This window comes from Hypanus sabinus, chromosome 8 (assembly GCF_030144855.1).
Source record: "Hypanus sabinus isolate sHypSab1 chromosome 8, sHypSab1.hap1, whole genome shotgun sequence".
Classification (NCBI taxonomy): domain Eukaryota; kingdom Metazoa; phylum Chordata; class Chondrichthyes; order Myliobatiformes; family Dasyatidae; genus Hypanus; species Hypanus sabinus.
The window spans coordinates 115,817,926-115,954,255 of NC_082713.1; the positions used below are offsets into that span (position 1 = coordinate 115,817,926).

Here is a 136,330-nt window from a genome sequence, read left to right on the forward strand (position 1 = left end):
AACCTTTCCTATCCATGTACCTGTCCATATCCCTCTAAACCTTTCCTATCCGTGTACCTGTCCGTATCCCTCTAAACCTTTCCTATCCGTGTACCTGTCCATATCCCTCTAAACCTTTCCTATCCGTGTACCTGTCCGCATCTCTCTAAACCTTTCCTATCCGTGTACCTGTCCGTATCCCTCTAAATCTTTCCTATCCGTGTACCTGTCCGTATCCCTCTAATCCTTTCCTATCCGTGTACCTGTCCGTATCCCTCTAAACCTTTCCTATCCATGTACCTGTCCGTATCCCTCCAAACCTTTCCTATCCGTGTACCTATCCGTATCCCTCTAAACCCATCCTATCCGTGTACCTGTCCATATCCCTGCAAACCTTTCCTATCCGTGTACCTGTCCGTATCTCTCTAAACCTTTCCTATTCGTGTACCTGTCCATATCCCTCTAAACCTTTCCTATCCGTGTACCTGTCCGTATCCCTCTAAACCCTTCCTATCCGTGTACATGTCTGTATCCCTCTAAACCTTTCCTATCCGTGTACCTGTCCGTATCCCTCTAAACCTTTCCTATCCGTGTGCATGTCCGTATCCCTCTAAACCTTTCCTATCCGTGTACGTGTCCGTATCCCTCAGTACCTTTCCTATCCGTGTACCTATCCGTATCCCTCTAAACCTTTCCTATCCATGTACCTGTCCATATCCCTCTAAACCTTTCCTATCCGTGTACCTGTCCGTATCCCTCTAAACCTTTCCTATCCGTGTACCTGTCCATATCCCTCTAAACCTTTCCTATCCGTGTACCTGTCCGCATCTCTCTAAATCTTTCCTATCCGTGTACCTGTCCATATCCCTCTAAACCTTTCCTATGCGTGTACCTGTCCGTATCCCTCTAAACCCTTCCTATCCGTGTACATGTCCGTATCCCTCTAAACCTTTCCTATCCGTGTACCGGTCCATATCCCTCTAAAACTTTCCTATCCTTGTACGTCCGTATCCCTCTAAACCCTTCCTATCCGTGTACCTGTCCGTATCCCTCTAAACCCTTCCTATCCGTGTACCTGTCCGTATCCCTCTCAACCTTTCCTATCCATGCACCTGTCCGTATCCCTCTAAACCCTTCCTATCCGTGTACCTGTCCGTATCCCTCTAAACCCTTCCTATCCGTGTACCTGTCCGTATCCCTCTAATCCTTTCCTATCCGTGTACCTGTCCGTATCACTCTAAACCTTTCCTATCCATGTACCTGTCCGTATCCCTCCAAACCTTTCCTATCCGTGTACCTATCCGTATCCCTCTAAACCCTTCCTATCCGTGTACCTGTCCATATCCCTGCAAACCTTACCTATCCGTGTACCTGTCCGTATCTCTCTAAACCTTTCCTATCCGTGTACCTGTCCATATCCCTCTAAACCTTTCCTATCCGTGTAACTGTCCGTATCCCTCTAAACCCTTCCTATCCGTGTACATGTCCGTATCCCTCTAAACCTTTCCTATCCGTGTACCTGTCCATAGCCCTCTAAACCTTTCCTATCCGTGTGCATCTCCGTATCGCTCTAAACCTTTCCTATCCGTGTAAGTGTCCGTATCCCTCAGAACCTTTCCTATCCGTGTACCTGTCCTTATCCCTCTAAACCTTTCCTATCCATGTACCTGTCCATATCCCTCTAAACCTTTCCTATCCGTGTACCTGTCCGTATCCCTCTAAACCTTTCCTATCCGTGTACCTGTCCATATCCCTCTAAACCTTTCCTATCCGTGTACCTGTCCGTATCCCTCTAAACCCTTCCTATCCGTGTACCTGTCCGTATCCCTCTAAACCCTGCCTATCCGGGTACCTGTCCATATCCCTCTAAACCTTTCCTATCCGTGTACCTGTCCGTATCCCTCTAAACCTTTCCTATCCGTGTACCGGTCCATATCCCTCTAAAACTTTCCTATCCTTGTACGTCCGTATCCCTCTAAACCTTTCCTATCCGTGTACCTGTCCGTATCCCTCTAAACCCTTCCTATCCGTGTACCTGTCCGTATCCCTCTAAACCCTTCCTATCCGTGTACCTGTCCGTATCCCTCTCAACCATTCCTATCCATGCACCTGTCCGTATCGCTCTAAACCTTTCCTATCCATGTACCTGTCCGTATCCCACTGAACCTTTCCTATCCGTGTACCTGTCCGTATCCCTCTAAACCATTCCTATCCGTGTACCTGTCCGTATCCCTCTAAATCTTTCCTATCCGTGTACCTGGTCCGTATCCCTCTAATCCTTTCCTATCCGTGTACCTGACCGTATCCCTCTAAACCTTTCCTATCCATGTACCTGTCCGTATCCCTCCAAACTTTTCCTATCCGTGTACCTATCCGTATCCCTCTAAACCCTTCCTATCCGTGTACCTGTCCATATCACTGCAAACCTTTCCTATCCGTGTACCTGTCCGTATCTCTCTAAACCATTCCTATCCGTGTACCTGTCCATATCCCTCTAAACCTTTCCTATCCGTGTACCTGTCCGTATCCCTCTAAACCCTTCCTATCCGTGTACATGTCCGTATCCCACTAAACCTTTCCTATCCGTGTACCTGTCCGTATCCCTCTAAACCTTTCCTATCCGTGTGCATGTCCGTATCCCTCTAAACCTTTCCTATCCGTGTACGTGTCCGTATCCCTCAGTACCTTTCCTATCCGTGTACCTGTCCGTATCCCTCTAAACCTTTCCTATCCATGTACCTGTCCATATCCCTCTAAACCTTTCCTCTCCGTGTACCTGTCCGTATCCCTCTAAACATTTCCTATCCGTGTACCTGTCCATATCCCTCTAAACCCTTCCTGTCCGTGTACCTGTCCGTATCCCTCTAAACCTTTCCTATCCGTGTACCTGTCCGTATCCCTCTCAACCTTTCCTATCCGTGTACCTGTCCGTATCCCTCTAAACATTGCCTATCCGTGTACCTGTCCGTATCCCTCTAAACCTTTCCTATCCGTGTACCTGTCCATATCCCTCTAAACCATTCCTATCCGTGTACCTGTCCGTATCCCTCTAAACCCTTCCTATCCGTGTACCTGTCCGTATACCTCTAAACCCTGCCTATCCGTGTACCTGTCCGTATCCCTCTAAACCTTTCCTATCCGTGTAACTGTCCATATCCCTCAAAAACTTTCCTATCCGTGTACCTGTCCATTTCCCTCTAAACCCTTCCTATTTGTGTACCAGTCCGTATCCCTCTAAACCTTTCCTATCCGTGTTTCTGTCCGTATCGCTCTAAACCATTCAAATCCTTTGTCCTGTCCGTATCCCTCTAAACCTTTCCTATCCGTGTACCTGTCCTTATCCCTCTAAACCTTTCCTATCCGTGTACCTGTCCCTATCCCTCTAAACCTTTCCTATCCGTGTACCTGTCCATATCCCTCTAAACCTTTCCTATCCGTGTACCTGTCCGTATCGCTCTCAACCTTTCCTATCCGTGTACCTGTCCGTATCCCTCTAAACCTTTCCTATCCGTGTACCTGACCGTATTCCTCTAAACCCTTACTATCCGTGTTCATCTCCGTATCCCTCTAAACCTTTCCTATCCGTGTACCTGTCCGTACCCCTCTAAACCTTTCCTATCCGTGTCCATGTCCGTATCCCTCTAAACCTTTCCTATGCGTTTACCTGTCCATATCTCTCTAAACCCTTCCTATCCGTGTACCTGTCCGTATCCCTCTAAACCTTTCCTATCCGTGCACCTGTCCGTATACCTCGAAACCCTTCCTATCCGTGCACCTGTCCGTATCCCTCTCAACCTTTCCTATCCGTGTACCTCTCCGTATCACTCTAAACCTTTCCTATCCGTGTACCTGTCCGTATCCGTCTAAACTTTCCTATCCGTGTGCATGTCCGTATCCCTCTGAACCTTTCCTCTCCGTGTACCTGTCCGTATCCCTCTAAAAATTTCCTATCCGTGTACCTGTCGATATCCCTCTAAACCTTTCCCATCCGTGTACCTGTCCGTATCCCTCTAAACCCTTCCTATGCGTGTACCTGTCCGTATCCCTCTAAACCCTTCCTATCCGTGTACATGTCCGTATCCCTCTAAACCTTTCCTATCCGTGTACCGGTCCATATCCCTCTAAAACTTTCCTATCCTTGTACGTCCGTATCCCTCTAAACCCTTCCTATCCGTGTACCTGTCCGTATCCCTCTAAACCCTTCCTATCCGTGTACCTGTCCGTATCCCTCTCAACCTTTCCTATCCATGCACCTGTCCGTATCCCTCTAAACCCTTCCTATCCGTGTACCTGTCCGTATCCCTCTAAACCCTGCCTATCCGGGTACCTGTCCATATCCCTGTAAACCTTTCCTATCCGTGTACCTGTCCGTATCCCTCTAAAGCTTTCCTATCCGTGTACCGGTCCATATCCCTCTAAAAAGTTCCTATCCTTGTACGTCCGTATCCCTCTAAACCTTTCCTATCCGTGTACCTGTCCGTATCCCTCTAAACCCTTCCTATCCGTGTACCTGTCCGTATCCCTCTAAACCCTTCCTATCCGTGTACCTGTCCGTATCTCTCTAAACACTGCCTATCCGGGTACCTGTCCATATCCCTCTAAACCTTTCCTATCCGTGTACCTGTCCGTATCCCTCTAAACATTTCCTATCCGTGTACCGGTCCATATCCCTCTAAAACTTTCCTATCCTTGTACGTCCGTATCCCTCTAAACCTTTCCTATCCGTGTACCTGTCCGTATCCCTCTAAACCCTTCCTATCCGTGTACTTGTCCGTATCCCTCTAAACCCTTCCTATCCGTGTACCTGTCCATATCCCTCTCAACCTTTCCTATCCATGCACCTGTCCGTATCCCTCCAAACCTTTCCTATCCGTGTACCTGTCCGTATCGCTCTAAATCTTTCCTATCCGTTTACCTGTCCATATCCCTCTAAACCTTTCCTATCTGTTTACCTGTCCATATCTCTCTCCTATCCGTGTACCTGTCCATATCCCTCTCCTATCCGTCTACCTGTCCATATCCCTTTCCTATCAGTGTACCTGTCCATATCCCTCTAAACCTTTCCTATCTGTATACCTGTCCGTATCCCTCTAAACGTTTCCTATTGTTGTACCTGTCTGTATCCCTCTAAACCTTTCCTATCCGTGTACCTGTCCGTTTCCCTCTAAACCCTTCCTATCTGTATACCTGTCCGTATCCCTCTAAACGTTTCCTATCGTTGTACCTGTCTGTATCCCTCTAAACCTTTCCTATCCGTGTACCTGTCCGTTTCCCTCTAAACCCTTCCTATCCGTGTACATGTCCGTATCCGTCTAAACTTTCCTATCCGTGTGCATGTCCGTATCCCTCTGAACCTTTCCTATCCGTGTACCTGTCCGTATCCCTCTAAAAATTTCCTATCCGTGTACCTGTCCATATCCCTCTAAACCTTTCCCATCCGTGTACCTGTCCGTATCCCTCTAAACTCTTCCTATCCGTGTACCTGTCCGTATCCCTCTAAACCCTGCCTATCCGGGTACCTGTCCATATCCCTCTAAACCTTTCCTATCCGTGTACCTGTCCGTATCCCTCTAAACCTTTCCTATCCGTGTACCGGTCCATATCCCTCTTAAACTTTCCTATCCTTGTACGTCCGTATCCCTCTAAACCTTTCCTGTCCGTGTACCTGTCCGTGTCCCTCTAAACCCTTCCTATCCGTGTACCTGTCCGTATCCCTCTAAACCCTTCCTATGCGTGTACCTGTCCGTATCCCTCTAAACCCTTCCTATCCGTGTACATGTCCGTATCCCTCTAAACCTTTCCTATCCGTGTACCGGTCCATATCCCTCTAAAACTTTCCTATCCTTGTACGTCCGTATCCCTCTAAACCCTTCCTATCCGTGTACCTGTCCGTATCCCTCTAAACCCTTCCTATCCGTGTACCTGTCCGTATCCCTCTCAACCTTTCCTATCCATGCACCTGTCCGTATCCCTCTAAACCCTTCCTATCCGTGTATCTGTCCGTATCCCTCTAAACCCTTCCTATCCGTGTACCTGTCCGTATCCCTCTAATCCTTTCCTATCCGTGTACCTGTCCGTATCACTCTAAACCTTTCCTATCCATGTACCTGTCCGTATCCCTCCAAACCTTTCCTATCCGTGTACCTATCCGTATCCCTCTAAACCCTTCCTATCCGTGTACCTGTCCATATCCCTGCAAACCTTACCTATCCGTGTACCTGTCCGTATCTCTCTAAACCTTTCCTATCCGTGTACCTGTCCATATCCCTCTAAACCTTTCCTATCCGTGTAACTGTCCGTATCCCTCTAAACCCTTCCTATCCGTGTACATGTCCGTATCCCTCTAAACCTTTCCTATCCGTGTACCTGTCCGTAGCCCTCTAAACCTTTCCTATCCGTGTGCATCTCCGTATCGCTCTAAACCTTTCCTATCCGTGTAAGTGTCCGTATCCCTCAGAACCTTTCCTATCCGTGTACCTGTCCTTATCCCTCTAAACCTTTCCTATCCATGTACCTGTCCATATCCCTCTAAACCTTTCCTATCCGTGTACCTGTCCGTATCCCTCTAAACCTTTCCTATCCGTGTACCTGTCCATATCCCTCTAAACCTTTCCTATCCGTGTACCTGTCCGTATCCCTCTAAACCCTTCCTATCCGTGTACCTGTCCGTATCCCTCTAAACCCTGCCTATCCGGGTACCTGTCCATATCCCTCTAAACCTTTCCTATCCGTGTACCTGTCCGTATCCCTCTAAACCTTTCCTATCCGTGTACCGGTCCATATCCCTCTAAAACTTTCCTATCCTTGTACGTCCGTATCCCTCTAAACCTTTCCTATCCGTGTACCTGTCCGTATCCCTCTAAACCCTTCCTATCCGTGTACCTGTCCGTATCCCTCTAAACCCTTCCTATCCGTGTACCTGTCCGTATCCCTCTCAACCTTTCCTATCCATGCACCTGTCCGTATCGCTCTAAACCTTTCCTATCCATGTACCTGTCCGTATCCCACTGAACCTTTCCTATCCGTGTACCTGTCCGTATCCCTCTAAACCATTCCTATCCGTGTACCTGTCCGTATCCCTCTAAATCTTTCCTATCCGTGTACCTGGTCCGTATCCCTCTAATCCTTTCCTATCCGTGTACCTGACCGTATCCCTCTAAACCTTTCCTATCCATGTACCTGTCCGTATCCCTCCAAACTTTTCCTATCCGTGTACCTATCCGTATCCCTCTAAACCCTTCCTATCCGTGTACCTGTCCATATCACTGCAAACCTTTCCTATCCGTGTACCTGTCCGTATCTCTCTAAACCATTCCTATCCGTGTACCTGTCCATATCCCTCTAAACCTTTCCTATCCGTGTACCTGTCCGTATCCCTCTAAACCCTTCCTATCCGTGTACATGTCCGTATCCCACTAAACCTTTCCTATCCGTGTACCTGTCCGTATCCCTCTAAACCTTTCCTATCCGTGTGCATGTCCGTATCCCTCTAAACCTTTCCTATCCGTGTACGTGTCCGTATCCCTCAGTACCTTTCCTATCCGTGTACCTGTCCGTATCCCTCTAAACCTTTCCTATCCATGTACCTGTCCATATCCCTCTAAACCTTGCCTATCCGTGTACCTGTCCGTATCCCTCTAAACATTTCCTATCCGTGTACCTGTCCATATCCCTCTAAACCCTTCCTGTCCGTGTACCTGTCCGTATCCCTCTAAACCTTTCCTATCCGTGTACCTGTCCGTATCCCTCTCAACCTTTCCTATCCGTGTACCTGTCCGTATCCCTCTAAACCTTGCCTATCCGTGTACCTGTCCGTATCCCTCTAAACCTTTCCTATCCGTGTACCTGTCCATATCCCTCTAAACCATTCCTATCCGTGTACCTGTCCGTATCCCTCTAAACCCTTCCTATCCGTGTACCTGTCCGTATACCTCTAAACCCTGCCTATCCGTGTACCTGTCCGTATCCCTCTAAACCTTTCCTATCCGTGTAACTGTCCATATCCCTCAAAAACTTTCCTATCCGTGTACCTGTCCATTTCCCTCTAAACCCTTCCTATTTGTGTACCAGTCCGTATCCCTCTAAACCTTTCCTATCCGTGTTTCTGTCCGTATCGCTCTAAACCATTCAAATCCTTTGTCCTGTCCGTATCCCTCTAAACCTTTCCTATCCGTGTACCTGTCCTTATCCCTCTAAACCTTTCCTATCCGTGTACCTGTCCCTATCCCTCTAAACCTTTCCTATCCGTGTACCTGTCCATATCCCTCTAAACCTTTCCTATCCGTGTACCTGTCCGTATCGCTCTCAACCTTTCCTATCCGTGTACCTGTCCGTATCCCTCTAAACCTTTCCTATCCGTGTACCTGTCCGTACCCCTCTAAACCTTTCCTATCCGTGTCCATGTCCGTATCCCTCTAAACCTTTCCTATGCGTTTACCTGTCCATATCTCTCTAAACCCTTCCTATCCGTGTACCTGTCCGTATCCCTCTAAACCTTTCCTATCCGTGCACCTGTCCGTATACCTCGAAACCCTTCCTATCCGTGCACCTGTCCGTATCCCTCTCAACCTTTCCTATCCGTGTACCTCTCCGTATCACTCTAAACCTTTCCTATCCGTGTACCTGTCCATATCCCTCTAAACCTTTCCTATCCGTGCACCTGTCCGTATCCCTCTAAACCTTTCCTATCCGTGTACCTGTCCGCATCTCTCTAAACCCTTCCTATCCGTGTACCTGTCCGTGTTCCTCTAAACCTTTCTTTATCTGTATACCTGTCCGTATCCCTCTAAACGTTTCCTATCGTTGTACCTGTCTGTATCCCTCTAAACCTTTCCTATCCGTGTTCCTGTCCGTTTCCCTCTAAACCTTTCCTATCCGTGTACATGTCCGTATCCCTCTAAACCTTTCCTACCCGTGTGCATGTCCGTATCCCTCTAAACCTTTCCAATCCGTGTACCTGTCCGTATCCCTCTAAACCTTTCCTATCCATGTACCTGTCCATATCCCTCTAAACCTTTCCTATCCGTGTACCTGTCCGTATCCCTCTAAACCCTTCCTATCCGTGTACCTGTCCGTATCCCTCTAAACACTGCCTATCCGGGTACCTGTCCATATCCCTCTAAACCTTTCCTATCCGTGTACCTGTCCGTATCCCTCTAAACATTTCATATCCGTGTACCGGTCCATATCCCTCTAAAACTTTCCTATCCTTGTACGTCCGTATCCCTCTAAACCTTTCCTATCCGTGTACCTGTCCGTATCCCTCTAAACCCTTCCTATCCGTGTACTTGTCCGTATCCCTCTAAACCCTTCCTATCCGTGTACCTGTCCGTATCCCTCTCAACCTTTCCTATCCATGCACCTGTCCGTATCCCTCCAAACCTTTCCTATCCGTGTACCTGTCCGTATCGCTCTAAATCTTTCCTATCCGTTTACCTGTCCATATCCCTCTAAACCTTTCCTATCTGTTTACCTGTCCATATCTCTCTCCTATCCGTGTACCTGTCCATATCCCTCTCCTATCCGTCTACCTGTCCATATCCCTTTCCTATCAGTGTACCTGTCCATATCCCTCTAAACCTTTCCTATCTGTATACCTGTCCGTATCCCTCTAAACGTTTCCTATTGTTGTACCTGTCTGTATCCCTCTAAACCTTTCCTATCCGTGTACCTGTCCGTTTCCCTCTAAACCCTTCCTATCTGTATACCTGTCCGTATCCCTCTAAACGTTTCCTATCGTTGTACCTGTCTGTATCCCTCTAAACCTTTCCTATCCGTGTACCTGTCCGTTTCCCTCTAAACCCTTCCTATCCGTATACATGTCCGTATCCGTCTAAACTTTCCTATCCGTGTGCATGTCCGTATCCCTCTGAACCTTTCCTATCCGTGTACCTGTCCGTATCCCTCTAAAAATTTCCTATCCGTGTACCTGTCCATATCCCTCTAAACCTTTCCCATCCGTGTACCTGTCCGTATCCCTCTAAACTCTTCCTATCCGTGTACCTGTCCGTATCCCTCTAAACCCTGCCTATCCGGGTACCTGTCCATATCCCTCTAAACCTTTCCTATCCGTGTACCTGTCCGTATCCCTCTAAACCTTTCCTATCCGTGTACCGGTCCATATCCCTCTTAAACTTTCCTATCCTTGTACGTCCGTATCCCTCTAAACCTTTCCTGTCCGTGTACCTGTCCGTGTCCCTCTAAACCCTTCCTATCCGTGTACCTGTCCGTATCCCTCTAAACCCTTCCTATCCGTGTACCTTTCCGTATCCCTCTCAACATTTCCTATCCATGCACCTGTCCGTATCCCTCTAAACCTTTCCTATCCGTGTGCATGTCCGTATCCCTCTAAACCTTTCCTATCCGTGTACGTGTCCGTATCCCTCAGAACCTTTCCTATCCGTGTACCTGTCCGTATCCCTCTAAACCTTTCCTATCCATGTACCTGTCCATATCCCTCTAAACCTTTCCTATCCGTGTACCTGTCCGTATCCCTCTAAACATTTCCTATCCGTGTACCTGTCCGTATCGCTCTAAACCCTTCCTATCCGTGTACCTGTCCGTATCCCTCTCAACCTTTCCTATCCATGCACCTGTCCGTATCCCTCCAAACCTTTCCTATCCGTGTACCTGTCCGTATCGCTCTAAATCTTTCCTATCCGTTTACCTGTCCATATCCCTCTAAACCTTTCCTATCTGTTTACCTGTCCATATCTCTCTCCTATCCGTGTACCTGTCCATATCCCTCTCCTATCCGTCTACCTGTCCATATCCCTTTCCTATCAGTGTACCTGTCCATATCCCTCTAAACCTTTCCTATCTGTATACCTGTCCGTATCCCTCTAAACGTTTCCTATTGTTGTACCTGTCTGTATCCCTCTAAACCTTTCCTATCCGTGTACCTGTCCGTTTCCCTCTAAACCCTTCCTATCTGTATACCTGTCCGTATCCCTCTAAACGTTTCCTATCGTTGTACCTGTCTGTATCCCTCTAAACCTTTCCTATCCGTGTACCTGTCCGTTTCCCTCTAAACCCTTCCTATCGGTGTACATGTCCGTATCCGTCTAAACTTTCCTATCCGTGTGCATGTCCGTATCCCTCTGAACCTTTCCTATCCGTGTACCTGTCCGTATCCCTCTAAAAATTTCCTATCCGTGTACCTGTCCATATCCCTCTAAACCTTTCCCATCCGTGTACCTGTCCGTATCCCTCTAAACTCTTCCTATCCGTGTACCTGTCCGTATCCCTCTAAACCCTGCCTATCCGGGTACCTGTCCATATCCCTCTAAACCTTTCCTATCCGTGTACCTGTCCGTATCCCTCTAAACCTTTCCTATCCGTGTACCGGTCCATATCCCTCTTAAACTTTCCTATCCTTGTACGTCCGTATCCCTCTAACGCTTTCCTGTCCGTGTACCTGTCCGTGTCCCTCTAAACCCTTCCTATCCGTGTACCTGTCCGTATCCCTCTAAACCCTTCCTATCCGTGTACCTTTCCTTATCCCTCTCAACCTTTCCTATCCATGCACCTGTCCGTATCCCTCTAAACCTTTCCTATCCATGTACCTGTCCGTATCCCACTGAACCTTTCCTATCCGTGTACCTGTCCGTATCCCTCTAAACCATTCCTATCCGTGTACCTGTCCGTATCCCTCTAAATCTTTCCTATCCATGTACCTGTCCGTATCCCTCTAATCCTTTACTATCCGTGTACCTGTCCGTATCCCTCATAACCTTTCCTATCCATGTACCTGTCCGTATCCCTCCAAACCTTTCCTATCCGTGTACCTATCCGTATCCCTCTAAACCCTTCCTATCCGTGTACCTGTCCATATCCCTGCAAACCTTTCCTATCCGTGTACCTGTCCGTATCTCTCTAAACCTTTCCTATCCGTGTACCAGTCCATATCCCTCTAAACCTTTCCTATCCGTGTACCTGTCCGTATCCCTCTAAATCTTTCCTATCCATGTACCTGCCCGTATCCCACTGAACCTTTCCTATCCGTGTACCTGTCCGTATCCCTCTAAACCATTCCTATCCGTGTACCTGTCCGTATCCCTCTAAATCTTTCCTATCCATGTACCTGTCCGTATCCCTCTAATCCTTTACTATCCGTGTACCTGTCCGTATCCCTCATAACCTTTCCTATCCATGTACCTGTCCGTATCCCTCCAAACCTTTCCTATCCGTGTACCTATCCGTATCCCTCTAAACCCTTCCTATCCGTGTACCTGTCCATATCCCTGCAAACCTTTCCTATCCGTGTACCTGTCCGTATCTCTCTAAACCTTTCCTATCCGTGTACCAGTCCATATCCCTCTAAACCTTTCCTATCCGTGTACCTGTCCGTATCCCTCTAAATCTTTCCTATCCATGTACCTGTCCGTATCCCACTGAACCTTTCCTATCCGTGTACCTGTCCGTATCCCTCTAAACCATTCCTATCCGTGTACCTGTCCGTATCCCTCTAAATCTTTCCTATCCATGTACCTGTCCGTATCCCTCTAATCCTTTACTATCCGTGTACCTGTCCGTATCCCTCATAACCTTTCCTATCCATTTACCTGTCCGTATCCCTCCAAACCTTTCCTATCCGTGTACCTATCCGTATCCCTCTAAACCCTTCCTATCCGTGTACCTGTCCATATCCCTGCAAACCTTTCCTATCCGTGTACCTGTCCGTATCTCTCTAAACCTTTCCTATCCGTGTACCAGTCCATATCCCTCTAAACCTTTCCTATCCGTGTACCTGTCCGTATCCCTCTAAACCCTTCCTATCCGTGTACATGTCCGTATCCCTCTAAACCTTTCCTATCCGTGTACCTGTCCATATCCCTCTAAACCTTTCCTATCCGTGCACCTGTCCGTATCCCTCTAAACCTTTCCTATCCGTGTACCTGTCCGCATCTCTCTAAACCCTTCCTATCCGTGTACCTGTCCGTGTTCCTCTAAACCTTTCTTTATCTGTATACCTGTCCGTATCCCTCTAAACGTTTCCTATCGTTGTACCTGTCTGTATCCCTCTAAACCTTTCCTATCCGTGTTCCTGTCCGTTTCCCTCTAAACCTTTCCTATCCGTGTACATGTCCGTATCCCTCTAAACCTTTCCTACCCGTGTGCATGTCCGTATCCCTCTAAACCTTTCCAATCCGTGTACCTGTCCGTATCCCTCTAAACCTTTCCTATCCATGTACCTGTCCATATCCCTCTAAACCTTTCCTATCCGTGTACCTGTCCGTATCCCTCTAAACCCTTCCTATCCGTGTACCTGTCCGTATCCCTCTAAACCCTGCCTATCCGGGTACCTGTCCATATCCCTGTAAACCTTTCCTATCCGTGTACCTGTCCGTATCCCTCTAAAGCTTTCCTATCCGTGTACCGGTCCATATCCCTCTAAAAAGTTCCTATCCTTGTATGTCCGTATCCCTCTAAACCTTTCCTATCCGTGTACCTGTCCGTATCCCTCTAAACCCTTCCTATCCGTGTACCTGTCCGTATCCCTCTAAACCCTTCCTATCCGTGTACCTGTCCGTATCTCTCTAAACACTGCCTATCCGGGTACCTGTCCATATCCCTCTAAACCTTTCCTATCCGTGTACCTGTCCGTATCCCTCTAAACATTTCCTATCCGTGTACCGGTCCATATCCCTCTAAAACTTTCCTATCCTTGTACGTCCGTATCCCTCTAAACCTTTCCTATCCGTGTACCTGTCCGTATCCCTCTAAACCCTTCCTATCCGTGTACTTGTCCGTATCCCTCTAAACCCTTCCTATCCGTGTACCTGTCCGTATCCCTCTCAACCTTTCCTATCCATGCACCTGTCCGTATCCCTCCAAACCTTTCCTATCCGTGTACCTGTCCGTATCGCTCTAAATCTTTCCTATCCGTTTACCTGTCCATATCCCTCTAAACCTTTCCTATCTGTTTACCTGTCCATATCTCTCTCCTATCCGTGTACCTGTCCATATCCCTCTCCTATCCGTCTACCTGTCCATATCCCTTTCCTATCAGTGTACCTGTCCATATCCCTCTAAACCTTTCCTATCTGTATACCTGTCCGTATCCCTCTAAACGTTTCCTATTGTTGTACCTGTCTGTATCCCTCTAAACCTTTCCTATCCGTGTACCTGTCCGTTTCCCTCTAAACCCTTCCTATCTGTATACCTGTCCGTATCCCTCTAAACGTTTCCTATCGTTGTACCTGTCTGTATCCCTCTAAACCTTTCCTATCCGTGTACCTGTCCGTTTCCCTCTAAACCCTTCCTATCCGTATACATGTCCGTATCCGTCTAAACTTTCCTATCCGTGTGCATGTCCGTATCCCTCTGAACCTTTCCTATCCGTGTACCTGTCCGTATCCCTCTAAAAATTTCCTATCCGTGTACCTGTCCATATCCCTCTAAACCTTTCCCATCCGTGTACCTGTCCGTATCCCTCTAAACTCTTCCTATCCGTGTACCTGTCCGTATCCCTCTAAACCCTGCCTATCCGGGTACCTGTCCATATCCCTCTAAACCTTTCCTATCCGTGTACCTGTCTGTATCCCTCTAAACCTTTCCTATCCGTGTACCGGTCCATATCCCTCTTAAACTTTCCTATCCTTGTACGTCCGTATCACTCTAAACCTTTCCTGTCCGTGTACCTGTCCGTGTCCCTCTAAACCCTTCCTATCCGTGTACCTGTCCGTATCCCTCTAAACCCTTCCTATCCGTGTACCTTTCCGTATCCCTCTCAACCTTTCCTATCCATGCACCTGTCCGTATCCCTCTAAACCTTTCCTATCCGTGTGCATGTCCGTATCCCTCTAAACCTTTCCTATCCGTGTACGTGTCCGTATCCCTCAGAACCTTTCCTATCCGTGTACCTGTCCGTATCCCTCTAAACCTTTCCTATCCATGTACCTGTCCATATCCCTCTAAACCTTTCCTATCCGTGTACCTGTCCGTATCCCTCTAAACATTTCCTATCCGTGTACCTGTCCGTATCGCTCTAAACCCTTCCTATCCGTGTACCTGTCCGTATCCCTCTCAACCTTTCCTATCCATGCACCTGTCCGTATCCCTCCAAACCTTTCCTATCCGTGTACCTGTCCGTATCGCTCTAAATCTTTCCTATCCGTTTACCTGTCCATATCCCTCTAAACCTTTCCTATCTGTTTACCTGTCCATATCTCTCTCCTATCCGTGTACCTGTCCATATCCCTCTCCTATCCGTCTACCTGTCCATATCCCTTTCCTATCAGTGTACCTGTCCATATCCCTCTAAACCTTTCCTATCTGTATACCTGTCCGTATCCCTCTAAACGTTTCCTATTGTTGTACCTGTCTGTATCCCTCTAAACCTTTCCTATCCGTGTACCTGTCCGTTTCCCTCTAAACCCTTCCTATCTGTATACCTGTCCGTATCCCTCTAAACGTTTCCTATCGTTGTACCTGTCTGTATCCCTCTAAACCTTTCCTATCCGTGTACCTGTCCGTTTCCCTCTAAACCCTTCCTATCGGTGTACATGTCCGTATCCGTCTAAACTTTCCTATCCGTGTGCATGTCCGTATCCCTCTGAACCTTTCCTATCCGTGTACCTGTCCGTATCCCTCTAAAAATTTCCTATCCGTGTACCTGTCCATATCCCTCTAAACCTTTCCCATCCGTGTACCTGTCCGTATCCCTCTAAACTCTTCCTATCCGTGTACCTGTCCGTATCCCTCTAAACCCTGCCTATCCGGGTACCTGTCCATATCCCTCTAAACCTTTCCTATCCGTGTACCTGTCCGTATCCCTCTAAACCTTTCCTATCCGTGTACCGGTCCATATCCCTCTTAAACTTTCCTATCCTTGTACGTCCGTATCCCTCTAACGCTTTCCTGTCCGTGTACCTGTCCGTGTCCCTCTAAACCCTTCCTATCCGTGTACCTGTCCGTATCCCTCTAAACCCTTCCTATCCGTGTACCTTTCCTTATCCCTCTCAACCTTTCCTATCCATGCACCTGTCCGTATCCCTCTAAACCTTTCCTATCCATGTACCTGTCCGTATCCCACTGAACCTTTCCTATCCGTGTACCTGTCCGTATCCCTCTAAACCATTCCTATCCGTGTACCTGTCCGTATCCCTCTAAATCTTTCCTATCCATGTACCTGTCCGTATCCCTCTAATCCTTTACTATCCGTGTACCTGTCCGTATCCCTCATAACCTTTCCTATCCATGTACCTGTCCATATCCCTCCAAACCTTTCCTATCCGTGTACCTATCCGTATCCCTCTAAACCCTTCCTATCCGTGCACCTGTCCATATCCCTGCAAACCTTTCCTATCCGTGTACCTGTCCGTATCTCTCTAAACCTTTCCTATCCGTGTACCAGTCCATATCCCTCTAAACCTTTCCTATCCGTGTACCTGTCCGTATCCCTCTAAATCTTTCCTATCCATGTACCTGCCCGTATCCCACTGAACCTTTCCTATCCGTGTACCTGTCCGTATCCCTCTAAACCATTCCTATCCGTGTACCTGTCCGTATCCCTCTAAATCTTTCCTATCCATGTACCTGTCCGTATCCCTCTAATCCTTTACTATCCGTGTACCTGTCCGTATCCCTCATAACCTTTCCTATCCATGTACCTGTCCGTATCCCTCCAAACCTTTCCTATCCGTGTACCTATCCGTATCCCTCTAAACCCTTCCTATCCGTGTACCTGTCCATATCCCTGCAAACCTTTCCTATCCGTGTACCTGTCCGTATCTCTCTAAACCTTTCCTATCCGTGTACCAGTCCATATCCCTCTAAACCTTTCCTATCCGTGTACCTGTCCGTATCCCTCTAAATCTTTCCTATCCATGTACCTGTCCGTATCCCACTGAACCTTTCCTATCCGTGTACCTGTCCGTATCCCTCTAAACCATTCCTATCCGTGTACCTGTCCGTATCCCTCTAAATCTTTCCTATCCATGTACCTGTCCGTATCCCTCTAATCCTTTACTATCCGTGTACCTGTCCGTATCCCTCATAACCTTTCCTATCCATGTACCTGTCCGTATCCCTCCAAACCTTTCCTATCCGTGTACCTATCCGTATCCCTCTAAACCCTTCCTATCCGTGTACCTGTCCATATCCCTGCAAACCTTTCCTATCCGTGTACCTGTCCGTATCTCTCTAAACCTTTCCTATCCGTGTACCAGTCCATATCCCTCTAAACCTTTCCTATCCGTGTACCTGTCCGTATCCCTCTAAACCCTTCCTATCCGTGTACATGTCCGTATCCCTCTAAACCTTTCCTATCCGTGTACCTGTCCATATCCCTCTAAACCTTTCCTATCCGTGCACCTGTCCGTATCCCTCTAAACCTTTCCTATCCGTGTACCTGTCCGCATCTCTCTAAACCCTTCCTATCCGTGTACCTGTCCGTGTTCCTCTAAACCTTTCTTTATCTGTATACCTGTCCGTATCCCTCTAAACGTTTCCTATCGTTGTACCTGTCTGTATCTCTCTAAACCTTTCCTATCCGTGTACCAGTCCATATCCCTCTAAACCTTTCCTATCCGTGTACCTGTCCGTATCCCTCTAAATCTTTCCTATCCATGTACCTGTCCGTATCCCACTGAACCTTTCCTATCCGTGTACCTGTCCGTATCCCTCTAAACCATTCCTATCCGTGTACCTGTCCGTATCCCTCTAAATCTTTCCTATCCATGTACCTGTCCGTATCCCTCTAATCCTTTACTATCCGTGTACCTGTCCGTATCCCTCATAACCTTTCCTATCCATGTACCTGTCCGTATCCCTCCAAACCTTTCCTATCCGTGTACCTATCCGTATCCCTCTAAACCCTTCCTATCCGTGTACCTGTCCATATCCCTGCAAACCTTTCCTATCCGTGTACCTGTCCGTATCTCTCTAAACCTTTCCTATCCGTGTACCAGTCCATATCCCTCTAAACCTTTCCTATCCGTGTACCTGTCCGTATCCCTCTAAACCCTTCCTATCCGTGTACATGTCCGTATCCCTCTAAACCTTTCCTATCCGTGTACCTGTCCGTATCCCTCTAAATCTTTCCTATCCGTGTGCATGTCCGTATCCCTCTAAACCTTTCCTATCCGTGTACGTGTCCGTATCCCTCAGAACCTTTCCTATCCGTGTACCTGTCCGTATCCCTCTAAACCTTTCCTATCCATGTACCTGTCCGTATCCCTCTAAACCTTTCCTATCCGTGTACCTGTCCGTATCCCTCTAAACATTTCCTATCCGTGTACCTGTCCATATCCCTCTAAACCCTTCCTGTCCGTGTACCTGTCCGTATCCCTCTAAACCTTTCCTATCCGTGTAGCTGTCCGTATCCCTCTCAACCTTTCCTATCCGTGTACCTGTCCTTATCCCTCTAAACCTTTCCTATCCGTGTACCTGTCCATATCCCTCTAAACCTTTCCTATCCGTGTACCTGTCCGCATCCCTCTAAACCCTTCCTATCCGTGTACCTGTCCGTATACCTCTAAACCCTGCCTATCCGTGTACCTGTCCGTATCCCTCTAAACCTTTCCTATCCGTGTACCTGTCCATATCCCTCTAAACCATTCCTATCCGTGTACCTGTCCATATCCCTCTAAACCTTTCCTATCCGTGTACCTGTCGGTATCCCTCTAATCCCTTCCTATCCGTGTACCTGTCCGTATCCCTCTAAACCTTTCTTATCCGTGTACCGGTCCATATCCCTCTAAAACTTTCCTATCCTTGTACGTCCATATCGCTCTAAACCTTTCCTATCCTTGTACCTGTCCGTATCCCTCTAAACCCTTCCCATCCATGTACCTGTCCATATCCCTCAAAACGTTTCCTATCCGTGTACCTGTCCATTTCCCTCTAAACCCTTCCTATTTGTGTACCTGTCCGTATCCCTCTAAAACTTTCCTATCCGTGTACCTGTCCATATCCCTCTAAACCTTTCCTATCCGTGTACGTCCGTATCGCTCTTCACCTTTCCTATCCGTGTACCTGTCCGTATCCCTCTAAACCCTTCCTATCCGTGTACCTGTCCGTATCCCTCTAAACCCTTCCTATCAGTGTACCTGTCCGTATCCCTCTAAACCTTTCCTATCCGTGTACCTGTCCGTATCCCGCTAAACCCTTCCTATCCGTGTACATGTCCATATCACTCTAAACCCTTCCTATCCGTGTACCTGTCCGTATCCCTCTAAACCTTTCCTATCCGTGTACCTGTCCATATCCCTCTAAACCCTTCCTATTTCTGTACCTGTCCGTATCCCTCTGAACCTTTCCTATCCGTTTACCTGTCCGTATCCCTCTAAACCTTTCCTATCCATGTACCTGTCCATATCCCTCTAAACCTTTCCTTTCCATGTACCTGTCCGTATCCCTCTAAACCTTTCCTGTCCGTGTACCTGTCCGTATCCTTCTAAACCTTTCCTATCCGTGTACCTGTCCGTATCCCTCTAAACCGTTCCTGTCCGTGTAACTATCCGTATCCCTCTCAACCTTTCCTATCTGTGTACCTGTCCGTATCCCTCTAAACCTTTCCTATCCGTGCATCTGTCCGTATCGCTCTAAACCTTTCAAATCCTTGTACCTGTCCGTATCCCTCTAAACCTTTCCTATCCGTGTACCTGTCCCTATCCCTCTAAACCTTTCCTATCCGTGTACCTGTCCATATCCCTCTAAACCTTTCCTATCCGTGTACCTGTCCGTATCCCTCTAAACCTTTCCTATCCGTGTACCTGTCCTTATCCCTCTAAACCTTTCCTATCCGTGTACCTGTCCCGATCCCTCTAAACATTTCCTATCCGTGTACCTGTCCATATCCCTCTAAACCCTTCCTATCCGTGCACCTGTCCGTATCCCTCTAAACCTTTCCTATCCGTGTCCCTGTCCTTATCCCTCTAAACCTTTCCTATCCGTGTACCTGTCCGTATCGCTCTCAACCTTTCCTATCCGTGTACCTGTCCGTATCCCTCTAAACCTTTCCTATCCGTGTACCTGACCGTATTCCTCTAAACCCTTACTATCCGTGTACATGTCCGTATCCCTCTAAACCTTTCCTATCCGTGTACCTATCCGTACCCCTCTAAACCTTTCCTATCCGTGTCCATGTCCGTATCCCTCTAAACCTTTCCTATCCGTGTACCTGTCCGTATCCCTCTAAACCTTTCCTATCCGTGTACCTGTCCATATCCCTCTAAACCCTTCCTATCCGTGTACCAGTCCGTATCCCTCTAAACCTTTCCTATCCGTGCACCTGTCCGTATCCCTCGAAACCCTTCCTATCCGTGAACCTGTCCGTATCCCTCTCAACCTTTCCTATCCGTGTACCTGTCCGTATCCCTCTAAACCTTTCCTATCCGTGTACCTGTCCGCATCCCTCTAAACCTTTCCTATCCGTGCACCTGTCCGTATCCCTCTAAACCTTTCCTATCCGTGTACCTGTCCGCATCCCTCTAAACCCTTCCGATCAGTGTACCTGTCCGTATCCCTCTAAACCCTGCCTATCCGTGTACCTGTCCGTATCCCTCTAAACCTTTCCTATCCGTGTACCTGTCCTTATCCCTCTAAACCTTTCCTATCCGTGTACCTGTCCGTATCGCTCTCAACCTTTCCTATCCGTGTACCTGTCCGTATCCCTCTAAACCTTTCCTATCCGTGTACCTGACCGTATTCCTCTAAACCCTTTCTATCCGTGTACATGTCCGTATCCCTCTAAACCTTTCCTATCCGTGTACCTATCCGTACACCTCTAAACCTTTCCTATCCGTGTCCATGTCCGTATCCCTCTAAACCTTTCCTATCCGTGTACCTGTCCGTATCCCTCTAAACCTTTCCTATCCGTGTACCTGTCCGTATCCCTCTAAACCTTTCCTATGCGTGTACCTGTCCATATCCCTCTAAACCCTTCCTATCCGTGTAGCAGCCCGTATCCCTCTAAACCTTTCCTATCCATGCACCTGTCCGTATCCCTCGAAACCCTTCCTATCCGTGTACCTGTCCGTATCCGTCTCAACCTTTCCTATCCGTGTACCTGTCCGTATCCCTCTAAACCTTTCCTATCCGTGTACCTGTCCGTATCCCTCTAAACCTTTCCTATCCGTGCACCTGTCCGTATCCCTCTAAACCTTTCCTATCCGTTTAACTGTCCGCATCCCTCTAAACCCTTCCTATCCGTGTACCTGTCCGTATCCCTCTAAACCCTGCCTATCCGTGTACCTGTCCGTATCTCTCTAAACCTTTCCTATCCGTGTACCTGTTCGTATCGCTCTAAACCTTTCCTATCCGTGTACCTGTCCGTATCCCTCTAAACCTTTCCTATCCGTGCACCTGTCCGTATCATTCTAAACCTTTCCTATCCGTTTAACTGTCCGCATCCCTCTAAACCCTTCCTATCCGTGTACCTGTCCGTATCGCTCTAAACCTTTCCTATCCGTGTACCTGTCCGTATCCCTCTAAACCTTTCCTATCCGTGCACCTGTCCGTATCATTCTAAACCTTTCCTATCCGTTTAACTGTCCGCATCCCTCTAAACCCTTCCTATCCGTGTACCTGTCCGTATCCCTCTAAACCCTGCCTATCCGTGTACCTGTCCGTATCTCTCTAAACCTTTCCTATCCGTGTACCTGTTCGTATCGCTCTAAACCCTTCCTGTCCGTGTACCTGTCCGTATCCCTCTAAACCTTTCCTATCCGTGTACCTGTCCGTATCCCTCTCAACCTTTCCTATCCGTGTACCTGTCCCTATCCCTCTAAACCTTTCCTATCCGTGTACCTGTCCGTATCCCTCTAAACCTTTCCTATCCGTGTACCTGTCCGTATCCCTCTAAACCCTTCCTATCCGTGTACCTGTCCGTATACCTCTAAACCCTGCCTATCCGTGTACCTGTCCGCATCCCTCTAAACCTTTCCTATCCGTGTACCTGTCCATATCCCTCTAAACCATTCCTATCCGTGTACCTGTCCATATCCCTCTAAACCTTTCCTATCCGTGTACCTGTCGGTATCCCTCTAAACCCTTCCTATACGTGTACCTGTCCGTATCCCACTAAACCTTTCTTATCCGTGTACCGGTCCATATCCCTCTAAAACTTTCCTATCCTTGTACGTCCGTATCCCTCTAAACCTTTCCTATCCATGTACCTGTCCGTATCCCTCTAAACCCTTCCTATCCGTGTACCTGTCCATATCCCTCAAAACCTTCCCTATCGGTGTACCTGTCCGTGTCCCTCTGAACCTTTCCTATCCGTGTACCGGTCCATATCCCTCTAAAACTTTCCTATCCTTGTACGTCCGTATCCCTCTAAACCTTTCCTATCTGTGTACCTGTCCGTATCCCACTAAACCCTTCTATCCGTGTACCTGTCCGTATCCCTCTAAACCCTTCCGATCCGTGTACATGTCCGTATCCCTCTAAACCTTTCCTATCCGTGTACCTGTCCGAATCCCTCAAAACCTTTCCTATCCATGTGCATGTCAGTATCCCTCTAAACCTTTCCTAACCGTGTACCTGTCCGTATCCCTCAGAAACTTTCCTATCCGTGTACCTGTCCGTATACCTCTAAACCTTTCCTATCCATGTACCTGTCCATATCCCTCTAAACCTTTCCTATCCGTGTACCTGTCCGTATCCCTCTAAACCTGTCCTATCCGTGTAACTGCCCATATCCCTCTAAACCTTTCCTATCAGTGTACCTGTCCGTATCCCTCTAAACCTTTCCTATCCGTTTACCGGCCGTAACCCTCTCAACCTTTCCTATCCGTGTACCTTTCCGTATCCCTCTAAACCTTTCCTATCCGTGTACCTGTCTGGATCCCTCTAAACCTTTCCTATCCGTGTACCTGTCTGTATCCCTCTAAACCTTTCCTATCCGTGTACCTGTCCGTATCCCTCTAAACCCTTCCTATCCGTGTACCTGTCCGTATACCTCTAAACGCTGCCTATCCGTGTACCAGTCCGTATCCCTCTAAACCCTTCCTATTTGTTTACCTGTCCGTATCCCTCTAAACCTTTCCTATCCGTGTACCTGTCCATTTCCCTCTAAACCCTTCCTATTTGTTTACCTGTCCGTATCCCTCTAAACCTTTCCTACCCGTGTACCTGTCCGTATACCTCTAAACCTTTCCTATCCGTGTACCTGTCCATATCCCTCAAAACCTTTCCTATCCATGCACCTGGCCGTATCCCTCTAAACCTTTCCTGTCCGTGTACCTGTACCTATCCCTCTAAACCTTTCCAATCCGTGTACCTGTCCAAATCCCTCTAAATCGTTCCTATCCGTGTACGTCCGTATCCCTCCAAACCTTTCCTATCCGTGTACCTGTCCGTATCCCTCTAGACCCTTCCTATCCGTGTACCTGTCCGTATCCCTCTAAACCCTTCCAATCAGTGCACCTGTCCGTATCCCTCTGAACCCTTCCTATCCGTGTACATGTCCATATCACTCTAAACCCTTCCTATCCGTGTACCTGTCCGTATCCCTCTAAACCTTTCCTATCCGTGTACCTGTCCATATCCCTCTAAACCTTTCCTATCCATGTATCTGTCCGTATCCCTCTAAACCTTTCCTGTCCATGTACCTGTCCGTATCCCTCTAAACCTTTCATATCCGTGTACCTGTCCGTATCCCTCAAAACCCTTCCTATCGGTGTACCTGTCCATATCCCTCTAAACCTTTCCTATCCGTGTACCTGTCCATTTCCCTCTAAACCCTTCCTATTTGATTTCCTGTCCGTATCCCACTAAACCTTTCCTATCCGTGTACCTGTCCGTATCCCTCTAAACCTTTCCTATCCGTGTACCTGTCCATATCCCACAAAACCTTTCCTACCATGCACCTGTCCGTATCCCTCTAAACCTTTCCTGTCCGTGTACCTGTACCTATCCTATCTAAACCTTTCCTATCCGTGTACCTGTCCGTATCCCTCTAAACCTTTCCTATCCGTGTACCTGTCCATATCCCTCTAAATCCTTCCTATTTGTGTACCTGTCCGTATCCCTCTAAACCTTTCCTATCCTTGTACCTCTCCGTATCCCTCTAAACCTTTCCTATCCGTGTACCTGTCCATATCCCTCTAAACCTTTCCTATCCATGTAACTGTCCGTATCCCTCTAAACCTTTCCTGTCCGTGTACCTGTCCGTATCCTTCTAAACCTTTCCTATCCGTGTACCTGTCCGTATCCCTCTAAACCGTTCCTGTCCGTGTAACTATCCGTATCTCTCTCAACCTTTCCTATCCGTGTACCTGTCCGTATCCCTCTAAACCTTTCCTATCCGTGTATCTGTCCGTATTCCTCGAAACCTTTCCTATCCTTGTACCTGTCCGTATCCCTCTAAACCTTTCCTATCTGTGTACCTGTCCTTATCCCTATAAACCTTTCCTATCCGTGTACCTGTCCCTATCCCTCTAAACCTTTCCTATCCGTGTACCTGTCCATATCCCACTAAACCTTTCCTATCCGTGTACGTGTCCGTATCCCTCGAAACTCTTCCTATCCGTGTACCTGTCCGTATCCCTCTCAACCTTTCCTATCCGTGTACCGGTCCATATCCCTCTAAAACTTTCCTATCCTTGTACGTCCGTATCCCTCTATACCTTTCCTATCTGTGTACCTGTCCGTATCCCTCTAAACCTTTCCTATCCGTGTACCTGTCCGTATCCCTCTAAACCCTTCCTATCCGTGTACCTGTCCGTATCCCTCTAACCCTTTCCTATCCGTGTACCTGTCCGTATCCCTCTAATCCTTTCCTATCCGTGTACCTGTCCGTATCCCTCTAAAACTTTCGTATCCGTGTACCTGTCCGTATCCCTCTAAACCTTTCCTATCCGTGTACCTGTCCGTATCCCTCTAAACCCTTCCTATCCGTGTACCTGTCCATATCCCTGTAAACCTTTCCTATCCCTGTACCTGTCCGTATCCTTCTAAAACCTTTCCTATCCGTGTACCTGTCCGTATCGCACTAAACCTTTCCTATCCATGTACCCGTCCATATCCCTCTAAACCTTTCCTATCCGTGTACCTGTCCATATCCCTCTAAACCTTTCCTATCCATGTACCTGTCCGTATCCCTCTAAACCTTTCCTATCCGTGTACCTGTCCGTATCGCTCTGAATCATTCCTATCCGTGAACCTGTCCTCTCCCTCTAAACCTTTCCTATCCGTGTACGTCCGTATCCCTCTAAACCTTTCCCATCCGTTTACCTGTCCATATCCCTCTAAACCTTTCCTATCCGTTTACCTGTCCATATCCCTCTCCTATCAGTGTACCTGTCCATTTCCCTCTCCTATCCGTGTACCTGTCCATACCCCTTTCCTATCAGTGTACCTGTCCATATCCCTCTAAACCTTTCCTGTCCGTGTACCTGTCCGTGTTCCTCTAAACCTTTCCTATCCGTATACCTGTCCATATCCCTCTAAACGTTTCCTATCGTTGTACCTGTCCGTATCCCTCTAAACCTTTCCTATCCGTGTACCGGTCCATATCCCTCTAAAACTTTCCTATCCTTGTACGTCCGTATCCCTCTAAACCTTTCCTATCTGTGTACCTGTCCGTATCCCTCTAAACCCTTCCTATCCGTGTACCTGTCCCTATTCCTCTAAACCCTTCCTATCCGTGTACCTGTCCGTATACCTCTCAAACTTTCCTATCCATGCACCTGTCCGTATCCCTCTAAACCTTTCCTATCCGTGTACCTGTCCGTATCCCTCTCAACCTTTCCTATCCGTGTACCTGTCCGTATCCCTCTAAACCTTTCCTATCCGTGTACCTGTCCGTATCCCTCTAAACCTTTCCTATCCGTGTACCTGTCCGTATCCCTGTAAACCTTTCCTATCCGTGTACCTGTCCGTATCACTCTAAACCCTTCCTAACCGTGTACCTGTCCATATCCCTGTAAACATTTCCTATCCGTGTACCTGTCCGTATCCTTCTAAACCTTTCCTATCCGTGTACCTGTCCGTATCGCACTAAGCCTTTCCTATCCATGTACCTGTCCATATCCCTCTAAACCTTTCCTATCCGTGTACCTGTCCATATCCCTCTAAACCTTTCCTATCCATGCACCTGTCCGTATCCCTCTAAATCTTTCCTATCCGTGTACCAGTCCGTATCGCTCTAAATCTTTCCTATCCGTGAACCTGTCCATATCCCTCTAAACCTTTCCTATCCGTATACGTCCGTATCCCTCTAAACCTTTCCCATCCATTTACCTGTCCATATCCCTCTAAACCTTTCCTATCCGTTTACCTGTCCATATCCCTCTCCTATCCGTGTACCTGTCCATATCCCTCTCCTATCAGTGTACCTGTCCATATCCCTTTCCTATCAGTGTACCTGTCCATATCCCTCAAAACCTTTCCTATCCGTGTACCTGTCCGTGTTCCTCTAAACCTTTCCTATCTGTATACCTGTCCGTATCCCTCTAAACGTTTCCTATCGTTGTACCTGTCCGTATCCCTCTAAACCTTTCCTATCCGTGTACCTGTCCTTATCCCTCTAAACCTTTCCTATCCGTGTACCTGTCCATATCCCTCTCAAACTTTCCTATCCGTGTACCTGTCCGTATCCCTCTAAACCTTTCCTATCCGTGTACCTGTTCGTATCCCTATAAACCTTTCCTATCCGTGTACCTGTCCGTATCCCTCTAAACCCTTCCTATCCGTGTACCTGTCCGTATCCCTCTAAACCTTTCCTATCCGTGTACCTGTCCGTATCCCTCTAAACCCTTCCTATCCGTGTACCTGTCCATATCCCTCTAAACCTTTCCTATCCGTGTACCTGTCCATATCCCTCTAAACCTTTCCTATCCATGCACCTGTCCGTATCCCTCTAAATCTTTCCTATCCGTGTACCAGTCCGTATCGCTCTAAATCTTTCCTATCAGTGTACCTGTCCGTATCCCTCTAAACCTTTCCTATCCGTGTACCTGTCCGTATCCCTCTAAACCCTTCCTATCCGTGTACCTGTCCATATCCCTGTAAACCTTTCCTATCACTGTACCTGTCCGTATCCTTCTAAAACCTTTCCTATCCGTGTACCTGTCCGTATCGCACTAAACCTTTCCTATCCATGTACCCGTCCATATCCCTCTAAACCTTTCCTATCCGTGTACCTGTCCATATCCCTCTAAACCTTTCCTATCCATGTACCTGTCCGTATCCCTCTAAACCTTTCCTATCCGTGTACCTGTCCGTATCGCTCTGAATCATTCCTATCCGTAAACCTGTCCTCTCCCTCTAAACCTTTCCTATCCGTGTACGTCCGTATCCCTCTAAACCTTTCCCATCCGTTTACCTGTCCATATCCCTCTAAACCTTTCCTATCCGTTTACCTGTCCATATCCCTCTCCTATCAGTGTACCTGTCCATTTCCCTCTCCTATCCGTGTACCTGTCCATACCCCTTTCCTATCAGTGTACCTGTCCATATCCCCCTAAACATTTCCTGTCCGTGTACCTGTCCGTGTTCCTCTAAACCTTTCCTATCCGTATACCTGTCCATATCCCTCTAAACGTTTCCTATCGTTGTACCTGTCCATATCCCTCTAAACCTTTCCTATCCGTGTACCGGTCCATATCCCTCTAAAACTTTCCTATCCTTGTACGTCCGTATCCCTCTAAACCTTTCCTATCTGTGTACCTGTCCGTATCCCTCTAAACCCTTCCTATCCGTGTACCTGTCCCTATCCCGCTAAACCCTTCCTATCCGTGTACCTGTCCGTATACCTCTCAAACTTTCCTATCCATGCACCTGTCCGTATCCCTCTAAACCTTTCCTATCCGTGTACCTGTCCGTATCCCTCTCAACCTTTCCTATCCGTGTACCTGTCCGTATCCCTCTAAACCTTTCCTATCCGTGTACCTGTCCGTATCCCTCTAAACCTTTCCTATCCGTGTACCTGTCCGTATCCCTCTAATCCTTTCCTATCCGTGTACCTGTCTGTATCCCTCTAAACCTTTCCTATCCGTGTACCTGTCCGTATCCCTGTAAACCTTTCCTATCCGTGTACCTGTCCGTATCACTCTAAACCCTTCCTAACCGTGTACCTGTCCATATCCCTGTAAACATTTCCTATCCGTGTACCTGTCCGTATCCTTCTAAACCTTTCCTATCCGTGTACCTGTCCGTATCGCACTAAGCCTTTCCTATCCATGTACCTGTCCATATCCCTCTAAACCTTTCCTATCCGTGTACCTGTCCATATCCCTCTAAACCTTTCCTATCCATGCACCTGTCCGTATCCCTCTAAATCTTTCCTATCCGTGTACCAGTCCGTATCGCTCTAAATCTTTCCTATCCGTGAACCTGTCCATATCCCTCTAAACCTTTCCTATCCGTATACGTCCGTATCCCTCTAAACCTTTCCCATCCATTTACCTGTCCATATCCCTCTAAACCTTTCCTATCCGTTTACCTGTCCATATCCCTCTCCTATCCGTGTACCTGTCCATATCCCTCTCCTATCAGTGTACCTGTCCATATCCCTTTCCTATCAGTGTACCTGTCCATATCCCTCAAAATGTTTCCTATCCGTGTACCTGTCCGTGTTCCTCTAAACCTTTCCTATCTGTATACCTGTCCGTATCCCTCTAAACGTTTCCTATCGTTGTACCTGTCCGTATCCCTCTAAACCTTTCCTATCCGTGTACCTGTCCTTATCCCTCTAAACCTTTCCTATCCGTGTACCTGTCCATATCCCTCTCAAACTTTCCTATCCGTGTACCTGTCCGTATCCCTCTAAACCTTTCCTATCCGTGTACCTGTCCGTATCCCTATAAACCTTTCCTATCCGTGTACCTGTCCGTATCCCTCTAAACCCTTCCTATCCGTGTACCTGTCCGTATCCCTCTAAACCTTTCCTATCCGTGTACCTGTCCGTATCCCTCTAAACCCTTCCTATCCGTGTACCTGTCCGTATCCCTCTAAACCCTTCCTATCAGTGTACCTGTCCGTATCCCTCTAAACCTTTCCTATCCGTGTACCTGTCCGTATCCCTCTAAACCCTTCCTATCCGTGTACATGTCCATATCACTCCAAACCCTTCCTATCCGTGTACCTGTCCGTATCCCTCTAAACCTTTCCTATCCGTGTACCTGTCCATATCCCTCTAAACCCTTCCTATTTGTGTTCCTGTCCGTATGCCTCTAAACCTTTCCTATCCGTGTACCTGTCCGTATCCCTCTAAACCTTTCCTATCCGTGTACCTGTCCATATCCCTCTAAACCTTTCCTATCCATGTACCTGTCCGTATCTCTCTAAACCTTTCCTGTCCGTGTACCTGTCCGTATCCTTCTAAACCTTTCCTATCCGTGTACCTGTCCGTATCCGTCTAAACCGTTCCTGTCCGTGTACCTATCCGTATCCCTCTCAACCTTTCCTAACCGTGTACCTGTCCGTATCCCTCTAAACCTTTCCTATCCGTGTACCTGTCCGTATCCCTCTAAACCTTTCCTATCCGTGTACCTGTCCGTATCCCTCTAAACCCTTCCTATCCGTGTACCTGTCCCTATCCCTCTAAACCCTTCCTATCCGTGTACCTGTCCGTATACCTCTCAAACTTTCCTATCCATGCACCTGTCCGTATCCCTCTAAACCTTTCCTATCCGTGTACCTGTCCATATCCCACTAAACCTTTCCTATCCGTGTACCTGTCCGTATCCCTCGAAACTCTTCCTATCCGTGTACCTGTCCGTATCCCTCTCAACCTTTCCTATCCGTGTACCGGTCCATATCCCTCTAAAACTTTCCTATCCTTGTACGTCCGTATCCCTCTATACCCTTCCTATCTGTGTACCTGTCCCTATCCCTCCAAACCCTTCCTATCCGTGTACCTGTCCGTATCCCTCTCAACCTTTCCTATCCGTGTACCGGTCCATATCCCTCTAAAACTTTCCTATCCTTGTACGTCCGTATCCCTCTATACCCTTCCTATCTGTGTACCTGTCCCTATCCCTCCAAACCCTTCCTATCCGTGTACCTGTCCGTATCCCTCTAAACCTTTCCTGTCCGTGTACCTGTCCGTATCCTTCTAAACCTTTCCTATCCGTGTACCTGTCCGTATCCCTCTAAACCTTTCCTGTCCGTGTACCTGTCCGTATCCTTCTAAACCTTTCCTATCCGTGTACCTGTCCGTATCCCTCTAAACCTTTCCTGTCCGTGTACCTGTCCGTATCCTTCTAAACCTTTCCTATCCGTGTACCTGTCCGTATCCCTCTAAACCGTTCCTGTCCGTGTAACTATCCGTATCCCTCTAAACCTTTCCTATCCGTCTACCTGTCCGTATCCCTCTAAACCTTTCCTATCCGTGTATCTGTCCGTATTCCTCGAAACCTTTCCTATCCTTGTACCTGTCCGTATCCCTCTAAACCTTTCCTATCCGTGTACCTGTCCTTATCCCTATAAACCTTTCCTATCCGTGTATCTTTCCCTATCCCTCTAAACCTTTCCTATCCGTGTACCTGTCCATATCCCACTAAACCTTTCCTATCCGTGTACCTGTCCGTATCCCTCGAAACTCTTCCTATCCGTGTACCTGTCCGTATCCCTCTCAACCTTTCCTATCCGTGTACCGGTCCATATCCCTCTAAAACTTTCCTATCCTTGTACGTCCGTATCCCTCTATACCCTTCCTATCTGTGTACCTGTCCCTATCCCTCCAAACCCTTCCTATCCGTGTACCTGTCCGTATCCCTCTAAACCTTTCCTGTCCGTGTACCTGTCCGTATCCTTCTAAACCTTTCCTATCCGTGTACCTGTCCGTATCCCTCTAAACCTTTCCTGTCCGTGTACCTGTCCGTATCCTTCTAAACCTTTCCTATCCATGTACCTGTCCGTATCCCTCTAAACCTTTCCTGTCCGTGTACCTGTCCGTATCCTTCTAAACCTTTCCTATCCGTGTACCTGTCCGTATCCCTCTAAACCGTTCCTGTCCGTGTAACTATCCGTATCCCTCTAAACCTTTCCTATCCGTGTACCTGTCCGTATCCCTCTAAACCTTTCCTATCCGTGTATCTGTCCGTATTCCTCGAAACCTTTCCTATCCTTGTACCTGTCCGTATCCCTCTAAACCTTTCCTATCCGTCTACCTGTCCTTATCCCTATAAACCTTTCCTATCCGTGTATCTTTCCCTATCCCTCTAAACCTTTCCTATCCGTGTACCTGTCCATATCCCACTAAACCTTTCCTATCCGTGTACCTGTCCGTATCCCTCGAAACTCTTCCTATCCGTGTACCTGTCCGTATCCCTCTCAACCTTTCCTATCCGTGTACCGGTCCATATCCCTCTAAAACTTTCCTATCCTTGTACGTCCGTATCCCTCTATACCTTTCCTATCTGTGTACCTGTCCGTATACCTCTAAACCTTTCCTATCCGTGTACCTGTCCGTATCCCTCTAAACCCTTCCTATCCGTGTACCTGTCCGTATCCCTCTCATCCTTTCATATCCATGCACCTGTCCATATCCCTCTAAACCTTTCCTATCCGTGTACCTGTCCGTATCCCTCTCAACCTCTCCTGTCCATGTACCTGTCCGTATCCCTCTAACCCTTTCCTATCCGTGTACCTGTCCGTATCCCTCTAATCCTTTCCTATCCGTGTACCTGTCCGTATCCCTCTAAAACTTTCGTATCAGTGTACCTGTCCGTATCCCTCTAAACCTTTCCTATCCGTGTACCTGTCCGTATCCCTCTAAACCCTTCCTATCCGTGTACCTGTCCATATCCCTGTAAACCTTTCCTATCCCTGTACCTGTCCGTATCCTTCTAAAACCTTTCCTATCCGTGTACCTGTCCGTATCGCACTAAACCTTTCCTATCCATGTACCCGTCCATATCTCTCTAAACCTTTCCTAACCGTGTACCTGTCCATATCCCTCTAAACCTTTCCTATCCATGTACCTGTCCGTATCCCTCTAAACCTTTCCTATCCGTGTACCTGTCCGTATCGCTCTGAATCATTCCTATCCGTGAACCTGTCCTCTCCCTCTAAACCTTTCCTATCCGTGTACGTCCGTATCCCTCTAAACCTTTCCCATCCGTTTACCTGTCCATATCCCTCTAAACCTTTCCTATCCGTTTACCTGTCCATATCCCTCTCCTATCAGTGTACCTGTCCATTTCCCTCTCCTATCCGTGTACCTGTCCATACCCCTTTCCTATCAGTGTACCTGTCCATATCCCTCTAAACCTTTCCTGTCGGTGTACCTGTCCGTGTTCCTCTAAACCTTTCCTATCCGTGTACCTGTCCGTATCCCTCTAAACCCTTCCTATCCGTGTACCTGTCCGTATCCCTCTAAACCCTTCCTATCAGTGTACCTGTCCGTATCCCTCTAAACCTTTCCTATCCGTGTACCTGTCCGTATCCCTCTAAACCCTTCCTATCCGTGTACATGTCCATATCACTCCAAACCCTTCCTATCCGTGTACCTGTCCGTATCCCTCTAAACCTTTCCTATCCGTGTACCTGTCCATATCCCTCTAAACCCTTACTATTTGTGTTCCTGTCCGTATGCCTCTAAACCTTTCCTATCCGTGTACCTGTCCGTATCCCTCTAAACCTTTCCTATCCGTGTACCTGTCCATATCCCTCTAAACCTTTCCTATCCATGTACCTGTCCGTATCCCTCTAAACCTTTCCTGTCCGTGTACCTGTCCGTATCCTTCTAAACCTTTCCTATCCGTGTACCTGTCCGTATCCGTCTAAACCGTTCCTGTCCGTGTACCTATCCGTATCCCTCTCAACCTTTCCTAACCGTGTACCTGTCCGTATCCCTCTAAACCTTTCCTATCCGTGTACCTGTCCGTATCCCTCTAATCCTTTCCTATCCGTGTACCGGTCCATATCCCTCTCCTATCAGTGTACCTGTCCATTTCCCTCTCCTATCCGTGTACCTGTCCATACCCCTTTCCTATCAGTGTACCTATCCATATCCCTCTAAACCTTTCCTATCAGTGTACCTGTCCATATCCCTCAAAACCTTTCCTGTCCGTGTACCTGTCCGTGTTCCTCTAAACCTTTCCTATCCGTATACCTGTCCGTATCCCTCTAAACGTTTCCTATCGTTGTGCCTGTCCGTATCCCTCTAAACCTTTCCTATCCGTGTACCGGTCCATATCCCTCTAAAACTTTCCTATCCTTGTACGTCCGTATCCCTCTAAACCTTTCCTATCTGTGTACCTGTCCGTATCCCTCTAAACCCTTCCTATCCGTGTACCTGTCCCTATCCCTCCAAACCCTTCCTATCCATGTACCTGTCCGTATACCTCTCAAACTTTCCTATCCATGCACCTGTCCGTATCCCTCTAAACCTTTCCTATCCGTGTACCTGTCCGTATCCCTCTCAACCTTTCCTATCCGTGTACCTGTCCGTATCCCTCTAAACCTTTCCTATCCGTGTACCTGTCCGTATCCCTCTAAACCTTTCCTATCCGTGTACCTGTCCGTATCCCTCTAATCCTTTCCTATCCGTGTACCTGTCTGTATCCCTCTAAACCATTCCTATCCGTGTACCTGTCCGTATCTCTCTAAACCTTTCCTATCCGTGTACCTGTCCGTATCACTCTAAACCCTTCCTAACCGTGTACCTGTCCATATCCCTGTAAACATTTCCTATCCGTGTACCTGTCCGTATCCTTCTAAACCTTTCCTATCCGTGTACCTGTCCGTATCGCACTAAGCCTTTCCTATCCATGTACCTGTCCATATCCCTCTAAACCTTTCCTATCCGTGTACCTGTCCATATCCCTCTAAACCTTTCCTATCCATGCACCTGTCCGTATCCCTCTAAATCTTTCCTTTCCGTGTACCAGTCCGTATCGCTCTAAATCTTTCCTATCCGTGAACCTGTCCATATCCCTCTAAACCTTTCCTATCCATATACGTCCGTATCCCTCTAAACCTTTCCCATCCATTTACCTGTCCATATCCCTCTAAACCTTTCCTATCCGTTTACCTGTCCATATCCCTCTCCTATCCGTGTACCTGTCCATATCCCTCTCCTATCAGTGTACCTGTCCATATCCCTTTCCTATCAGTGTACCTGTCCATATCCCTCTAAACCTTTCCTATCCGTGTACCTGTCCGTGTTCCTCTAAACCTTTCCTATCTGTATACCTGTCCGTATCCCTCTAAACGTTTCCTATCGTTGTACCTGTCCGTATCCCTCTAAACCTTTCCTATCCGTGTACCTGTCCTTATCCCTCTAAACCTTTCCTATCCGTGTACCTGTCCGTATCCCTCTCAAACTTTCCTATCCGTGTACCTGTCCGTATCCCTCTAAACCTTTCCTATCCGTGTACCTGTCCGTATCCCTATAAACCTTTCCTATCCGTGTACCTGTCCGTATCCCTCTAAACCCTTCCTATCCGTGTACCTGTCCGTATCCCTCTAAACCTTTCCTATCCGTGTACCTGTCCGTATCCCTCTAAACCCTTCCTATCCGTGTACCTGTCCGTATCCCTCTAAACCCTTCCTATCAGTGTACCTGTCCGTATCCCTCTAAACCTTTCCTATCCGTGTACCTGTCCGTATCCCTCTAAACCCTTCCTATCCGTGTACATGTCCATATCACTCCAAACCCTTCCTATCCGTGTACCTGTCCGTATCCCTCTAAACCTTTCCTATCCGTCTACCTGTCCATATCCCTCTAAACCCTTCCTATTTGTGTTCCTGTCCGTATGCCTCTAAACCTTTCCTATCCGTGTACCTGTCCGTATCCCTCTAAAACTTTCCTATCCGTGTACCTGTCCATATCCCTCTAAACCTTTCCTATCCATGTACCTGTCCGTATCCCTCTAAACCTTTCCTGTCCGTGTACCTGTCCGTATCCTTCTAAACCTTTCCTATCCGTGTACCTGTCCGTATCCGTCTAAACCGTTCCTGTCCGTGTACCTATCCGTATCCCTCTCAACCTTTCCTAACCGTGTACCTGTCCGTATCCCTCTAAACCTTTCCTATCCGTGTACCTGACCGTATCCCTCTAATCCTTTCCTATCAGTGTACCTGTCCGTATCCCTCTAAAACTTTCGTATCAGTGTTCCTGTCCGTATCCCTCTAAACCATTCCTATCCGTGTACCTGTCCGTATCCCTCTAAACCCTTCCTATCCGTGTACCTGTCCATATCCCTGTAAACCTTTCCTATCCCTGTACCTGTCCGTATCCTTCTAAAACCTTTCCTATCCGTGTACCTGTCGGTATCGCACTAAACCTTTCCTATCCATGTACCCGTCCATATCCCTCTAAACCTTTCCTATCCGTGTACCTGTCCATATCCCTCTAAACCTTTCCTATCCATGTACCTGTCCGTATCCCTCTAAACCTTTCCTATCCGTGTACCTGTCCGTATCACTCTAAATCTTTCCTATCCGTGAACCTGTCCATATCCCTCTAAACCTTTCCTATCCGTGTACGTCCGTATCCCTCTAAACCTTTCCCATCCATTTACCTGTCCATATCCCTCTAACCCTTTCCTATCCGTTTACCTGTCCATATCCCTCTCCTATCCGTGTACCTGTCCATTTCCCTTTCCTATCCGTGTACCTGTCCATACCCCTTTCCTATCAGTGTACCTGTCCATATCCCTCTAAACCTTTCCTATCCGTGTACCTGTCCGTGTTCCTCTAAACCTTTCCTATCCGTATACCTGTCCGTATCCCTCTAAACGTTTCCTATCGTTGTACCTGTCCGTATCCCTCTAAACCTTTCCTATCCGTGTACCGGTCCATATCCCTCTAAAACTTTCCTATCCTTGTACGTCCGTATCCCTCTAAACCTTTCCTATCTGTGTACCTGTCCGTATCCCTCTAAACCCTTCCTATCCGTGTACCTGTCCCTATCCCTCTAAACCCTTCCTATCCGTGTACCTGTCCGTATCCCTCTCAAACTTTCCTATCCATGCACCTGTCCGTATCCCTCTAAACCTTTCCTATCCGTGTACCTGTCCGTATCCCTCTCAACCTTTCCTATCCGTGTACCTGTCCGTATCCCTCTAAACCTTTCCTATCCGTGTACCTGTCCTTATCCCTCTAAACCTTTCCTATCCGTGTACCTGTCCGTATCGCTCTCAACCTTTCCTATCTGTGTACCTGTCCGTATCCCTCTAAACCTTTCCTATCCGTGTACCTGACCGTAATCCTCTAAACCCTTACTATCCGTGTCCATGTCCCTATCCCTCTAAACCTTTCCTATCCGTGTACCTGTCCGTATCCCTCTAAACCTTTCCTATCCGTGTACCTGTCCGTATCCGTCTAAACCTTTCCTATCCGTGGACCTGTCCGTATCCCTCGAAACCTTTCCTATCCGTGTACCTGTCCGTATCCCTCTAAACCTTTCCTATCCGTGTACCTGTCCGTATCCCTCTAAACCTTTCCTATCCGTACACCTGTCCGTATCCCTCTAAACCTTTCCTATCCGTGTACCTGTCCGCATCCCTCTAAACCCTTCCTATCCGTGTACCTGTCCGTATCCCTCTAAACCCAGCCTATCTGTGTACCTGTCAGTATCTCTCTAAACCTTTCCTATCCGTGTACCTGTTCGTATCGCTCTAAACCTTTCCTATCGGTGTACCTGTCCGTATCCCTCTAAACCTTTCCTATCTGTGTACCTGTCCTTATCCCACTAAACCCTTCCAATCCGTGTACCTGTCCGTATCCCTCTAAACCTTTCCTGTCCGTGTACCTGTCCGTATCCTTCTAAACCTTTCCTATCCGTGTACCTGTCCGTATCCGTCTAAACCGTTCCTGTCCGTGTACCTATCCGTATCCCTCTCAACCTTTCCTAACCGTGTACCTGTCCGTATCCCTCTAAACCTTTCCTATCCGTGTACCTGTCCGTATCCCTCTAATCCTTTCCTATCCGTGTACCGGTCCATATCCCTCTCCTATCAGTGTACCTGTCCATTTCCCTCTCCTATCCGTGTACCTGTCCATACCCCTTTCCTATCAGTGTACCTGTCCATATCCCTCTAAACCTTTCCTGTCCGTGTACCTGTCCGTGTTCCTCTAAACCTTTCCTATCCGTATACCTGTCCGTATCCCTCTAAACCTTTCCTATCCGTGTACCGGTCCATATCCCTCTAAAACTTTCCTATCCTTGTACGTCCGTATCCCTCTAAACCTTTCCTATCTGTGTACCTGTCCATATCCCTCTAAACCCTTCCTATCCGTGTACCTGTCCCTATCCCTCCAAACCCTTCCTATCCGTGTACCTGTCCGTATACCTCTCAAACTTTCCTATCCATGCACCTGTCCGTATCCCTCTAAACCTTTCCTATCCGTGTACCTGTCCGTATCCCTCTCAACCTTTCCTATCCGTGTACCTGTCCGTATCCCTCTAAACCTTTCCTATCCGTGTACCTGTCCGTATCCCTCTAATCCTTTCCTATCCGTGTACCTGTCTGTATCCCTCTAAACCTTTCCTATCCGTGTACCTGTCCGTATCTCTCTAAACCTTTCCTATCCGTGTACCTGTCCGTATCACTCTAAACCCTTCCTAACCGTGTACCTGTCCATATCCCTGTAAACATTTCCTATCCGTGTACCTGTCCGTATCCTTCTAAACCTTTCCTATCCGTGTACCTGTCCGTATCGCACTAAGCCTTTCCTATCCATGTACCTGTCCATATCACTCTAAACCTTTCCTATCCGTGTACCTGTCCATATCCCTCTAAACCTTTCCTATCCATGCACCTGTCCGTATCCCTCTAAATCTTTCCTATCCGTGTACCAGTCCGTATCGCTCTAAATCTTTCCTATCCATGAACCTGTCCATATCCCTCTAAACCTTTCCTATCCGTATACGTCCGTATCCCTCTAAACCTTTCCCATCCATTTACCTGTCCATATCCCTCTAAACCTTTCCTATCCGTTTACCTGTCCATATCCCTCTCCTATCCGTGTACCTGTCCATATCCCTCTCCTATCAGTGTACCTGTCCATATCCCTTTCCTATCAGTGTACCTGTCCATATCCCTCAAAACCTTTCCTATCCGTGTACCTGTCCGTGTTCCTCTAAACCTTTCCTATCTGTATACCTGTCCGTATCCCTCTAAACGTTTCCTATCGTTGTACCTGTCCGTATCCCTCTAAACCTTTCCTATCCGTGTACCTGTCCTTATCCCTCTAAACCTTTCCTATCCGTTTACCTGTCCATATCCCTCTCCTATCCGTGTACCTGTCCATATCCCTCTAAACCTTTCCTATCCGTGTACCTGTCCGTGTTCCTCTAAACCTTTCCTATCTGTATACCTGTCCGTATCCCTCTAAACGTTTCCTATCGTTGAACCTGTCCGTATCCCTCTAAACCTTTCCTATCCGTGTACCTGTCCTTATCCCCCTAAACCTTTCCTATCCGTGTACCTGTCCGTATCCCTCTCAAACTTTCCTATCCGTGTACCTGTCCGTATCCCTCTAAACCTTTCCTATCCGTGTACCTGTCCGTATCCCTATAAACCTTTCCTATCCGTGTACCTGTCCGTATCCCTCTAAACCCTTCCTATCCGTGTACCTGTCCGTATCCCTCTAAACCTTTCCTATCCGTGTACCTGTCCGTATCCCTCTAAACCCTTCCTATCCGTGTACCTGTCCGTATCCCTCTAAACCCTTCCTATCAGTGTACCTGTCCGTATCCCTCTAAACCTTTCCTATCCGTGTACCTGTCCGTATCCCTCTAAACCCTTCCTATCCGTGTACATGTCCATATCACTGCAAACCCTTCCTATCCGTGTACCTGTCCGTATCCCTCTAAACCTTTCCTATCCGTCTACCTGTCCATATCCCTCTAAACCCTTCCTATTTGTGTTCCTGTCCGTATGCCTCTAAACCTTTCCTATCCGTGTACCTGTCCGTATCCCTCTAAAACTTTCCTATCCGTGTACCTGTCCATATCCCTCTAAACCTTTCCTATCCATGTACCTGTCCGTATCCCTCTAAACCTTTCCTGTCCGTGTACCTGTCCGTATCCTTCTAAACCTTTCCTATCCGTGTACCTGTCCGTATCCGTCTAAACCGTTCCTGTCCGTGTACCTATCCGTATCCCTCTCAACCTTTCCTAACCGTGTACCTGTCCGTATCCCTCTAAACCTTTCCTATCCGTGTACCTGACCGTATCCCTCTAATCCTTTCCTATCAGTGTACCTGTCCGTATCCCTCTAAAACTTTCGTATCAGTGTTCCTGTCCGTATCCCTCTAAACCATTCCTATCCGTGTACCTGTCCGTATCCCTCTAAACCCTTCCTATCCGTGTACCTGTCCATATCCCTGTAAACCTTTCCTATCCCTGTACCTGTCCGTATCCTTCTAAAACCTTTCCTATCCGTGTACCTGTCGGTATCGCACTAAACCTTTCCTATCCATGTACCCGTCCATATCCCTCTAAACCTTTCCTATCCGTGTACCTGTCCATATCCCTCTAAACCTTTCCTATCCATGTACCTGTCCGTATCCCTCTAAACCTTTCCTATCCGTGTACCTGTCCGTATCACTCTAAATCTTTCCTATCCGTGAACCTGTCCATATCCCTCTAAACCTTTCCTATCCGTGTACGTCCGTATCCCTCTAAACCTTTCCCATCCATTTACCTGTCCATATCCCTCTAACCCTTTCCTATCCGTTTACCTGTCCATATCCCTCTCCTATCCGTGTACCTGTCCATTTCCCTTTCCTATCCGTGTACCTGTCCATACCCCTTTCCTATCAGTGTACCTGTCCATATCCCTCTAAACCTTTCCTATCCGTGTACCTGTCCGTGTTCCTCTAAACCTTTCCTATCCGTATACCTGTCCGTATCCCTCTAAACGTTTCCTATCGTTGTACCTGTCCGTATCCCTCTAAACCTTTCCTATCCGTGTACCGGTCCATATCCCTCTAAAACTTTCCTATCCTTGTACGTCCGTATCCCTCTAAACCTTTCCTATCTGTGTACCTGTCCGTATCCCTCTAAACCCTTCCTATCCGTGTACCTGTCCCTATCCCTCTAAACCCTTCCTATCCGTGTACCTGTCCGTATCCCTCTCAAACTTTCCTATCCATGCACCTGTCCGTATCCCTCTAAACCTTTCCTATCCGTGTACCTGTCCGTATCCCTCTCAACCTTTCCTATCCGTGTACCTGTCCGTATCCCTCTAAACCTTTCCTATCCGTGTACCTGTCCTTCTCCCTCTAAACCTTTCCTATCCGTGTACCTGTCCGTATCGCTCTCAACCTTTCCTATCTGTGTACCTGTCCGTATCCCTCTAAACCTTTCCTATCCGTGTACCTGACCGTAATCCTCTAAACCCTTACTATCCGTGTCCATGTCCCTATCCCTCTAAACCTTTCCTATCCGTGTACCTGTCCGTATCCCTCTAAACCTTTCCTATCCGTGTACCTGTCCGTATCCGTCTAAACCTTTCCTATCCGTGGACCTGTCCGTATCCCTCGAAACCTTTCCTATCCGTGTACCTGTCCGTATCCCTCTAAACCTTTCCTATCCGTGTACCTGTCCGTATCCCTCTAAACCTTTCCTATCCGTACACCTGTCCGTATCCCTCTAAACCTTTCCTATCCGTGTACCTGTCCGCATCCCTCTAAACCCTTCCTATCCGTGTACCTGTCCGTATCCCTCTAAACCCAGCCTATCTGTGTACCTGTCAGTATCTCTCTAAACCTTTCCTATCCGTGTACCTGTTCGTATCGCTCTAAACCTTTCCTATCGGTGTACCTGTCCGTATCCCTCTAAACCTTTCCTATCTGTGTACCTGTCCTTATCCCACTAAACCCTTCCAATCCGTGTACCTGTCCGTATCCCTCTAAACCTTTCCTGTCCGTGTACCTGTCCGTATCCTTCTAAACCTTTCCTATCCGTGTACCTGTCCGTATCCGTCTAAACCGTTCCTGTCCGTGTACCTATCCGTATCCCTCTCAACCTTTCCTAACCGTGTACCTGTCCGTATCCCTCTAAACCTTTCCTATCCGTGTATCTGTCCGTATCCCTCTAATCCTTTCCTATCCGTGTACCGGTCCATATCCCTCTCCTATCAGTGTACCTGTCCATTTCCCTCTCCTATCCGTGTACCTGTCCATACCCCTTTCCTATCAGTGTACCTGTCCATATCCCTCTAAACCTTTCCTGTCCGTGTACCTGTCCGTGTTCCTCTAAACCTTTCCTATCCGTATACCTGTCCGTATCCCTCTAAACCTTTCCTATCCGTGTACCGGTCCATATCCCTCTAAAACTTTCCTATCCTTGTACGTCCGTATCCCTCTAAACCTTTCCTATCTGTGTACCTGTCCATATCCCTCTAAACCCTTCCTATCCGTGTACCTGTCCCTATCCCTCCAAACCCTTCCTATCCGTGTACCTGTCCGTATACCTCTCAAACTTTCCTATCCATGCACCTGTCCGTATCCCTCTAAACCTTTCCTATCCGTGTACCTGTCCGTATCCCTCTCAACCTTTCCTATCCGTGTACCTGTCCGTATCCCTCTAAACCTTTCCTATCCGTGTACCTGTCCGTATCCCTCTAATCCTTTCCTATCCGTGTACCTGTCTGTATCCCTCTAAACCTTTCCTATCCGTGTACCTGTCCGTATCTCTCTAAACCTTTCCTATCCGTGTACCTGTCCGTATCACTCTAAACCCTTCCTAACCGTGTACCTGTCCATATCCCTGTAAACATTTCCTATCCGTGTACCTGTCCGTATCCTTCTAAACCTTTCCTATCCGTGTACCTGTCCGTATCGCACTAAGCCTTTCCTATCCATGTACCTGTCCATATCACTCTAAACCTTTCCTATCCGTGTACCTGTCCATATCCCTCTAAACCTTTCCTATCCATGCACCTGTCCGTATCCCTCTAAATCTTTCCTATCCGTGTACCAGTCCGTATCGCTCTAAATCTTTCCTATCCATGAACCTGTCCATATCCCTCTAAACCTTTCCTATCCGTATACGTCCGTATCCCTCTAAACCTTTCCCATCCATTTACCTGTCCATATCCCTCTAAACCTTTCCTATCCGTTTACCTGTCCATATCCCTCTCCTATCCGTGTACCTGTCCATATCCCTCTCCTATCAGTGTACCTGTCCATATCCCTTTCCTATCAGTGTACCTGTCCATATCCCTCAAAACCTTTCCTATCCGTGTACCTGTCCGTGTTCCTCTAAACCTTTCCTATCTGTATACCTGTCCGTATCCCTCTAAACGTTTCCTATCGTTGTACCTGTCCGTATCCCTCTAAACCTTTCCTATCCGTGTACCTGTCCTTATCCCTCTAAACCTTTCCTATCCGTGTACCTGTCCGTATCCCTCTCAAACTTTCCTATCCGTGTACCTGTCCGTATCCCTCTAAACCTTTCCTATCCGTGTACCTGTCCGTATCCCTATAAACCTTTCCTATCCGTGTACCTGTCCGTATCCCTCTAAACCCTTCCTATCCGTGTACCTGTCCGTATCCCTCTAAACCTTTCCTATCCGTGTACCTGTCCGTATCCCTCTAAACCCCTCCTATCCGTGTACCTGTCCGTATCGCTCTAAACCCTTCCTATCAGTGTACCTGTCCGTATCCCTCTAAACCTTTCCTATCCGTGTACCTGTCCGTATCCCTCTAAACCCTTCCTATCCGTGTACATGTCCATATCACTCCAAACCCTTCCTATCCGTGTACCTGTCCGTATCCCTCTAAACCTTTCCTATCCGTGTACCTGTCCATATCCCTCTAAACCCTTCCTATTTGTGTTCCTGTCCGTATGCCTCTAAACCTTTCCTATCCGTGTACCTGTCCGTATCCCTCTAAAACTTTCCTATCCGTGTACCTGTCCATATCCCTCTAAACCTTTCCTATCCATGTACCTGTCCGTATCCCTCTAAACCTTTCCAGTCCGTGTACCTGTCCGTATCCTTCTAAACCTTTCCTATCCGTGTACCTGTCCGTATCCGTCTAAACCGTTCCTGTCCGTGTACCTATCCGTATCCCTCTCAACCTTTCCTAACCGTGTACCTGTCCGTATCCCTCTAAACCTTTCCTATCCGTGTACCTGTCCGTATCCCTCTAATCCTTTCCTATCAGTGTACCTGTCCGTATCCCTCTAAAACTTTCGTATCAGTGTTCCTGTCCGTATCCCTCTAAACCTTTCCTATCCGTGTACCTGTCCGTATCCCTCTAAACCCTTCCTATCCGTGTACCTGTCCATATCCCTGTAAACCTTTCCTATCCCTGTACCTGTCCGTATCCTTCTAAAACCTTTCCTATCCGTGTACCTGTCGGTATCGCACTAAACCTTTCCTATCCATGTACCCGTCCATATCCCTCTAAACCTTTCCTATCCGTGTACTTGTCCATATCCCTCTAAACCTTTCCTATCCATGTACCTGTCCGTATCCCTCTAAACCTTTCCTATCCGTGTACCTGTCCGTATCACTCTAAATCTTTCCTATCCGTGAACCTGTCCATATCCCTCTAAACCTTTCCTATCCGTGTACGTCCGTATCCCTCTAAACCTTTCCCATCCATTTACCTGTCCATATCCCTCTAAACCTTTCCTATCCGTTTACCTGTCCATATCCCTCTCCTATCCGTGTACCTGACCATTTCCCTTTCCTATCCGTGTACCTGTCCATACCCCTTTCCTATCAGTGTACCTGTCCATATCCCTCTAAACCTTTCCTATCCGTGTACCTGTCCGTGTTCCTCTAAACCTTTCCTATCCGTATACCTGTCCGTATCCCTCTAAACGTTTCCTATCATTGTACCTGTCCGTATCCCTCTAAACCTTTCCTATCCGTGTACCGGTCCATATCCCTCTAAAACTTTCCTATCCTTGTACGTCCGTATCCCTCTAAACCTTTCCTATCTGTGTACCTGTCCGTATCCCTCTAAACCCTTCCTATCCGTGTACCTGTCCCTATCCCTCTAAACCCTTCCTATCCGTGTACCTGTCCGTATCCCTCTCAAACTTTCCTATCCATGCACCTGTCCGTATCCCTCTAAACCTTTCCTATCCGTGTACCTGTCCGTATCCCTCTCAACCTTTCCTATCCGTGTACCTGTCCGTATCCCTCTAAACCTATCCTATCCGTGTACCTGTCTGTATCCCTCTAAACCTTTCCTATCCGTGTACCTGTCCGTATCCCTCTAAACCTTTCCTATCCGTGTACCTGTCCGTATCCCTCTAAACCTTTCCTATCCGTGTACCTGTCCGTATCACTCTAAACCCTTCCTAACCGTGTACCTGTCCATATCCCTGTAAACATTTCCTATCCGTGTACCTGTCCGTATCCTTCTAAACCTTTCCTATCCGTGTACCTGTCCGTATCGCACTAAGCCTTTCCTATCCATGTACCTGTCCATATCCCTCTAAACCTTTCCTATCCGTGTACCTGTCCATATCCCTCTAAACCTTTCCTATCCATGCACCTGTCCGTATCCCTCTAAATCTTTCCTATCCGTGTACCAGTCCGTATTGCTCTAAATCTTTCCTATCCGTGAACCTGTCCATATCCCTCTAAACCTTTCCTATCCGTATACGTCCGTATCCCTCTAAACCTTTCCCATCCGTTTACCTGTCCATATCCCTCTAAACCTTTCCTATCCGTTTACCTGTCCATATCCCTCTCCTATCTGTGTACCTGTCCATATCCCTCTCCTATCAGTGTACCTGTCCATATCCCTTTCCTATCAGTGTACCTGTCCATATCCCTCAAAACCTTTCCTATCTGTATACCTGTCCGTATCCCTCTAAACGTTTCCTATCGTTGTACCTGTCCGTATCCCTCTAAACCTTTCCTATCCGTGTACCTGTCCTTATCCCTCTAAACCTTTCCTATCCGTGTACCTGTCCGTATCCCTCTCAAACTTTCCTATCCGTGTACCTGTCCGTATCCCTCTAAACCTTTCCTATCCGTGTACCTGTCCGTATCCCTATAAACCTTTCCTATCCGTGTACCTGTCCGTATCCCTCTAAACCCTTCCTATCCGTGTACCTGTCCGTATCCCTCTAAACCTTTCCTATCCGTGTACCTGTCCGTATCCCTCTAAACCCTTCCTATCCGTGTACCTGTCCGTATCCCTCTAAACCCTTCCTATCAGTGTACCTGTCCGTATCCCTCTAAACCTTTCCTATCCGTGTACCTGTCCGTATCCCTCTAAACCCTTCCTATCCGTGTACATGTCCATATCACTCCAAACCCTTCCTATCCGTGTACCTGTCCGTATCCCTCTAAACCTTTCCTATCCCTGTACCTGTCCATATCCCTCTAAACCCTTCCTATTTGTGTTCCTGTCCGTATGCCTCTAAACCTTTCCTATCCGTGTACCTGTCCGTATCCCTCTAAACCTTTCCTATCCGTGTACCTGTCCATATCCCTCTAAACCTTTCCTATCCGTGTACCTGTCCGTATCCCCCTAAACCTTTCTAATTGCACTAGCCTCTTCCATTTCCTCTGGCAGCTTGATCCACATACCCACCACCATAACAGTAGCAGAGTATTTAGAATCAATATTATGTTCATTATCATTGAGCTATGTTGTGTAATTTGTTGTTTTACGACAACAGTACAATTTTAGAAATTACTACAGGTTGCAATAAGAAATATTAAACTAGAAAAAAAACACACATATATATTTTAATGCAAAAAGAGAGTAAAACGGTGAGGTAGTGTTCATGGGTTTATGGACCATTTGTGGAATGGAGAAGAAGAAACTGGTTTTAAAATGCTGAGTGTGTGTCTACAGGCTCCTGTACCTCCCACCTGCTGATATTAATGAAAAGAGGACATGTCCTGGGTGCTGAGAGTCATTATGAAGGTTGATGTCTCCTAAAGGCATCATCTTTTGAAGGCGTCAGCCATGTTGGGGAGGACGGTGCCCATGATGAATGTGTCTGAGTTTATAACCATCTGCAGCTTTCTCTGAACCTGTGCATTGATGTTACCATAGCAAACAGAGATGCAGCCAGTCAGAATACTCCCCACAGGACATCTGTAGAGCAACGATGAGAAAATCTGCAGATGCTGGAAACCCAAGCAACACACACAAAATGCTGGAGGAATTCGGCAGGCCAGGCAGCGTCTGCAGTATGGAAAAGAGAAAACACTCGATGTTTTGGGCCAAGACCCTTCATCAGGACTGAACTGAATTGAATTGACTTTATTTCTTACAACCTTCACATACACGAGGAGTAAAAATCTTTATGTTACGTCTCCGTCTGAATGTGTAATGTGTAATCATAGTAACTTATAATAAATAGAATAGTCATTGTAATATAGAGTACACTCACATCAGCGTGAGTTAATCGGTCTGATGGCCTGGTGGAAGAAGCTGTCCCGGAGCCTGCTGGTCCTGGCTTTTATGCTGCGGTGCCGTTTCCCAGATGGTAGCAGCTGGAATACATAGTGGTTAGGGTGACTCGGGTCCCAAATGACCCTTCAGGCCCCTCTAATGATCCTTTGAGCCCTTTTTTTCACACCTGTCTTTGTAAATGTCCTGAATCATTGCAAGTTCACTACTACAGATGCACTGGGCTGTCCGCACCACCCTCTGCAGAGTCCCACAATTAAGGGAGGTACAGTTCCCATATGCAGTGATGCAGCCAGTCAGGATGCTCTCAATCGTGCCCCTGTAGAAAGTTCTTAGGATTTGGGGGCCCATACCAAACTTCCTCAACCATACGAGGTGAAAGAAACACTGTTGTGCCTTTTTCACCACATGGCTGGTGTCTACAGACCACATGAGGTCCTCGGTGATGTGTAAACTGAGGAAATTGAAGCTGTTCACCCTCTTAATCCCAGATCCATTGATGTCAATAGGGGTTAGATGTCTCCATTCCTCCTGTAATCCACAACCAGCTCCTTTGTTTTTGTGACATTGAGGGAGAGGTTGTTTTCTTGACACTACTGTGTCAGAGGGGCGATGTCTTCCCTGTAGTGGAATGTAGTATCATCAGCAAATTCAATTAGCAGATTAGAGCTGTAGGTGGCGACGTAGTCATGGGTATACAGGGAGTAAAGGAGGGAACTCAGTACACAGCTCTGAGGGGCTCCTGTGTTGAGAGTCGGAGGGGTGGAGGTGAGTGAGCCCACTCTTACCACCTGCCGGAGATCTGACAGGAAGTCCAGGATCCAGCTGCACAAGGCAGGGTGAAGGCTGAGGTCTCTGAGCTTCCTGTCACGCCTGGAGGGAATTATGATGTTGAATGCTGAACCAAGATCAGCACTCTCACATAAGCATCCTTCTTCTCCAGATGTGTAAGGACGGTGTGTAGAGCTGTGGTTATTGCATCGACTGGTGATCAGTAGGTGAACTGCAGGGGGTCCAGCTTGGGTGGCAGCAAGCTGCAGATGTAATCCTTGACCAGCCTCAAAAAGCATTTGCTTGTTATTGATGTGAGTGCCAGTCGCTCAGGCATGTTATCATGGTCGTATTTGCAACAGGGACAACGGTGGATAATTTGAAGCAGGAGGGCACTCTACACTGGGATAAGGAGGATTAAAAATGACTGGAAAAAGAAGATGGGAAATTAGAACATCTGTAGAAATTGTTTGTGTCTTTACTGACATACAAAACTCCTCAAACTCCTAATGAAGTACAGCTGCTGGTCTGCCCTCTTCATAATTGCATCGATGTGCTAGGGCCAGGATAGATCTTCAGAGATGTTGAAACCAAGGAAACCAAAGCTGCTTCAGAGCAGCTTATGGACATTGGCTGCTGGTCCATCTTGCTGAGTGCAGTTTTTCATTGGTTCCATTGTGTTTGCTGTGAATTCCCACAACAAATAAATCTCAAGGTGATATGTGTACTTTGATAAGAAATTTACTTTGAACTTTGAATTTTGAGATGTTGACACCCTGGAACTTGAAGCTGCCAACTGTGTTGTCTGCCTTTGGATATATAATGAATTCCAGAGCTTTGTCACAAATCCCCCTGCATAGAGGACGCATCTGCTGTCAACACTCTCCATTGAATAACTCCGGAGGAGTTGAGGAATTTTTTCCCCCGTCAATACCGGTCCATTTCCGGAACTGGCTACTTAGCATGAAATTGTCCTCAACACCTTCTGTCATATACGAGGGCACACCTCAAGGACACAACAAATTTAATTTATTCTTCCTGCGAAGCATCGTAAGTGCTACAGAGTCGAAGACGTAAAACATGTCAAGTCACCCCACATAATGAGGAGCTTCGTAAGTGCAAGATTACTAACCACAGCAAGTTACTTACACCTTTAAAGATAATTGGAGAGTGTTATTTTGATGTGCATCTAATGCAGACTTCTGGGCTCTCAAGGGCATCAGAGTGTTGGAAAGGACTGGGAAACAGCAGATTGTAATTAAAGTACCGTGCACAGTTTTAGTCACCCTGTTATAGGAAAGACACCAGTAAACTGGAAAGGCTGCAGAGAAGATGTACAAGGATGCTGCCCAAGCTCAAAGGGCTGAGTTACAGGGAGAGGTTGGGCAGGCTAAGACTTTATTCTTTAGAGCATAGGAGACTGAGGGGTGACCTTATACAGGTGTATAAACACAAGAGATTGTGCAGATGCTGGAAATCCAGAGCAACTCACACAAAATACTGGAGGAACTCAGCAGTCAGGCACCATCTATGGAAATAAATATCCTCAGACTCAATGTCAGTTAGACGAAATAACTGATTGTTGACTTCAGGAAGGGTAAGACAAGGGAACATGATCCGATCCTCTTAGGGGGAATCAGAGGTGGGGAGAGTGAACAGTTTCAAGTCCCTGGGTGTCAGGATCTCTGAGGATCTAACCTGGTCCTGGCGTACTGACGCAGCTATAAAGAAGGCCTGACAGCAGCTATATTTCATTAGGAGTTTGAAGAGATTTGGTTTGTCAACTAAAGCACTGAAAACTTTTATAGATGTACTGTGAAGAGCATTCTGACAGGCTGCATTACTGCCTAGTATGGGGGGTGGGGCCACTACTGCTCAGGACCGAAAGGAACTACAGAAAGTTGAAAAATTAGTCAGCTCCATAGTATCCAAAAATTCTTCAAGGAGCGGTGCCTCAGACAGCGTCCAATATTAAGGACTCCCATCACCCAGGACATGTCCTCTTCTCATTTGCTACCGAAAGGGAGGAGATGCAGGAACCTGAAGGTACGCACTCAGCGATTCAGGAACAGCTTCTTCCCCTCTGCCTTTCGATTTCTAAATGGACTTTGAACCCGTGAACACTACCTCACTTTTTTAATGTATTATTTCTGTTTTGCACTATTTTAATCTAACTATTTAATATACATATACAGTATACATTGACTGTAATTGATCAATTTATTTATTTCTATTTTATCATGCATTGCATTAAACTGCTTCTAAGTTAACAAATTTCATGACACAAGCCAGTGATAATAAACCTGATTCTGATTCTGGTTCTTATTCTAAAATTAATAAACAGACAATGTTTTGGGCTGGAAAGGAAGGGGCTGAAGCCAGAGTAAGAAGGCGGGGGCAGGCAGAGGAGTACAAGCTGGCAGGTGATAGGTGAAGCCAGGTGGGGGAACGAGGGGGCATGAATTGAGAAGCTGGGAGGTGATCAATGGAAAAGGTAAAGAGCTGGAGAAGAAGGAATCTTATAGAAGAGGAGAGTAGATCATGGGGAAAAGGGGATGAGGAGGTGCACTAGAGGACAGGTGAGGAAAAATGGAAGAGGTAAGAGAAGGAAATGAAAAAGAGAGAAGAGGGAAGGGAGATAAATTACCCAATGTTAGAGGAATTGATGCTTATATCATTGGGTTGAAGGTTACCCAGACAGAATATGAGGGGTTTACCTCTAACCTGAGAGTCGGCCCCATTGCGGTAGTAGAGATGTTGGAATGGGAATAGGAAATAGAATTAAGATGGGTGATCACTGCGAAGTCCTGGAGCAGGAGTAGGCCACTCAGCCCATCTACTCTGCCCCAGCATTCAAAATGATCATGGCTGATCTCTCCCAGACCTCATCAGCCCTTCTGCACTAACTTCTCACAGCTTTGAACTTCCTGATCTTTGACAACCTCAATTTTCTTTAAGTATGCCCAGCGATTTAACCTCATCAACACTCTGGGGTGGAGAATTGAAAAAAATTACCACCCTCTACAAGAAGTGGTCCCTACTAATCTCAACTTTAAAACTAGTTATTTGGCTTATTATTGTCACATGTACTGACTAACTTGCATAAACCCGTCTCCCCTACTGGGGCAAAGGCCACTGACAGCAGCTCGCCCGAGTCCCCTGTCCTGGGTGAAGGTGTAACCCACCTTCCAAGATCCTGCCTCTCGCAGGGATGAGAACTTTGGAACCGATGTTGCTGTTTCTGTAGCTCTGGGCTTTGACGAGGTTGGGCTGCTGGCCTTATTTCAGGCAACTGTTCCTGAGATGTTTCAGGAGACTGCAGAGGGAGCTGTAGAATTCATTTTCATCCAGATTATCGGAAGACTGTTCTGTGGTTTAAACAGTTTACAGTGCAGTGCAGTTACGGAGGTAGTCGACAGCGAGGAATTGGGGTTGGTGCTTGGAATCAGAATAACTGTCTGGGGGAAGAAACTTTTTAAGGTGGTGTGAAGTTTTTGTTTTAATTGCCCTATAGTGCTTTCCAGAAGGGAGTTTTGCACATTATCTAGGCTCAGCAGTGGGCTTTGAACTCACAACCTTCTAACTCAGGGTCAAGAGAGAGAGAGCCTGTAGTATGTCGAATACCGGCTGAACCAGTAGTCTTTGGGTTACTGCAAGTCTGTGTCTTTATTAATGCTTTGCTGCACGCCTGAATGCTTGGTGGGGGGGGGGGGGGCAATGCTTTTTTGCTGGTGGGGGGAAGTTGTTGCTTTGCTGCTGCTTATGCGTGGGAGGGGGGAGCTGGGGGGGCTTTGGGGTTCTAACATTTAACTGTCATCCATTCTTTGGGGCTGTCCCCTGTTTTTGTGGATGTTTGAGAAGTAAAAGCATTTCAGGATGTATATCATATACGTTTCTCTGATATTAAATGTACCTTTTGAAGACTGATACCCACTGAATTACAGTATAGGTATACAAAGAAATGATGTAATCCAGAGACCAGAATTTGGAAATAAATGAAGAATATTCTATAAAATAAAAGAAGGTTAAGATTAGCTTTGTTTGTCAGGTGTGCAGTACATCAAGACATGAAAACTTACAGTGAAATGCGAAGTTTACGTCAATCAAATCAGTGACAAGTCACTCAGCCGGCCAGGCAGCATCTGGGGAGAGACATACAGAACAACGAACATCAAAAAAATAGTGAAATGCATTGTTTGCATCAAATTAAGTCAGGGAGGATTGTGCAGGGGCAGCTCGCAAGTGTTTCCATGACTCACTAGCCTGAACCTGGCTGTCTTTGGAATGTAGGAGGAAACCGGAGCACCCAGAGGAAACCCACGCAGTCGCAAACTCCTTACAGACAGCAGCACAATTTAGACCCCAGTCTCAAGGCTGGTGCTGTAAAGCGTTACGCTGTTACGCTTGGGAGCAGAGGTAGGGCACTCAGCCACTGAAGCCTGCACCACCACTCAATCTGATGGTGTTTATTTATTTATTATGATACAGAACAGGCCCGTTCGGCCCTTCAAGCTGCACCGCGCAGCAAACCCCGACTTAACCCTCATCTAATCATGGGACACTTCACAATGACCAATTAACCTACATCGTTGGATTGTGGAAGGAAATTGCAGCACCTGGAAGAAAAGCACACGGTCACAGGGAGAATATACGGTCACGGGGAACTGAATCCAGGTCGATGGTACCGTAAAGCGTTGTACTAACCATTACAGTCCCATACTGCCCCTGGGTGATACCATGGCTGCCCTATGCTGGCCTCTCCTGGGAGAGATCCCCATAACCTTCACATACGTGATCTTTCAAATCTTTATCTATCCCCACCTCAGGGGCAGAGGATTCCAGAGATCCACTTCCCTCTAAGGGAAGAAATTTCTATGTACCTCAGCTTTAAATACCCCACTCCTCACCTTGTCACGTAGGTTTGATGATCTTCTGTCAGAAGCAGGCAGTGTTAGTAAAATCAACAACTTCTGGGAATTAAATGAGATCTCTCTCCAGGTCACCGCATTAAGGAAGGAGAAGAGGCTTTGGGTAGACTGCAGATGAGCTTTACCAGGATGCTGCCTGGATTAGAGGGTAAACTTGGGTTGCTTTCTCTGCAGCGGCGGAGGCTGGATGGAAATCTGATAGAGGTTTACAAAATTATAAGAGACATAGATAGGGTTGATATTCAGAACCCTGTTCCCAGCATAGAGGTATCAATTACTAGAGGGCATACATTTAAGGTGAGAGGGGGAAAGTTCACGGATTAAAGGTCATGGTAAAGATTATCTTTATTTGTCCCAGGTACATCAAAACATACAGTGAAATGCATTACTTGCATCACAGTCCGAGGATGTGCAAGGGCAGCTTCTGGCACCAACATAGCATGCTCACAACTCACAAACCCTAACCCGTACACCTTTGGCATGTGGAAGGGAACCGAAGAATGGGAAGAAAGACACTCTGTCATGGGGAGAATGTACGGACAGTGAAAGGAATTGAACCCAGATCACCGACTGCTGCCGCAGCAGTGCTTTACACTACTGGCTCTGCGTAGGGCTAGTTTCTTACACCGTGAGTGGTGAGCGCCAGGGGTGATCGTGGCATTTAAGCAGATAAACACACGGAATGGAGGAAAATGGACCACGTTCAGGCAGAAGGGACTTAGTTTCATTAGGCGGTGTGTTCAGTGCAGACATGCTGTGCCAAAAAACACACATATATATAGAGAGAAATATAGATAGGTAGATAGATAGATAGAAATATAGATAGATAGATAGATAGATAGATAGATAGATAGATAGATAGATAGATAGATAGATAGATAGATAGATAGATAGATAGATATGTCATAAATTGACTTTAAACTTTGAACTGATCACTTTCAATAAAATGGATTATTTTGTTCTAATTGTGATTTTTTGGAAAATTGTGTACAATTTATGTTTTTCTTGTGAATACTGCTTATGTTATATTCTGTGCCTGGGATGCTGCTGCAAGTATTTCATTGTGCCTGTACATACAGGTAAATGCCCTCAGTGCCCATTGTGTTAGATATCTACTGTGCCTAATAAAGTGGCCACTGAGTGTACGTTCGTGGTCTTCTGCTGCTGTAGCCCATCCAGGGCAAGGTTCCATGTGTTGTGTATTCAGAGATGCTCTCCTGCACTGTTGTACCACGTGGTTATTAGAGTTACTGTCACCTTCAACCAGTCTGGCCATTCTCCCGTGACCTCTGTCGTTAATGAGGCGTTTTCACCCACAGAACTGCCGCTCACTGGATGTCTTTATGTTCCTCGCACCGTTGTGGAGACTCTAGAGACTTGTGTGTGAGGAACTCAGGAGGTCAGCAGTTTCTCAGATACTCAAACCACCCCATCTGGCTCCACGGTCAAAGTCACTCGGATCACATTTCTTCCTCATTCTGATATTTAGACGAAATAACAACTGAACATCTTGACCAGGGCTGCATGCTTTCATGCATTGAGTTGCTGTCACGTGATTGGCTGATTGGGTATTTGCATTAACGACCAGGTGACAGGTATACCTAATAAAGTGACCACTGAGTGCACGGTCAGTGTTTTAAATCTCTGTAGCTCTAAGTTGGAGAGCATTCTAACTGGTTTCATCAGTACTCAGTATCGATGCTCCAGGAACACGTGGGGCTGTAGAGCATTACAGACAGCCAGCTGCATCACGGGCACAACCTCCCCCACCATCAAGGACATCTTCAGAAGGCTCTGCCTCAAGAAAGTGGCCTCCTTCATTAAATTAAAGGCCTTCAGCATCCTGGCCAGCTCTCTTCTCATGATGACTGTTAGGGAGTTCAACGGCCCACACTCACTGACTTGTTCACTCTGCCCTCAGATGCCTGAGTGGTCAGTTCATTCTTAAGCATAACCTTATATTCGTCTTTGGCATTACTTACTTGTTTCTGAAACCTGTAGCGATTTTTATGTCTTACACCTTTCTGCTGCTGCTAGACAATCAATTGACAGAGAACGTGATGCTAATTCTGAACGGCCCTCTCCTACGGTGCTGTTAAAACTGGGTCCCTGACCACAGCGCTAAGAATCCGAATTCCGCTTTTCAGCCGAGCTGCCTGCAGAGACGAAGAGGGATTAGTCAGGCTGATCTCCAGCACTGAGTCAGTGTCCCCCGGGGCTGGAGAAAGGACGAGTGACTGTGCAATGATGCTCATTCTCTGCTGGGAAGTGATTGGGGATTAAAGGGGATGGTTGGGATGGCATGGGGGGGGGTGCTTCTGTGGGGGGTGCGCACAGTTCTGCTCTCCCGTTTGTGTCAGTAAAGATAAAAATAACAAGAATCGAAACACACCACATTCTAAACACCCATTTGAGCAATCAACAGCATCACAGTCCAATAATAATCCTCATTATTTCTGCTCAAATTGTATTTAGTTTTTACTATATTTATCACATACCGTGAGAGTCATCATTTTGCATCAAATCAAATCAGCGAGGATTGTACTGGGCAATTGTCACCACGCTTCCAGTGCTAGCAGAACCTGCCCACAACTCACTAACCTTAACTGTACGTCTTTGGACTGTGGGAGGAAACCAGAGCACCCGGAGGAAACCCATGTGGTCAAAGGGAGAACATACAAACTCCTCACAGGCAGTGGTGGGAATCGAACCCTGATTACTGATCGTTGCAGAATGGTGTGCTAACCACTACACTATCATGTCCCCAATCTAGTACTTCTATAGTATATATTAGCTTTATTATTTGTCACATGTGCAGTACTCTGCAAAAGTCTTAGATACATACCTATAGCTCGGGTGGCTGAGGCACTTGCACTTGTCAGCATGGAGTGGAGAGCGAGTTTGTACACATCCTTTCTAATCAAGAACCTATCAACCTATGCTTCAAATGTACCCAATGACTTGGCCTCTACAGTCGTCAGTGACAATGAATGCCACAGATTCACATCCCTGTGACCAAAGGTATTCCTCCTCATCTCTGTTCTAAAGGGACGTACTTCCATTTCGAGGCTCGGCCTTCAGGTCCTAGACTTCCCCATATAGGAAACATCATCTCCACATCCACTCTATCCAAGCCTTTCAATACTCAATAGGTTTCAACGAGAACCACCCCCCTCCCCATTCTTCTAAACTCCAGCGAGTACAGGCCCAGAGCCATCCAACACTCGCTCTTATACACTAACCCTTTCATTCCTGGGGTCATTCCCGGGAATCTTCTCTGGACCTTCTCTAATGTCAGCCCTTCCTTTCTCAGATAAGGGGCCCAAAGCAGCTCACAGTCCTGCAAGTGCGGTCTGCTCAGTGCCTTGTGAAGCCTGCATAGATCACAGAACAGCAACAGTCCCGTCGGCCCAGCAGGCTGTGCTGCACTAATTGAGATGATGACACCTAATCCCTTCTGCGTGCACATGGTCCATGTCCTTCCCTTCTCCACATATTCACGTGCTGATCCAGGAGCTTCTTAGGTGCCTCTATTGTATCTGCCTCTGACACTTCTGGCAGCTCTGTCCAGCACCCAGCACTATCTGTATAAAACCCTTGACCTGCACATCTCCTTTGAACTCCACCCCCCCCACCTCTAGAACTAGAATCTTCAATCTTCATCTTCAATCATTTGCCCTATCTACAATGCAAACTTCTCTCAGGCCCTCCCTCAGCCTCTGCCACGCCAGAGAAAACAACCCAAATTTGTCCAACTTCTCATAGAACATGCCCTCTAATCCAGACAACATCCTGGTAAACCTCTTTGGCACCACCTCCACATTCTTCCTGTAATGGAGTGATCAGAATTTCTCCAAGTATGGTCTAAAAACAAAGTTTAGCACAGCTGCAGCATGGAATAATGGTGATATTAGTATTTTTTGATGAACAAAATTTAGCTGTTTTCTGGAAAGCCTTCCTTAGATTGGTTATATCTCTATTCCTCCCTTGTAAATCCCCTCAACTTTTTCAAATCTGTCTTCCTTCTGAAAGTTATTACAGTCTTGTTTCCGCTGCTCTTGCAGGCAGAGTTTTCCAGATCAGAGTGACTCAGATGTTTTCATTCACTTTGGGTTATTTTGCTAATTGCACAAGATTGCTCATGCCTCGTTAGCAATCCTCTAGTCAGTGGTAAAATTTCCTTTCAATTCTCCGCTTCAAACCCTCTCCCTTCCATTAAAACTCTCCTGAGCCTTCTCCTACAATGGAGTCAGAGGGGGTAAGTTTAAGGAGAGACAGGGAAAATTTAAAAGAGGTAAGGGTTTACACAGAGTTTTTGGAAGCCTGTCAGGGGCTACCAGCAGACATGATGGAAGAAGATATCATAGTGGTGTTTCAGAGGTGTTTAGTCAGACACATGAGCAGGCAGGGAAGGGATGGATATAGGTCACATGAATATAGATGTGCAGCTCATATTAGCATCATGGTCAGCACAGACATTGTGGGCTGAAGGGTCTGGTTCTCTGCTGTTCTACTTCAGCAAGACCAAGAAACTGATTGTGGAATTCAGGAAGGGGAAGTCCAGAGGACACACGCTAATCCTCATTGGGGTGTTTGCAGTGGGAAGGGTGACAGCTTCAAGTTCCAGGGCCTCAACATCTCAGAAGATTCATTCTGAGATACAATCTCGAAGAATGCACACCAGCTGCAATAGTTCATTTGCTTGAGAGAATTTGGTATCTAGCAAATTTCTATGTACAGTGGAGAGCATCCTGACAGATTATACCAACTCCCAGGATCATAATCAGCTACAGAGGATTGTAGGCTCAGCCATCTCCATCACAGGGACAACCCTCCTCATCATCTTCGAGAGGCAGTGCCTCAGGTAGGCATTTCCTTCATTAAAGATCTTACCTTCTGGAACATGACCTCTGCTCATTACAGTTAATTTCCCCCTTATCCAAAAATCCAAAATCCAAAACCTCTGAAAACTGAATTTTTTTTTAATGCTGACTTGACATCACAAATGGAAAATTCCACAAGGTGCTGGGAAGGTTCCCAGGCGAAGCACAGTTCTCCACGCACCACCGCCTGTTCAGAGAAGTAACCCCACGTATGTAATGGTCAGAAATTAACGGAAAGTAGGAAAACACTGTGCAAAGTGAAAATGAAGATCTCGAATGTGCATTGACAGAGTGGATTCATTAGCTTTGGAGTGAACTTACGCTGCTCACCAGTATGTTCATCATGAAATAAGCAAAGATCTACCACAATAGACTGAAAATTGAAGGTAATTGTGAATATTCGGCAGGATGATTGCAAATATTTTAGAAGAGGCACATTAAATTTTTAAAAACTTTAAAAAGTTTAAAGATCACGAAGTAGCAGAAAAATTCAATGTGCTTGCAAAGATCATCGCTAATGAAAATCTAACAGCAGAACAAGTGTACAACGCTGATGTTTTATGCCTTGCATAAAACCTAAGAAATAGTAAATCACTAATATAGTGCACTGTAACCTTTTAATCAAAACGTGGTATGGAAGGAGGAGACTGGAATCCTGCCATTGTTCAATGGCTGATTCAGATGCTGCTGTGCTGTGTTTGTTACCCTGCACAAGTTACCATTTAATTATGTTAATGGTATGTAATAATTTTTACTCTAAGTATATAAGTGTGATGAAAAAATGTGTGGCAAAGTCTGCTTACCCATAGCATATAAATTCAGAGTCGGAAATGATGGTGTTCCCAAGCTATCTCATTATATCTTCCAAAGTCCAAAATCCAAAATACTTTCAGCCCCAGCATTTTGGATAGGAGCACTCAACCTGTACTACCAGTGGAGAGGAGGTACAGGAGCCTGAAGATTCACACTCAATGATTCAGGAACAGTTTGACATCCATCAGATTCCTGAACAGTCCATAAACACAGAAGCACTCCTTTGCTGTTCATCTTTTGCACTCATCAATTAGTTTGGTAACTTGAAGTAACTTTAGTCTTGCAGTGTGGTGGTGGTTGTCTGTCCCATCCAGTGATGACAGGAAACCTGTGTGGGAGAGTTTTTAAAGTGGAAAAGCCATTGCACTGGAGTTGTTTCACTCTCTCGACCTCGGATGTCCAAGTCCAGTGGTATGAACAAGCATCACCACCAGGTTTTCCTCAGTTACAGTGGATGATCATGACGTCTCCAGTGCCTCGCCATGTCCTTCGCTCTCCCAGCAGTCTCCCTGCGCATTGGATCTCACTGTAGATCTCAACTGCCCAGTCCTCCAGAGCTGACTTTGCATACTAGGGCAGGCATGTGCTTATTTCACTGGGGGTATGAGGCCACCGGCTACCCTCTCCTGGTTTAGCCCACCTGTTGAAGCGGTGTACCGTCACATACACACAGCTACTTGGACTCTCAGTTGAGAGCTGAGTGTCCAGTGTGCAAGGTGCCCCAGAATGTGCACAACAAGCCCCTACCCCTCTCTGGACACCCCATAAAACTCAGTGCACTGCTGTCGTAAAACTACAAATTTTGCAACATACACTCAGTGTATTTATTGGGTACACCTGTACACCTGCTCATTAATGCAAGTATCTAATCAGCCAATCAGGTGGCAGCAACTCAAAGCATAAAAGCATACAGACATGGTCAAGAAGTTCAGTTGTATTTCAAGCCAAACATCAGAATAGGGGAGAAAACTGATCTAAGAAATGTATCTGGTTAGACAGGGTCTGATTAGGAACAGTCAACATGGATTTGAGCATGGAAGGTCATGTTTGACAAATCTTATTGAATTTTTTGAAGAGATTATGAGGAAAGTTGACGAGGGTAAAGCAGTGGATGTTTTCTATATGGACTTCAGTAAGGCCTTTGACAAGGTTCCACATGGAAGGTTAGTTATGAAGGTTCAATAGTTAGGTATTAATATTGAAGTAGTAGAATGGAATCAACAGTGGTTAGATGGGAGATGCCAGAGAGTAGTGGTGGGTAACTGTATGTCAGGTTGGAGGCTGGTGACTAGTGTTGTGCCTCAGGGATCTGTACTGGGTCCAATGTTGTTTGTCATATACATTAATGATCTGGATGATGGAGTGGTAAATTGGATTAGTAAGTATGCAGATGATACTAAGATAGGTGGCGTTGTGGATAATGAAGTAGGTTTTCAAAGCTTGCAGAGAGATTTAGGCCAGTTAGAAGACTGGGCCGAGCGATGGCAGATGGAGTTTAATGCTGATAAGTGTGAGGTGCTACATTTTGGTAGGAATAATCCAAATAGGACATACATGGTAAATGGTAGGGAATTGAAGAATGCAGTAGAACAGAGTGATCTAGGAATAATGGTGCATAGTTCCCTGAAGGTGGAATCTCATGTGGATGGGGTGGTGAAGAAAGCTTTTGGTATGTTGGCCTTTATAAATCAGAGCATTGAGTATAGGAGTTGGGATGTAATGTTAAAATTGTACAAGGCATTGGTAAGGCCAAATTTGGAGTATTGTGTACAGTTCTGGTCACCGAATTATAGGAAAGATGTCAACAAAATAGAGAGAGTACAGAGAAGATTTACTAGAATGTTACCTGGGCTTCAGCACCTAAGTTACAGAGAAAGTTTGAACAAGTTAGGTCTTTATTCTTTGGAGCATAGAAGGTTGAGGGGGGGACTTGATAGAGGTATTTAAAATTATGAGGGGGATAGACAGAGTTGACGTGGATAGGCTTTTTCCATTGAGAGTAGGGGAGATTCAAATAAGAGGACATGAGTTGAGAATTAGGGAGCAAAAGGGGTAACACGAGGGGGAATTTCTTTACTCAGAGAGTGGTAGCTGTGTGGAATGAGCTTCCATTAGAAGTGGTAGGGGCAGGTTCAATATTGTCATTTAAAGTAAAATTGGATAGGTATATGGACAGGAAAGGAATGGAGGGTTATGGGCTGAGTGCAGGTAGGTGGGACTACGTGAGAGTAAGTGTTCAGCATGGACTAGAAGGGCCGAGATGGCCTATTTCTGTGCTGTAATTGTTATATGGTTATGTGGTTATAAGTGACTTTGACCATGGAATAGTTACTGGTGCCAGATGGGGAGATTTGAGTATCTCAGAAGCTGCTGATCTCCAAAAGATTTCACACACAACAGCCTCTATAGTTTGCAGAGGAGGTGTGAGAAACAAAAAAAAAACATCCAGTGTGCACCAGTTCTGTGGGCAAAAATATTTTGCTAATGAGGGAGGTCGGAGGAGAATGGCCAGACTGGTTCTAGCTGACAGGAAGGTGACAGTAACTCAGTTAACCACGTGTTACAACAGTGGTATGCAGAAGAGCGTCCCTGAATGCCTAATACATCGAACCTTGAAGTGGGTGGGCTACAGCAGCAGAAAACCACAAACATACACTCAGTGACCATTTTATTAGGTACAGGATGTAAGTACATCAGCGATAATAAACTTGATTCTTATTCCGATTTCTAGACTCTCCTCCAATGTTTCTCCGAAAAAACTTATCTTACTCCTGTCTAGAATAAACCTGATTCCCCTCACCTGAAAGATAACACAGCTTTGCATTGTTCCCTGCCTGAATGTCCTACTTTTATGAAGGAATAATTTCTGTATTATTGCTAAAGCTCCTGAAAGCCTAGAAGGTGTATTAACAATTCTGAATAATCCTCGAATGGAGATGACCCTCTCTGCAGTAAGCTGCCACAATGGTTTTTTCAAATTGTATTCTCAGAAGAGGTGAATTTTAGGGACAGAAAAAAAACACATGTTATAAATCCTTTTTATTAGACTCGTGCTTCTCTGATGATCGCCACCCTGTCGTGTCGGAGAAGCTTGTGAGTTCCTGGAACCCCCAGAGTGACGCTGTCTGGAGCTCAGATCCTGGTAGGATCACCCCGGGCAGTAAGGTCAAAGGGGAGTTTCCAGACAAAGAGTGATCCAACCAAGTCCTCAATGGAGGAGCTGGCGGAAGCTGGTGACTCGCCTCAACGGCAGTGAAGGGGAAGGAAAGGTGCAGTGGTGAAGGGTCCCGGGTCCATTCCATGTCACTGGACCCTAACCTCGATCTGACTCCTCACACTAAACTAAGTCACACACAGGTATTCTCCATTAAGGAAATAACAGGCAACCACTAAGGAGTTCATCATACTCAACTCGACTGTTAGAGTTACTATTAGACTTGTCACTGAGAGCTAACACCATTAAAAATCAACGGATGGAGGATTTCGGAAAACACTCAATTCTACATTTGTTCTCAGCTGAGGGAATTGAAGCATTGATTAACATTCTCTGATTACAGTTTTTTTTTAAATCACTTCATCATCCCAAATTGAACAGCTGAGCCTTCAAGCAACTATATAATTGTCTGTGTTTCTGAAGAGAAATTGTGTGCTTTATAACAGATTCAATACCTTTTTGTAAATCATTGATTCAATTATAAAATAAGCACTCTTTCACAACAAGTGCGCTGGGAGATTGGTGAGTTCAATTGTTCGAAGCTTTACAGGACTAGTTAGATGTAAAACTAATTCTAGTGCAGCTTTATACTGGCACAGGAACTGAAAAAGTGAAAATGAAGAAGCCTTGAGTTTACAAAAATATTCAATTTAATGTCAGGAAACGTATACTGTGTACACTCTCCAATATATTAAGGTGAATGATATTATTTCATTTATTAAAAATAAAAACAGAAAATGTTGGAAATGTATGGCTATGGAGAAAGAGGGTTAATGTTTCCGACTGATGCCCACTGGCAAGTGGAAAACCAGGAATATGACAGTTTTGTAAAAACGATAAGCTAAAATCTTGTCACAGGGGTTCTTTGGGAAATATAGACCACATTGCTTATTTTAACTTCAAGAAAGACCTCATCACTCACCCTCATCGTCCATTTCCTATGTCAAACTATATAAAAGACATACGCAGACAGAAGAAAGCACACACACACTCACACTCTCTCTCTCTCAGACACACACACACTCTCTCACACACACTCAAACACACACTCACACACACTCACACACACTCACACACACACACACACACACTTACACACACACACTCAAACACACACTCACACACACAAACTACATATGCACATGTGTTTACCATGTCCAATTTCAGTTTCAGAATCAGGTTCAATATCACTGACATATGCCGTGAAATTTGTTGTTTTGCGGCAGCAGTGCAGAGGAATATATAAAAATGTACAAAAAGAAACATAACGAAATTAAATTAAATAACTAGTGCAAAAAGAGAGCAGATATCGTCAGGTAATGCTTGGTTGGTTCTTGTCCGTACAAAGGAGAAGAAGCTGCTCCTATAATGTTAAGTGTGGATCTTCAGGCTCCTGTACCTCCTCCCTAATGGTAGTAATGAGAAGAGGGCATGTCTTGGGTGATGAGTGTTGTGTATTTAATATATCAGTAATATTTGATAAATATATTGTTTGATTAAGCAGTCTTTATTGTTTACACAATGTGGGTTATCCGTAGAAGTACATAAATGGCATACGTCATCATGCCACCGTATTACGTGCGCTACACACTTAAAGCAAAAACAAACTAAGCCTTGCATCTCTCGGCTCTCGTGTTTTCCTTTGAATTAGTTTTATGTTGTGAAGTCGATGATGGATGCCTTCCAAGGCATTGCCTTTTGAATATGTCCTCGAGGCTAGTGGTCATGACGGAGCGTGTCTTCATTTTGAAATTGTCTTCAACAAAGAGTTAGCTCTAAATGTTCATTGCATTCTCCCAGTGTTTGATTATGATGCTATTCACAGACTAATGAGGAAGAACGACGAGAGGTTTATCTACCCTGCTAGATTGCATTTATTTTATTTTCTGCTCTCTGCTGTGCAAAGAGAATTTGCTTCAGTGTCTATACTCAGTGTCCTAAGCAGCATGCACTGCACATCAGAAAGTATAATGAGTGTCTGAATGACAGACATTGAGTTGACGCTGAGAGCTTGGCAAAGGTGCGCTGAAAATAGACGAGGCTGCCTGGTGACTGAGTCTGGATTGGCTACCGGGGAGATCCTTGCAGCCAATGAGCTACCAAGCACCGAGAACAAAAAACACTTCATTGTGTGGAAGGATAAGACCTCCTATCAAAGGGGCGGTTCACGAGGTTGAAACTAAGCCACATTGAGGTTTCACAGGGTAATAATGTTTTTTTTGCAGCTGATGAGTTAAAAAAAAGACCGACAGAAGGAAAGAATAGAATCAAGATAGGAAGGAATGCGGTGTGTTTGCTTTTGGGTCAAGATAGGGTTTAACCCAACAGCTGTCTGCTTCCTTCATGAGACTCACACACAGAGAAGACCATAAATATATACCATAAATTGCATATATTTTGTCATAGTTTGGATTCAAATTTCAAAATAAATTTATTATCAAATTATGTATACTATATACAGCTTTGAAATTCATCTCCTTTAAAGACAATCAAAGAACAAGGAAATCCAATAACATAAAATATAAAAAGACTATCAATGTCCAAAAAATAAGAACAAGTTGTGCAAACAATAAAAAGTAGGCAAAGAACATTCAGTTCACGAAGTAAAGAGCCACGAAACCAGTCGTCTCTGCAGCTGGTTCAGGAGCCTCTTAGTTGCAAGCCACGACCTCAGTTCAGCACAGAGACGAGTAAAGCTAGCGGAGCCGCGAGCTGAACACTGGACCATCCCTCACCTCTGGCCCCGACACACTGACGTTTTCAGTCTGGCCCAGTCAAGATCAGCCAGACAACGGCTCCTTCCTCACTCTCAGGCCTGGAGCCTAGTGCCTCGGACCTGCCACTTCGAATCGGTTCCCGGGTCCAAACAGTGTCTCGTTCCTCGCTCTTGTGCTGGCCTCGATTCAGCCCGCACACTCCACTCTCCGTTAAAGAGCGACACTGCGCTCAGGAAGCAGATGCAATTGAGGACTTCTTCCATTTTCTACAGCATCATATTTCTGAACAGTCCATGAACCCATAAACACAACCTTAACATTTTTCTCTCTTTTTGCACTAATTTTTATATATATATATATATATATATATCTTCTTGTAATTTACAGTTTATGTTAAGTGTGGCACAGCTTTTCTGCACAAAACAGCAAAATTCATGACTTCAGTGATTATGAACCAAATTCTGATTCAATACCTTCACCCCTGACAGACATGTCATGGTTTCACTTCAAAAGGGATCTAGGCCTTTTTAACTTTAAGCCCAATGAGATGGTCCTTACATTTCAACGGCACACTTCCATGGCATTCCCAGATAATTCTGGGATCAAATCTGAATCAATAAATGCATAGCAGGATCCCACAAATGACAGCAGGATACATGCTGAGCCCCTGGGTATCTTCAGCTCTCTTGATGAGATAGGATGCCACAAGTATGCAGGCTCCTTTTAACACTTCTTCACTGCCTAAGTTTGTATCTGCTTTTTACCCCTATTTTATTCTTGCTGTTTCAGATTCAGACTCAGAGTACAAGCTTGCTGGTGATGGCTGAGGGGGATGAAGTAAGAAGCTGGGAGGTAATAGGTGGAAAGCAAAGGGCTGAAGAAGACGGAACCTGATAGGAGAGGAGGGTGCACCATGGGAGAAAGGGAAGGAGGTGATGGGATTGTCATGACGGTGGGAAAAGGAAGAGAAGGTGTAAGGGGGCCAGAAGAGGGGAAACAAAGGGGGAGAAAATGAAAACAGTAGGAAGAAATTTCCAGAAGTTAGAGATGAGAGGTGACCTGATAGAGGTGTATAAGATGATGAGAGGCATTGATCATGTGGATAGTCAGAGGCTTTTTCCCAAGGCTGAAATGGCTAACACTAGAGGGCACAGTTTTAAGGTGCTTGGAAGTAGATATGGAGGGGATGTCAGGGGTAAATTTTTTATGCAGAGGGTGATGAGTGTGTGGAATGGGCTGCCGCCAACGGTGGTGGAGGTGAATACGATAGGGTCTTTTAAGAGACTCCTGGACGGGTACCTGGAGCTCAGAAAAATAGAGGGCTATGGGTAACCCTAGGTAGTTTCTAAAGTAAGGACATGATCAGCACAGCTTTGTGGGCTGAAGGGCCTGAATTGTGCTGTAGGTTTTCTCTGTTCTACGTTTCTAAATCAATGTTGATGCCATTGGGTTGGAGACCGCCCAGACAGAATATGAGATGTTGCTGCTCCAACCTGCAGCTTCCGCAGAATCTCTGACTCGGGCTGCACGCCCACCACCTTCCCGACTCCTGATCCAGGTTCCCTGTGTGTACAATCCTAGTGCCCAGAGCCAGCCTCACAAGTAAGCAGATCCCTGATGCGTAATTCAGCCGCTAGCAAGGACCGTGGAATACATCCTGCTCTTTCCTCCATCCTTCCCTCCTCTGCCTCTTCCTCACTCCTAAATTCCCCTCTTTATTCCTTCCTTCCTTCCCTCCCCTCACCCACGTCTTCCCCTCCCTCTCTCCTGCTCTCCAGCCTCTTCCTCCCTCACATCTTCCTCTCTTTGAGACGAAGAAATGGCTATATGTTCCTCAATAGTATCTTCAGCTCTGTGTGGTCCCTGACACACAGCGGAGCTCACCTGCCCTTCAAATCAGACTCAGCTTGTATCCCAAATCCTCACTGAACTGTGGAAACATGGTTCTCTTGCCCTAGAGAGAGTATCTATGGATTAAGAAAGTCATAGACCAAGTAATGACCATACTTCTCTCTCCGCAGAGCCCACCCACCCTGCTGCTTTACCTCAGGCTTCCTCCTGCAGGAGTTTGGGAAGCAGGAAGTAAGGAAAACGTTTCCGCTCCCTGAGAAGGTTCTCCCCAGTCTTGTGTATTGAAAGAACTGGGTAGAGCGGATGTGGTGAGAATGCTTCCTATAGTGGGAAAGTCTAGGACCAGAGGGCAAAGCCTGAGAATAGAAGGACGTCCCTTTAGAACAGGAGCAGGAATTTCTTTAGCCTGAGGAGGGTGAATCTGTGGAATTCATTGCTACAGACAGCTGTGGAGGCCAAGTCATTCTGTATACTTAAAGTGAATGTTAGATTCTTGATAGGTAAAGATGTCAAAGGTTGCGGGGAGAAGGCAGGAGAATGGGGCTGAGAGGGATAATAAATCAGCCAAGATGGAATAGCAGAGCAGTTTTGATGGACTGAATGGCCTAATTCTACCCCTGTCTTATGGTCTTACGACAGACAAAGACGTTTCCTTTTGTTACTGCTTTAATTGCTTCATAGTTTTATTTATTTTTACTTTTAAAATTCTTTGCTAATAAGTTAATCTGTTGCACATTAAGGCACTTCTCAATTCTGCATAAACATCTCAGACACAGGCTTCTGCAGGTTAATTCACTAGATGAGTACAATCAGGTTCAGGATCAGAATCTGTTTCATTATTATCGTGAAATTGGTTGTTTTGCAGCCGCAGTACAGTGTAATAAATAAAGACTGCTGTAGGTTATAATAAATAAATAATGCAAACAGCAAATAATGAGAAAGTGTGTGTGGGCCATTCAGAAAGCAGAGGGAGAGCAGTCAATCATAAATCATTCAGTGAGGGTCCATAGGCTCCTGACCCTGCTGCCTGATAGGAACCACCTTTACCATGAACTCACACCAACACTGGGTCATTTTCATCAATAACAACTCCCATTTAAAGATAGAGCACAGAACATCAGACACTACGGTACAGAAACTACCACTTTGGCCCACAGAGGCTGTGCCAAGCATGATGCCAAATAAAATTAAATCTTGCTTGTTGAGAGATGTCACAGCATCCACCTTGCACTCAATGTCAGTGAGACCAAGAAATTGATTGTGGACTTCAGGAAGGGAGATCCCTAACCGATGGGTCAGCAGTGGAAAGAGTGAGCAACTTCAAAGCCAAGTCAAAGTACATTTATTAACAAAGAATGTGTATGAAATGCAGCCTTGAGATTTGTCTGCCTACAGGCAGCCACAAAACAGAGAAACCCGGCTGGCAGAACCCATTAAAAAAAGACTGTCAAATACCCAATATGCAAAACAGAAACAAATCATTCAAACAAGAAAGCAAGCAAACTGAAGTTCATGAAAATGAGTCCACAGCCACAAAGTCATCACTAGGGCTGATTCAGGAGCCTATTAGCTGCAGGCCACAGCTTCAGTTCAGCGCAGAGACAAGTAAACCTCATGAAGCAGTGAGCTGAACCGGCCTGTCGTTCACCTCCGGCCCCAGACCCTGACCTTTGCAATCCGGCCCAGCACTTAAATCGTCCAAACCTTAAGTCATTCCTCACTCTCGGACCCAGGATCTTCTGCTTTGATACACTCTGGGTCTCACCACCTCAATTTGGCCCATACCTGACCTTTCCAATTCAGTCCAGCAGTTAAAACAAACAAACCTTGGGTCTTTCCTTGCCTTTGAGCACAGTCCCAGGTTCCACCACCCCAACTCGACCTTGCCACTATTCGCCTCGTCTCAGCTTTGTTACATCAAGTTGCCTCCAAGCCCGCCCCAGCAACGGACAAACATCGTCTGGGTGCTCGCTCTCAGGCCTGGACCCCTCCACCTCAATTCAGCCTGTGCCCGCCACACTGCAACCATCCCGCACCACTGGGACTTCAGTACACACCACAGGCCATGCAGGCAGTTCAAAAGCTCAGCTCCGAAAGGGAAGTTCAAGGCAATTGTTCATAGCAAACGTTTACCAGAAAGTTGGTAAAACACTTACTCGATGTCATTGTTTTGTTTGCTGCAGGCAAGTAGTCACTGTGCTTCACCAGCGCCATCTTAAATCCTTCACTCCAAAATAAGAAGTTCCTGGCCATCAACATCTCAGTGGATCTGTCCAGGGCCTTGATGCGAACATGAAGAAGGCACATCAGCTATGCTTTGTTAGGAGCTGGAGAGAAGTACGTTACCAAAGACTCTAGCAAATTTTTACAGATGCAACATAGAGATCATAATTGGTTGTATCATCGTCCGGTTTGGAGATAGCGCTGCACGGGATTGAGAAAGCCCACAGAAGGCAGCAGACTCAGCCAGCTTCTCATAAGCACAACCCTCTCCAGAATCGAGGATATCTTCAACAGGCCGTGCCTCGAGAAGGTGGCCTCCTCTGTGAAAAACCCTCACCATTATCTCTTCTCATTACTGCCATGGGGCTCAGGTATATAATCCACACTCAGTGCTTTAGGAGCAGTGTTTCCCCTCTGCCAACAGATTTCTGAATGCTACCTCACTATTCTTATTTTGCCCAGTCCATGTCTTTTCACACCCGGCTTGGGACCATGCATCGCAGAGTTCCAGTGACTGTAATCCTGACTTAGATCCTCTTTCTGATTACCTTAACTCTACTATATCGGTAAGGAAATGATCTATATCCCAGATGATGGATTTTGACCTGAAATTTGGCCTGTCTATTTCCCTCCACAGATGCTGCCTGACTCGCTGAGTTCCTCCAGACCAATATTTTTAATGCCAAGGACGATAAAGCAAATGGTCCGTGGACACCAGGTTGGTAACACCTGCTCTAGCAGATTGCTTGATGCTTTAGATTCTAGCCTCTGCGGATACTTTGCATATCCCTTCAATTCCTGCCTGGTTGTGTGCTTGTTTAAATGATTCTTAATTGCCATTATTGTACCTGCTGCCACCACTCACCCTGGCTCCCTGCAAAATGTGTATACAGCACACCTCATATAGCCTTCCCCCTCTCACCTTAAAGCTGTGACCTCCAGAATTTGACATCTGGGATAATTACCCTCTATCCTTTCAATACCTCTCATCATTTTTTAAACCTTTGTCAGGTTTCCGCTCAACCTCTGCCGCCCCAGAGGAAACAGCCCCAGATCGCACACCCTCTCCTTAAAGTAACACTCTCTAATCTAGGCAACAACCTTTCACCCTTAGTGTCTGAATGCAGTTGCACGAGCTCCGTAGGAAAATCAGCAAATCAACACTTACTTCAGGTTGGCTACTGGTTAATACCACAAATATACAAGGTGTGTGATGGAGAAAGGAACGGGAGGGGGCAGCATGAGTTTGGTGAAAGGGGACTTTGTGGTGAGCATGGTCTTGTTGGGCTGACTGGCCCATTACTGGATTGGAATCCAGCAACTTCCTTCCTTCATCTGCTTCACCATTGAATAAGATAAGGGTAATAGAATCTAAATCTCAACTTTTCTTGTCTATTCCCTAGAAACCTTTCTTTCTCCTGGAGTATATAAACCTATTTATCTTGGCTTTGACCTCACCTCCATCAATCTTTAGTGCAGACAGCTCTAGAGATTCTCTAAGAGCCCTGAAGACCCATGATGAGAAGAAACTCCTCCTCAGCTTTCCCTCCCAATGTCCTCTAAATACTTTGTCTCGGGCTGTGCTATATCCAACCCAGTGACTTTATTTCATCATTTACCATCCCCTAGTCCTGAGTAGCAACTACACAAACTGCCGGAGCAACTCAGCAGGTCCGGCAGCAGATATGGAGGGGAATAAACAGTCAATGTTTCAGATCGAGACCCTTCATCAGGGCTGAGAAGGAAAGGTCAAGAAGAAAAGAAAATGAAGGTGGAGGAAGGGAAGGAGTACAAACTTCAAGTGATAGGTGAAACCAGGTGAGTGGATGGGTGAGGGGGGGGATGAAGTAAGAAGCTGGGAGGGGATAGGTGGAAGAGGTAGAGGGCTGAAGAAGGAGGAATCTGATAGGAGAGGAAAGTGGGCTATGTAAGAAATGGAAGGAGAAGGTAGATAATGAGCAGGTGAGGAGAATGGGTGAGAGGGTAAGGAGAATGGGTGAGAGGTTAAGCAGAACAAGGAATGGAAAAGAATTGGAAGAAGCAGGGAGAAATTACTAGATGTCAGAGAAATCAATGTTCGTACCAACAGGAGATTGCTTAGACAGATTATGAGTTGTTCCTCCAACCTGAGAGTGGCCTCATTTTAGCAGCAGAGGAGACCATGGGCCAACATGTCAAAATGGGGATGGGAAGCAGAGTTAAAATATGCGGCTGCCCTTCTGACTTTCTCCATGGATCTTCCCCTGCTCTTTGCCCATTCCCTGATTAATAAATGGCTGCTTTGAGTGTCCAAGTTGTGATATCATTGCCAAAGCATGACAAATAGCTCCAAGGTTAGTACTGATCACCCCACTAGGTAAAGAGCAAGTAAATATCGAGGATGGGAGTGGGGCTTGAAGGAACTGCAAACAATTGCATCCTTCATGAAGTATTAAGCTCATGCAAATTGGAGTGACTATAATGAAACAATGATTTAAATTGTACAGACTGCAAGATGGAAAAAAATTGCCTTAATTTCTTTTTTATGAAGCTCAATAGATCTGACGTATATATGCATATGCATTTCACATGAATGCCCGCAGTGGGAATAATAACTACAAGTAATGCATTAAATAGATGATAATTACTGTGTTTAAGAGGGATTCTTCATAATACGGAGCACAGATTTGCCAACTTAATTCATGGGATTGATTTGTGGGCTTGGCGTATTCTCAATGGAGTTTAAAAGAATGAGAGATGATTTCAATGAACACTAAAGATTCACTTGAAGTATTGTGTACAGTTTTGGCCACCCGATTATAGGAATGACATTGTCAAGCTGGAGAGGGTACAGAAGAGCTCTACAGGGCTTCTTCCTGGGGAAGAGGGCCTGAGTTAGAGGGAGAGGTTGGTCACACTGGCGCTTCATAGCTGGCGCACAAGAGAATGAGCAGAAATCATGTAGGAGCAGTAATGATGCGATCACTCGTGTCAAGTGCAATGTTCTCCTAAAATGTTGTCTATTGGTGGGTCCTCAAGTGGCTGTAGTGATTCTGGTGCAGTGTGGGCTTCCAGACCTCACATTCCTGCCCCTGTCACCACTTGCAGATCGCTATGGGATGTTAAGGTGGATTCCCGTAATGGAGAATACCTGTGCATGACTCTGGTAAACGTGGGGAGGCTGTTGCACGGGCAGCCACCAAACGGTCCTTGACAGATTGACGTCAGGGTCCAGTGGCATGGAATGAAAAATGACTGAGGATCCTTCACGGTTGCAGCCTTCCTCCGCCTTCACTGCTATTGTGATGTGTCATCATCTTCCACCAGCTTCTCTGTTAGATTTTGGTTGGATCAGCATGGCATCTCAGATGGCATCTCAGAGGCATGACAAGTCTCTCCATCCTCATGTGATGATCCTCGGAGAAGATAAGTCGTGAGCAGTATGGATAAAGTGGATGGTCACAGTCTAATTTCCAGACTGTAGGGAGTCCAAAAGTGAAAGACACAGACACAAAATTAAAGGGGAGAGATTTAAAAGAGGCCTGAGAGGTAAATTCTTTACACAGACAGTAGTGAGTAGCTAGAATAAGCTGCCAGAGGAAGCGGTCAAGGTGTGTACAATTGCAAACTATAAGATGAATGTTGATATGTACATGGAGGGAGAGGCTTAGAGGGTTATGGGCCAAACACAGGTAACTGGGACTAGCAGAGAGAATGCTTGTGTCCAATGGGCTGAAGGTCCTGTTTCCGTGTGGTATTACTCGATGACTCTATGAGTTGGACACAATAGAAGAAGAGAGAGCATTTACTCAGGGTACAGCATCTGTAAAGAGTTGTTCATGGGATAATGGCTGATCCATGGCAGACTAAGATGTAGAGAAATTCCCTCACCCAGAGGACTTGAAGGAACAGAGTTGGAAGGACAGAGTTGAAGGAACAGAGTTGGAGGTATGGAATTGGAAGAGTAGAGTTGGGGATAATGTTGGAAGAATAGGGTCAGGGAATGGGGTTGGAAGAATAGAGTTGGGGATGGACTTGGAAGAATGGAGTTGGGGGATGGAGTTGGAAGAATTGGGTCAGGGATGGAGTTAGAAGATTAGATTTGGAGGGATAGAGTTGGATGGACAGCGAGATCCCAGAGGTTGACAAGGAAGGATCCCACTGTAATTATAAAGTACAGAGAAAATTTGGACTTTTGGAATTATCTGCCAACTTAAAGAGAGTTGGGGACTAAAGGCCCCTCGGGACAGAGTTTTTTCGACTCTGGCTGTGTAAAGTCTGATACCTGAACTACAAGATCTCTGTATGATTTAATACATGGAGGGTTTAAACTAGATTTGCAGGAGGAGGTGAACCAGTGTGTTAGAGCAGATAGTGAGGTGGAGGAGGATAAAGGTCATGCGAGAGTTGCAAGTGTAGTGCATGGAGTAAAGCCAGATCTAACATATAAAGAGGCATTGAGGAAAGAGAAACAGAATAAAGGGTGTGAAGGTAGTAAGGTAGAAGGGCTAAAGTGTGTGTACTTCAATGCAAGAAGCATCAGGAACAAAGGTGATGAACTGAGAGCTTGGATACATGTATGGAATTATGATCTGGGGGCCATTACAGAGACTTGGCTGGCACCAGGGCAGGAATGGATTCTCAATATTCCTGATTTCAATGCTTTAAGAGGGATAGAGAAGGGGGAAAAGGGGAGGAGGGGTGGCATTACCAGTCAGGGATACTATCACAGCTACAGAAAGGGTGGGTAATATAGTAGGATCCTCTTTTGAGTCAGTATGAGTGGAAGTCAGGAACAGGAATGGAGCAGTGGCTCTATTGGGAGTATTCTAGAGGCCCCCTGGTAGCAGCAGAGATACTGAGGAGCAGATTGGGAGGCAGAAATTTTGGAAAGGTGCAAAAATAACAGGGTTGTTATTATGGGTGTCTTTAACTTCCCTAATATTGATTGGCACTTGATTAGTTCCAAGGGTTTAGATGGGGCAGAGTTTGTTAAGTGTGTCCAGGATGGATTCCTGTCGCAGTATGTTGACAGGCCAACTGGGGGAATGCCATACTAGATCTAGTATTAGGTAACGAACCAGGTCAGGTCACAGATCTGTCAGTGGGTGAGCATCTGGGGGCAGTGACCACTGCTCCCTGGTCTTTAACATTATCATGGAAAAGGATAGAATCAGGACAGGAAAATAATTGGGGAAGGGCAAATTATAAGACTATAAGCCTAGAACTTGTGGGTGTGAATTGGGATGATGTTTTTGCAGGGAACTGTACTATGGACATGTGGTCAATGTTTAGGGATCTCTTGCAAGATGTTAGGGATAAATTTGTCCTGCTGAGGAAGATAAAGAATGGTAGGGTGAAGGAACCATCCGTGACAAGTGAGGAGTAGAATCTAGTCAGATGGAAAAAGGCAGCATACGTGAAGTTCAGGAAGCAAGGATCAGATGAGTCTATTGAGGAATATAGGGTAGCAAGAAAGGAGCTTAAGAAGGGGCTGAGAAAAGCAAGAAGGGGGCATGAGGAGGCCTTGGTGTGTAGCGTAAAGGAAAACCCCAAGGCATTCTTCAATTATGTGAAGAACAAAAGGTTGACAGGAGTGAAGATAGGACCAATTAGAGTTAAAGGTGGGAAGATGTGCCTGGAGGCTGTGGAAGTGAGCTAGGTGCTCAATGAATGCTTGTCTTCAGTGTTCACCAATGAGAGGGAACTTGATGATATTGAGTACAATACAAGTGAGGCTAATGTTTTGGAGCATGTTGATGTTAAGAGAGGAGAGGTGTTGGAGTTGTTGAAATACATTAGGATGGTAAGTCCCCGGGGCCTGATGGAATATTCCCCAAGTTGCTCCATGAGGCGAGGGAAGAGATTGCCGAGCCTCTGGCTAGGATCTTTATGTCTTCGTTGTCCACAGGAATGGTACTGGAGGATTGGAGGGAGGTAAATGGTGTCCCCTTGTTCAAAAATGGTAGTAGGGGTAGTCCGGGTAATTATAGACCAGTGAGCCTTACGTCTGTGGTGAGAAAGCTGTTGGAAAAGATTTTTAGAGATAGAATCTATAGGCATCTAGAGAATCATGGTCTGATCAGGGTCAATCAGCATGGCTTTGTGAAGGGCAGATCATGTCTAACAAGCCTGATAGAGTTCTTTGAGGAGGTGACCAAGCATATAGATGAGGGTAGTGCAGTGGATGTGATCTACATGGATTTTAGTAAGGCATTTGATAAGGTTCCACATGGTAGCTTATTCAGAAAGTCAGAAAACATGGGATCCAGGGAAGTTTGGCCAGGTGGATTCCGAATTGGCTTGACTGCAGAAAGCAGAGGGTCATGGTGGAGGGAATATGTTCGGATTGGAGGGCTGTGGCTAGTGGTACCCCACAAGGATTGGTTCTGGGACCTCTACTTTTCCTGATTTATATTAATGACCTAGATGCGGGGCTAGAAAGTTGGGTTGGCAAGTTTGCAGATGACACAAAGGTTGGTGGTGTTGTTGATAGTGTTGAGGATTGTCAAAGATTACAGAGAGACATTGATAGGATGCAGAAGTGGGCTGAGAAGTGACAGATAAAGTTTAACCCAGAGAAGTGTGAGGTGGTACACTTTGGAAGGACAAACTCCAAGGCAGAGTACAAAGTAAATGGCAGGATACTTGGGAGTGTGGGGGAGCAGAGGGATCTGGGGCTACTTTTCCATAGATCCCTGAAAGTTGCTTCACAGGTAGATAGGGTAGTTAAGAAAGCTTATGGAGTGTTAGCTTTCATAAGTCAAGAGATAGAGTTTAAGAGTCGCGGGATAATGATGCCGCTCTATAAAACTCTGGTTAGGCCACACTTGGAGTATTGTGTCCAGTTCTGGTCGCCTCACTATAGGAAGGATGTGGAAGCATTGGAAAGGGTACAAAGGAGATTTATCAGGATGCTGCCTGGTTTAGAGAGTATGGATTATGATCAGAGATTAAGGGAGCGGGGCCCTTACTCTTTGGAGAGAAGGAGGATGAGAGGAGACATGATAGAGGTATACAAGATATTAAGAGGAATAGACAGAGTGGACAGCCAGCGCCTCTTCCCCAGGGCACCACTACTCAATACAAGAGGACATGGCTTTAAGGTAAGGGGTGGGAAATTCAAGGGGGATATTAGAGGAAGCTTTTTTACTCAGAGAGTGGTTGGTGCGTGGAATGCACTGCCTGTGTCAGTGGTAGAGGCAGATACACTAGTGAAATTTAAGAGACTACTGGACAGGTATATGGAGGAATTTAAGATGGGGGGGATTATATGGGAGGCAGGGTTTAAGGGTCAGCACAACATTGTGGGCCAAATGGCCTGTACTGTGCTGTACTGTTCTATGTTCTACTTGGACTGTTGTACCTCTGGTTGGTATCTCAGATCTTCCCACAGTGATTTCACTTGTGACAAACAATCTACTGGAGGAACTCAACAGAACGAGCAACATCGTGAAGGGGTAGAAATTGTCGATGTTGACTGAATCACCAACAATTCCTTTTACTCCGTAAATGCTGGCTGACCTGCAGAGTTCCTCCAGCAGGCTATTTGTTGCTTCAGGTTCCAGCATCTGCAGCCTCATCATCTCCATGATAAAGTCATAGAGTCATACAGTCACAGAGCACCACAACACAGAGGCAGGCCCTTTGGCCCATCTGACCCATGCTGAACTGTTATTCTGCCTAACCCCAATGACTTCTGCCTGAACCATAGCCACCCATACCCCTCTCATCCAGGTACTTATCCAATCTTCTCTTAAACTGCATTTGAAAATCCATGGCCTGTTTAGGGAGAGCCAGCAAGTTGTGCCTTTCTAACTTGATAGAGTTTTTTGACGAAGTGAAGAAACTAATTGATGAAGGTAAAGCTGTGGACCTTGTCTACGTGGAATTTAGCCATTTGGATTTACAACGAGCTTGCCTGTAGAGGGCAGAGGATAGTGGTCAAAGGGACTTTTTTTAGCCAGAGGTCTGAGATTGGTGGTGTTCCACAGGAACCTCTGCTGGGGGGGGTTAGTAAGTTTACAGATGATACAAAGATCAATGGTGTGGTGGACTGGCAAATAATACAGTGGGTTATAGATCAGTTGCAGATATGGGCAAAGAAATGGCAGATGGAGTTTAACCCAGCCAAATGTGAAGAGTTTTATCTTGGTAGGTCAAATGTAAAGAGGCAGTACACCGTTAAAGGCAAGACCCTTAACAGTGCTGAGGAGCAGAGGGATCGTGGGGTCCAAGTTCACAGTGCCCTGAAAATAGCTACACAGGTTGATAGGGTGGTTAAGAAGGTATATAGCATGTTCACTTTTATTGGTCGAGGTAGTGAGATCAAAAGTCAGGAAGTTATGTTGCAGCTTTATAAAGCACTAGTTAGGCTGCATCTGGAGTATTGTATGACCTCATTCGAGGAAGGATGTGGATGCTTTGGAGGGGGTACAGAAGTTTACCAGGATGCTGCCTGGATAAGAGGGCACGTGCTATAATGAGAAGTTGGGCAAATTTAGGTTGTTTTCTCTGGAGTAGGTGAGACTGAGGGGAGATCTTAAAGAGGTTTATGAGAGGAAGATATAGAGTGGGTAATTTGTTGTCCATTGTATCTGCTGATGACAATTAGATCTGTGCACTTGATGATATGAACTTCACTAAAAAACCAGTGTGGGTGAGCTTTTTAAAGTGGAAAAGCTGTTGCACTGGGGCAGTTCCAGTCTCTAGATCTCAGACATATGAGTAGATGTTACACCTGGGGTCTTCCTTGGTTGCAGTGGATGGCCATGATTTTGTCCATGCCTTGTCAGGCCCCTCGCTCTCCATGATGGAGTGTTGCAGAACTCCTTCCTAGCCATTAGATCTCACCGTTAACATCATCACCCATTCCGCCGGAGCTGACTTTGCATGCTAGAGCATGCATGTCTCTATGTCACTGAGGAATGGATAGAGTAAGCAGTCAGTATCTTTTTCCCAGGTTTGGAACATCTAATACAGAGGGCATGCACTTGAGACGGAAGGATACGTTCAAAGGGGGTATGTGGGATGAATTTTTTTTACCAAGAATGTTGGGTGTCTGGAATATAGTGCTGGGAGGTAGATATGGTAGAGGTGTTTGAGAAGCTCTCGATATACACAGAATGAAGGAATATGGGTGTTGTGTAAGCAGAAGGGATTAGTTTAGTTAATTACTAGTTTAATTAGTTTGGCACTGCACCCTGTGCTGTATTGTTTGATGTTCTAAAGGATAGCTTGGTTTAAAGCAACTTTGGGCTGACAATAAAGCTGCAGTAGAAGTGCAAGTTGTTGTGGTGTTCTTTACGTCCAAAGCCTGTCCCCACTTTCTGCTTCCTTCTTTCGATAGTAACTCTATCTGTTTTAAGATTGACTCTCTCTCCAGTAACTGAGGAGACGATTCACCACAAGCCACCTAGATGTTCCTTTAGCTCTCATTTTCACAGAACGCAGAACAGTAAGCACAGTGCAGGCCCTTCGGCCTACAAAGTTATGCTGACCTTTTAACTTATTCTAAAATTAATCCAACCCGTCCTCCTGTACATAGCCTTCTGCATTTGGATCATCCACGTGCTTATCTAAAAGTTTCTTAAATGTCTCTAATGTATCTGCCTTTCCCACTACCTCTATCAATGCATTCCACACACCCACCACTCCCTGCATAAAGAATTTTCTCTGACATCCCCGTCTATCTTCCTCCAGTCACCTTGAAACTACAGCACATCCCCTTGTATTAGGCACTTCCATCCTGCGAAAGAAAGTCTCTGGGTATCCACTTGCAAACAAAATTTTCTGAAGGAAATATTGAAATGGTTCAACTTGTACCAGTGTCAAAGGTTCAAAAGTTTTGGATTTGGCTGGAAGTTTTTTTTTGGTGTTAACAAAGATTCAAAAATCTCTGGGTGATTGAAGAGATTACTGCCCAATATCTTCACTGTAAGCACACCGAAGAACAATAAAATAACAGTTTTATTAATGAGAACAGGATTTTACACATCAAGGAATGAAGTTTATGAGAAATGGTTGCTATTGTTCTCCAGTCAGTTAGATTCCTGTCCAAGGGGTAATGGATTATGCTGGACATTAATAAGTGACATGTCTGACAATACTGGAGGAACTCAGCAGGTCAGGTAGCATCTATGGAGGGAAATAGATAGCTGACATTTCAGGCTGAGACCTTTCATCGGGATTGGAAAGGAGGGGTGTAGAAGCCAAAGTAAGGTTGGTGGGGGAGGGGAAGGAGTACAATCTGGCAGGTGATAGGTGAAACCAGGTGAGGGGCACGGTGGGTGGCAGGGGAAGGGAGATGAAGTAAGAAGCTGGGAAGTGATAGGTGGAAAAGGTAAAGGGCTGAATAAGAAGGAATCTGATAGGATAGGAGAGTGGGACATGGATGAAAGGGAAGGAGAAGGAACACCAGAGGGTGGTGATGGGCAGGAGAGAAAAGGTAAAAGGGTAACCAGAATGGGGAATGGAAGAAGAAAGGGGGAGGGGTGAGCAGTTACCATAAGTTAACGAAATCAATATCATTCCATCAGGTTGGTGGCTAAATGAAGTCGGATGGAATATGAGGCATTGCGCGGTATTTGACTGACTGCACCATACCTTCAGACCACACACATTTCTATTTCAATACATAGTAACTTGAAAAAAACATTCAGCCCTTTGAGTCTGTTCTATCATTCACGTGGGTCGACCAATGAGTCAACTTTATAGAGTCATAGGGCCTGATTGCACAAAGTTCAAAGCACCTTTATTATCAAAGTACGCATATGTCACCATATACAACCCTGAGATTCTTTTTCCAGCAGTATTCACAGTAAATACAAGAAACACAATAGAATCAATGAAAGACGCACCCAACAGGATGGACAAACCACTAACATCCAAAGGCAAAAAACTGTCAATACAAATAGAAAGAAAAAATTAGCTAATTATAATAATTAATAACTAAGAAATAAATAGTGAGAATATGTGATGCAGAGTCCTTGAAAGTGAGTTCATAGGCTGTGGGAGCATTTCAGTGTTGGGACAAGTGAAGTTTAATGAGTCCTTTCTACCCAGATGTCATCTAAACCTGTCCCTTTTACTCACATTTGGCCAGATCCCTCTAAATCATCCCCATCCATGTACTTTTTAAATATTGGAATTAGAATTAGAATTGGTTTATTATTACCCCATGTACCGAGATACGGCGAGAATCTGGTTTTCCACGCGCTTCATAAAAACCGATTCATTACATGGTGCTTTGAAATAGAACAAGATAAAACAACAATGCAGAATAAAGTGCAACAGTGACAGAGAAAGTGCAGTGCAAGTAAACAAAAATTGCAAGATCATTACAAGGTTGATTATGAGGTGGAGAATCCATCTTATCGTACTAGGAAACCATTTAATAGTCTTATAACAGTGGGATAGAAGCTGCCCTTGAGCCTGATGGCATGTGCTTTCAGACTTCTGTATTTCCCCTGATGGGGAAGAGGAGAAGACAGAAGGTTTGGGGTGGGTGAGGGCTTTGATTATACTGGCAGTGAGAAATATAGAAAAAGTCCGTAGAGGGGAGCTTGGCTTTTGTTATGTGCTGAGCAGACTCCACAACTCTCTGCAGTTTCTTGTGGTAACATGTAGAGTAGATACAATACCAGGCTTTTATACAACCAGAGCAGATATGTTCAATGGTGCATCAATAAAAATTGTTAAGTGTTAATGGGGTCATGCCAAACTTCCTTCGCCCCGAGGATTTAGTGACATTGATAAGCTTTCTTGGCCATGATGTCTACACGGTTGGACTTGGACAGGCTATGGGTGATGTTCACTCCGAGAAACTAGGAAACACTGAACACTCTCAACCTCAACACCATTGACACATCACCACCCCACCCCCCTTTCTGAAGTCAATGACAAGTTCTTTCATTGACATTGAGTGAAAGGTTGTTGTCATCTATGGGGCTGCCCAGACTTCCCTCATTTTATTAAAAAATCATTTAAAGCACTTTCTGTCTTCCTAATTAGGTTGTTGTAGAAGGAAGGTGACATTTAACAAATTATTCTGTCTAATTTGATTTCTACAATCTGGTCTCTCTATAGGGCAAGGATCCCTTCAGCGTTCCCACTTCAAGTGAGAGTCCGAATGAGCTTTCTCCTCCACAAGTCTCCAGCGTGTCAACACAAAGCGAGTGATCTTAATATAATTGGACAGACATTTTAGAATGGAGTGTTGCAGCCAGTTCCTCGGCTCCAACAGGCAGTTGGAACACATCCAGGATCAACCAGCCCTCAAACAGCAGTTGTCCCTTCATTTAGAATACTGCAGCCTTCTATGAAGACAGCACACACTCACCAGTTATTGGCTTGACCTAATATTCAACCCAACTCATTCTCCTCCATTTTGGCCCTCGATTCAGCTGACCAGCAATCACAGCAGTGGAACTTGCAAACAGTGTATAGATAGGAGAATGCAAGTAGGCTTTTTTCATTCAGGCTGGGTGAACTAGCACGAGAGGTAATTAAGAGTGAAAAGTGAAATGTTTAAGGAGAACATGAGGGGGAACTTCTTCACTCAGGTGGTGATGAGAGAGCGGAACGAGCTGTCAAAGGAAGTGGTGGATGAAGGTTCAATTTCAACATTTAAGAGATGGTTGGATAATTACATGGATGGGAGGGCTAATGGTCTGGGTTCAGGGTTGATGGGGGAGGCAGAATTATAGTCCTGTATAGACTAGATGGGCTGAAGGGCCAGTTTCAGTGCTGTAGTGTTCTATGACTATGACTTTATTGTATCTCTCTGACATTTTCTGGCATACTTGCATCTCTCTGGCACACACATTAGAGGTGTTTAAGAGGTTATTTAAACAGACACATGAATACACAGGGAATGAAGTGAGATGGATCATATGCAGGCAAAAGGGATCAGAATGTTGCCTCATCTCCTATCTCCCATCAGCGGAAGACAAAAAAGCCTGAAAGCACGAACTGCCAGGTTCAAGGACAGCTCCTATCCAAAAACACAAGAGATTTTGCAGAGTAACACGTACAAAGTGCTAGAGGAACTCTGCCGTTCCACCACAAGCAGGGCTTCCCGGGGCATAACCATTTTAATTTTAATCCGACACGTTGGTCCATGGCCTCTCTAATGTCACGATGAGGCCACTCTCAGGTTGGAGGAGCATAACTCATAATCCATCTGGGTAGCCTCCAACCTAGTGCCATGAACATCAAGTTCTCAAACTTCTAGGAAGTTCTCAAACTTGCTCCCCCTTCCCTTGTCTATTCCCGACTCTGGTTCCCCTCTTATCTCTTCTCTTCTCCTCACCTGTCTATCACCTCACTCTGGTGCCTTCCTCCTTCCCTTTCTTCCACGATCCACTCCTCTGTCCTGTCAGATTCCTTCTTCTCCAGCTCTTTATCCTTTCCATCTATCGCTTTTCCAGTTTCTCACTTTATCCCCCCTTTCCCACCCACCTGGCTTCACCTTTTACCTTCTAGCTTGTATTCCTTCCCCTCCACCCACCTTTTTATTCCGGCTTCTTCCCCCTTCCTTTCCAGTCCTGAAAATGACTGTTTATGCTACTTAACCTGCTGTGCTCCTCCAGTGTTTGTGTGTCTTACAACAACTTCTAATCTGCTACTATAACATTATTAAAATGATTTCCTAGTATGAACAGATGGATTTCTGTAATATTTATGAGAAGTTTGGATAGGTACATGAATGGGGTTTGCAGAGATTTTGTCCAGGTACAGATGAATGGTGCTAGGGAAAAGATCAGGTCAGGGTGGACAAGATGGGCTGAAGGGCCTGTTCCTGTGCTGTAGTGCTCTTTGGCTCCAACAGTGTTCTCAGGACACTTTTTATTCATTAATGCAATATGAGTAATTCCGACAAGGTCCGTATTTAATGCTAATGCTTAAATGTCCATGATTGGTTTCCCAGGACATTTTAGTGGGCACTTTGGTTTCAATGGCATTGCAGTGGTCATGAGGTACAGAATACACTGGCCAGACTGGGTAGAGGTCCTCCAAGAGGATCACAACCTTGTCGTCATTTGGAGGCTTGCGTGCCTCAATGATCCAGAGAGCTATGTTGGCTGGAGTCAGAGCTTTATGTTTTAGCTCTTGGTAAGGTCAGCCATGCCAAATAGGTTAAAGGGCGGAAATCAAACTGAGAGTGGTCCACCTGTCCTCCAGGTTCGGGGGTTCAGCTCAAGGCCAACAACCCTGACTGGTAAAACAAAACTGTTACAGAAAGAGCAATGAAGAATCCTTCTACATCTGAATGCGATGGTATTCCTGAGTCTCCATCCAGGACTCACATGGCTGATGGTAGTGAAAACTGAGAGGAAGCTTTTGACACGATGAAGGAAGCCCTGAACACTGCCCGGGATGGAGGCCCTACATTGCTGCCCTGAGCGCCAGTGGCATAACAGGCAGTAGGTAAGTAAGACGCAGTACAGACACCTGCTTAGACTCTCCATAGCGTTAATGGTTTCAACTGTTTAATTACAATACAGACTCATCTGGTTTACTTAGGGAGCATAACCCGGCACCCTACCCAACATTACCATTACACTGTCAACAGAGTCATAGACTTGTAGTGTGTACAATATAACAGGACCTTCAGCTAAACTTACCCAAGCTAACAAAGTTACCTACCTTAGTTAGTCCCATTGGCCTTTTTTAGATCCCCATTGTTGTCCTTCTCCATGTCCATGTGCCTTTTAAGCATTATAATTTTACCTGTCTCCATCATTTCCTTGGGCGGCTTGTTCCACAAACCCGTCATCCTCGGTGTGAAAAGGTTGCTCGCCAAATCCTCTTTAACTCTTCCCCCATCACCTTTACAGCTATGTCCTCAGGTTTTTGACTCTCCTACCTGCGAAAATACTAGCTTTTGAACTCAGCTTCTTTTATGAATGCAATATTGGCAATGAAGATGCTCTTCTAAAGTTACAACAGGAACTAGAACATCTGAGAAAGTGGGAGATGTGCCATCTGGCAGGTGATAGATGAGACCAGGTGAGGGGAAAAGATGGTGGCTGGGGGATAAACATAGAAACATTGAAAACCTACAGCACAGTACAGGCCCTTCACCCACAAAACTGTGCTGAACATGTCCCTACCTTAGAGCTACCTAGGCTTTACCCATAGCCCTCCATCTTTCTAAGCTCCATGTAGCCATCCAGGAGTCTCTTAAAAGACCCTATCATATCCACCTCCAGCACCGTCGCCGGCAGCCCATTCCACACACTGACCACTCTCTGTGTAAAAAACTTACCCCTGACATCTCCTCTGTACCTACTTCCAAGCACCTTAAAACTATGCCCTCTTGTGCTAGCCACTTTAGCCCTGGGGAAAAGCCTCTGACTATCCACACAATCAATGCCTCTCATCATCTTGAACACTTCTATCAGTTCACCTCTCATCCTCCGTCGCTCCAAGGAGAAAAGGCCAAGTTCACTTAACCTATTCTCATAAGTCATACTCCCCAATCCAGGCAACATCCTTGTAAATCTCCTCTGCACCCTTTCTATGGTTTCCACGATAGGAGGAAAGGGTTACAAGCTGACAGATGATAGGTGAGACCATGTGAGGGGAAAGGTGGATGGGTGGAGAGAGGAAAGGGTTACAAGCTGGCAAATGATAGGTGAGACTATGTGAGGGGGAGGTGGATGGGTGGGAGGGGGGGTATATGGTGGCAGATGATAGGTGAGACCAAGTGAGGAGGAAAGTGAGTGAGTGGGTGGGGGAAGGGGAAGGGTACATGGTGGCAGGTGGTAGGTAAGACCAGATGAAGAGGAAGATAGGTGGGTGGGAGAGGGGAATGAAATGAAAAGCTGGGAGGGAATAGGTGGAAGAGGTACAGGATTGAAGATGTAAGAATCTGATAGGAGAGGATAATGGATTGTGGAACCTCACATGGAGAAGTGCAAAAGATTCATTTTTGGAAGTTAACCCAGAACAGGACATTCACAGTGAGCAGCAGGTCTCCATGGTGTGCGGTAGAGTATTTAGTCCTTGGGTGCAGGTACAGAGTTCCTGGAAAGTGATGATCCAGATAGACTGGGTTTGCGAAGTGGACGCAGCATGAGACAAGCTGATTTGCCTTCATCTGCAGCTGAACCAGCACGACATGAGGAACTGCTGCATGTATGTTCTTGCAGAAACATGGCTCCAGGACAACATCCCATGCACCACCAATCTTCAGGCCATGACACTTAGGGACTTAAGTTAATATTATTTTGTGAATTTTTGCTATTATATGTGCTATGTGCAGTGACTGTGTGTACTGTGTTTAATACCTTGCCCCACTGTTTCGTTATCTGTATACATGTGTATGGTTAAATGGCAACTAAACTTGAACTTGATGAAGGCCAACACATTGAGTATATGAATTGGGATGTCATGTTACAGTTGTACATATCGTTAGTTAGGTCTGCACTTGGGGTATTCATGCAGTTCTGGTCACACTACATGGAAGGATGTAATTAAACTACGGACATGAAGATTCATTTTATTTGAAACATATACAGTGAAATGTATCAATGCCATCAAATCAAATCAGCAAGGATTGAGCCTGAGCTCGCAAGTGTCTCTATGCTTCCAGCACCAACATAGCATGCCCACAACTCACTAACCCCGACCCATCGATCTTTGAACTGTGGGAGGAAACTGGAGCACTCAGAAGGAACTCACGCAGTCTACAGGAGCACGTATAAACCGTGCTGACAGTAGCAGGAATTAAACCCAAAGCTTAGTGCAGGTGCTGTAAAGCACACTAGTCAGTAAGCTGTTGAACCATTTAAGAGGCATTTAGACAGTCACTTGAAAGAACAGGGAATGAAGGGATAGAAACCACAAGCAGACAGATGAGCAATGTGGTTAGCACAGACATTGTGGGCTGAGTGGCCACTTCCTGAACTTTTCTGTGTTCCATGGCATTTGCTGCCATTTCTGCAACGCCAAACTGACTACAACACACACAAAATGCTGGAGGAACTCAGCAGGTCTGCCAGCATCTATAGAGACAAATAGGCAGTCAATGCTTTGGTTCAAAGGCATCAGACAATAATGCATAGGAGCAGAATTAGGCTATTTGGCCCATCGAGTCTACTCCGCCATTCCATCATAGCTAATTTATTATCCTTCTCAACCCTATTCTCCTGCCTTCTCCCCATAACCTTCGACATTGTTACTAATCAAGAACCGATCAACTTCCGCTTTAAATATACCCCTTCACTTAGCTTCAACAGCCGACTGGGGAAATGAATTCCACAGACTCACTAGCCTCTGGTGAGGATATTCCTCTGGATAAAGAAACCCTTCATAAAGACTGGAACGGAAGGGGTAGAAGCCAGAATGAAAAGGTGGGGGTGGGGAAGGAATACCGGCTGGCAAGCAATAGGTGAAACCAGGTGAGGGGAAAAGTTTGTGGGTGGGGGAAGGGGGATAAAGTAAGAATCTGGGAGGTAATGTGGAATAGGAAGAAGGAATTTCATGGGAGAACAGGAAGGAGGGACACCAGTGGAGAGAAGAGAAATGTAAAATGTAAAATGGCATCCAAAATGGAGAATAGGAGAGGATAAGAAGTGGGGGATAAATCTATGTTCACACCATCATCAGGAAAATGGGGTGTTGTTCCTCCAACCTGAGAGTGACCATGGAGTACATTTCAGTGATTGCAAACTCATTTGGGATGACACAAATTATGCATTAAAGGTGACATGTCAATATACAGACTTACAGGTTTTTTTTTGAAGAGTTAGATTATGAGGACAGCTTGCATCAACTTGAATTGGATTCCATGGATACTGCAACGTAGAAGATTGGGTTAGCTTAAAATGGTGCTAGGTGTTGGTAGGACAGGTCATAGGGTCATAGGTTCATACAGCACTACCAGATAGCAACAGACCTTTCAGCCCATCTAGTCATGCCAAACTGTTATCCATTCCATGGAAATGTCTCCAGAGATTTAGGCCAGTGGGGGGGTGGGGTGTCATTATGGAACTTACCTTCATGCATGTGAAATATGGGAAAGTAGGATTCTTTCCACAATAAACAATGGCTCTTGGAATCTGTGCAAGTTGCCATGGTGGAGATAAAGAGCTAAGTTAAAATTGGGATGTGCTGTGGACAGGAATTAATGGACCATTTTATCCCTGTGCTATTAATCTGAAATTGCCTGCAAGAAAGCAAATCTCAAGATCGTTCTTGTGGCATATACATCCTTTGATAATAAATCTTCTTTGAACTCTTTGTCCTTGCCATGGCCTTTGCACCCTGTACTGCACAATCCCTGTACCTGTAAACTTATACTCTGCATTCAGTTATTTTTTTTTCTTTTGGTCTGTCTCAATGTACTGATGTTTGGAAGGATCTGCCTGGATGGCATGTAATGCAAAGCTTTCCTTTGTACTTTTGTGTATGTGACAACAATAAGCCTACTACTAGTGAGATCAGTCAAGAAGGCACTCTATCGTCCTGAGACAATTCCTGGGTCCATCCAGTGGAACTACTCAGCTGATCAAAGACTGTGGCAGAGAGATAGCGATCTCCTCAAAAGTACTAATTCATCCAGATTAAATGTATTTTTAATGTAGAGATATCTTAATAACATTCAATCAGAGTCAGCAAGCAGACATCGTAGGAGGTTCATACACTGGATGCGGTGGAAGCTGTAGAAGGGTGAATGCTCTTAAAATAGAAACACTTGGATTTCCAAAGTGCTTTTTAAAACCTCGGGATGTTCCATAACACTCTTCAGAAAGGATTTTAATACAATTTATCCATACAGTAATGTCCAGGACTCTATCAATTCACCTCAATACTTACGCATGCTGAATTAAATGGACTAAGATGGTTGGAGGTTATCTTAGATAAGATGAGAGGCAGCTAGTTTGCTCTCTTTGTTTGTGATCTCTTCCAAGTGATCAAGTGATATTGCTTGGCATGATCTCTTTCTCTCTCTGTCTCTCTCTCTCTGTCTCTCTCTCTCTCTCTCTCTCTCTCTCTCTCTCTCTCTCTCTCTCTCTCTCTCTCTCTCTCTCTCCCTCTCTCTACCCCTCTCTCTCTCCCTCCCCCTCCTCTCTCTCTCTCTCTCTCTCTCTCTGCCTCTCTCTCTTTCTCTCTCTCACTCACTCTTCATCTATCTGCATCTTTCTCTCTCTCCCACTCTCTTTTTTTTATCTGCATCTTCCCCACCCCCCCTCTCTCTCTTTCTCTCTCCCTCCTTGGTGTGATATCCCTTCCACTAATCAGCTGATCCCTCCCCACAACCTCTGTTCTTCCAGTAACAACTCCCTCAGCGTAAATGAAGTAATTTCGGAAATGACAGGTAGATGTCCTATCAGCAACTTGGGGGAAGGGGGTCACCACTGTGGTGAGCTATATATACCTGTCTGGACACGCCCCCTGCTGTCTGCTCCTGTGGCTCCTCCCACAGACCCCGGTATAAAGGCGATTGAGGCCTGAGCCCGGCCTCTCAGTCTCCAGGATGTAGTATGGTGGTCAACCACTGCTTGTTCCTTCTTCCAGTCAATAAAAGCCGATATCTCGCCTTTACGTCTCAGAGTGAGTTATTGATGGTGCATCAACCATCAACCGAAATTCAACCAGACTGGCCCATAAATACTGGCAGCAAGTGTAGGCCAGAGACTGTACCTCCTGCACAGAGCAGCACACCTCCCTGACAGCCAAAGCCTTTCCAGCATCTACAAGCAGGGGTAAGGGTGTGAAGGAAGTCTCCCTGAATGAGTAACAATAATCAATAAGATTAATAGGCTGTCAGTTGAGACCATATCCACCCTCAACCACCGGCTCACTATGTCATTCAACATCACCCTCTCAAAATGGGATGAGGTTGGCTTTATCTGTCACATTGAAAGGTGCCGTGAAATGCAGTGTCTGTGTCAAGAACAGCCTAAGGATTGTTCTGGGGCAGCATGCAAATGTCGCCATGCTTCAGACGTCAAGATAGCACACCCACAACTCACTAACCCTAATCGATACGTCTTTGGAAACTGGAGCACCCAGAGGAAACACACTGGTCACGGGTTGAACAAACAAACTCCTGACAGAGACAGGAACCAAACCCCAATCAGTGGTCACTGGAGCTGTGAAGCAATTGCCATAATCACGATGTTTAGTGATGGGTAATAAATGCTGCCTAGAAAGAAAATCCTAGATTCCACAATAGAATAAATATAAGGTCAAGGACAGTTGGGTATAAAAGGTCAAACACACAGGGATTGTTAAATGGAAAGATCATTGAAGATTGAAGATGTTAATTGAAGATTAATGTACTGGGATGGCAATGTTGGGGTCATGAGCAGAGACACTGCTTCTCAACTCCAGACTCCAGAGACCCCGGTTCATTTCTAACCTTGGGTGCTGTCTGTGGAGCTCACATTCTGCCTGTAATCATATAGTATCTGGTTTCTCCCACACCACAAAGGTGGACAGATCATGGTTAGTGAGTAGGGGGCATGCTATGTTGGTGCTAGAAACATGGCTACACTTGGGGCTGCACCAGCGCATTCTCAGACTGTGTTGGCCGTTGACACAAAATGATGCATTTCACCGTGTGTTTTGATATTTTGATGTACATGTGACAAATAAAAGCTAAGTTTTATTAAGTAGCTGTCAATCCAGGTAGTTAATGAATCAATGCATTAGGAATGGAGAATCAAAAAGGGTAGCAAATACAGTACTCAAAGTGTTAAATCTCAAAGCAGAAAGTATCAGAAATAAGTGATGATCTTGTTGCACTATTACAGATTGTCAGGTGTGATGTTGTGGCCATCACTGAATCGTGGCTGAAGAATGGTTGTAGTAGGGAGCTGAATGTCCAAGGTTACACATTGTATTGGAGGAATAGGAAAGTAGACAGAATGGGTTGTGTGGCTCTGCTGGTAAAGAATAGCATCAAATCCGTAGAAAGTTGTGACATAAGATCAGAAGTTGGTGAAACCTCATGGGTTGAGTTAAGAAACTGGAAGGGTAAAAGTATCCTGCTGGCATTATATTACAGGCCTCCCAACAGTAGCTGGGATGTGGACCACAGTTTACAACAGAAAATAGAAAAGGTGTGTCAAAAGGGCAATGTTATTACAGTCATGGGAGATTTCAACGTGAAGGTTGATTGGGAAAATCAGGTTGGTAACGGATCTCTAATGAGTTTGTTGAATGCCTACAAGATGTCTTTTTATAGCAGTTTGACATTGATCCTACTGGGGGATCAGCTATGTGAGATTGGGAGTTATGTAATGACTGGAAGCGATTAGGGAGCTGAAGGTAAAAGAACCCTTAGGAGGCAGTGATCACAATATGATTGAGTTCAACTTGAAATTTGATAGGGAGAAAGTAAAGTCTGACGTGGCAGTATTTCAGTGGAGTAAAGGAAATTACAGTGGTATGAGAGAGGAGCTGGACAAAATAAATTGGACGGAGATGCTGGCAGAGATGACAGCAAGGCAGCAATGGTGTGAGATTCTGAGAAAAATTAGGAAGACTCTTATTTTTCCAAAAATGAAGAAATACTCCAATGGCAAAATAGTACAACTGCGGCTGACAAGGGAAGTCAAAGCTAATGTAAAAGCAAAAGAGAGGGCATGCAACAAAGCAAAAATTATCAGGAAGATGGAGGATTGGGAATCTTTTAACAGTAATCTCTCTACAGAGAGCAACTAAAAGAATCATTAGGAGGAGAACAATGAAATATGAAATCAAGCTAGCAAACAATATCAAAGTGGACAGTAAAAGCTCTTTGAAATATGTTAAAATAAAAGAGAGATGAGAGTGGATATAGGACCACCAGAAAATGATGTCGGGGAAATAATAACAGGGAACAAAGCAATGGCAAATGAACTAAATGAGTAATTTGCATCAGTCTTCACTGTGGAAGACACTAGCAGTGTGCCAGATGTTGAAGGGTGTGAGGGAAGAGAAGTGAGTGCAGTTACCATTACAAGGGAGAAGGTGCTCAAAAAGCTGAAAGACTTAAAGGAACATAAGTCACCCGGGCCAGATGAACTGCGCCCCAGGGTTCTGAAAGAGGTAACGGTAGCGATTGTGGAGGCATTAGTAATTATCTTTCAAAATTCATTGGACTCTGGCATAGTACCAGAGGACTGGAAAGTTGCAAATGTCACTCCCCTCTTTAAGAAAGGAGGAAGGCAACAGAAAGGAATCTATGGACCATTTAGCCTGACCTCAGTGGCTGGGAAGATGTTGGAGTCAATTGTTAAGGATGAGGTTAGGGAGAACCTGGTGACACAGGACAAGATAGGACAAAGTCAGCATGGTTTCCTGAAGGGAAAATCTTGCCTGAGCAACCTTTTGGAATTCTTTGAGGAAATTACATGTAAGATAGATGAAGGGCATGAGGTGAATATTGTATATTTGAACTTTCAGAAGACCTTTGATAAGGTGTCACACATGAGGCTGCTCACCAACTTAAGAGCCCATGGTATTACAGGAAAATCTCTGGCATGGTTAGAGCACTGGCTGATGGGTAGGAGGCAGCAAGTGGGAATAAAAGGATCCTTTTCTGGTTGACTGCCAATGACTAGTTGTGTTGCATAGGGGTTGGTGTTGAGACCGCTTCTTTTTATGCAGTATTATCAATGTTTTAGATGATTGAGCATTTGGCTTTGTTGCCAGGTTTGCAGATGACATAAAGGTTGATGGAGAGGCAGGTGGTGTTGAGGAAACAAAAAAGCTACCGAAGGAATTGGACAGATTAGGAATATGGGCAAGTAAGTGTCAAGTAAAATACAATGATGGAAAATACATGGTCATGCACTTTGGTAGTAAAAATAAATGTGCAGACTATTTTCTAAACGAAGAGAAAATCCACAACTCTGAGATGTAAAGGGACTTGGGAGAACACCTTAAAGGTTGACTTACAAGTAGAATTGGTGGTGAAGAAGGCAAATGCAATGTTAGCATTCATTTTAAGAGGTCTAGAATACAAGAGCAGGGATGTGATGCTGAGCCTTTATAAGGCACTGGTGTGGCCTCGCCTTGAGTATTGTGAACAGTTTTGGGCTCTTCATCTAAGAAAAGACGTGCTAGCATTGGAGAGGTTTCAGAGGAGGTTCACAAGGATGATTCTGAGAATGAAAGGGTTATCATACGAGGAATGTTTGAAAGCTCTGGGTCCATACTCCCAGGAATTTAGAAAGATGGGATAGGGGGAATGTCATTGAATGTTGAAAGGGCTAGATAAAATAGATGTGGAAAGGATGTTTCCCATAGTGGGGGAGTCTAGGACAAGAGGGCACAGCCTCAGGATAGAGGGGTACCCATTTGAAACAGTGATGTGGAGAAATTTCTTTAGCCAGAGAGTATTGAATTTGTGGAATTTGTTACCACAGGCAGCTGTGGAGGCCATGTCGTTGGGTGTATTTAAGGCAGAGAATGATAGATTCTTGGTTATGGGGAGAAGGTCATGGGGTGGGGCTGAGGAGGGGGAAAAGGATCAGCCTTGATTGAATGGAGCAGATTTGATAAATCAAATTAACTAATTCTGTTCCTATGTCTTACGGTCTTTTGGTCTTTTGGTCTTAATTGCTTCTGAAATGGACCAGCAAGCCATCTCATTTCAAGGACAAAAAATAATGTGAAAATAGATGCTTCGGTTTCTCCCACTCTCCGAGACACACTGTAAAGGTTCCTTCATGTGTAGGTGAGTGGTAGATAGGAAAAGGAGGAGAATAAAATCATTGGCATATATCGTGAAATATGTTGCTTTGTGGCAGCAGTATATTGCAATACATACAAAACTATAAATTACAATAAGAAATATGTACGTATATATTATCTATGCATCTATATGATTAAAGAGAGCAAAAAAATAGTGAGGTAGTGTACATGGGTTCATTATCCATTCAGAAATCTGATAGTGGTAGGGCTTAAAACAACTTTGCTTTGTGACGTACCTGCTGTATGGCTGTGTCTGTGGATTGCGGCTGTAGAGGTCCTAAGTGGGAATATTTGATGAGTCCCAGTAGAGCTGCACACAGGAAGTCACCACTTATCTTGAGTAACCTTGAGATGTGTGGGTTAGTTGGATTTAATTGGTCAGATGGGTGTAATTGGGTAGTACAGGTTTGTGGGTCAGGAATAAATTTTTAAAATACTGTATTTACTTTGAGAATGTTATGAATTGTTATGAGTTTCAGTTCATTTTTATTCATTTAAACTTTATTATTAAATAAATTAGTAATAACATAAACTGAAATTTCACATCTGTAGGTTTTATCCAATTCCTTGCAGGAGCAATATCACAGGAGATTTAAATAGATCTGCAACTTAATAGGCATTCCACACAAAACCAGCAGGAACAAAGGATGTACATAACGTTAGATAAATTCACTGAATGAAGACAGTGTTGTTCACGTGCCAGCAGTGACAAGCATAGCAAGTGAGATTACAAAGATAGACGGGATTTACAGGAAAACATTGGCTTACAGGCAGAACTCTAAGAACTCTGGAGTAACGTGGGCTGTTCATCATAAAACATAAACAGCCCTGGAGGTAGCAGAGTGAAGCCATCAATTGTGCAGTATGTGGAAGAAGGTTGCTATGTGAATATCTCCTTCCCGGGCCAGAGTTTAATACCACAGTGAACACAACTAACACTCTGACATTTTGGTGTTTTGATATGTATTACAGCCTAAAATGCATGTCGTCTTTTTACCATGCCAACAGATGTGTTGGGGGAGGGGTGTCAGGTATAAGCAAAAGAGAGTGATGGTGATAAAGACAGGTCAATCAGATCATGTTGGAAGTACTCAGCAGGTCAGTCAGCATCTGTGGAGAGAGAGAACCAGACGTGTTTTTATTATTTAGAATTACGGCACAGTAACAGGCCCTCTGGCCCACAAGCCTATGCTGCCCAATTACACCTGTGTGATCTACTCACTTGTATGTTGTTGGGATATGAGAGGAGACCAGAGCCCCCCAGAGGAAACGGTCACAGGGAGAATGTACAAATTCCTCACAGACAGCTGCAGAAATCGAACACTGAACGCTGATGATGTAACTGTTTCGCTATCGCATCTCAGACGTGGTCAGTTTTACAAATCTTTATTTTGAATCAGAACCAGTGTTACTATTGCTGATACGCTCTGCGTCAGGAAATGTGTTGTGGCAGCAGTTCAGTACAAGCCATACAACATTATTACATTCCAGAAGTAAATAGTGCAAAAGGCAAAGCGTGAGCTCATGTGGTTGGATTCACGGACCACTCAGAAAGCTGAAGGCAGAGGGGAAGGAGCTGACCTTGAAACATAGAGTGTGTCGCTTTTGTAACACCTCTATGGTCTATTTCACAGGAATGAGGTTGAGGCGATGCCTCGGAGTGTGGCCGTTGCCACATGCAACTGGCTGTTTGGAGCCGCAGGTGAGAGCTGAGTGTCACCAAAGTTGAGTGTGCTGCCCAAATATGGGCACAACAAACCCCTTCACCAGAGGCGCTACCTCTCCCAAACAGCCCAGCCGGCTGAGGGGAGCTGGCAGGTTTCGTACCCCAGTGAGAGAGGGCCATGCCTGTCCTAGCTCCAGCGGACTGGCCGGATGAGGTCAACAGTGAGATCCAGCAGGGAGCAAGGTGGTTCTGCAATGCTTCACAGACGGCAAAGGGCTCGATGAGGCGCAGAAGAAATCATGGTTAACCAATGAACCCAAGGAAGACACCAGTGGTGCAATAACTGACATCACTGAACCCAGACTTCGAAGGTCAAGAGAGTGGAACTGCGGCAGTGTAATGGCTTTTTCTGCTTTAAAAACTTTCCCTCATGGATTTCTTCATGCTGTTCATATGATTTAACTGTAATCATCAGAAATGAAGGACAGCCAGCCAGACAGTTGAAGGACTTTAACCCTGTTTTTCTCTCTCTCTGATCCTGTCTGGCCTGCGAAATGTTTCCTACAATTTATATTCTTATTCAGAATTTCCCAGATCAATAGATTAGTTTGCTTTTCAAGGTTTAGAGAAAGGCCGTTGAACCTAACATCATAGTTGGGATCTGATATTAAGGGTGGAGTTTAAAGGTAGATAGAGAATGTAGAATCTTTTTTTCAAATGACGAATACCAGAGGGTAAAGATTTAAGTTGAGACGGGAAAAGTTTAAAGGAGGTTTACGAGGCCAGTTTTTTACACAGAAGATGGTGGGTGCCACTGGAGGAAGTGGTGGAAACAGATACTAAAGCAAGGTTTAAGAGGCATCTAGATAGACTGAGGAACATGTGCCAGCTGATGGGATTAGTTTACACTGTTCTATGTTCTGTGTTACACATCTCAAGCAAAACGCCACATTGCCTCTCCATTAGACCACACTTGGAGTATTGTGGTCGGTTCTGGCTACCTCATTATAGGAAGGATGCGGAAGTGTTAGAGAGGATGCAGAGGAGATTCACCATGGCATTGCCTGGGCTAGAGAGTGTGTTGTATGAGGAAAAGTAGCTAGAAACGTCTTCCCAAGGCGAAATGGCATATATCAGAGGGCATAATTTTAAGGTGATTGGAGGAAAGCATAGGGGGAGTGTCAGAGGTAGATTCTTTACACTCTGGTTGTAGCATGGAACCACCAGTGTTCTAGTGGGTGTGTGTTACACCCTACCAGGGGTAATGGTAAATGCAGATACACTAATGGCCCTTATAAAACTCTTAGATAGGCTTACGGATGTTAGAAAAATGGAGCATTGTGAAGGAGGGAAGGGTTACATTGTTCTTAGAGAAGGTTAAAAGGTAGGGAGAACTTTGTGGGCCAAAGGGTCTTAATTTATCAGAAAAAACGGGATCTCCGAGTGGCCACCCATTTTAATTCCACTTCCCATTCCCATTCCGATATGTCCATCCATGGCCTCCTCTACTGTTGCGACAAGGCCACACTCAGGTTGAAGGAACAACACCTTATATTCCGCTTGGGTAGCTTCCAACCTGATGGTATAAACATTGATTTCTCAAACTTCCAGTTATTCTCCCCCCCCCCACCTTCACTAAACCCCATCCCCTTTTCCCTTTCTCACGTTATCTCCTTGCCTGCCTACTGCCTATCACCTCCCTCAGGTGCTCCTCCCCCTTTTCTTTCTTCCATGGCCTTCTGTCCTCTCCTATCAGATTCCCCCCTCTCCAGCCCTGAATCTCTTTCACCAATCAACTTTCCAGCTCTTTATTTCACCCTCCCACCCCTTCCGGTTTCACCTATCACCTTGTGTTTCTCCTACCTCCCCCCCCCCCCCACCTTTTAACTCTACTCCTCATCCTTTTTTATTCCAGCCCTGCCGAAGGGTCTCGGCCCGAAACGTCGACTGTACTATGGAAACCTAGATGCTGCCTGGTTTGCTGTGTTTCTCCACGTTTTGTGTGTTGCTTATATTGTGTTATACTTTTCTATGTTCTATTTCTATAAATGTGTATATCCAAGGTAGACATGACTTTTATTTTCCTATTGAAACCTTAGTATTTAATAGAGCATTATTTTGGGAAATCTTTACAACATTCCATCAGATGGCTATGTCACTTATGGATCAGATTTCTGAACTTTTCCCCACTGTAACATACACTCAGTAGCCACTTTACTAGGTATACTGATACACCTAATCATTAATGCAAATATCTGATCAGCCAATCATGTGGCAACAACTCAATGCATAAAAGCATGCAGACATGGTCAAGAGGTTCAGTTGGTGTTCAGAATGGGGAAGAAATGTGATGTGAGTGACTTTGACCATGGAATGATTACCTGTGCCAGATGGGGTGGATTGAGTATCTCAGAAACTGCTGATCTCCTGGGATTTTCACACACAGCAGTCTCTAGAGTTCACAGGGAATATTTCAAGCTGACAAGAAGGTGACAGTACCTTAAATATCCACGTGTTACAACAGAAAAGCATCTTTGAATGCACAACATGTCGAACCTTGAAGTGGACAGGCTACTGCAGCAGAAGATCACACTGGGCTCCACTCCTCTACCTAATGAAGTGTCCACTATGTAAACTTCCTGCTCCTGCACACTGAAGACAGAACTGTCAATTTTAACCTCTTTATCTATATTTATTCAGAGGGACCAGGAAGAATGGGTTAGGGGAATGTTGGGCAACAGAGTGGAGCAGCCGGTGGAGCTGCTACCTCACAACTCTTGGGAGCCGGGTTCAATTCCGACCTCCGGCGCTGTCTGTGTGAAGTGTGCAGACTTTCCTTGTGACCCTCCATTGCTCCAGTTTCCTCCAAAACCCCACAGACCCTTGGGAGGGTTAATTGCTGTTATACATTGTCCCTGATGTGTAGGTGGGTGGTGGAATCTGGGGTCAGCTGATGGGAAAATAAAACAGGACTGGTGTAACTGGGTGGTTGATGATCAGTATAGACCCCATATGACCAGGAGTGGTATTAGGCCACTCAGCCCATCTAGCCTGCTCTGCTATTCAATCACAGCTGATATTTTTCAACACCATTCTTCTGCCCTCTCCTCAAAAACTTTAACCCTTTACCAATCATGAACCTATCAATCCCTGCCTGAATACACCAGATGATTTGCCCCCCCCCCAGCCCTCAGTCACAACAAATCCCACAGATTCAGCACCCTTTAACTGAAGAACTTCCTCCTCATCTCTGTTCTAAAGGGACATTACATTATTCTGAGGCTGTGCCCTCTGGACTTAGATCCCCCTACTGACGACAACCTCCTCTCCAAGTCCACTCTGTCCTGCTCATTCAGTATCAGGTAGGCTTCAATGAGATCCCCCATGCTTCTGAACTCTATCGAAACAGGCCCAGAGACATCAAACGCACCATCACAGTAACAGCTCCAGATACTGGGGTGAAGGATCTAAAACCAACCTCAGTCACCATGTATTAGATACGGGTGATATCCCCTCTCCTCCCCTATCAGGTTCTTTCTCCTCTGGCCCTTGCCTTTCCACACGAATGTGTGGCTGGACAGCTGAGCACTTTTATGAACAGACTAGGACAACTGTGTTGCTCCAAAGAGCGCTATGTGAGGTCATTCTTACCTTGACCATTAGGCTTTATAATGAGTCAACCTACAGCCAGGGAAGTGATGACTCCCTCCTGTTAGACTTCTTGTGGTAACTTATTTTTAATTTTTTCTGCTTCTCTTCTAATATTTGTATATCTGTACACTTGTAATGCTACTGTGACACTGTAATTTCCTTTGGGATCAATTGATTTATCTATTGCCTCCCAGCTTCTTACTTCAGCTCCCCACCCCCATTCATCTGGTTTCACCAATCACCTTCTAGCCTGTCATCCTTTCCCTCCCCCCACCATCTTATTCTGACATTTTCCCTTATCCATTCCAAAACTGACAAAGGATCTCGGCCTGAAATGCCGACTGTTTATTTATTTCCATAGATAATGCCTGACCTGTTGAGTCCCTCCTGCATTTTGTGTGTGTGTTGCTCTAGATTTGCAGCGACTGCAGAAACTCTTGTCTTCATGGGTGATACCTGCTCTGATGTGAGATCTCGAGTGGGAGGGAGAGGCCATTGGTAATTTTGCTGCATGGCTGGTAAGGGGGCCGGAGTTTGAATCTACCTTACAAGACAAAAAAAAGGACAGCGAACAAAGAAAGGTTGGATTTGCTTTGCACAGGCGGCCAAAAGCAGACCACTGACGCTGATAATCAAAGATAAAAGCCAGGATGTAAACAGTTGCTGTAAAATAGGTCAGCAGATGCACGTTTGAAAACCGCTCTAATCTTGATCGGTCTTTCAAGCGTGGTGTTTTTTTTGCACAGTGAGGTCTCGCTGCGAACTGCTGCCGTTAAAGGTGCATTATGTAACATGTTTATATCAGCTGGGACCACTCAGTCAGTGTTGCTGGAAGGTGAACGCAATTGACGTCATCTCAGCAGGACTAGGACAACAGATCCCACATGCAAGGAGTGCATTTTAACCCTTTCAGGACCCGTGTCACCTGGCAGCTGTTCCCAGCAGTGAGCAACTTCCTGCACTGAATTTTGTTTCTTTAAGTTTTTCAAATAGCACTCAAGTGGCCATTTTACTAAGCGTACTTGCTCACCAATGGAAATATCTAATCAGCCAATCGTGTGACAGCAACCCAGTGCTTAACAGCATGCAGACACTGTCAAGAGGTTCGATTGTTGTTCGAACCAAACATCAGAATGGGGAAGAAAAGTGATTTAAGTGACTTTGACTGTGGAGTGATTGTTGGTGCCAGACAGAGTGGTCTGAGTATTTCAGGAACTGCTGATCTCCTGAGATTTTCATGCACAGTAGTTGAGTTTAGAAAGAATAGTGCAAAAAACAAACACACCAGTGAGTAGCAGCTCTATGGACAAAATCGCCTTGCTAGTGAGAGACATCAGAGGATAATGGCCAGACTAGTTCAAGCTGACAGGCAGATGACAGTAACTCAAATAACCAGGCATTACAACAGTGGTGTGCAGAAGAGCACCTCTGAATGCACAACACACTGAACCTTGAAGTGGATGGACTACAACAGCAGAAGACCACAAACGTACATTCAGTGGCCACTTTGTTAGGTACAGGAGGTACCAAATACATGGGCACTGAGTGTGTTTTACTAACTGTACAGTCGAAGATGGTCCAGTACAGGGTTAAAGCACTCCTAGTCCTCTACTCACTCACCTCCATCTCAGACTCAGATAGATTTATTTATCATATATACATCAAAACATTAAAGTATTACTTGTTTACTCGCAGTATTATTTATTTCCACAGCTTGTCTTCACTTTTTAAAACCATAAGACATAGGCCATTCAGCCCATTGAGTCTGCTCCGTCATTTCATCATGGATAATTTATTATCCCTCTCAACCCCATTCTCCTGCATGCTCCCCATAACTTTTGACAGTCTTACTAATCAAGAGTCTATTAAACTCCACTTTAAATATACCCAATTATCTGGCCTCCTCAGTCATCTGTAGCAACAAATTCCACAGATTCACCACCCTCTGGCTAAAGAAATTCCTCCTCATCTCAGTTCTAAATGGACATCCCTCTATTCTGAGGCCGTCCCCTCTGGTCCTAGAACTCCCCTCCTCCCACAATGGGAAACATCCTCTCCACATCCACCCTATCTGGGCCTTTCAATATTCAACAGGTTTTAATGAGATCCCCCTTATTCTTCTAAACTTTAGCAAATTCAGGCCCAGAGCCATCAAACGTTCCTAATACATCAACCCTTTCATTCTGGAATCACTCTTGTGAACATCATCTGGACTGTCTCCAACTTTCCTGATCCAGATTCACTGACCACCAGTTTTGCCCACCTGACACTTGCTATCCAGATATTCTGTCTGACACTGTGCGGCTGAGGTAATTTTCCAGGTGTGGTGGGGAGTAAACAATTTTTGTCAAATCAAAATGCCAGGTGAGTCAGGCAGTCATCAAGTTATGCAGTGGACAAGCAATCGTCATCCCTTTGCTCCATAGATATTGCTTGACCCACCGAGTTCTTCCAGCAGTTTGCTTTCAGCAACATTATCTCTTTAATGCTACACCTAGCACCCTTCTCTCCTTAGAATCAGAGAGCTGTCGGTTCAAGTCCCACTTACGCAACATAGAAATGTCTGGCTTGGCGCAGCATCTTCTCACAATATATGAAAGTGACCATGTTTAGGAGAAAGCAGAACTTGAATTTCCATCGTTTGTTTTATGACTTTGAAATGTCCCAGAGAATCAATGAAGCGAGGTCTCTATCTAACACAGGAACGTCACTAGCTGCAGTTCCCCTCATATAAATGATACGGAACAGAGGCATGCGCTTCAGCCCAGCTCATCCATACTGACCATGTTGTCCTCCAAAGCTTCAGAGTTCAAATTTCAAATTAAACTTATTACTGAAATGTGCATATGTTACCATATCTTGAGATTGATTTTCTTACAGGCATTTACAGGAAAATAAAGAGATACGATAAGTTTTATGAAAACGATACATTAACAGATAAAGACTGACAAATGAGGCAAATAAAAATAATACTGAGAACATGAGTTGTAAGAGGGTGAATTGTAGGTTGTAAAATCAGTTCATGGCTGTGGTGGGTGAAGTTATCCACGACAATTCAAGAGCTGATGGCAGTAGGGAAATAACCGTTGAATTGACTTTATTTCTTAGATCCTTCACATACATGAGGAGTAAAAACTTTACATTATGTCTCCGTCTAAATGTGCAATGTGCAATCATAGTAATTTATAATAAATAGAACAGCCAATGTAACATAGAAATGCACTCAGATCAGTCTAATGCTCCTGAACCTGGTGGTGTGTGAGCTAAGGCTCCTGTAGCTCCTGTCCAACGGCAGTGGTGACAAGACCTGCAATCCCACTAAACTTTTCTTTATTGCACCTGTTTCACTCACTTTTTCTGGTGGCTTGATCCACATTCCCATCACCCTCTGCATGAAGTATTTGACCCTCACGTCTCTGCTGAATATTTCCCTTGAAGGTATGCTCTTGAGGTTTTGATTCTCTTTGCTTGGGAAAGAAGACTCTGCATTCACCCTATCTTTGCCCCCTCATGATTTTATACACTTCAATAAGGTCACTCCTCAGTCTCCTAAATTCCAATGAATAAGTTCCTAGCCTGCCCCACCTCCCCATAGAACTCAGCCCCACCAGTCCTGGCAATATTCTCGCAAATCTTCTTTGCACTCTTTCCGGCTAAGTCAGTAGTAAGGAAAGCAAATGGAATGCTAGCATTCAATTCAAGAGGGCTGGAATATAAAAGCAAGAATGTAATGCTGAGGCTGTATAAGGCTTTGGTCAGACGGGATTTGGAGTATTGTGCACAGTTTTGGTTCCCATTACCAAGAAAGAATGCACTGGCGTTGGAGAGGGTTCAGAGAGGTTCACCAGTGATCCCGGAAATTAAAGGGTTAACGTATGAGGACCATCTGATAGCTCTGGGCCTGTACTTGCTGGAGTTTAGAAGAATGGAGAGGGGAATTTCATTAAAACGTACTGAATATTGAATGGATGCGGATACGATGTTTCTGGTAGTGGGAGAATTGAGGACCAGAGGGCACAGCCTCAAAGTACAAGGACAGAGCTGAGGAGGAATTTCTTCAGCCACAGGGATGGTAAATCTATGGAATTCATTGTCACATACAGCTGTGGTGAGTTCAGTAGATCAAGTCATTGAGGAGGTTAATAAGTTCCTGATTAATCAGGATGTCAAAGTACAGGGAAAAGGCAGGAGAATGGAGTGAAATCCCAGTCCAATCAACCTCTCCCTGTAACTCTGTCCCTTGAATCCTGGCAACATGCCCTACAATTTATGTCTCACCACATCAACTTGTAATTGATCTTGGGCTTCCTCAGTAATTGTACAGAAGGTGAAACTAGGCAACTGCACATCAGCCCCCCAATCCTGAACACCAGTGCCCCACAAGGGGGTGCACTGAGCCCTTTCTTCACCAATGGCTGCACTCCTGCCTATTCTACAAATTCAATCATCAACTTTGCAGACGACACAACTATGAATGGCCTAATCACAGACGATAGCAAATCTGCATAGACTATAAGACCATAAGACATAGGAGCAGAATTAGGCCATTAGGCCCATTGAATCTACTCCGATATTCAATCATGGCTGATCCTGTTTTCCCCTCCTCAACCCCACTCCAATCCAAGGCCTTCTCCAAGTAACCTTTGATGCTGTGTCCAATCAAGAACCTAATAAGCTCTGCCTTAAATACACCCAATGACCTGGGCCCCACAGTTGTCTGTGGTATCAAATTCCACAAATTCACCACCCTCTGGCTAAATAAATTTCTCTGTATCTCTGTTTTAAATGGACTCCCCTCCATCCTGAGGATATGCCCACTTGACCTAGACTCCCCCACCATGGGAAACATCCTTTTCACATCTACTCTGTCTAGACCTTTCAACATATGAAAGGTTACAGTGAGTCCCCCCTCATCCTTCTGAATTCCAGCGAGTACAGACCCAGAGCCATTAAACGTTCCTCATATGATAACCCTTTCATTCCCGGAATCATCCTTCTGAACCTCCTCTGAATTCTCTCCAATGCCATCACATCTTTTCTTTGATGAGGCACCCAAAACTGTTCACAATACTCAAGGTGAGGCCACACCAGTGCCTTATAAAGGCTCAGCATTACAACACTGCTCTTGTATTCCAGACCTCTTGACATGAATGCTAACATTTCATTTGCCTCCACACCACTGACTCTTTCTCCAAGTTAACCTACAGGGTGTTCTGCACAAGGACTCCCAAGTCCCTTTGCATCTCAGATTTTTGCATTTTTCCCCGTTTAGAAAGTAGCCTGCATATTTATTTCTACTTACCAAAGTGCATGACCATGCGTTTTCCAACATCGTGTTTTGTTTGCCACTTTCTTGCCCATTCTCCTAGTCTGTCAAAGCCCTTTTACAGCCTCCCTGTTTCCTCATCAATCTCCGTCAATGCTCTAACCATGCCAGAAACTTTCCTGTAATACCATGTGCTTTTAACTTGGTAAACAGCCTCATGTGTGGCACTGGAGGTTCATCAGGTTGATTCCAGAGATGAGGGGGTTAGACAATGAGGAGTGATTAAGTTGCCTGGCACTTTACTCGAATTCAGAAGAATGAGAGGAGATCCTATAGAAACATATAAAATTATGAAAGGGATAGACAAGATAGAGGCAGGGAAGTTGTTTCCATTGATAGGTGAGACTAGAATTAGGGGATATAGCCGCAAGATTTGGGGGAGTAGATTTAGGATGGAGATGAGGAGGAACTGCTTTTCCCAGAGAGTGGTGAATCAATGGAATTCTCTGCCCTATGAAGCAGTGGAGGCTACCTTAGTAAATATATTTAAGACAAGGTTGGATAGATTTTTGCATAGTGGAGGAATTAAGAGTTATGGGTAAAAGGCAGGTAGGTGGAGATGAGTCCATGGCCAGGTCAGCCATGATCTTATTGACAATAGACAGTAGGTGCAGGAGTAGGCCATTTGGCCCTTCTAGCCAGCACTGCCATTCACTGTGATCATGGCTGATCATACACAATCAGTACCCTGTTCCTGCCCTCTCCCCATATCCCTTGACCCCGCTATCTATAAGAGCCCTATCTAACTCTCTCTTGAATGCATCCAGAGACATGGCCTCCACTGTCTTCTGGGGCAGAGCATTCCACATATCCACCACTCTCTGGGTGAAAAAGTTTTTCCGTATCTCTGTTCTAAATGGCCTACCCCTTATTTTTAAACTGTGGCCTCTAGTACTGGACTCACCCATCAGCGGGAACATGCTTCCTGCCTCCAGTGTGTCCAAACCCTTAATAATCTTATATGTTTCAATCAGATCCCCTCTCATCCTTCTAAATTCCAGTGTATACAAGCTTAGTCGCTCCAATCTTTCAACATATGACAGTCCCAACATTCCGGGAATTAACCTTGTGAACCTAAGCTGCACTCCCTCAATAGCAAGAATGTCCTTCCTCAAATTTGGAGACCAAAACTGCACACAATACTCCAGGTGGGGTCTCACCAGGGCCCTGTACAACTGCAGAAGGACCTCTTTACTCCTATACTCAATTCCTCTTGTTATAAAAGCCAGCATGCCATTAGCTTTCTTCACTGCCTGCTGTACCTGCATGCTTGCTTTCATTGACTGATGTACAAGAACACCTAGATCTCGTTGTACTTCCCCTTTTCCTAACTTGACTCCATTTAGATAGCAATCTGTCTTCCTGTTCTTGCCACCAAAGTGGATAACCTCACATTTATCCACATTAAACTGTATCTGCCATACATTTGCCCACTCACCCAACCTGTCCAAGTCACCCTGCATTCTTATAACATCCTCCTGACATTTCACACTGCCACCCAGCTTTGTGTCATGAGCAAATTCGCTAATGTTACTTTTAATCCCTTCATCTAAATCATTAATGTATATTGTAAACAGCTGCGGTCCCAGCACCGAACCTTGCGGTATCCCACTGGTCACAGCCTGACATTCCGAAAGGGACCCATTAATCACTACTCTTTGTTTCCTGTCAGCCAGCCAATTTTCAATCCATGTCAGTACTCTGCCCCCAATACCATGTGCCCTAATTTTGCCCACGAATCTCCTATGTGGGACTTTATCAAAAGCTTTCTGGAAGTCCAAGTACACTACATCCACTGGCTCTCCCTTGTCCATTTTCATAGTTACATCCTCAAAAAAACTCCAGAAGATTAGTCAAGCCTGATTTTCCCTTCATAAATCCATGCTGACTCGGACTGATCCTTCTATTGCTATCCAAATGTGTCGTAATTTCCTCTTTTATAATTGACTCCAGCATCTTTCCCACCACTGACGTCAGGCTAACCAGTCTATAATTCCCTGTTTTCTCTCTCCCTCCTTTCTTGAAAAGTGGGACAACATTAGCCACCCTCCAATCAGCAGGAACTGTTCCTGAATCTATTGAATATTGGAAAATGATTACCAATGCATCCACGATTTCTAGAGCCACCTCTTTAAGTACCCTGGGATGCAGACCATCAGGTCCTGGGGACCTATCAGCCTTCAGACTCAACAGTCTAGCCAACACTGTTCCTTGCCTAATATAAATTTCCTTCAGTTCATCCTTTACCCTAGTTCCTATGGCCACTATTACAACTGGGAGATTATTTGTATCTTCCCTAGTGAAGACAGATCCAATTATTGAATGGTAGAGTAGGCTTGACGGGCCAGATAGCCTACTCCTGCTCGTATTTCTTATGCTCTTATGTTCTATTGAAGCCTCTGGTGTGAGTGGACATCACAGTGGCCTCATCTGCTTGGACCGCTCACTGTTCCAGAGATCCAGGTTCGATCCTGATCTCTGGTTCTACCTATGCAGAGTCTCCACCTCCTTCCAGTGATCAGTGCCTCTCACCCGGGGGTGCCCTGGTTTCCTAAAGTCCTGAGAGCTGTAATCAGAATCAGAATCAGGTTTATTATCACTGACTATGTCATGCAATTTGTTCTTCTGCATCAGCAATACAGTGCATGACTTAACAATTTACTGTAGGTTACAGTAAGAAATATGAAAATAAATAAATAATGGAGAAAGAGGAAAATACTGAGGCAGTGTTCATAGGTCCATGGAACGGTCAGGAATCTGATGGTGGAGGGGAAGAAGCTGCTCCTACAACTTTGAATGTGTGCCTTCAGGCTCCTGCACCTCCTCCCTGATGATAAGAAAGAGAAGAGGGCAGGGCCTGAATGGTATTTATTTTATTTGTTTGTTTAGAAAATCATCACAGTAACAGGCCCTTCAGTCCCAATGAGCCTGCCCCCCCATTACACCCAGGTGACCAATTAACCTACTGACCCATATGTTTTGGGGGCAGAGCACCTACATGCAGTCACAGGGAGAAGGTACACACCCCTTACCGACAGCAGTGGGAATTGAACCCGAGTTTGGCACTGCAAAGCGTTATCCTAACCACTACAGCACTGTGCTGCCTTGAAGGTTCGTAGTGATGGATGCCGCTGACTGAGGCACTGCCTTTTGAAGATGTCCTCGCTGGTGGGGTGGCTCATCCCCATGACTGAATTTACAACCATCTGGAGCTTTTTCCGATCCAGTGCAGCCAGGTGGTGATGCCTCCTGTCAGAATGCTATCCATGGTAAATCTACAGAAATCTGCTGGAATCTTTGATGACATACCAAATCCTCTCAAACTCTAATGAAGTATAGTTGCCGGCATACCTCCTCCATGATTGCAATAACGTTTTGGGCCCAGGACATTTCCTCTGAGATGTTGACACCCAGGAACCTGAACTGCTCCCCCTCTTTCCACTGCAGGCCCCCCCCTCAGAGAGTCCTCCTGACTTCCGCTTCCTGAAGCCCACAATCAGCTCTTTGGTCTTACCAGCAGTGAGTGCCAGGCTGTTGCTGGGGCACCACGCAGCCAGCCGATCTGTCTCACTCGTGTACGCCTGCTCATCACCATCTGCCATTGTGTCATTGGCCAGCTGTCTGTTGAAAATTGTCCCTCGTGTCTAGGTGAGTGGTAGAACCTGGGGGAGTCGATTGAAACGTGGAGAAAAAGGTTGGATAGGATTTTGTGAAAGTAAGCGATTGATGGTCAGCATGGACTTGTTGGGCTGAAAAGCCGGTCCTGAGTCTGTCTCTGACTTCATAACTCTGTGACCGTGACTTGACCCACAGTACTGCCTGCAGAAGTTCGAAATAGATCTTCAAAACAAATGTCTTTTTTTTTCAATAGTGTCAGGAGACAAACAGCAGACTTATTCAGAACACACTCTCTTTGTCTGAAGGGAAGGCGGAGGCACTCAAATACTTATTATCATGCCATTGATCTCGCTGCTGCCACGGGGCAGGAGGTACAGGAGCCTCCCATCTCACGCCACCAGATTCAGCCAGTTATTACCCTTCAGCCATCAGGCTCCTGAACCAGCACAGGTAACTTTACTCACTCTAACCCTGAACTGATTCCATGACGTACGGACTCACTTTCAAGGACTGTTACATCTTATGTTTACATATTTTTTCTTCTGAAAAAAATATTGTAAAAAGACATATTACATATTTGATTATTATTATTTGTTCTTTCTGTATTCGTGCAGTTTGTAATCTTTTGCACACCAGTCTTTGTGCGTAGTTTTTCATTGATTCTATTGTATTTCTTTGTTCTGTTGTGACGTCTGTAAGAAAATGAATCTCAGGGTAGTATATAGTGACATATACATACTTTGACAATAAACTTCACTCTGAACTTTGACTGATGGACTTAACCTGTGCTACACTTTCCAGTATGGACATTGAGCTCTGGCTCACATTATCTCAATGAGCAGTACAGCAGAGGAACAGGCCCTTCGGCCCAAATCATCCGTGCTGGCCTCCAGGCATTGTCTGGTCCAATCTGCCTGGGAATGGAGATATGGAGCATGTTCAGGCAGATGGGGTTACTTTGGACAGGCTGGCACAGACATAGTGGGCTGAAGGGCCCAGTCCCATGCTGTGCTATTCAATAGTGTAAAACATAAGCTAATTTTTACAAAGAAGTATTTACAGGTGGTGGACACTAATCTATGATACTCCTTTAACTGGCATTGTGAATTTCAGAGGCTAACTGGAGAAATTGCATTTGCCTTATATTGCGGGGCACACGATACTTATTAAAAATATACCCAGCGTGTCCACGTGGAGAGTCACTTAATAGGTTCTGGAACGATATACCCTGGGCTACATGTCGCTGGAAAGTATCTGCTGGAGGAAATCCCCTCCAAACCGTAATCCTAACCCTAATCTGAACCCAGGCTCGGTCACCTGGGCAGGGCTGTCTCATGATTAAAGTCCAGAAACATCTGAAGACCCCAGGATACATTGCTGATGATGGGCACTCCCGGTTAATTAAGCCAAGTGGTGTCTGACCAGGTTAATGATAGGCTTGGGCCAGATTACAGTTGCTCTTGTAGAGTAGAGTTGTAGAGTTGCTCTGGTGGGTAGGGTTGTAGAGCCCCACCTATCTCCTGACTCTAAACTCCACAAGCCCATCACCCCCAGCCCCACGTATACATCCCCAAACCCTACTCCTAACCCTAATCCTAACATCCAAGGACCCACACTCCCCAATTTACCCTGTCCACACCCCCACAATCCAGCTGACGCGTGTGAAGAAGAGGAAGATCCAATAAAGGAAAAGTTGGACCTGGTGATTGAAGGCATGGGCCAGATCAAAGTAGCAAGGTTTGTGTGACATTGGATATCGAGTGACGAGCTCAGGAAGCACAAGAGGGATGATTTTCCTGCTGGCCACAAAATCACAACCTAATCCTAAGCCCAACCCTGACCATAAATCTGGACAAGCAACCTTTCATTTGAATCGGTTTGTTATTGCCGCATGTTAACGAGGAACAGTACAAACCTTAGTTTGGCATGCAGATCATTTCATCAGTAGTACAAGAAAAATTTATAACAGAATGTAGAATAAAGTGTTATGGTTTAGAGAAAGTGCAGTGCTGGCAGACAATAAGGCCATGATGAGATCTAATAAAGTCAGATGTTCATCTTGCTGTACAAGTCGGACTTTTGAGGTTCAGAGGGTTGAGACCTTCAAGTTCCTAGTGGTTAACATCACCACTGGTCCAACTACATTGATGTCATTACCAAGAAAGCTCAGGATGCTGGAGAAATTCAGCATTCCCCCATCAACCCTGACAAAATCTGATTAATACTGCTTAGAAAACGTTCTGTCTGGACACATAATGGCTTGATATGGTAACTGCTCTGCACATGACCACAAGACAGTTCTGGACACAGCTCAGCACCTCCCAGACGTCATCCTCCTTTCTATGGGCTTTACCTGCATTTCAGTAAAGCAGCCAGCACAACCAAAGACCCCACCCAACCCCAGACACTCCTCCTTCTCCCCTCTCCCTCCAGGCAGAAGATACAAAAGCCTGCAAGCATGTACCACTGGGCTTGAGGCGGAAAGCTCTTGCTTTACTGAGGTAAGGAAAATTATAGACAGGCTCCAGGGGGTTGCCTCTGTGCTGCCTGTCTCTGTCACTCTCTGTTAGTGTTAGAACAGGACTGAGAGTCAGAAGGTGATTCAGCCTGTCCCTCAGCTGCAGTGTAGTGCACACCTCTGCCCAGGATGGTCTCCTTCTTTCAAGGTTCACTTAGTTCACCCACTTGGGACCACGCCTCTCTCCTCTTCACTCTCCTCACCCACCAAAACACAGAGCGGTCTGCCAAGCACCCAGTCAGCCCATCCACAGCCCCTTCCCCAGGGTTCAGCCACATCTTGTCACAAGCTGCTCTGCCACCTGCCGGAAGCAGGTGAGAAGGAGGAAGTGATGAGGGGAAGTTCTGTGGTTCAGAAATAAAGCACAATCATGGCACCCGATCAGTGTGCGCTTGCAAACATCAGGTCAGCAACAAGGCGCCCAGCTCATCCACCTTCCTGTTTACACATGAAACAGGGTGGCAGGCTAACATAGTGGTTAGCTCAACATTAGTACAGCACCAGTGAAGGAGGTTCAAGTCTCTCTGGTGTCTGTAAGGAGCTCGTACGTTCTCCCCCATGACCACGTGAGTTTTTCCAGGATCTCTCATTTCCTCCCTCATTTCAAAAACGTGTGGACTAGGATCAGTCAATTGTGGGTAGGTTTATGTTCATGCCTGAGGTGTGGTGACAGTTCTGGGCTGCTCCAGGCAAAATCCTCAGACTGTGTTGGCCATTGACACAGAATGGTGCGTTTCACTATATGTCTCAATGTGACAGATAAAACTAATCTCTCTTGATCTATCTGGATGACTTGCAGACAGATGTTTTTCACTGTATCTCAGTACATGTGACAATAATAAACCAATGGCAATACTTTATGGCTCAATGACTTCTTTCAGGGTGACATTCACGGAGGTATTCTCCTCCGATGATCTGCCTGAGCTGGATTAATTTGTTATGCTTAAGGACCCTGTTTTACTGGAATACAAGAATGGGAGAAGGGTAGGCCTCAACCCTTTGAGTCTGCCCTGCTAAGAAATGGGAGCGAGGGTAGGCCTCGGCCCCTCAGATCTGATCTGTTATGAAATGGGAGCAAGGGTAGGCCTCAGCCCCTCAGGTCTGCCCTGCTAAGAAATGGGAGCAAGGGTAGGCCTCAGCCCCTCAGGTCTGCCCTGCTAAGAAATGGAAGCAAGGGTAGGCCTCAGCCCCTCAGGTCTGCCCCGCTAAGAAATGGGAGCAAGGGTAGGCCTCAGCCCCTCAGGTCTGCCCCGCTAAGAAATGGGAACAAGGGTAGGCCTCAGCCCCTCAGGTCTGCCCTGCTAAGAAATGGAAGCAAGGGTGGGCCTCAGCCCCTCAGGTCTGCCCCGCTAAGAAATGGGAGCAAGGGTAGGCCTCAGCCCCTCAGGTCTGCCCCGCTAAGAAATGGGAGCAAGGGTAGGCCTCAGCCCCTCAGGTCTGCCCTGCTAAGAAATGGAAGCAAGGGTGGGCCTCAGCCCCTCAGGTCTGCCCTGCTAAGAAATGGAAGCAAGGGTGGGCCTCAGCCCCTCAGGTCTGCCCCGCTAAGAAATGGAAGCAAGGCTAGGCCTCAGCCCCTCAGGTCTGCCCTGCTGTTCAATATGGTTATTTATTTTAACATCATTTTTTTCACTATCCTATCCATATATCATTACATTTCCTCATTATCCAGAAATGAGCTAATCTGCTTTTTCAGTTCAGTTAATAACTGTGCCCCACAGCCCCCCGAAGGAGAGAATTCCAAAGACTGAAGGACAGCGCAGTAGTGTAGCAGTTAGCAGAATAGTTTACAACACCAGTGATCAGTGATCGGGGTTCAACTTCAGCCGTTGTCTATAAGGAGCTTATACATTTTTCACATAAATGTGTAGATTTCCTCCCATGAGCTCCAGTTTCCTCCCATATTCCAAATATGTGCAGGTTAGTAAGTTGTAGGCATACTGTGTTAGCACCAGAAGCATGGTGATACTTGTGTGTTGTCCATTGCACAATCCTTGCACTGTGTTGCACATTGGCACAAATCAGTGAATTTCACTGTACGTTTTGATATTTCAATGTATGAGACAAATAAAGCTAATCTTCAAGAAAGACTTGTTAAAGAAAGATCTTTAAGATATTTTTCTCCTCACAGTTTTGAGGTTGTGACCTCTAATTCTAAATACCTCAAGCAAGGGGGGGGGGGCACCTTCCTTCCATCTACCCTCTTCAATCCTGTAAGGATTTTATATATTTCAGTGAAAATTCAGTATTCAATCCCCCTCACTATAAAAAGCCAACAGATGTCTGAAAAGCAGAAAACATCAGATGCTATAAGGCCAAAATAAGAGCTGGAAATACCTAGTAGGTCAGGCGGAGTCCGCAGAGAGAGAAAAAGTGTTAAGGTTTCAGTTCAAGAAACTTTCATCAGAACGGAGAATATTTAGAAAACAGGAACACAAGTGATTTTGCAGATGCTAGAAATCCAGAGTAACAAACACAAAATTTTGGGGGAACTCGACATATCATGCAGCATCTATGGAGGGGAGTAAAGAGTAAAGAGGACTGTTCTAGAAAGCAGGCATGTTCTTGTTGCAGAGAATGGAAAGAGCTGGGCAGAACAAATATCTGTGATACAATGGAGACAGGAGGACCCGGATGACATCGATTAAGATTAAGATTAGTTTTATCTGTCACATGTATATCAAAACATACAGCGAAATGTACTGTCTTACATACACATAGTCTAAGGTTTGTGCCGGGGGCAGCCTGCAAATGTTGCCACACTTCCGGTGTCAACATAGCAAGCCCACAACTTACTAACTAACCCACGTGCCTTTGGAATGTGGGAGGAAACTGGAGCATCAGGAGGAAATCCACACAGTCATGGGGAGAACATAGAAACTTCTCACAGGCATCAGTGGGAATTGAACCCTGACTGGTGCTCGTTGGCGCTGTCAAGCAAATGTGCTAACCGCCACATTATTATGCCGATTATTTCCAACGGTGATGAAGGCTTAATATCAGGGGCAAATCTGACTAAAGAGGTGTGAATAGAGGGATAAAACCTGGGAGAGGAGCATATATGCAACGCTGGAAATGTTTATTTAATGTGTATGTGGTATCTGACCAAAAAGTAGACTGATTCTGGAATGGATGAGACTCCCATTCTAGAATTCTTGATTGAAGTGTGCAAGGTGATAAGAGGCATAGATTGAGTGGACAGCCATAGAGTTTATCCCTGGACGTAAAAGGCTAATAGTAGGGGACATAATTTTAAGGTGATTGGAGTAAAATATAAGGGGATATCAGAGGTAGGTCTTTTTTTTACACAGAGAGTATTGGGTGCATGGAACACGCTGCCAAAGGTGATAGTAGAGGCAGATACATTAGGAACATTTAAGAAACTCTTAGATAGGCACACGGATGATAGAAAAATTAAGGCTGTGTAGAAGGGAAGGGTTAAATTGATTTTAGAGTAGGTTAAAAGGTCAGGACAACATTGTGGGCTGAAGGGCCTGTACTGTGCTGTAATGTTCTATGTTCCCACTTTGGACCAGGTCTTCCATTAGAAAGATCCCACCCATCTCCATTGGCTTCCAGTGACATAGCAAGCCCACAACTTACTAAGTCTAACCCATATGCCTTTGGAATGTGGGAGGAAACTGGAGCATCAGGAGGAAATCAGAAATTGACTTCTCAGTCCTAAATCTTAGTTTGGCTCGTGCTCTGTATAATATGTTGCCTCAGCAGTTTCTACCAGGGTACACCACCGCAGTTCATCAAGAATCATTAGATAGCAACTTTCAAACCCACATCCTCTGCCAGCTAGTAGGGCAAGGGTAGCAAAAACATGCGTAAATACCAAGGAAGTTGTCCTCATACACCTCACACCATGCTGATTCAGAAACATATCTGAACTCCTTCACCGGCGCTGGGTCAGAAACCCAGACCTCCCACCCTTAGACTGCAATACAGCTTTGTGCCATTAGGCCCATCAAGTCAGTTCCGCACTCTGGCTATACCTACACCTCAAGGACTGTATCAATTCAAGAAGGCAACTCCTCATCTCTTTCTCAGGGGCAACTATGGAGAGGCAATTAAACATTGTACATGAATAGATAGAGCATGGAAAATCCCCAGACTGGGTCAAAGACCTGTCTGCAGTGGAGTTTATGTAGTGAATAATCATTAACTTGAATTCAGCCAGACATGAGCAGAGGCCACTGTCTGTTCCCTATTAACCACCCTTCCCTGCTGTTTATAGTATCGCTCGGTTTATGAATTCATTTCAATGTTTTTCCCTCGCTATCTGAGAATTTCACAATAGAGGAAAGAATGTCTTCCTCCATAATACAATCTTTAGAGACATTAGCCTGTCAGGAAGTGAAGGCATACAAGAAGCAAATGTACAGAGAACTAAGAGAACAAATGTTTAAATAGCTCAGAACAGAGAGAGCTATTGTCTGTCCAATCAGTATTCCCAATGCCTCTAAGTATTATGTTTCACTGTGATTTAAAAGTGTTAATCATTTCAGGAAACATCCTACCTTCACCAGTATGTTAAATGTCACAGTTATCTGTGGAAGGAAATAACTTACTATTGTTTCTTAATAAATAAAAGCTGACCATGGAGTTGAGGGGTGGATTTTCTGAACTCAACTTTTTGATTTATTGATTTGCTCGTAAAACAAACAATTCTTTTTAGTACAATTAATGTATACTGGTAACAAAGCAGTGTACATTGCTTGTTGTGTTCTGTGATTGTTCTGAATCTTGAATCTGGAATCAGTCGACAAGTCAGTAAGTGTGGAAAGCATTTTCTGTTTTTATTTCAGATTTCCAGCATCTGCAGGCTTGCTGATTCTTGTTTACTGTCTTTAAGCTTCTATATCCATCTGACCTCTGCGTTCAGCTTGTTTCCCCAAGCATAGCTGTTGTAGTAAGTCTCTAGGTATGGTACTAGGATCCTCTCTGGGAAAATAACTACAGTAAATTCCGGACTATAAGCCGCTACTTTTTTCCCACGCTTTGAACACTGCGGCCTATACTACGGTGCGGCTATTGCATGTTTTTTTTTCATGCCGCCAAAAACATTTTGCCTCGTAACAGTAGACCAATAAAATTGATGAGTAGTTCACAGAGGTCCAATGAAATTGTACGATAAATCAAGCGCACTTTCACAATTAAATTATTATAAATCAGTCATTTGTACTCACCCTCATCAACATGGAAAACACTCGAAGAAAAGCATATGATGCAGCTTTTAAGTTAAAGGCGATCAATCTGGCGGATGAAGAAGGAAATCGAGCTGCTGCACATAATCTTGGCATAAATGAATCGATGGTGAGACGGTGGAGACGCCAGCGTGAAGAACTGAATCAATGCAAAAAGACGACAAAAGCTTTCAGAGGTAATCATAGCAGATGGCCCGAACTTGAAAACTTTCTTGAAAACTGGGTTAACACACAGAGAGCAAGCGGCCGCGGTGCTTCCACCGTGCAGATCAGACTGAAGGCTAAAGCAATCGCCACCAAAATGAAAATCGAAGATTTTAGAGGTGGGCCAACGTGGTGTTTTAGATTTATGAGACGAAAAGGCCTGTCCGTCAGGGTACGCACGACTCTGTGTCAGCAGCTCCCTCCCGACCACGAGGAAAAGCTTGCTAACTTCCGCACGTTCACTCAAACAAAGATAGCGGAGAATTCCATCGGGCCAGATGATATCATAAATATGGATGAAGTACCTTTGACATTTGACCTGCCTCTCACTCGGACTGTTAATAAAAAAGGTGACTCGTCCATCACACTGAAAACAAGTGGCCATGAGAGAACGCATTTTACTTGTGTTCTGAGGTGCACAGCATCCGGACTAAAGCTTCCACCGATGGTGATTTTTTAAGCGGCTGACAATGAAAGTTCAGTGAAAGCTGCCATCAAGAGTACAAACTCAATTCCAGCTGTGATTCCTGGGGGCACCACGAAGTATTTGCAGCCACTGGACATCAGCGTGAACCGGGCATTTAAAGTGGCGCTGCGCGTTGAGTGGGAGGCTTGGATGACGAGCGGCGAGAAATCCTTTACCAAAACAGGACGCATGCGAAGAGCATCTTTAACTCAAGTCTGCCAGTGGATCCTAAATGCGTGGAGCCGTGTCACAACATCCACCATCACCAGCGGGTTTCGAAAGGCTGGACTGCTGCGTGATGAAGAGGACTGCGTGCGCTCAAGTGAGAGCGACAACGAAGAGACTGAAATGAATGACGAGATCCTGAGGTTTTATTCAATTCGGACACTGAAGAAGAGGACTTTGATGGTTTTAGTGCGCAGGAGGAAGATGAAGAAGGCGATCAATAACTTTTCCTGGTAGGCTGCTGTATATATATTTTTTTTACCAGTCGTTAGGAGATATTGGAATGTTGTTCGTGCACTGTTCAGTAAAAAAGTATACGCAACGTAATTTGTGTGTTACCGATACGTATGTATATTTAAAAGTAGCTGTGTTACAGGCACTGTTTGGAAAAAAGCATTTGCAATATATATTTGTTTATGTTACCATACGGATTTAATTAAAAGTTAAAAAATCCTCATGTGTAATATCTTTCTGTGTAAATATCTCATATTACAACGTGGGACACCTACGGCTTAAAATCCGGTGCGGCTTGTACAAGTACAAAATTGATTTTCTTTCTAAAATTAGAATGTGCGGCTTTTAATCAGGTGCGCTCTGTAGTCCGGAATCTACGGTAAGTAACGTCGAAGCTGACACTCAGCCCTGTAAAAATGAACAGAAGTTTGGTCTAAGAGGTTGAAGTAAAGGTCCTCAATGAGGAAAGCAAGTTAAATAGCCTTCGTTGTTCATCAAGGGAATTCCAGAACTTATATCTTCGGCCTTGATCCCTCCTAATCCTTTGCTCGCTTCCTAAACTCTCTTTAATTATTTAGTTCTTAACCCTCACCTCAAATTGCCATCCCATCACTGGAAGCACTTGATCAGACAGGGAAGTGCGTTGATGGGCAAGACATCAGGACTGGTGCAATGGTCATGCAGAGTTACAGTCTGGAAAGAATTATAAATATTGAATCAGACAGCGTCGAAACATGCCCTTTGGCACAGAGAGTCTATTTTGAAAGATCTGGATCACTTTATATATCACAAGCACGTTGGGACACAGAGGCAAATGCTTCACTTGCATCAAATCGACTCTGCGAGGATCATGCTGAGCTGCCCACGCGTGTTGCCATGTTTCCGGAGCCAAAATTGCATGCCCATAATTCACTAACCCTAACCATGCATCTTTGGAATGGGAGAGGAAGAAGCCCACTCAGTTATGAAGAGAATTTACCATCTCTGTACAGGCAGCGACAGGAATTGAACCCCGATCAGTGATTGCTGTCACTGTAAAGCGATGTGCTAACCGTTCATTATGCTGCTGCGCTTTCCTAGCCAACTGTCCATCTATACCCATCCTTTATTAATCCCATTTAAAAAAAATTCTTTCTGTATTCTCTACAACTCTCTCCTAGATTCTACCCCTCACCTACACACCAGAGAGAATATATGGCGACCTGTAAACTATCAACCTGCACATCTATTGGACTGTGGGCAGAAACTGGAGCACCCAGAGGAAATGTAATGTCACAGTCCCAATCATCAATCCCCTATCTTTCTCCGAATTTCCTTTGATTGTGCCATGGTTCCGACTGTTAATTTCCCATTTGCTTCTAATTCTCTTTGATGACAGCACACCTTGTTTAAATCAAGACCTGCAGCATAAGAACCCGGCGTTACATCCACTAGTCGCCAGATCATTGGTTCTGCCTGTGTGGTAATTAACGTTTCCCAGCTGCTTAGGACCGTGTGTTCTAAGTTTTGCTCCACTTTCAAGGTTTATCTATGAAACTCAGTCTCTCCATGTCCAGGCTCCGTGTCAAGCTCCGTTTGTTGTTCAACATTCACGTCCGCGTAAGCATTCTAACTCATTCTCCATGCCTCGGTCCTGCACTTCATTCGCTTCATTCGCTCATTGCACCAGAACGGTCTGTCCACAATGGACCCAGCGGACACGAATACCCTGCAACAAGCCCTCGCCAGCCGGGGCTCCGTACTGGGTCTGCACAATCGACTTCTCCGGGATGTCATGGAGAACCTCCGTTCCCTGTCTACTAACGTAACAAAGATTGGTGAACAGGTGGACCCTGCATCCACTCATCTGACCCCATCCACTCCTGGAGCTCTGACCCAGACAGCCTGTAGTGGCAACCCTCTATGTGTCAGCAACACCCCCGCCCAGACAGCCACACGTACCTGAACCAGAGCACTACGCTGGGGATGTGGGGAAGTGCCGAGCCTTCCTTCCGCATTGCTCCTTGGTGTTCGAACTGCAGTCATCCACGTACTCTATAGATAAGTCAAAGATAGGTTATACTATGGGGTTGTTGCGGGGAAGTGCCTTAGCATGGGCTACAGCAGTCTGGGATAATCAACCGGATATCTGCTCCTCTTTCCCCACCTTTATCACGGAAATGAGTAAGTTCTATGACCACCCCGTCCGCGGTAAAGACGCCGCTAAGCGTATACTCACTTTCGGTCAGGGCTCACGCAGTGTCGCCAGATACTCTGTGGCGTTCCAGACATTAGCGGTCGACTCGGAGGTGGAACGACCAGGCACTCTAAGAGGTATTTCTGAATGGTCTCTGCGACAGGGTGAAAGACGAGTTGGTGGCAAGAGATGATACTGACAGCCTGGACTCCTTGATCTCCCTAGCCACCAAGTTGGATAATCGTCTCTGAGAATGCCATGGAGAAAGAACTGGACGTCGACCGCCTTTGGCCACTCCTTAGCACTCAATACTGTCTCACACCAGAACAAGCCTCTCATCTCCTCCTGCCCCTAGAGTAGCTGCCAGCCTGGCTGTTTCCACCGCCCTGGGAGAGAAACCCATGCAGCTGGAACGGAACCATCTTTGTCCTACAGAGTGACTCCGGAGATTGGGAGCGGGGGAGTATCTTTATTGCAGCCGGTCAGGCCACTCCCATGCTACCTGTTCCCTTCGGCCAAAATGGAAGGCTCACCAGTAGAAAGGGGGATCCTGGTGAGCCAGACAACATTCCCTTCTGTCCTCCAAACACGGATGCAGATCCCGGCTACTTTCCGTTACAACTAACAGTCCCTGCCTCTGTCAGCTTTAGTGGACTCAGGTGCTGAGGGAAACTTTTTGGATGAAAACATAGCTTCCCAGGCCAGAATTCCTCGGGAGCCGTAGAGTAGCCCTCTGGAAGCCCGGGCACTGGACGGTAGACTTCCGGCCTGGGTCACACACTGCACACCACCCCAGTCTCTTACTCTCTCTGGAAGCCCGGGCACTGGACGGTAGACTTCCGGCCTGGGTCACACACTGCACACCACCCCAGTCTCTTACTCTCTCTGGAAGCCCGGGCACTGGACGGTAGACTTCCGGCCTGGGTCACACACTGCACACCACCCCAGTCTCTTACTCTCTCTGGAAGCCCGGGCACTGGACGGTAGACTTCCGGCCTGGGTCACACACTGCACACCACCCCAGTCTCTTACTCTCTCTGGAAGCCCGGCCACTGGACGGTAGACTTCTGGCCTGGGTCACACACTGCACACCACCCCAGTCTCTTACTCTCTCTGGGAACCATTGGGAACAGGTACGATTTAACCTAATTTCCTCTCCTCAAACTCCTATAGTTCTTGGGCACCCCTGGTTAAGCCGCCATAATCCCCACATTGACTGGTCCACCTGGAAGATAGTCAGCTGGAGTCCGTTCTGTCACTCCACTTGTCGACAATCGGCCCTCCCCCCCTGTGAAAGTCACCGCGACCTCGTCCGCCTCTGAAACCCCTGACTTCCTGACTTATCCAAGGTTCCAGCAGAGTGTCATGATCTGGGAGAAGTGTTTGGCAAACATTCGGCTCTTTCCCTGTCTCCACACCAACCTTACGATTGTGCAATTGACCTTCTCCCCAGCTCCCCTCTACCCACTAATCGGCTGTATAACTTGTCCCGGCCAGAGAGGGAAGCAATGGAGGCTTACGTAAATGACTCTCTCATGGTGGGCATTATCCAGCCCTCATCTTCCCTTGTAGGCACAGGTTTCTTCTTTGTGGGGAAGAAAGACAGCTCACTGAGCCCCTGCATTAACTGCTGGGGCCTGAATAGCATAACCGTAAAGAACAAATATCCACTGCCCCTTATCAACTCTGCTTTCGAACCCCTTCATGGAGCCACTATCTTCTCTAAGTTGGACCTACAAAGTGCCTACCACCTGGTCAGGATAAGGGAGGGAGATGAGTGGAAAACAGCTTTTAACACCCCTCTCGGTCACTTTGACTACTTGGTCATGCCATTCGGTCCCACCAATGCCCTCGCTGTCTTCCAAGCCCTGATAAATGATGTCCTTAGGGCCTTTGTTAACCGTTTCATTTTTGTTTATTTGGACGACATCTTAATCTTCTCCCTCATTTTTCAGGAACACATCCACCATGTCTGACAGGTTCTGCAGAGACTTTGGGAGAACAAGCTACTGGTGAAGACTGAGTGCTTCATGTCCCTTCTGTCAGTTTCTGAGGGTACATCATCGGGAGCGGGCAAGGGAGGGCGGATCCCGAAAAGATCCAGGCGGTGACGGTGTGGCCAAAACTCACAACACTCGAGCAACTCCAGCGATTTCTGGGGTTTGCAAACTTTTATCATCGCTTCATCAGGGATTTCAGCCGGGTGGCAGCACCCCTTACTCGACTCACCTCTCCTGCAACCCCTTTTCACTGGGACCCTGAAACGGACTCACCCCTCTCAGAGCTGAAGAGGCGTTTCACCTCCGCTCCCATCTTGGTCCAATTCATTGTGGAAGTCGACGCCTCTGGGGTCCTCTCCCAACGCTCTGGCCCAGACCAAAAACTCCATCCTTGCACCTTCTTTTCTCACTGGCTGTCCCCTGCCGAACGGAACTACGACGTAGGGAACCGGGAGTTACTGGCCGTCAAATTCGCTTTGGAGGAGTGGAGGCACTGGCTGGAGGGAGCAGAACATCCATTCATCATCTGGACTGATCACCAGAACCTCGCATACATCCAAACCACCAAATGCCTGAATTCCCGCCACGCCCGTTGGGCATTATTTTTTGGCCGTTTCAGATTCACACTCATCTATCGTCCGGAGTCCAAGAACGGGAAGACCGATGCTCTCTCCCGTGAATCAGTCCCGAAGGAGGGCCTTCCAAACCCCGAGACCATCCTTCCACCATCCTGTGTGGTGGCTGCCCTCACCTGGGGGATCGAATCCATAGTCAAAGAGGCAACGTGACCCAGGCAACGGGCCCCCAATCGCCTCTTCGTGCCTGACTCCGTTCTTACTCAGGTTCACCAGTGAGGGCACACTTCTCATTTCACCAACCATCCCAGGATCGAACGGGCACAGTCCCTTCTGAAGAGTTATTTCTGGTGGCCCTCTATGGACGCTGACACCTGTTCCTTTGTCACTGCCTGTTGTGTTTGTGCCCGTAGAAAAGTCTCCCACTGACCACCTGCTGGGTTGATTCGTCCCCTACCTGTTCCTACCCACCCTTGGTCTCACATTGCTCTGGATTTCATTACTGGACTACCCCCTTCAAATGGGAACACTGCCGTACTCACCGTGGTGGGCCGCTGCTCCAAAGCTGTGCACTTCGTAGCCCTTCCCAAACTCCCTACAGCTCGTGAGACAGCCGACCTCCTTGTTCATCACGTCTTCCGCCTCCATTGAATTCCCTCTGACATTAATTCTGACCGGGGCCCCCAATTCAGCTCTCAAGTCTGGAGATCCTTCTGTCAAGCCCTTGGAGCCTTGGTAAACCTGTCATCCGGCATTCATCCGCAAGCTAATGTGCAAACAGAACGAGCGAACCACGATTTGGAAGCAGCCCTGGGCTGCATAACCGCCAACAACCCGTCATCCTGCAGCACCCATCTTGTCTGGGTCAAGCACACCCACAACTCCATGGTCAGCACCGCCACTGCCAGAATGTCTCCCTTCAAATGCTCCCTCTGATTCCCGCACATCTCCACCAGTGCCGCTAGATCTGGAAGGATGCACGCGCGGCCCTGCTCAGCCGACTGCAATTGGAGGATTGCCGATCGCCATCGAATTTCTGCACCAAATTATTGGCCTGGGCAGAAGGTTTGGCACTATTCAAAAGACATCCCCATCAAGAAGGAACCCAAGAAACTCATCCTTCGCTACCTGGGACCATTCAAGATTGAGAGCGTTACCAACCCCTCGGTGGTCAGACTCAAACTGCCCGGATCCATGCACATTCCTCCCACGTTCCACGTCTCCCAATTGAAACCTGTGTCTGTCAGCCCTTTGTGCCCTCCTGCTGAATCCCCTCCACCCACCCGGGTCATTGACGACCACCCAGCGAATACCGGATATGCGCCGTCGAGGCAGAGGCCTCCAGTACCTGGTCGATTGGGAGGGATACAGAGGAACGCTCCTGGATTCCCCGCTCCTTCATCCTGGACCCTTCCATGATTTCCATCGACCAATCCAGACAAGCCTGGTGGTTCGCCTGGAGGCTCCCATTGGGGGGCTGCTGTCATGGTCCTGATCATTAATTCTCTATCTTTGTCCTAATTTTCTTTGATTGTGCACGGTTCTGACCATTAATTTCCCATTTGCTTCTAATTCTCTTTGATGACGACACAGCTGGTTTCCATCAAGGCCTGCAGCATAAGAACCCGGCGTTACAACCACTAGTCACCAGATCGTTGGTTTTGCCTGTGTGGTGATTAACGTTTCCCAGCCACTTAGGACCACGTGTTCTAAGAGCTCCATTTTCAAGGTTTACCTATGAAACTCAGACTCTCCGTGTCCAGGCTCCGTGTCAAGATCCCTCCTGTTTGCTGTTCAACATTCACGTCAGCGTAAGCATTTTAACTCATTCTCCATGCCTGTGTCCTGCACTTGGGTTCACTTCATTCGCTCATTGCAATCCCTGCACTGTCACAGTGAGAATTTATAAACTTTGTTCAGGCAGCAAGTGAATTAAATCCGATCAGTGTTCACTGTCACAGTACAGCAGTGCACTAACTATACTTCTGTGCTGCTACGTAAAACTATCAATTAACAACTGTCCTTTGTTAATCTTCATTAACTGGTTAGTCTTTGATTTATTAACCACTTGTGGCCCACCTTCATGAGTCCCTCATTAATCCCCTCAACCACTCCCACTCCTGAATGTTCCCTCGCTCCTGAAACACTCCTCACCCCTTCATCTCTTCACTATCCCCCCAATAACATCCATTCCACAAACCCTGCACTTTACTCCGCTCCATCCCATTCAGGCCCACTCGATTCCTCCAATGTAGATGGAGCTGGTATAGTATAAATGAGATGGTGGTCAAGGAATGGTTGTAAATCAATGAGTGCAAATGGATGGCTTTAATTGGAATAGTGGTGATGGGGGTTGGCTGTGAATGGGATGAGGGTGATGTGTTAGGTGTGAATGGGATGGTGATGGGTTCCGAATGAATGGGGTGGGGTGATGGGTTGGCTGTGAATGGGATGGTGATGTGTTAGGTGTGTATGGGGTGGGGTGATGGGTTGGGTGTAAATGGGATGGGGTGATTGCTGTGTGTCTATAGGTCAGGTAATGAATCAGGGTATCCATCCCCATCACAGATTGGGCATTTCGCCCCGGGGCTTTGTCCTGTTTAGTGCTCACTTCCTAAAACCTCTACCTGAACACATGGTTTCCTTCAACGCGAGTTGTCATGAGGGTGGTGAAATGTGTTTCTGATGAGCAATTGTGTGTTTCATCAGGCCTCTGCTCTTCTTATTATCCAGATTATTATGATTGGCAGTGAGATTTAGGATATATTTCTGTCTGATTTACAATTTGATGAAAACTATCCCCTGGTCTCCCAGTGCTGTCAGTCGAAAGTGATTAGGGGTCGGGGGTGAGAGACAAACCATGAGGGAAGAGAAGTGTGACTAAATTTGATTTCTGTTCAATCAGAATTTAATCCAGACATATTTAAATATAGAACAACTTAATGCAGAGATTAATCAATGGACCTGAGACTCATTAACTGCCTTTATTCAGCAAATTGTTGGTGTCCTTTGACATGATTTTCAGCAGAGAGCTCTTCCTCCTGTTTAATGGAAAAAAGAGCCACTGCTGTGTGTTTACAACTGAATCTCGTGAGTTGGGCATTCGTGGCAAGGAAAGTGTTTATTGCCCATCCTCAATTGCCCTTGAGAAGGTGGCTGTGAGCAGAGGATTTGATGAAAGCAATCACAACACTGTCCTGGTGGAGAAGGAGCTAAACATAACTGGCCCAATGATAGCCAAGCCAAGGTTGTTGTCAGAATCAGAGCCTGAATCAGGTTTATTATCGGGGAACAAAGTTCTAAAGTAACTTTATTATCAAAGTACACATACGTCACTACAAACAACTCTGTGACTCATTTTCTTGTGTGCATTTGCAGTACATAAAATGACAAATTTTGCAAATACAAAATAAATTATAATAATAAATAAGTAAATAATATTAAGCAAGTGAGTTACGGAGTCCTTGAAAGTATGTCATGAAATTAGTTGTTTTGGGCAGCATTAGTGTTCAAGACGTGAAAATTACTTTGAATGACAGAAGTAAGTAAATGCAGCAGAGCAGATAGAGAAAGTGTTCACGGGTTCCTGGCCCGTTCGGATACCTGATGGCAGAGCGGAGGAGACTGCAGAATTATGGGCACAGCTCGGCATGTCAGATGAGGAGATACTCCATCTAAGACTGAACTGGCAGCAATCCATGTAGCAGGACGAGGGGTTTAAGAGGTGGCTTGACTGAGACTAGAGGCAGGAGAGCAGAAGAATCCTACAAGGAGTTAAGAATTACTTGGGCTGCGAGAATCCAAATCAGGTTCATCAGCTCTGGCATACACCATGAAATTAGTTGTTTCAAAGCACGGTACAGTGTGATACATATAATGTGTTATAAATTACAGTGAGAAATATATATAAAATATTAAGTAGAGCAAAAAGAGAGCAAAATGAAAAGATATTGGTCATTATAATAAAGTGTTTTTCATCCCCGACTGCAAGGTGACTGTAATGTGTCAAAGTCCAGAAGGAAAGGTCTGCATTGTTTAGTTAATATTTACCCTGGGAGACAATAAGAGCATATTATCCAGTTAGTTTCTGCAAAGTAAGTTTACAGAGGGCACTTGTGCCAGCATACTGTGACTTAGTCAACTACTAATCAAAATCAGAATCAGAAGCAGAGTTATCGTCGCTGACGTAAGTCGTGAAATTTGTCTTTTAGTGGCAGCAGTACCGTGCAGGCATAACAAATTACTATAAGCTACAATAGAATGAAGAAATAAATAGTGCAAAAGAAGAATAGTCAGGTAGTTCATAGACTGTTTAGAAATTTGATGGCAGAGGGAAAAATGTTTTTGTCGAAAACACTGAGTGTGGGTCTTCAGGCTGCTCGGCCTCCTTCCAAAAGGTAATAATGAGAAGAAGCATGTCCCTGATGGTGAGGTCCTTAGCAATGGATGCCATTTCCTGCACCAAAGAATGGCTGGAAGGGTAGTGCCTGTGATGGAGCTGGCTGATCTACAAGCCTCTTACGATCCTGTGCATTGAGCCCCCACACCGGGCAGTATTGCAACCAGTCAGAAAGCTCCCCACCCATGCCTTGGTGGATATTTGCTGAAGTCTTCGTTGACATGCCACGTCTCCTCAAACTCCTCACATTGCAGGAGAGCATAGGGTGGATGTCGGTGGTGAATACCAGGGGTGGTGGTAGCGGCAGATACATGAGGGACATTTTAAAAACTCCGACATGAGCAAATGGATGAAAGAAAAATGGGGTGCTATGTGAGAAGGGAAGGGTTAACTTGATCTTGGGGTAGGTTAAAGGGTCAGAAGAACACTGTGGGCTGAATGGCCTGTACTGTAATGGTCTATGTTACTAATGAACTAGTCTTCTTCATGATTGCATCAATGTGGTGGGCCCAGGACAGATGTTATGAGATGCTGCTGCCCAGGAGCTGAAGACGCTCACCCTTTTCACTGCTGACCCTTCGATGAGGAATGATGTGTGTTCTCCTGTCATCCCCTTCCTCAAGTCTATAGTCAATACCTTAGTTTTACGGATGTTTCATTAGCAGGCAGGAGAGGCCGTGCGTAATATGATACAGCAAACCTGCTCTCGTTCCCAACAAACCTAACTTTAGCAGTCCACTTCGGTCTCCTTTTTCCCTCTCTAATGCAGACAGTGAACTCAACAAAGAGAGACTGTCGGTGTTGGGAATCTGCGGTGTGGTGAACATTCAGCAAAGCAACAAAGAGCTAAGGCATCACATGAACCAGCCCTCATCAGAGATCAATGAAATCGATAATTTATCAATTGAAAGAAACTGGTAAATTTTATTGTCACATGTACGATACAGTGAAAATCTTTGTTCTGCATACCACTCATACTGACCATATCACCATATCAGTATAACAAGGGAGAAACAATAACAGAATGCTGAATGAAGTATTACAGTTACAGAGAAAGAGGGGTACAGGCAGACAAGAAGAAGCAAGTATTGATTTATTGTTGCCACATAGACCAAGGTGCAGCGAAAATCTTGTCTTGCATACCGATCAAAATCACTGAGATAGAACAAAGTAAAAAAACACAGCCATGTAGAATAAAGTGAAAAAAGTGCCATGCAGGCTAACGATAAAGTGCAAGATCATATCGAGGTAGATTGTGAGGACAAGAGGTCTGTTCACGGGTCTGATAATGGTGGGACGGTAGCTGTCCTTGGGCCTGGTGGTACGTGCTTTCAGGATGTTGCATCCTCTTCCCGATGGGAGAGGGAAGAAGAGAGGATGTCTGGCGCGAGCGAGGACAGTGAGAAGCGTAGATAGAGTCCGCAGAGGCAAGGCAGGTTTCCGTGATGTGCTGAGCTGTATCCACAACTCTTGGCGGTTCCTTGCAGTCACGTGCAGATGCTCGGCTGTGAGCAGTGTAGACTCTCTGACATGCTGAGATGATAATCCTACATCCTGTGGGCAAGTTGTAAAACTCTGGGAAGATGCAAAACTTGTCTGCTAAGCATGGAGTCTGAATAGAATGTTTGAGTTGGGCTCTTCCTCCAAAGCACAGTCTGATTGAACTGAATTTCAGAATCAGAATGCGGAGTGTACGGGCCATTACAGTTGTTTAATGTGTGTTTAACGCAAGAGACTGTGAGGATAGATTGGAGCCAGTTCATAGGATTGCAGAGTCTGCAGAGGGTGGCATCACATGTTTAACCCTCCCCATCATTGAGGACATCTTCAAAAGGTGGTGCTTCAAGAAGTTGGGATCCACCATGAAACACCCTCACCACCTGCGACACGACCCCTTCTCGTTACTACCATCAGGGAGGAGGTATAAGAACCTGAAGACACACTCAGCATTTTAGCTTCTTCCCCTCCCACCATCAGGTTTCTGAAAAGTCCATGAACACTGCCTCATTATTCCTAGAATTTATTGATTTCTGTAAATTAAAGTAATTTTATGTCTTTGCACTGCACCGATGTCACAAAACAATAAATTTCACGTCATATAAACCAATGATAATAAATCTGATTCTGGATTACATTCGCAGAAATTCAGTGGCTGAAAGGGTTAAGTTGTGAGGATGGTTCATTAATTCAGCGCTTGTTCATTCACGCATTTATAAGTGAGAAGGTGACTTGTTTGAGGTGTTATTGCGATGAAAGGCTCTGATGAAATCGATAGGGAGTTGAACACGTAAGTTAGGTATTTCTTCTGGTGGCTGGTGGAACTTTCTGCAAATAATTACCCACTGAGACCAATGTAGGCGGATTAATCTTATCCCTGTGCATTTTCTGGAAGCTGCTAATGGAACTCAGTTATTGACTACGTGTAATAATATCAACAAAGGCTTTCTTGTAAATTTGCTTTCCATCTGCCAACTGAATTGTTAGTTTTCAACTTGCCCAAGGATAAATATTAACGAGAGATTACAGACCTATCTCCCCTGGACTATGGCAGCTTATGCCTTCACTACAGTGATTTTGGATGGAGGATGTAGAATTGGATAGTTTCCTTGTGGACATCACAGTGCGATCATTTGAATTGAGTAGGATGCTCTCCTAGGGAGATGGGTCTTCGGGTGGCTGTGGAAGCCAATCCGACACCCACATATTCTGAGGATCTTCGACCTCACAATCGTGCCTCCTTTGCCACTCACTGCTCACCATCAGACTTAATCCAGGAAGTTAGGGTGGATTTCCCTAATGGGGAATGCCTATGTGAGATGCACGGGCAGCCAGAACAGAGTCCTTGATAGAACAGGGTCAGGTTCCAGTGGCGTGGAGTGCAAGACTGCTGGGGAGCCTTCACTACTACAACCTGCTGTTGTGATGTATCATCACCTTTCGTCATTGAGGTCTTGATTGGATCAGCCTTGGTTTGGAACCTTAGTGGCATGGGCCACCCTACCAGAAACTAAGCCCAGACGGCTGAACTCCAGACCGAATGGCTCTGGGGCTCTCAGGCACTCACATGCTTCTCCACCATGACAATGATCCTCAGAGAAGATCATATATATATGTATATATTTGGAAATGGACAGCCTGTCTTATGAACACCTTCTTTCCCCTCCATCATGAGATTTGTGAACAGTTCATGAACCGGTGAACATTATTTCATAATTCCTTTTTGTTTTGCACAGTTCTGTGTTTGTCAATGTGGAGCTGAGAGCGAGATTGTAAATCTGGCAGGAGCAAAAGATGTTGGGAATGGTGAGGGTGAAGCACCCTGGATGGGGTGTGGGACAGGTGGCAGAGAAGGAGTGCGTGAGTGCAGACACACCCAGTCCTGAGACACCAGGCAAGCTCATTTGATTACAAACAAGTGATCATTACAAAATGTCTCTCTGGGGCTTCCTGCTCCCTCCCCTCTCCCTTCCTCTTTTTTTCCAACCATGATTCCCCTCTCCCTGCCCCATTCCCACTCTCAGTCCACAATAGAGACCCATATCAGAATCAGGTTTATAATCACTCACGTGTAATGAAATTTTTTTTTCAGCAGCAGTACAGTGCAATATGTAAAATTGCTAAAGTACTGTGCAAAAGTCCTAGGTACTCTATCTATCTATCTATCTATCTATATATACACTTACCTAAGACTTTTGCACAATAAAGTTTTTACTTTGCAATTTACAATAATTTTTAATGCTTTGCACTGTACTGTAGCTCTCCTACTATTGAAAACATCCTCTCCAAATCTAGGCCTTTCTGTATTTTATTGGTTGCAGTGAGATTCCCCTTCAGTCTTCTAAACTCCAGGCCCAGAGCATTCAAATGCTCCTCATACATTAACCCTTTCATTCCTAGGATCATTCTTGTGAACTACTTCTGGATAAAGGGCCCAAAACTATTCACAGTATTCCAAGCACAGCCTGACCAATGCCTTATAAAGCCTCAGCATTACATCCTTGCTCTAGTCCTCTCAAAATGAATTACAACATTTCATTTGCCTTTCTTTCCACCAACTCACCCTGCAAATTAACCTTAGGTGTCCTGGTGAAGGACAGGGCTAGGCACTGAAGAGAGTCATGGACTTACAGAGCTCTACAGCACAGAAATTATCCCTTCAGCCCAAATTGTCCACGCTGGTCACGGCGGTAATCCCATTTGCCTGCCGTGGTCTCCTGTTCTGTCAACAAACTTAGCAATTTTGCAGCTTCACAAAACCTGATGCATGGATTTGGTTCCTGAACTGCTGTCACTCTCAGCAGAAATGCGTGTGGTCAGCAAACAGAAAATAAATGAGAATGGGATTGGAACAGAGTCGAGGAGACCTCTTGTCCCTTCAGGCCTGCACTAACCATTCAGTTGGTCACGTGTGCAGGGGCTTTTCCCAAGCATCCATCCAGTTTACCTTTCTTTCCATTCACTTCTGCTCTCAAAAGCCTAGGCTCGGACCAGGAAAGGCAGGCATCACTAAAGTCCTCAGCCACCCGAAGCTCTTCTCGATCCCAAACAGGGAACTACATCACTTCATGGATCAGGTAGCAGACTTCCACCCCAGACTGAGAGAAACCAGCTCACTGCCACCATGCAAACATGCTCCTGGAACCTGTTGGTGACAACACTTCCCCACTTGAGAGGAAGCAAGGTCAGTCACCGACAAATTAAATTCCATACCAGGATATGCCAGAATTCCAGCCTCCCTGACAATAACTTGGTTTGGCCAGACTGCAGGTCCGATGTCTGTGAGTCTAGCCGAACTCTCAGACTCACAGACATCAAGTCTTTAAACTCCAGGCAAGCCAAGCCAGGACTTTGACCTTTGGGCTTTGACCTCTGAACTTGCTGGATTTGGTCTTTGAATTATTAGATTCAGATTCAGATTTATTTATCACATGTACATTGAAACATACAGTGAATTTTTTATTAAACAAAATATACTTTATTCAAAAATAAAATTATGTACAATAAACCATTCAATGACTCTCAGTTCTTTACAACTGTTTCCATTACAGTCTTTACATTCCCACACTTTTGCCACCCAGGTGGCATACTGTTACTTTATATTTACATACACTTGTTCAGGGGTATACACCCCACCCCACTACCTCTCAACTCCTGCGGGAGAAGAGCCCTAGACTGTGGTCCTTCCCCACCGGGCCCTTGCGGGGGCTGCACTGTGTTTGAGTGCGTCCCTCAGCACGTACTCCTGCAGCTGAGAATCTGCCAGTCGGCACCACTTTCCCACGGACATCTCCGTGTGCTGGTCAACCACCAAGTTTCAGGCTGACCAAAGAGCGTCTTTCACCGAGTTGATGATCTGCCAGCAGCACCGGATGTTGGTCTCGGTGTGCGTCCCCGGGACAGCCCGTAGATCAGAGTGTCCGCTGTTACGCAGCTGCTGGGGATGAACCCCGACACTGCCCCTTCCATCCTCCTCCACACCTTCTCCGCGAACCCACAGTGTGCAAAGAGGTGGGTCACCTCTTCACTGCAGTCCTCCCATGGGCAGAGGGGTGTGGAGGCGACGTAGCGGGCTTCCAGGAGGGATTGGACTGGGATGGCCCCTCTCACCGCCAGCCAGGTGAGGTCTTGGTGCCTGTTGGTGAGGTCTGGTGATGAGGCATTTTGCCAGATGAACTGGACGGTCTGCTCAGGGAACCACCCCACTGTGTCCATCATGTCCTTCTCCTGCAGTGCCTGCAGGACCTTACGTGCCGACCACTGCCTGATGGCCCTGTAGTCAAAGGCGTTGACCTGAAAGAACTTCTCTATGAAGGACAGGTATGGCGGCAACAACCAGCTGACAGGGGTGTTGCGCGGGAAAGGGGCCAGACCCATCCTTCGTAGCCAGGGCGACAGGTAGAACCTGGGCACATAGTGATACTTGGTGCCCACATACCTGGGATCCACACACAACCTGATGCAGCCACACACGAAGCTGGCCGTCAGGGTGAGGGCGACATTGGGGATGTTTTTGCCCCCGTTGTCCAGGGACTTGTGCATGGTGATCTGTCTGACCCGCTCTATCGTGGATCTCCAGATGAATCTGGACGGTTCTGGTGATTTCCGAGCTGAAGGAGCAGGGGACGGGCCACACCTGTGCCAAGTACAGCAGCCCTGAGAGCACCTCACACCTGATGACCAGGTTCTTGCCCGCTATCGATAGGGAGTGCCCTCCCCCCAGTCCCAGTTTCTTTTTGACTTGGCAGTCCGCTCCTGCCAGTTCTTGTTGCACGCCTTGGCCCCTCCGAACCAGACCCCAACACCCTCACATGATCAGCCCTGATGGTGAAGGGGACGCTGGATCGTTTGGGCCAGTTGCCAAAGAGCATGGCGTCGCTCTTCGTGCGGTTTACCCTGGCCCCCGACGCCTGCTCGAACTGTTTGCAGATGCTGATCAGCCTGCGAACTGACCTCAGATCAGAGCAGAAGACGGTGACGTCGTCCATGTACAGGGAGGCTTTGACATGTGTCCCTCCACTGCCTGGCAGCATCGTCCCTCTTATGTCCTCATCCCTCCTGATGGCTTCGGCAAAGGGTTCTATGCGGCACACGAACAAGACAGGGGAGAGAGGGCAGCCCTGCCTGACACCAGACCTGATGGGGAAGCTGTCTGTTTCCCACCCATTGACCTGGACTGCGCTACAGATGTCCGTGTAGAGCAGTTTGATCCAATTCCGGATTCCCACCCCAAATCCCATTTTGGAGAGTACATCCGCCATATACGTGTGCAATATCCTGTCGAAGGCTTTCTCCTGGTCCAAGCTGACCAGCACGGAGGCGATGGTGTCCCTCAGCAGCGCGAGGCTGTCTGAGATCTTCCTGCCCGGTACAGCACAGGTTTGGTCCGGATGGATCACCTGCTCCAGCGCAGACTTGACCCTGTTGGCGATAGCCTTGGACAGGATCTTGTAGTCCACATTCAGGAATGAGATGGGCCTCCAATTTCTAATGTCCTCCCTCTCCCCCTTCTGCTTGTAGATGAGGGGGGATGATGCCCTTCCTCATGGATTCTGACATGCTGCCTACCAGCAGTGTAGCGTTGTACACTTCCAGCAGGTCGGGGCCCACCCGGTTCCAAAGAGCCGAATACAACTCGACCGGTGAGCTGTCGCTTCCGGGAGTCTTACCCGACTCAAAGGAATGGACGGAGCCAGTCAGCTCATCCAGGGTCAGCGGCTGCTCCAGACTGTCCCGCTTGCCTCATCTAAGACCTGCGTGATAGACAACAGGAAGTGGCGGGAGGCTGTGGAGTCTGTGGCCTTTTCTCCATGTGTCGTTTGCATGAACCAGCACAGCCCACAGTTGCCACCAGCGTGCGGTGGCATGGTAGTGTAGTGGTTAGCACAACACTTTACAGTACCAGTGAACGGTACCCAATTCCTGCCATTGTCTATAAACAATTTGTACGTTCTCCCTGTGACTGCATGGGTTTCCTCCGGTTGCTCCAGTTTCCTCCCACAGCCCAAAGACAAACCGGTTGGTCGGTTAATTGATCATGATTAGGCCAGGGTGAAATCGGGGGTCATTGGGTGGTGTGGCTCGAAATTCTGGAAGGGTCTATTCCGTGCAGTAGCTCAATAAATAACATTCCCACAATGTTCGGCGGAACAATACAGGACACAACAAAATGGAATGTAGCAAACAGCAAAACGACAGCACCAAAAATGAGCCCCTTTGCTCTCTCCCACCCACCCACTCCAACTCTCGGACAGGTGTCCAGTCTCCAGGTTTTAGCCATTGGCCTTCATCTTCCAAACTTCTGATCAACTTTCAGGCTCTGATCATTGACCGTTTGGGTTCCTCCAGCATTTTGTGTGCGTTGCTCAGGACTTCCAGCATCTGCGGAATCTCTTGTGTTGATGTAGAGGGGCAATTACCTTGCAGGATAAATCTGCAGCCCCAAAACAATACAGAGAGGGGAGAGAGGAAGAGATGAGCAGAGAAATGTCGCCATTTCCCCAGTCAGACAACGGCTTCTGGGAGTACCGCCTAAGCAGACAGAGTTTTAACTCAAATCTTATTGAAGTGAGTTTCCTGCATTGAAGGATACTTAGCAAACAATGACAGTGATTGTCAATGGGTAGAGATTGATAGCCAAGAGAGGAGGGGACCGACTAAAGAACAAGTGGCCCTGGTTCCAGGACAGAGTAATGATGTAATGGCGGACTCTGAGATAATGTCATCCAGGAAATTCAATTTAAATGAAGAAAGAATTTCAGCTGCCCTTGTTAGTACATGTGGGATTGGGAACTGTACGTCGATTAATGGTGTGAATTGCTTTCTTCGGGAAGTAATCAGAAGCAGATACATCCACAGTAATCATCAGGCAGGTGAAAGAGCCGGCCACAAAGCGATAAAGCAATTTAAAACCAGCCAGTCACAGTCAGCCCATGGCCCAAGCCGTTCAGAAACACCATTTTATGCTCATCTTTTTAATTTTTTCAAGGTCCCACTGTAAGACTGGCATTTCACCGCTGAAAGCTGTCACTGTATCTCAAGAGACTCCTAGCTGACCCCAAGAGCAAGGGAGCTATTCAATTTGTTTTAATAGCAAAGGAACAATTTAAACTGCTTCCAAATGTAAGACGTTTCAATCAGCCTGGTGAATTCAGCATGGGGAGATTGCTCTTATTATAACTGATAGCTACTCTGGTGGCATCTGTCAGAATATCTCCCAGTCTTAGCATCTGTGAGTTCCATCCTCAAGCTAATGGCTTGCTTTTCTGTACCGCCCTTCTTGACCACAGGTCATACCAAGTTTTAACGAATAATTAATATACACTCAGTGGCCACTTTATTGGGTGCCCACTGGCACCCCCTATACCTAATAATAAGGAGTATGTCTGTGGCCTTCTGCTACTGTAGCCAGTCCATTTCAAGATGCATTAAAAGGATGTTCTTCTGCACACCACTTTTGTAGCGTGTGGTTATTTGTGTTACTGACACCTTCCTGTCATCTTGAGTCACTCTGGCCATTCTCCTTTGACCTCTCTCATTAAGAAGGCATTTTCACACACAGAACTGCTGCTCACTGGATGGTTTTAAATGTTCACGTCATTCTCTGTAACTCTAGAGTTTGCTGTGCATGAAAATCCCAGAAAATGAGCAGTTTCTGAAATACTCAAAGCACCCCATCTGGCACCAACAATCAATCCATGGCCAAAGTCACTTAGATCACATTTGGTTCCCATTCTGAACTTTGGGCATTCTACGTCCTCATTTCTGCCCCTACAATATGGTGTCAAGTTGTCTTTGGTCTCCTGTGTTTCCTCCACCCTTGAGGGGTCCAATGATGTGTTGGCTTGATGATGGAGCTGGCAGCTCTTCCCATCACATGCCCAATTCCTCATGACGATTGTGGCCATGTCTTCAAGTTCAAGTTTAATTGTCATTCAATCATACATGAATATAGCCAAACAAAACAACAGAACACCATCTCGGCACAATGGTATGCATCAAATCTGGGTGTCAATACAAGACCAGAACACAACAAGTGCAGCTCCATTGATGCTCCAATATTTGCAATCCAGATAAGAACAGCCAAGATAATCACTCACTCCTTCGAACCACTCACTCCATTTGTTGGATTGTGCACTGTCTTAGCATGACAGTGTGCAACAGGTCCAGGTAACAACAGTACACAGTAAGTCCAGCTCCATCTCTATCGAGCAACTGGCTGATGGGATAGTCCTGCAGTACTTGATGTTTGAGGTATTTAGCAGTAACTTGTGATCACAAAGAAGACTTACAAGACAGACAAACGCACCTTTGGTTGGACCCCGAGTAGCTGCTAATTCTGAGTGTAGCGCCGCCCTACTGGAAATGCTCTGGATGACACTGAAGGAGTAGGGCATGGTTGGAGAACTTTCTTGGCCAGAGGATACAAAGGACCTTCCGGAGTCTCGTGGCGTGAAGTGACGATATCTTGGCAAGTTCGCTCTCTGTCACGCATCAGCATTCTGCCCCGTACAATGTGGATAGGATACTGCTCTGGGACAGCTTCACTCTGGTGTGGACACTGTACTTGGTTCATCCTTGCATGTCGCTCATTGATCTGAAGACATTGCTAGCTTTACTGAGTTTTCATTGGATGCCATCCTTGGTCCCGCCATCTGTTGAGTGATTCTGTGCAGGTAGGTGAATCTGCCAGTGCTGGGTAAGTTGACACCGTATGCCTTGATGCAAGGAAGACACTCTTCATTGAGGGTCATGATCTCAGTCTTTCTCTGGCTGACTCTAAGTCCAACCCAACCACCAAAGGTACACAGGCACTGAGTTTTTCTTGCATGCGCTGGTGTGTATGTGACAGTAATGTCAGGTCAAGGTCTTCCAAAGTAGAGAACAGAGTCCACCTAATGCCTCTCAGCTTACCTTTCATCACTTGCCTCATAACCCAGTCAATCACTAGGTTAAACAGTCAGTAGAACCAACATCACACAGCCTTGTCTGACTCCTGTCTTGACTTCAAAGCTCAAGTTGCCATCCCCAACTGTGCAGGTGAAGTTAGCATGGAAACTCTGGAAGAGCTGGACAGTTTTGGAAGGGATCCCGTATGATCTGAGAATTCGCCAGAGGCTGTCCCTGTGGATGCTATCAAAAGCTTTTTCAAAGTCCATGAAATTTATATCCAGTGGGCTCTGCCACTCTGTGCACTGCTCTATGATGCTCTGTGTGAAGATCTGTTTCATACAGCCAGCCTGTCCTTTCCTCAAGCACACATCAACAGTATCTCTAATCCACTGGGCAATGACTTTAATGAGAATCTTGATGGTCACTGACAGAAGTGTCAGTTGTTGCAATCACTTTGTGCTCCTTTCTTAGGGAGCCTAACAATAACTCCCTTTGACCAGCCCTTAGGTATTTGTTCCCATTCCCAGATTATAGAAAACAGTGGTCTCAGCATGTGGTTCAGCTTTGAGCAGTATGCTATTCAAATTGTCACGTCCCGGAGGCTTTGGTGTTGTTTAGTGATTTAATCACAGCAACAGTCTCTTCTTTCTTGGGTGGATCTGTATTGATGTCGGGGTCCTCTGCTGCCTCTTCTGAGTCAGGTTCTTCATCTGGTGGTGTACTGTTCAGTAATTCTCTGAAATATTCTGTTCGTCGTGCGTCTTGCTCTTTCTCAGTTGTCAAAAGCAGACTGTTCTTATCTGTCTGGAACCATAGGATCTGGCCTGGAACTTCCTGCATACCTATTTTGAAATCTTGTATACATTTCCCTACTCACTTTGATTGACTGATTCCTTGGCTTGCACTGCATGATCTTCCATCTAGACTCTCTTATCCTTTCTTACAACCTCTTCACTTTCTTGTCAGCTTCAGTGTATGCTAGTTAAGGTTTTACCTTAAGTCGTGTTCACTTTGCATCTAGAACTTTCTTCTTAATTTTCCATCTTTCTTCCAAGCCTCTGTGTGTTTCATGCTGTATCCATTCTTTGTTCCTCTTTCCAGCTCTGTATCCTGGACAAGCCTCGCTGCTCTCCTTAAAAACTGAGGCAATCCACATTGTGCGGATCTTGTCTAATGACACATTCTCGTCAAAGACTTGCAAGGCCTGAAATCTGTTTTTAAGCTGAATAGTGAAGGTAGATCTCCCATGAAAATCTTTGAGCTACTCAACATCAAAACGTCTTTGCACATGTGCTCTGGTCCCAGTGCTTCCCAGCCTGAGTTTCATCACTGTTACAACAAGGTGGCAATCATTTCCTGTATTTGCTCCTCTCTTCACCTTTACATCCTGCAAGGAGTGTCTCCACGTACTATTAATCATTAAATAGTCAAGTTGGTTCTTGTCACCTCCATTGGGTGAGCTCTAAGTCAGTTTGTAGATTTCAAGGGGTGGAAAGAAGGTCCCTCCAATGACCAGGCTGTTGATGGTACAGAACTCCACCAGCCTTTCACCACTGTTATTCATGGTACAGAACTCACCAGCCTTTCACCACTGTTATTCATGGTACAGAACTCACCAGCCTTTCACCACTGTTATTCATGGTACAGAACTCACCAGCCCTTTCACCACTGTTATTCATGGTACAGAACTCACCAGCCTTTCACCACTGTTATTCATGGTACAGAACTCCACCAGCCTTTCACCACTGTTATTCATGGTACAGAACTCCACCAGCCTTTCACCACTGTTATTCATGGTACAGAACTCCACCAGCCTTTCACCACTGTTATTCATGGTACAGAACTCCACCAGCCTTTCACCACTGTTATTCATGGTACAGAACTCCACCAGCCTTTCACCACTGTTATTCATGGTACAGAACTCCACCAGCCTTTCACCACTGTTATTCATGGTACAGAACTCCACCAGCCTTTCACCACTGTTATTCATGGTACAGAACTCCACCAGCCTTTCACCACTGTTATTCATGGTACAGAACTCCACCAGCCTTTCACCACTGTTATTCATGGTACAGAACTCCACCAGCCTTTCACCACTGTTATTCATGGTACAGAACTCCACCAGCCTTTCACCACTGTTATTCATGGTACAGAACTCCACCAGCCTTTCACCACTGTTATTCATGGTACAGAACTCCACCAGCCTTTCACCACTGTTATTCATGGTACAGAACTCCACCAGCCTTTCACCACTGTTATTCATGGTACAGAACTCACCAGCCTTTCACCACTGTTATTCATGGTACAGAACTCACCAGCCTTTCACCACTGTTATTCATGGTACAGAACTCACCAGCCTTTCACCAC

The 136,330-nt window shown here is 45.9% G+C and overlaps 1 long non-coding RNA gene across 5 annotated transcripts; it reads right to left on the reverse strand.

Annotated features, from left to right (window-relative positions):
* Positions 1-45,125: 45,125 nt before the first annotated feature.
* On the reverse strand, positions 45,126-121,562 carry LOC132398352 (uncharacterized). Of its 5 annotated transcripts, XR_009513623.1 has the most exons (6): positions 120,524-121,562; positions 118,874-119,097; positions 116,366-116,458; positions 51,081-51,143; positions 46,211-46,313; positions 45,126-46,002 (listed from the first exon to the last, which is right to left on the reverse strand). It is a non-coding gene; the product is annotated as an uncharacterized LOC132398352 (long non-coding RNA). The 5 variants fall into 5 exon arrangements; XR_009513626.1 differs by lacking the exon at positions 118,874-119,097; XR_009513625.1 differs by lacking the exons at positions 45,126-46,002; positions 46,211-46,313; positions 51,081-51,143 and adding exons at positions 91,806-92,416; positions 115,017-115,117.
* Between the last annotated feature and the right edge of the window lie 14,768 nt (positions 121,563-136,330).